This window comes from Solanum lycopersicum, chromosome 10, assembly GCF_036512215.1.
Source record: "Solanum lycopersicum chromosome 10, SLM_r2.1".
Classification (NCBI taxonomy): domain Eukaryota; kingdom Viridiplantae; phylum Streptophyta; class Magnoliopsida; order Solanales; family Solanaceae; genus Solanum; species Solanum lycopersicum.
The window spans coordinates 53,061,696-53,205,874 of NC_090809.1; the positions used below are offsets into that span (position 1 = coordinate 53,061,696).

Below are 144,179 nucleotides of genomic sequence, written 5' to 3' on the forward strand. Positions count from 1 at the left end.
GGTATGTGGCAACCCTACTACAAAGTCCATAGTAATGCGCTCCCACTTCCACTTAGGTATAGGCATCCTCTGAGTCACACCTCCAGGATTTTAGTGTTCATACTTCACTTGCTGGCAATTTAAACACTGAGATACAAAATCTACTAGGTCCCTCTTTATACGACACCACCAATAATGCTTCTTCAAGTCACGATACATCTTAGTAGCCCCTGGGTGAATAGAGTACCTCGAACTATGAGCCTCCTCCATGATCAATCTAGTCAAATCACCTATACGAGGAACACATATATGACCTTTGATCCTCAAAAATCCCTCACTATCAAGAATTGTAGCCTTGGCTTCTCCATTGAACACCTTGTCCCTAATCTTACATAAATCACCATCATTAAATTGTTTAGCCCGAATCTGCTCCAATAAGGATGACCTAGCCTCCATATAAGCCAACACCTTACCAGATTCTGAAATATCAAGTCTCACAAAGCTATTATCCAAGGATTGATCCCTTGCTAAAGGATGCTCGCCAACCTGTAACATGGCTAGACTACCCATACTTACCGCCTTCCGACTCAATGCATCTGCTACCACATTTGCCTTGCCTGGATGATAAAGAATAGTCATGTCATAGTCTTTAAGCAATTCCAACAATCTCCGTTGCCTTAGATTGAGATCTCTCTGATTGAAAAAATACTGGAGACTACGTTGATCCATGAACACCTCATAATGCATACCATAAAGATAATGCCTCCAAATCTTCAATGCAAACACAACAACCGCCAACTCTAAATCATGAATAGGGTAGTTCTTCTCATGAACCTTCAGCTGCCTCAAAGCATAAGCTATCACCCTTCCCTTCTGCATCAACACACAACCAAGACCAATCCGAGAAGCATCACAATATACAATAAAACCCTCTCCCTCCACGGGTAGGGTCAAAATCGGAGCAGTAGTCAATTAAGTCTTGGGATTTTGGAATCTAACCTCACACTCGTCAGACCACTAAAAAGTCATTATCTTCTGTGTCAATCTAGTTAATGGAGACGCAATGAATGAGAAACCCTCAACAAACCGTCTATAATAACCTGCAATGACTAACAAACTCCAAATCTCAGTAACTAAAACAGGTCTGACCCAATCTATAACCATCTCAATCTTCTTAGGATCCATCATGATACCCTTCTTGGACACTACATGTCCCAAGAATGCTACCGAACTAAGCCAAAACTCACACTTTGAAAACTTTGCATAAAACTTTTTCTCCTTTAGAATCACAAGTACAATCCTCAAATGATGATCATGTTCCTCCTTACTGCGTGAGTATATCAATATATCATCAATGAATACAATAACAAAGGAATCCAAATACGTCCTGAACACTCCATTCATCAAGTCCATTAAAGATGCAGGGGCATTAGTCAGTCCAAAAGACATCACCAGAAACTCGTAATGGCCATAACGTGTTTGAAAAGGTGTCTTAGGGGTATACTCTGCCCTAACCTTCAGCTGATGATAGCCAGATCTCAAGTCAATCTTGGAGAAAACTGAAGCACCCTGCAACTGATCAGATAAATTATCAATACGAGGTATCGGGTACTTAATTCTGACGGTTACCTTGTATAATTGTCGATAGTCAATACACATACGCATAGATCCATATTTCTTCTTCACAAATAACACTGGAGCACCCCAAGGAGATACACTTAGTCTAATAAAACTCTTGCTCAACAAATCCTGCAACTGCTCATTCAACTCATTTAATTCAGTCGGTGCCATACGATAAAGAGGATTAGAAATAGGCTGAGTGCCTGGATCCACATCAATACAAAAATCAATATCACGATCTGGTGGAAGAACTGGCAAATCGGTCAGGAATATCTCTGAAAATTCACTCACCACTAGAATAGACTCAAGCACAGGAGTCTCAATACTAGTATCTCAAATGTGTGCCAAGTAAGACAAACATCTTGTCTGTACCAACTGACGAGCCTTAAGAAATGATACCACACCCTTAGGAGGGTGACTAAGAGAACTTCTCTATTCTACTATAGGAATTCCAGACATAACTAAAGTGATTGTCTTGGCATCGCAATTTAAAATTGCATTGTAGGAAGATAATCAATCCATACCAAGAATCACATCAAAATCTGTCATATCTAACACCCTTAAATATGCATGAGTGTCATACCCCATCAAGGTAACAATACATAATCGATACACCCGATCTACAATTACAGAATCCCCGACAGGAGTAGAAACACGTATCGGTAAATCAAGAGACTCACACAATATATCCAGACTAGGAGCAAAATATGTGGACACAAAAGAATAATTAGAGCCTGATTAAATAATATGGTACATGGTCAATGACAAACCGGAATAATACTTGTGATAACAACATCTGAAGCCTCAGCCTCTGGCCTACCCGAAAAAGCATAACAGTGAGAACGACCTCCCTCAGATTGTTAATCTCCATGATCCCCGCCTCGACCAGAAGAAGAACCACTTCCATCTGAGTAAGAACCACCTCTACCACTCTGTGCACCACCCCTAGCTGGAGGTTCTGCAACCTTGAAACTCGAAGCCTGAGAACCCTCATGTAAGACACAACACCTGGTCCTAGGACAGTCTCTCACATAGTGTCCCATATAACCACACTCAAAACAACCCCTACAAGATGCAGGCTAATGAGAGGAACCTGAATGACCATAATGCCCTCCACGAACTACAGGTCTAGAAGATGAACCCTATGAAGTATGCACTGAGCTCGAAGAGATACCAACCTCAAACGCTGGTATAGCAGCATGAATGGGTCTGCTGGACTAAGGGTGATAACCTCTGCCCAAGTAACCTCGACTCCTAGGTGTAGTACCACCATAATCACCTAAATAACGAGTCCTGCTACCCTTACACTGCTCAAATCCCTCACGCCGAATCATCTCCAACTCATTACCAACATCTACCACTTTCTGAAATGGAACACCAGAAACAGAAACCTGAGAAACTTCTAAACGAATCGGAATAATCATCCCCTTAACAAACCTTCTCACTCTATCAACGTCTGTGGGAAGTACCATCGAAGCATTCCTAGCCAAGGCATGAAATATACCCTCATACTCTGTAACTGACATACCACCTTGCTGCAAACCCTCAAACTCGGCCCTCTTGCGCTCCCTATCACTGCGTGGAACAAATTTGGATAGAAATACCTGAGTAAACTGAGTCCAAAATAGTGGAGGGGATCCAGATGGCCTACTACTAATATAATCCCTCCACCACTGCTTGGCAAAGCCAGTTATCTGAAACGCTATGTAGTCAACTCCATGAGATTCCACTAATCCAAGATTATGCAACCTCTCATGACAACTAACTATAAATTCATATGCATCCTCAGTTAAAGCACCAGTATAAGTAGGAGAATTCATTAGTCTGAACCTCCCAAAAACTTTTGCTCATCAATGGTCATAGAAAGTCTGTTCGCCAGATGTGATGCAATATCTGAAAACTCCATACTGTCCAAACGAGGAGCTACAACAACGACTAGCTGAGTCTTGGGAGTCTGAGAAACTGGAGCAACTATTGGATCTGGAGTCTGACCTCCAACACGGGTTTGTGAGCCATCAGAAGTGACAGGCAAAGCTCCTGCCTGAGCCATCCCCTCGAGGATTCCTAACATACGAGCCAAGGTATCTTGAAGCACTGGGGTGGCAATAGTGCTTGGTGGAGCATGAGCTGGCCTATGCCCCTCAACATGATCATGCACATCCCCATGAATAACATCTACATCAGGAGGTACGGTCCTATCACAGCCCTGGGTAGCTATTGGTACTTGACCTTCCACAGGTGCTGCAATACGATCACTACCCCGACCTCGAACTCGTCTCTACCTCTAACTCAGATAGTGTTCCCAGAAACAAGCACATGAATAGGATTCAAACCACCACTTGCCGGTGTACGAGTCCTCGCCATCTGAGAGAATGAGATATCAAGATTAGAATCTCAACACGGTCAAGTGTGCACGATAGTGAATGAAAGAACAGAATATTTCCTAAATTTCCTATAGCCTTTCGAAGATAGGTATGGACGTCTTCATACCGATCTGCAAGAATCTTCTTGACATTGCTCTTGTACTCATGAGATCGATGAACCTAGGGCTCTATTACCAACTTTTCACGACTCAAAAATCACGAGTCGTGATGACACCTATGTTCCCAAACAATAAGTAAGCCAACCCAACATATTTAACCAAACATAACTAACTAATGAGTAAAAAAAATAAACACTTAGCAAAAATCTTCAACACTGAGTTCCTTATAAGTACGAATGCGGAAACTGAAAAAAAATACTACCCAAGAATTGGTGTCATCAGTACAAGAGCTTCTAAAATACGATGGAAGTCTGAAGCTAAAATGTCAAATCAAACATAAGGGATATCCTGTTTGAATACTAAAATAACAGAATAAGTAAAAGACAGAGGGAGGTGTGGGCCACGGAACAACCAAGCAACTCACCACAACTCCAAGACACTCCAAGCACTGACTCAAAATACTTCACAGATGTGCTCGTACTCAAAATTGAATCTGCACCACAAAGAGTGCAACAAGTGTAGTATGAGTACGAAATCATGTGTACTCAGTATATCTCATTGACCAACAATGAAAAAGTAGTGACGGGAGTTTATATAAAAATTAATTCTTTACTTATACAAGTCTATAATTCATACACCAGTCAAGTTTCATCAAATAGAGGTAATCAAACATAAGTAATTTCCAACCATAAATTAAAACACATAATCATCAAGAATGAGGATGTGATGAGATGTGATGCAATATGATGCCATGAGTGATATGTCTCAGAATGACCAGTACTTTATCAACCGTATATACATGATACTCTTTGGAAATACATTGAGAATTCATGACCCATGGGGGACTCGCGAGGTCCATATACCGACACAGACGATCTCCACGTGTCTGCGCGGACGATCTCAACTCACTATTATAATATCAAACAATTTCCACACGGACAGTCTCCACGTGCCCAAATTGTAATCTTAACATCTCACCATCTCCAGCACGGACGATCGCCACGTGCCCAACTTATACTCAATCTCATGTCAATGTACATAATATTATTTCAATATAAGGGGATGATGATGCATCACAATCAATCAATATCAATATAATACATAACCACCTCAATTATCACAACTAAACGGGTGAAATAAAGAAAACACCATCACACAACGATTCAAGTAAATAATATATCAGCTAATTCTAATATGCTTTGGCATTCTCACATTACAATCCAAATTCTATTGTAGTAACTTTCCCTTTTATAACACTGGTACTCGTACCAATGTCCGTCACACCATTGATACGAGACCCCCATCTTTCACCCTTACCCCTTGTCTATTCAATTTTTTTAAATATTTAATTAGGAAAAATATCCTTCAACAAGTCTATAAGTCTTAACATACCTTAAATGCCAAACCTCGTGCCAAAAATCTTCACGATTTTTTCTTTCCTTTTCGCAAAGTTTCGAAACGTTTCTAATCTAATAAATATGCAATATTTATAAGCAAATCATTCCGTAGACACCCATATGCTATATGTCTATCCTAACTCAAAACTCACCAAACTTAAAATTCTATATCCATATATTAAACTCCCACTATAAAGTAATAATTGTTAGAAATTTTCAATAATTACGCAAATCATTCACACCCAACCTTAACAATTGAAACTATCCGGAATTCAATTTATTTGTTTATTAATTTTTTTTCTGCAGTTATCTTTGTCTGCCGAAGATTAACTCTTTTATAATGACAAATTATCATGTTTACACTGCCTCTTTAAATTTTTCTACCTAACCCACAAATTTACAGAACCAAATTTTTCTATGCAACAATAATTAACTTTTCTTTTAATAAAGTGTGTGTGTATATATATATATATATATATATATATATATATATATATATATAAAGAAAATAAAATAAAAAAGTAACCCTTTTATTAATGTCCACCATCAGAATGATAGATCATTAATGGCTATTAATACACCTTAGGTTGATGCAATTAATAACAATAATATAAAATTTTCGTTCCTTAAAAATAATTTGAACAAACACCAATTGTTGTTCCCACTTCGATACTACCTATTCACATAATAATATAATAATAACATCAATCCCAACTACTCTGACAGCATACCTTATGTAGAATAGAAAAGGATGAAAATTTCTTTGCTTTTAAGAGCGGTAGTTATGGTTATTCCTCTAGCTCGTCACCTACGACAAATTTTCTGCCCCCACCTTTTTTCTTTTCTAAATCAGAGTTTTTTTTTAAACGTGACAACTCCACTAACATATTATCCTCTATGTGACTTAAGGGTATAAAATATCAGATAATAAAAGAGTTGACCCATTTACCCCCAAATCAGATAATAGTAATTAAATAAATAATTTAAAATTCCATTTAAAATTTTACGGAAGAGTCAAAATAGTTTTTATTCTCAAAACGACCAGCGGGTCGTTACACTTATAATCTTAGATATGTCAAATATTTATATGATTATAACAACTTCTTAATAAATTTGATAGTGTAAAGTTAATTAATTGTTTTTCAATTTAAATGTGTCATTTTTTTATTACGAATTAAATGAATAGGATATGTCATATAAATTAAAACAAAGGTAATATTATAATGGCTGCGAATTATCATGGGGTTTGAAAAAAAAGTGTCATTTTAAAAAATTTAAGTGAAAAACAAGTTATATATTCCTAAATCGAAACGAAGAGAATAATTTTAAACTTTTTAGATCCATATTTTTTTTCTAGAATCTGGTAAAGCAAAGGAAGACATTGATCTAAGAATTACAATATATTATGCTTCAAATAAATATATTATTATGTCAATAAAGACATGTCCCCTTTGAAAAATCACTAAGATTCAATTCAATCAAGTTTTTGGCCTTTTGTTTGGCTTGCAGCCTGGAGTCCCAAGATTCTTCTAAAGTGATAAGACAAATTAATTATATGGTGTTCATGACTCATACCTCGTTTAATATTTAAATTCTAGGCTAAGTTACTAGAAGGATAAATGTAAAATGGATAACTTACCTAAATGCCTAATATATTCTAATTTGCACTATTACAAATCTTACTAGATTTTGATGTGTTTATTTATATACACTCAAATACGTTCAGTGTATATATGAGATCAAAATTCAGTATTTGTTTTAGATACGTTGTATTCAAGTGAATTCACGTGTATTTAGGATAGATAACAAATTTTGCTCACCTTCCTTCCATCGCGCTTTCTCCTAAATACATGAAAATGACACCAAATATATACATATGCATGTATCTAGTATAATTCGCATGTATCTATAATGCATAACAAATCTCTTCCGCTTCCTTCCATATTTCACTTGTCTCTCTCTATTTTAGTGTATCTTGTAGCAAAAATACAAATATCTAGGAATATCTTTATCAATATATGATATAAAACTCTTAATTAATGACATACATTATATTTAAAAATATAATCACTAATAATATTTATGGCAATGAAATATGTCTAATTATGTAGTTTCTCCTTCAAAAGATCACATTAGAAAGAAGGAGAAGGAAGAAATAATATGCCGGTAACTCTTTATTCGCACATCTTAAAGAGGGGACCAAAAACTCTAGATAATGACTTCAAAATGAAATTTTCAACACATAGTTAATGAGTAAAATTTATCCACACCAGGTGTTTATATCAAATCAATACATGTGCTTAAATTTATAATTTATTTTATTTTATTAAATCACATAATAATAAAAATTGCATTTGCTTAATGTAAACACTCCGTGCAAATAAAAATTTTTTAATAGTGAATGAAAAACTAGTTGGTTTTTGGCTAAATTGGGCCTTGAACCGGGTCCATGAGTTTTAAATGGGCCAAAATTATGGACAAAACTTGAAGAATGCTAGATGTAGCCAATCTATTATCTAGCCTTATTTTTCTACTTGCCCTCCTTTGATTTTTTCTCCATTAATGTCTTCCTCCAACCATTTTATTTAGTAATAAAAAGAACAAGTCAAATGAAAGTCCTAATGTTGTGGTTGAAGAGTTTCGAAGCTCAAATTTTAAAAGATAATATGCCGTAAATATAAATTGTTTTAAATGAATAATATATTAAAAGAATTGAAATATTGGGAGTAGTACATATCTAAAATTCTAGATGTATAGAGGGAGATTTTAGCTGAAGTCCATTGAAATTTTCTAGTAAAAAACTTCAGAAGTCAAATTATAAAATTCGAGTGAAAAATATTTTTAAAGACTTGACATTTTATAGGGGTTCATATCTAAAATTTGAGAGTGTGTAGAGGAGATTTGAGCCGGTAAAGATTGAAAAATATACTCAACTCATTGAAGAAGATGAGTTGTTGAGATGTATAAATATTATTGTAATCATTTAAAATTTATTGAATGTAAATTTATAAAATGATTCGAATTATATTGAATTCATAAATATATTAATCCAAATATATATTGTGGGTTGATATAATTGAGTTAAATATTTAAATCCAATAAATATGGATTTAATTAAAGTCTAAATTAATTGATTTGGACTACATTGGATGAACCTAATTTGTTAAACCCAATCTCATCTCATTCTAGAGCCCATCTTGACGCCACGTGTGCAGATGATGTGGCATGCCAAGTCAAATAAGAAAACCAATAGAATCAATGACATGTGTCAAAGATGACAAGCCCGCTCCATAAAGCCCAAATGCCATGTCACTTCAATCTGATTGGCTGAACGGAATTATATTCCAATTGCAACTCCTCTATTCTAAAACTATAAATAGGGGTCCTCATAATTCAGAAAAGAGAGAAAATTCTAAACAAGAAGCTAGAGAAACTCTGTGGTACAAACGCCATTTAATTCTCTACAAAGCTACAAGTTTAAGAATTCAAACATTCAAGTTCAAGAACGATCAAGATCAAGACCACCGAATTTAAGAACAAGCTCGAAGCCCTTGAGTTCAAATAAAGTCAACATCAAGATAAAGTTCAAGTTCAAGTTAATCATAGATTCAAGAACAAGCTTTAAAGCCCTTGAATTTATATTTGAAAAGGCGAATTCAGAGGAATCATAGAGATTGTAATGCTCGCATTTGAAATAATAAAATTGATTGTTGCTATAATTTTCCGTTCTTGATTATTGTTTTCTCGACGCGAATTTTATTGTCTACAAATTCTGGCACGCCATGTGGGACAATCTCTACCTCTCATCTCAACTTTTCAAACGTCAAAGAATATCAAGATGACTTCCATGAACAACAACTCTCGATTAATCTCCTCTAAGGTCACTAGCTCCAAGTTCTCTACTAAAGTTGAAGACATCCTTGGAAGTTTTGGAGTTGTTACGAGAAGCAAGGCTGCTACACTAGGGCAACAAACGCTTCAAGTGTCGTCTGCATCAACCCCTGTTTTTGGGTCTTCGACTCCAAAAGGATCAAGTTCCTCCACAAATTCTCTAGAAGGAGGAAGTAGTGTTGCTGAAAAGATCAAGAAGACATTGGCTCTACTTGAGCAGTCTGGTTCCAAGAACTCTACCAAAAGGGAGAACTTTGATTCAACTTGTGAATCATCTCCACGAATTTCGCGTAATGTGAGTCCACTGAAAATTAACTTACGCGACAATCCATGTTACTCTCCTGCATCTCCAATGATCATGCAAACGATGGTGACTGTTGCTTCCTCTCCTGAGGAACAACTCGCAAATCTAACGAAGTTGGTTGAAGGATTGACGAATCATGTACAACACCAAGAATCTCAAATTGACGAGACATTTAATAATGCTGGAACATATGAAGACTATCTTGTCAAGCAGTTTGTCCGCTCTCTAAAAGAAAATGCCTTTGATTGGTACACGGATCTCGAACCTAACTCTATTGATAGTTGGGAGCAACTAGAACATGAGTTTCTTAATCACTTCTATAGCACAAGGCGCACACTGAGCATGGTAGAACTCACGAATACTCTCCAAAGAAAGGATGAACTGGTCATAGATTTCATAAATCGATGGAGGAACGCGAGCCTAAATTGCAAGGATAGGCTCAGTGAAACTTCTGCAATTGAAATGTGTATTCAAGGAATGCACTCGAAGCTTCTTTACATCTTGCAACGAATAAAACCAAAATCTTTCAAGGATTTAGCTACTCATGCTCATGATATGGAGTTGAGCATGTCATCTGCCGGAAAAGATATGACTATTGTCCATGATCCTCGCAAAGGAAGGGACAAGCAAGAACCCAAGAGATGGAGTAAGTTTCTGCCCAGAAATGACAACAAAGAATCCATGAGTGTAAATGTGTCACCTGCAAAGTTCACCATGAATGAGGGTGTAAAAAATGTGAGAACGACTTCCCAAGCACGTTTAAATCAAAAGTCGACGCTAAGGGAGATACAAGGAAAAAAGTATCCCTTCTTGGATTCTGACGTTTCTGAAATTTTTGATGAATTGCTTGAGTTAAAGCTCATTGACTTTCCAGAGATGAAGCGACCCGATGAAGCTGGAAAAACTGATGACCCAAATTATTGCAAGTATCACAGACTTGTGAGTCATCCTCTTGAAAAATGTTTTGTCTTTAAGGATAGAGTGATATGATTGGTTAACGAAAATAAAATTATCCTTGATGATTAGAAGGCTAGTTCTAACCAGATATCTATCACGTTTGGGTCATTGGATCGATCAAAACGTATATCTCTAAAAAGCATGAAGAAGAGCCAGTAGAACAGGCTGTTGACGTAGATGGTGATGAGGGTTGGATTCTTGTAACTAGGCGAAGACGCAACAATTCAAGCTTACAAAAAGAATTATCTGAGCAACCGGTTAGAGGAAAAATGGTGAAGAAATCAGAGAAGCAAAAATCAATCAAGCGCCCCAAAAGGGCAAAGCTTGAAGTGCATCACTACCAAAAACCCCGACGTCTTGTGACTCTAGAGGAATTCTTGCACAGCTCGTTCGACACAAAGCCTATTCAAGCCAATGTCGAGGCATCATGTTTCAATGTGAATAAAGAACAAATAATGAAGGTGCCTTCTACTGTAAAAGAAGGAACAACGAGTGAATCCTCATCAAAAGTGTCTCCTGGGAAAGAAGAAAAAGAAACAAGGGAAATCTCAGAAATGATATCTCTTTCATCTTCTGAAAAATCTATTGAAATTTCTTCCCAAGAAGTACATGTCTGTGATACTAAAATCACATTTACAGATAACGATCTTCTATTTTGGTGAAACACTACACAATCGTCCTTTGTATATGGTGGGTCATGTGCTAGAGAAGAAGATAAATAGAATCTTAATAGATGAAGGATCTGGAGTCAACATTTTGCCTATCCACACATTGAAGGAACTTGTCATCACGGCTGGGAAACTTAGTGAAAGTCGTCTGTTGATACAAGGATTTAATCAAGGCGAGCAGAGGTCCATAGGCTCTATTAAATTAGAGATCCACATGGCAGATTTGCGATCAAGCGCATGGATGCATGTGATTGACGCAAAGACATCATACAATATATTACTTGGCAGGCCTTGGGTACATGAGAATAGAATTGTCACATCTTCTTACTATCAATGTTTGAAATATCTTGAAGGTGGAATTGAAAGAAATATAGTTGCAGATGATAATCCTTTCACCGAAGTGGAGACACACTTTGCGGATGCGAAATTCTATATGAGAAGTTATGTTGTTAAAGGGGTCAAATCCGATGAAATCAAATCAATCAAGATTGATAATATCGTAAGTAAAAGAATTGAGGCAGCTATCGAAAAGGTGAAAATTGACACTAAAGACTCTTGTCCCATTCTTAATGAAGGAAAGATCCTGACTTTAAAGAAGAAGCAGACTTCTAGGATTTGCTATGTTCCAAAAGAGAAGAAAAAACAAGATCAACCATCTAACCTTGAAGAAAATGCATTAAGAGGGCTAACTCTTCCTATCAGACGGATTTTATGCAATAAACTTGTCTGTAAAGTTGCCAGAAAAGTCAGTCGCTCAAGATCAAGTGCTAGATATAACTCTCCCTACAAAGCGCACAAGATAAGGTTTTGATCCCAATGCCTACAAGTTATTTGTGAAGGCGGGAGACAACCCTAGCAAACCATCAGCGCTAGGGAAACTCCCATCAGAAGATCTAGTGAAGTGCATGAAGGCCTAGGTTATAGCCAACCGCCACCAATTCGCATTTCCATAAGAAGGGCCAATAATAATCATATAACTTTTAAAGATGACGGCACTACTCCCAATAAAAGGCCTTCTGTCTTTGATCGACTTGGTGAAGCGACAACAAGAATTTATGTGTTTAAGAGGTTAGGTCCTCTGAAGAAGAATAACAAGAACCTGAGAAGTTATTTGAAAGTTAAAAAGCCTACTTCCCATTTGATTCAAAAGGATTTCAGAAGTTTGATTACTTATAAGATAAGGCGACGAGTGGAACTTATGGTTTCCTGTAAAGAGGAACTCAAGGCAAAGGTTCACACTGTGGTTTACACCAAAGAGCACGAGGAAGATGAAGAAAGTGTAGGATCCTCAAATCATGTTACAATCCAAAATGAGTACGATTCTTTGCCTCAAAACAAGATTGTGGAAGAGGTAGAAGATATTATCTCGTGTTGTCATATATCAGTCAATGACAATGATCCTGTGGAAGAGGAACATGCTAAAGATGCTCCACCAAAACTTGAAAAAGGAGTAAAGATCACAATAGATCCTTTGAAAGAAGTTAACCTTGGCACTGATGAAGATCCGAAGCCAACTTACTTGAGTGCGTTTTTAGAAATTGATGAAGAAGTCGCTTACATGAATATACTCAAAGAATATAGAGATGTATTCGCTTGGAGTTACAAAGAAATACCTGGATTGAATCCTAGAGTAGCGGTCCATTAATTGGCAGTCAAAAATGGTTCTCGTCCAGTTAAACAAGCTCAAAGACGTTTTAGACCAGACTTGATTCCGTTGATAGAAAATGAAGTTAACAAACTCATTGAGGAGGATTTATTCGTGAGGTCAAATATCCTACATGGATTTCAAGTATTGTTCCTGTGAGGAAGAAGAACGGTCAAATTCGAGTTTGCGTTGACTTTAGAGATCTCAATAATGCATGCCCTATAGATGAGTTTCCTCTTCCCATTCCAGAATTGATGATTGATGCCACCACTGGTTATAAGGGCAATGTCGTTCATGGATGGTTCTTCTAGATATAATCAAATCCGCATGTCACCAAAAGATGAAGAACTCATCACATTTCGCACGCCAAAAGGTATTTATTGTTATAGAGTGATGCCATTTGGTTTAAAGAATGCTGACACCACATATCAAAGGGCTATGCAAAATATCTTTGACGACTTGCTCCATAAAAATGTTGAATGTTATGTTGATGATTTGGTAGTAAAGTTGAGGAAGAGGGGTGATCATTTGAAAGACTTAAGGATGGTGTTTGAGTTACTCCGAAGATATCAACTAAGGATGAATCCATTGAAATGTGCCTTCGGAGTTACTTTCGGTAAATTCCTTGGCTTTATTGTGAGACATCGAGGGATTGAAATTGATCAAGACAAAGTCGATGCAATATCAAATATGCCTGAACCTCGAGATATTTATGAGTTAAAAAGTCTCCAAGGAAAGTTAGCCTACTTGAGAAGGTTCATCTCAAATCTAGCGGGAAGATGTCAACCATTCAGTCATCTCATGAAGAAAGGTGCTCCTTTTAATTGGGACCAAACATGTAGCGAAGCCTTTAAAAGTATCAAATTGTATCTAGCGAAACCTCCGGTTTTGGCAGCCCCTATACCTGGAAAACCATTGATACTCTACATTGCAGCACAAGAAAGGTCTGTAGGAGCCCTGTTAGCTCAAGAGAATAGTGAAGGCAAAGAAAATGCTCTTTATTACTTAAGTAGAACGATGATGCCAAATGAGATAAATTATTCGCCAATTGAAAAGTTATGCTTGGCACTGGTCTTCTCAATTCAAAAGATGAAGCATTATTTTCAAGCTCATGTTGTCCGCCTTATTTCTAGAGAAAATTCCATCAAGTTTGTTATGTCAAAACATGTCCTTAGTGACTGACTAGACAGATGGTACCTCCAATTCCAACAATTTGAGATTGTGTACATCCCTTAAAAATCCGTGAAGGGATAAACACTAGCGGATTTCTTAGCAGACCATCCTATACCAAATGATTGGGAGTTAACTAATGAGTTTCCTGATGAAGATGCGATGTTAATGGAAGTTCAACCTCCTTGGAAAATGTACTTTGATGGGGCCGCACATCACGGCGGAGCTGGTGCTGGTGTGGTGTTCATCACTGCACAAGAAGAGATTCTACCATTCTCTTTTACTCTAAAACAATGTTGCTCCAATAATGTCACTGAATATCAAGCACCGATACTTGGACTTGAAATGGCCGTTGACATGAAACAATTACATTTACAGGTCTTTGGTGACTCTAAATTGGTGATTAATCAACTCTTAGGAATTTATTAGGTAAAAAAGCCTAAATTGCGACCTTATCATGATTATGCTCAAAAGTTGATAAGATGGCTTGGGGATGTAACCCTTCAATGCATGCGTCGAACAGAGAATAAGAAAGTTGATGCATTGGCTACTCTAGCTTCAACGCTAACCCTTCCTAATCAAACGCAAGTAACTGTCTGTCAAAAATGGATAGTACCACCATCAAATGAGGAAAAATATATTGAATATAAGCTTGATCATACCGTCACCATTGTTGAAGCTGCGAAGGAAGATTGGAGACAACCCATCATTGACTACCTATGTTATGGGATACTTCAAGAAAATTCAAGAAGAAGGACTAACGTACGTCGTCGTGCACCTCGTTTCCTTTACTACAATGATTCATTATATAGAAAATCATTTGAGGGTATGTTATTACGATGTTTGGGAGAGGAAGAAGCGATTAAAGCTCTGCAAGAAACACACTCATGAGTATGTGGATCACATCAATCTGGACCAAAACTTCATTTTCACATAAAAAGGATGGGTATTACTGGCCAACCATGGTGAAAGATTGATTATATTATGCCACGAAATGCAATGCTTGTCAATTTCATTTGAATTTCATTCATCAGCCACCCGAAGTATTGCACCCAACCATCGCATCTTGGCCATTTGACGCTTGGGGACTAGATATTGTAGGACCATTACCAAAGTCTTCTGGTGGACACTTATACATCTTGGCTGCAACTGATTACTTTTCAAAATGGGCTGAAGTTGTCGCTCTTAAAGAGGTGAAGAAAGAGAATGTTGTAAATTTTATCCGAGTAAATATTATCTATCGCTTTGGCATCCCTCACTATATAATAACAAACAATGGCAAACCATTTGATAATAAGTTAATAACAAGATTTGTGATCTTTTTTACTTTAAGCAGCGTAAATCTTCTATGTACCATGCTGCCGCTAATGGTCTTGTTGAAGCATTCAATAAGACTCGATGCAACCTGCTCAAGAAAGTTGTCTCCAAATCCAAACGGGATTGGCATGAAAGAATGGAAAAAGCTTTGTGCGCATATAGGACAACATATCGCACACCAACTCAAGCAACACCATATTCACTTGCTTTTGGAGTTGAAGAAGTCCTGCCACTCGAGCGTCAAATACCCTCCTTAAGACTTGCTATTCAAGAAGGGCTCACTGAGGAAGAAAATGTTCGATTGCGTCTTGATGAGTTAGAAGCACTTGATGAAAAGAGGTTAGAAGCCCAACAAAACCTTGAATGTTATCAAGCTCGTCTATCTCGTGCTTTTAATAAGAAGGTTCGCTTGAGGTGCTTTCAAGTTGGAGATCAAGTTCTCGCGGTAAGAAGACCAATCATTACTTCGCACAAGTCTGGGGGCAAATTTACCTCAAAGTGGGATGGACTATATGTCGTACAAGAAGCATATTCAAATGGTGCTTACAAGCTTGTTAATGTTGATGGCTTAAGGATCGGTCCTATTAATGCCAAATTTCTAAAGAGATACTATCCTTGAAGGAAGATGATGCTCCTTAAGGTACGAGCCTAAACTGCATGTCACTCTTAGCCCGCAAGAGAATAAACTGTGTACGGCACAACCAAAAAAAAGAATAATCACTCAAATCCCCAGAACTACGTTGTGACTTGATCCTCTTTATTGAGGTACGTAGGCGCTTAGAACCATATTCTAAGTTCAGTTGCATGAGTGTCAAAAAAAATATTCCCACTTGACCTATTGCATGAAAGTCAAAGCGATATATATTTTATTTTTATCTTTTGTCTCATCAAACTTAAGACTTGCACAAAGTATTGATGGGTCTATGGAAGGGGAAAACTCTTATAAAATATGAATATCTTATTAGTACGTTGGAAGTCTTTAAATTATATCAATTATGCAAATTGGAGTATTCTTCGAGTTTATTATTTGAAATATCCAAATTCTCTAAGTATACAGGTTGAATTATTCAAATACTCTAAGTTTGAAGATAAGACTTCAAGTATATAAGTAGAAGTCTCAAATGCGTATGTAATATAATTCCATGCCTAAAGGTGCGCAAGATTTGTCCCTTTGCACCTTAAGCTAGCTTTGTTGCGGATTATCCCTCAATAGATCTTTGAATTTCTATGTTTTAAGGTGGACAAACTTGTCCCTTTGCACCTTAAGCTAGGCCTTTTCACATATGTATACTTAAAAGAATCTTTTTAAATTTCATGTCTTAAGGTAGACAATATTTGTCCCTTTGCACCTTAAGTTGACCTTCTCACTGGTGTATATTTAAAAGGATCTTTAAATTTTTCATGTCTTGAGGTGGACAATATTTGTCCCTTTGCACCTTAATCTAGCTTTGTTGTGAATTTATCCTTCAACAAATCTTTAAATTTCTATTCCTTAAGGTGGACAAACTTGTCCCTTTGCACCTTAAGCTAGAGTTCCTACGGATTTATCTTTAAAGGAATCTTTAAATTTCCATGCCTTAAGGTGGACAATATTTGTCCCTTTTCACCTTAAGCTAGAGTTCCGACGGATTTATCTTTAAAAAGATCTTTAAATTTTCATGCCTTAAGGTCGATATTTGTCCCTTTGCACCTTAATCTAGCTTTGTTGCGAATTTATCCTTCAACGAATCTTTAAATTTCTATGCCTTAAGGTGGACAAACGTGTCCCTTTGCACCTTAAGCTAGAGTTCTGACGAATTTATTTTTAAAAAGATCTTTAAATTTCCATGCCTTAAGGTGGATAATATTTGTCCCTTTGCACCTTAAACTGGTCTTTTCACGAGTTTATCTTGTCTCAAGTTGGTTAAGCATTCAGAACCTTGTAACACCTTGAGTTTATTTTTAAGGCGGGAGCGTTACATGGTATTCTATTAAAGCTTCAAGATGGTTAAGCATTCAGGACCTTGTCTTCAAGTTGGTTAAGCATTCAGGACCTTGTCTTCAAGTTGGTTAAACATTCGGAACCTTGTAACACCTTGACATTATTTTCAAGGGGGGAGCGTTACACGGTATCCTATTAAAGCTTCAAGTTGGTCAAGCATTCGAGACCTTGTAAAACCTTGAGTTTATTTTCAACGCGGGAGTGTTTACACGGTATTCTAGTAAAGCTTCATGGTTAAACATTCGGAAACTTGTAACACCTTGAGTTTATTTTCAAGGGGGGAGCGTTACACGGTATTCTAGTAAAGCTTCAAGTTGGTTAAGCATTCGGGACCTTGTAACACCTTGAAGTTATCTTCAAGGCGGGAGCGTTACACAGTATTCTAGTAAAGCTTCAAGTTGGTTAAGCATTCGGGACCTTGTAAAACCTTGTGGTTATTTTCAAGGCGGGAGCATTACATGGTATTCTAATAAAGTTTCATAGTTAAACATTCAGAACCTTGTAACACCTTGAGTTTATTTTCAAGGGGGAAGCGTTACACAGTATTCTAGTAAAAGCTTCAAGTTGTTAAGCATTCGGGACCTTGTAAAACCTTGAGGTTATTTTCAAGGCGGGAGCATTACACGGTCTAGAGCTAACTTCAAAAATCATCTTGAAAGATTCTGAAGGTATTAAATTTTGAATTTTTGATATGTTAGAGATCAAAAAGTCTAATTTCTGAAAAAATCAAACGGTTCATGATTTTTATTTTTCTACAATGTGATATGAATTTTCTACGACGAACATGTCAGGCTGTAAAAAAGTGACGAATTTTTAGCATGACAGAATCTAGAGCTAACTTCAAAAAATCATCTAGAAAGATTCTGAAGGTATTAAATTTTGAATTTCGGGTATGTTAGAGATCGAAAAATCTAGTTTCTGAAAAATCAAACGGTTCATGATTTCGATTTTTCTATAATGAGATATGAATTTTTTACGACAGACATGTCAAGCTGTAAAAAAGTGACGAAAATAAATAAAAAAGAAGGAAAATTACCTTGAGTATGCCCTTTTCATCGTAGGCTCACAATCCGTAATTGAAGATATTTTAATTTTTGGAGACAATGTATCTATTTATAGATGTCATGTGGTGAGATAGAATTCTTCTCCAAGTTCAATTACAATTTCTTTTTGGCTTGGGCAATAAAACATAATATGAATATGAAATTGATTAGGATTACAATTCCTAGTTCAATTACAATTTCTTTTTGGCTTGGGCAATAAAACATATATATGAATATGAAATTGAGTAGGATTACAATTCCTAATTGAATTATGATTTCTTTTTGGTTTGGGCAGTAAACCATATATAGGAATATGAAATTGAGTAGGATTACAATTTTTAATTCAAATATAATTCATTTTTAACTAAGGTGAATTTAGTAATTGGTTAATGCTTCAAGCCTAGTATCTAAAAGATAAAATATCTCGACAAGACTTGAAGCAGGGGCATTTGTAATCATTTAAAATTTATTAAATATAAATTTATTAAATGATTCGGATTATATTGAATTCATGAATATATTAATCCAAATAAATATTGTGGATTGATATAATTAAGTTAAATATTTAAGTCCAATAAATATGGATTTAATTAAAGTCTAAATTAATTGATTTGGGCTGCATTGGATGAACCCAATTTGTTAAACTCAATCTCATCTCATTCTAGAGCCCATCTTGACGCCACGTGTGCAGATGATGTGCCATGCCAAGTCAAATAAAAAACCAATAGAATCATGACATGTGTCAAAGATGACAAGCCCGCTTCATAAAGTCCAAATGCCATAAAGCCCAAATGTCACTTCAATGTGATTGGCTGAACGGAATTCTATTCCAATTGCAACTCCTCTATTCTAAAACTATAAATAGGAGTCCTCATAATTCAGAAAAGAGACAGAAAATTCTAAATAAGAAGCTAGAGAAACTCTGTGGTACAAACGCCATTTAATTCTCTACAAAGCTACAAGTTTAAGAATTCAAGCATTCAAGTTTAAGAACGATCAAAATCAAGACCACCGAATTCAAGAACAAGCTCGAATCCCTTGAGTTCAAATAAAAGTCAAGATCAAGATAAAGTTTAAGTTCAAGTTAATCATAGATTCAAGAACAAGCTTTAAAGCCCTTAAATTTATATTTGAAAAGGCGAATTCAGAGGAATTATAGAGATTGTAACACTCGCATTTGAAATAATAAAATCGATTGTTGCTATAATTTTCTGTTTTTTATTATTGTTTTCTCGACGCAAATTTTATTGTCTACAATTATATACATATATAGATGTAATACATCTCTGATACATTAGTTATATATTATATATACACGATTATACATTATTTTTTACATAATATAAATACATAACATATGCATGTGGCTATTAGCTAGAAATTGTTTTTGGTTGATGATGAAAATTTTTATGGAAAATGACCTAAAATACCCTCAAAATATTGGAAATGGTACAAAATTACCCTTCATCCACCTATTGGCTCAAAAAATACCCTTTTCACCCACCTATTGGGTCCAAAATACCCTTGTCATCCACCTTTTGGTTCAAAATTGATCACTTATTTAACGGTTTTATATTTAAACTATTTAAATATATTTTTAAATATGTGACGCTCAACTATTTATTATAATTTAACTTATTAGTATAATTTATAAATCAATCCACTACCACCCTTACTAATTAAACCCCTCCAAATTAATAAACCCGTCAAATTATTAATGCAACAACAGAAAAACTACTGCCAATTGAGTGTTTCTAAAAATTTGAGGCGAAAATATCTATAGTAGTAATTATCATACATTCAAGTGTCTAAATAAAAATTACCAAAAAATTTAAAAGTCTGACTATGTTCATCTTAATTATTCTTACGTCTCAACTATGTGATGTACTTCATAGGTAACTTTTTTTTCAAAATAATGTATTAACAGTTTTAAAACAAATCATAAATATTTATAAAATTATATTTTTAAAAAGTGTATGAATTAATTCGGGATATATTACTTCTTTACCTTTAATCATAAATTTCTAATTTAATCTTGAAAGAGAATTCTGTTGAAAGTATCCTCCTAAATAAGCGACTCAACCTAAATTTAATTGGGGCTTCGATTCGGACTCAAATAATTTTGAATATCATTTTCAGGAATCTATAATTTCATCGTGTTTTAGTAGTGTTTATGGAGATTTCGATATTATAATTGGATTATTAATTGGGTGGGGTCTAGTTAGTAATGAGTGGGTAGTGAATTGATTTATAAATTATATTAATAAATTAAATTATAACAAATAGTTGAATGTCAAGTATTTTAAAATATATTTAAAGAGCTTAATTTTAAAACAATTAAATAAGCTGTCAATTTTGAACCCTAAAGTGGATGACAAGGGTATTTTGGAGCCAATAGTTGGATGAGAAGGGCATTTTGAAGCCAATAAGTGGATAAAAAATAATTTTATATCATTTTCAATACTTTAAAGATATTTTAGACTTTTTCCGAAAAAAATTTGTTTTGTGTTGAGGCATACCTATTGTCAGTTATGTGAGGCCTCTTTGGGTTACCTTTTGCAATATGTGGGACCCATACGGTACTGATTTCCTTCCCGAAAACTTTTTTCTCTCTGTCAATTCAAATCTTTTCTTTCTTTTTACTTGCTTGCTTTCATTTTTTCCTGTTTTTTTCCTTGTTAACTCTTATTGTGATTTTTTTTTAATTAATAAAGAAACTTTGAAATATATATATATATATATATATATATATATATATATATATTATTTTATTTTATTTTAGAAAAAATTAATGTAATATGTCAAGAAAATTAAATTTAATTTTTTTATGAAGTTGAAGAAATTGAACAGTGTAAAATAAAAAATAAAAAAAGTCTCACCAATAAAGTAAATATTCACGTAATTAACTAATGGTCAAACTCATCTTTAGCTTTAGCTTTCTAAATTTGACATAAAATTTCGCATAGATTCCTTAACTAGCTAATGTTCATCATCTTAGACACCTTAAATAAAATTTTACTGGGTAAGTGTAATGCACCTAAAATCAACATGAACAACCTTTTTCAGGCCAAAAAATAATATTTAAAAAGTCAAAACTATCCTTCATCCTCATTGTCTCCTCCACCACACACCATCCATTCACCACCGCTGTCTTTATCACTATTAATACATTCAAATTAAATTTTTAATTTTTTCAGTTTCAAAAATCACCACAACCATCCTCATCTTCTCATTTTTGTTCTTTAGATCCAACAATGACAATTTTTTTTGCAATCTTTCAAGTTCAGTGTCACACACCATTGTACATCTATCACACCCATCAAGTTCATTCTAAACGAGAGGAACTACAACGTACAAATAATACATAGCATTCGTATCTGTGCTCCTTTCATAGTTTTATTCTTTTTGGAGGCATTGTAATATTATATGCACAATTAAAAGCATGAAATTGTTATACAAATTGAATCTACAAGAAAAAAATATGAAAATCTGAATTTAATAAAAAAAACCCAAAACAAAAACAAAAGAAGAAGAAGGAGAAGAAGAAATTAGGGGGTAAAGAGGAGGCGCCAGAAATAAAATGGAAGAAGGGGTGGGATAGTTTGTTGGGGTTTTAGAAATTAAATGCTTTTATTTATTACTTTGGAATAAAATTTTTTTTTTTTTTTGTAATGTATTTTTAATGTATTATTTTGTACTTAAATATCACGTGTCTTTCTTTAATTAGTCATGAAATTACATTATTCGCGAGTGCGTTACACGCACAATGTAAGTTTAGGGGATTGTTAAAAAGTGTCAAAATGACACAACAGGATCATACATAAGGTGTCTAAAATGAACATCGTCCAGTTGAAGTGTCTAAGTGAAACTTCGTGTCAACTATAGGGGGTCACTGATGGATTTGGTCTTTACTAATTGAACTACTAAAATCTAATCGGTATTATTTATTACGAAATATGCAATTTATTTAAATTATTTAAATTTTAATCACTCAATTCTTAATTGTCAAATATATTTTTATTTTATTTATTGTATAACCACTTGTATTAAAATGCTTAATATTAATAATTATGTTTTAAAGATATCAAACACTCAATTATCTTTTCTATTTCATGATTATCAAATTCTCTACTTCTATGGCATGTATTGAATAATTATGAGAAAATGAATAAGTACCCCCTCAACCTATACCCAAAATTCTAGAGACACAATTATACTATACTAAGGTCCTATTATCTCCCCTGAACTTATTTTATAAGTAATTTTCTACCCCTTTTCGGCTTACGTGGCACTAGCTTGAAAGAAAAAAAAGTCAATCAGAGTTGGGCCTACAGGATAGTAGCAATAGGTCGGAAAAAAATAAAAAATTATTAATAAAATAAGTTAAGGGTGATAATAGGACCTTATGCATTATCCTAATAATTATTGTCAATATTAATTTTGGGTTTCTCATTCAAAGTTTTCTTTTTGATTTTTCTTTTTAATTTTTTTATGTTTAATGTCTTAAAATGTGAAACGAAACAAATATAAATTCAATTTTCGCGGGGTACAAAAATTAATAGAAAAAAAAGGTCCACCAAATAAATTTGTGAAAACACAAGATAATAATAGTATGAATATATATTTTTTGCACAAAGTGGTAAAACTATTAAAGAAAAGCTCTAGAAATTTTGGTAAAAAATGGGTGCGATGAAATAGAAAATGAATTTTTGAAAAAAAAAATGCAAATGAAGAAAGGACAAAAAAATTTCATGGAAGTAAATTTTATTTTGTTTGAGATATGCCAAGTCATACTTGTATGAGGCATTATTTAATGAGATAAGTGTCAAAAACACATCTAAATTTTATTTTTTTTTAGTTTCATACATAAACATTTGAAAGTTTGAGTTTAATAGCTAAACTATCACTTTTTAGTTTGAGAAAGACAACTCTCTCTTTTATACTACTCACATTATGGTATATGTAATACACCCTCTCTCTTTTATTTTAAAGAATTTCCACATCACACTCCACATGGACAAAATATTCAATCTTAACAAAAAATAAATAAATTATTTGTATTAGTTAAAATTAAAAATTAAAGAACTATTATAAAAAATAATATTTTCTCTATAAAATAAAACGTAACATATTTTTCTTATCCCACATCATTTTTTAAAGTTTTTTATTTTGTTTAAATTTTTTTTATAAAAGTATTTCATTTTTAATTCATTTCCTCCCTTAATTTAAATATTATTTTATTTTCTTTCTACCCATCCCACTTAACTCTCCGCTTTCAAATTCTTTTCTCCAGTTTTTATATATACATATCAAAATATTTTACTTGCCGCTACAAGACTTTTTATATTTTTCAGTTGTTTATGTTATATTCGGTACACTAGTAGAATATTTTTTTTCTAAAAATATATATACATGCATATCTAACATAAACTAAGAAAAACGTAAAAAAAATTAAAATTAGGAGCCAAAAATTAAATAGGATGGGATAGATTTATAAAAATAAAATAATATCAATTTCTATCGGGGGGTAGGAGGGGAAAGGGAAGGGGAAGGGGAAGGATGAAATATGAAAATTTTAAAAATATTTTATAAATGACTTTTTTTTTCAAAAAGGATGGAACTGTTGCGGACGAGGGGTACGTGGAGAAGGTGGTGGATGAACTAAGAAAAATAATTAAATTTTTTATATGGTTAAATCTTTAATTTTTAATTAATATTAATTTTTTATTATTCTATCTTATACTTCTTGTCTTTTTCTTCTTATATTCTGAGCTTTCTTTACAACACGTTATCAACACGAAATTGCTAATTCCAAAGGTATTATATAAATATTTTTATTTAATTCACATATTCTCTCATAATTTTCATTATGTCGAATTTATCCAAACTTGAGTTTGTGGCATTAGATATTTCTGGAAAGAATTATCTTTCATGGGTACTCGATGCTGAGATTCACTTGGCTGCTAAAGGTCTTGATGTCTCTATTACTCAGGGAAATGAAGCATCGAGTCAAGATAAGGCGAAGGCTATGATTTTCCTTCGTCATCATCTTGATGAGGGCCTGAATATTGAATATCTGACGGTGAAAGATCCACTTGAATTGTGGACTGATTTAAAGGGGAGATATGACCACCTAAAGGCAACAGTGTTGCCAAGAGCTCGTTATGAGTGGATGCACTTATGGTTTCAAGATTTTAAGACCGTAATTGAATACAACTCTGTTGTATTCAGGATAACCTCCCAGTTGAAATTATGTGGGGAGACTATAAAAGATGAGGACATGTTGGAAAAGACACTTACTACTTTACATGCCTCAAATGTGATATTGCAGCAACAATATCGTGAAAAGGGTTTTCAGAAATATTCTGAACTAATCTCATGTTTTTTGGTGGTTGAGCAACATAATGCTCTTTTAATGAAAAATCATGAAGCTCGTCCCACTGGAGTTGCTCCATTACCGAAGGCAAATGTGGTGGAAGCACGTGGTCAATCTGAAGTAAAAAGAGATGATCATCGGGGATATAATAATGCACGGAGACGTGGCAAAGATAAAGGACGATACACTAATCATCAAGGTGGTGGTCATAATAAAAGGGAGAACAACATGAGTTCTCAAAATAACCCCTCAAAAAGTAATTGTCGTCGTTGTGGCATGAAAGGCTATTGGAAGAATGAATGTCACACACATGAGCATTTTGTAAGACTCTATCAAAATTCCTTTAAAAGAAAGGAAAAAAAAGTGGTGCTTCCTCTTCCAATGCTCGAGCTGAGTCACATATGACTCTTAAAGAAGATGATAAGCCGGGAACATCTCAGAAATATGATAAGGATGTTGAAGCAAATTTGGCTTTGATGATGTTTTTGATGGCCTTGGTGACATTACTCATATGGAAGCTGATGACTTCTTTGGAGATCGAAACTGATGTTTGATTTTTTAGTTGGGGAATGAAGTCTGTTAATATTTTACATAATATATTACTTATGTATTTTTAATTATTATGCCATTCATGTTGAAGTTTAAATTTCCGTTGTTAATTTTGTTTCTTCCTTCTTTTAATGTATTTTATTTTAATGAAAATTAATAGAAATCCCCAGTTGTCAGTTGGATTCAAGATGAGTAATGGAGATGTATGCCTTCTTGATAGTGCTACAACGCATACAATATTAAAAGAAATACTTTTCTAATTTGGTTATGAAAATGGCATATGTCAACACAATATCAGGTAGTACAAAATTAATTGAGGGCTCTGGAAAAGAGACCTTATTACTACCTAGAGGGACAATATTAAGCATTGATAATGCATTATATTGTAGTAAGTCTCAAAGAAACTTATTAAGTTTCAAAGTTATTCGCCAAAATGGCTATCATGTTGAGACGGCTAATGAAGGAAAGGTTGAATACCTTTACATTACTACAATTAATGTAAAGAAGAAAATTGTGCATGAAAAATTACCTGCATTTTCTTCTGGGTTGTACTATACAAGTATAAGTACAGTTGAATCACATGCCGTACTAAACAAAAGGCTTACTAATTTTAATGATTTTATCATTTGGCATGACCGTTGGGCCATCCCGGATTTAATATGATACGCAAAATCATTGAGAATTCACATGGGCACGCCTTAAAGAGCCCAAATATCCTTCAATCAAAGGAATTCTGTTGTGCTGCTTGTTCTCAAGGAAAGTTGATCATTAAACCATCAACAATTAAGGTTGGAATTGAAAATCCTGCGTTTCTAGAACGTATACAGGGCGATATATGTGGATCAATTCAACCTGCATGTAGACCCTTTAAATATTATATGGTCTTGATAGAAGCTTCTACAAGATAGTCACATGTGTGTTTATTATCAACTCGCGACATGGCTTTTGCGAGATTGCTGGCTCAAATAATAAGATTGAAAGCACAATTTCCAGACTATAAAATAAAGACAATCCGTCTAGATAATGCTGGTGAGTTTACATCTCAGGCATTTAATGATTATTGTATGTCTACTGGTATAACAGTTGAACATCCAGTTGCGCATGTTCACACTCGAAACGGTCTAGCAGAATCATTGATTAAATGTCTGCAATTGATAGCTAGACCATTACTAATGAGAACAAAGTTATTTGTGTCTATGTGGGGGCATGCTATTTTGCATGCAACAACACTTGTGCGCATAAGGCCGACCAATTATCATGAATTCTCCCCATTACGATTAACTTTTAGTCAAGAGCCAAAAACTTCCCACCTTAGAGTTTTTGGATGTGACGTGTATGTCCCAATTGCTCCACCACAACGCACAAAGATGGGGCCCAAAGAAGGTTAGGGATATATGTTGGGTATGAATCTCCTTCAATCATAAAATATTTAGAGTCTATGACTGAAGATTTATTTAAGTCAAGATTTGTTGATTGTCATTTTGATGAATCAGTATACCCAACATTAGGGGGAGAACATAAGTTGTTGGGAAAAGAGATAGATTGAAATTCATCATCTCTATCTCATCTGGATCCTCGAACAAACCAATGTGAGAAAGAAGTTCAAAGAATAATTTATTTACAGAACATTGCAAATCAGCTACCAGTTGCATTTACTAATCTTCCAAGGATTACTAAATCGCATATTCCAGCTATTAATGTTCCCGTTCGAGTTGATATCCCGACGGGATAAATTGTTAAGGCAAATGAGTCTAGACCACATTTGAAGCGTGGTAGACCAATTGGTTCCAAGGATAAAAATCCTCAAAAAAGAAAAGGAATAAATTATCAAGATGACCATGGGTTGAAAGAAATTTCTCAAGATGAGACCCAAGTCATAACACATCATGATGAGGAGGTTCGAACTTCTGAAAACAATGAAATTTCAATGAATTATGTCTCGACGAGAAAGTTGTGGAACCGAAATAATGTTGTGATTGACAACATATTTGCCTATAATGTTGCTATTGAAATAATGCAACAAGATGAAGATTTTGAGCCAAAATCTGTTCACGAATGTTAGAGAAATGATTGGCCAAAATGGAAGGATGCAATTCAAGCTGAATTGGCTTCACTAGAAAAACGTGAAGTTTTTGGACCGATAATCCGAACACCTGAAGGTATCAAGCCAGTGGGGTACAAATGGGTTTTTGTACGAAAAAAGAAATGAGAAAGGTGAAGTTATGAGATATAAGGCCCGAATCGTTGCTCAAGGTTTTTATCAAAGACCTGGCATTGATTATATGGAGACATATTCTCCAGTGGTAGATGCAATCACCTTCAGATATCTCATAAATCTGGCAGTTCATGAAAAACTTGAAATGCGTCTCATGGACGTTGTCACATCCTATCTATATGGCTCATTGGACCACAACATTTTCATGAAAATTCCTGAAGCATTCAAAGTGCCTAAAACATACAAAGACTCAAGAGAAACTTGTTCAATAAAGCTTCAGAAATCTCTGTATGGATTGAAACAATTAAGACGGATGTGGTACAATCGTCTGAGTGAATATTTGTTAAAGAAAGGGTACAAAAATGACCCGATTTGTCCCTGCATTTTGATTAAAGGGTCGGGGTCTGAATTTGTAATAATAGCTGTGTATGTTGATGATTTGAACATCATTGACACTCGTAAAGAGCTTTTAGAAGCTGTTGAGTGTCTGAAAAAATAATTTGAAATAAAAGATCTCGGCAAGACAAAATTTTGTCTTGGCCTACAGATTGAGAATTTGTCAAATGGAATACTTGTTCATTAATCAACATACACAGAAAAGATACTAAAGCATTTTTACATGGATAACTCACATCAATTGAGTACTCCAATGGTGGTAAGATCGCTTGGCATCAATACAGATCCATTTCTATCTCAAGAGAATGATGAAGAGCTTCTTGGTGATGAAACTCCTTATCTTAGTGCGATCGGGGCACTAATGTACCTTGCTAACAATACTCGACCAGATATCTGTTTTGCAGTATGTCTACTGGCAAGATTCAGTTCCTCCCCAACAAAAAGACATTGGAATGATGTTAAACACATACTTCGATATCTTCGATGGACCATGGACATGTGTTTATTCTATTCCAATGAATCCAAATCAGAACTGATTGGCTACGCAGATTCAGGGTATTTATCAGATCCGCATAAAGCTCGATCACAAACAGGCTATTTGTTTACATGTGGAGACACAACAATATCTTGGCGATCAATAAAGCAAACGTTGGTAGCCACTTCTTCAAATCATGTAGAAATAATAGCCATCCATGTAGCAAGTCGAGAGTACATCTTGTTGAGATCAATGACCCATCATATTCAGGAAATGTGTGATTTTTCTTTGAAAAAGAATATACCAACCACAATGTACGAAGATAATGCTGCATGTATAGCTCAATTGAAAGGATGATACATCAAAGGAGACCGGACAAAGCATATCTCACCAAAGTTCTTTTTCACGCATGATCTTCAACAATATGGTGAGATAGAAGTTCAACAAATTCGTTCAAGTGATAATCTTGCTCAACGTTTGAGAAGTTGAGATATAAGATTGGAATGCGCCGTCTCCGAGATATCAAGTAAAGTTTTTATCAGGGGGAGCGAAATACGCGTTGTACTCTTTTCCTTACCTGTGGTTTTATCCCAAGTTGGATTTTCTTGGTAAGTTTTTTAAGAAGGCAACATTCAAAGCGTATTATGAGACATGTGTACTCTTTTTCCTTCACTAGGATTTTCCCACAGGGTTTTTCCTAGTAAGGTTTTAACGAGGCATATAATCTATGGATATTCAAGGGGGAGTGTTGTAAATCCATTGTATATGTGGATGATCCATTAGAGTTATCCAACAATTAATTGGATTCATGTATTAGTGTTTTCAATGTGATAATATTTTAAGGTGATATGAACCTTGATGATAACTATGTATAATTTCAAGGTGACCTTTGACTATGATATCTCAACACTATAAATAGAGATATCATTCACCATTGTATGACATACTTGAATAAGAAAATTATCTACTCTATCTTATACTTCTTGTCTTTTTCTTCTTATATTCTGAGCTTTCTTTACAACAAGATATAAATAATTTCTTTAATTATAACAATTATTTATTTATCAAAAGTATAAATAAAAAGAGGATAATGCACAAGTACCCTCTCAATCTATGTACGAAATTTCAAAGACACGCTTATAATATATTAAGGTCCTATTACCCCCTGAAGTTATTTTATTAATAATTTTCTACCTTTTCTCGGCCTACGTGGCACTAGCTTGAAAAAAATCAATCAGTATTTGGCCCACAAGAAAGTGTCACGTAGGCCGAAAAGGGGTAGAAAAATACTTATAAAATAAGTTCAGGGGGGTAATAAGATCTTAGTATTGTATAAGTGTATCTCTGGGATTTTGAGCATATATTGAGGGGATACTTATGCATTTTCCCAATAAAAAATTGTAAAGTCGAAAGAAGTATTTCAACGAAAAATTAATAAAATTATCATTTTATCTATAATTTCCTAAGAAACATGTAAGGAAAGTAGAAAAACAAAATATTTATTAAATTTTACCAAATTTGAATTTCAAGAATACAAAATATCGTATAAATTGAAGAAAAAAATTATGTATTTACATACAATTTATGGATATTTTTCGTACTTATCATGAATAAAATTATTAAAATATAGAAATGCAAATGTTGAAACAATGGTTGAAAAAGAATCAAATAAAAAAAACACTTAGAAAGTAAGGTGTAGTAAGAAAGGAGGGAGAAAAGTCACAAAAGGAAGAGAGAGAAAAAAGAGTTTGTATCATGTTTTTTCAAATGGAACCCAGTTATCCACTTGTCATAAAATAAATGGAGGGTCATACAAGTTTTGTCTACTACATCATATTTATGCCTCATTCATAATAATTTTTCGTGTGTAATAGCGAAAGTGTGATAATTAAAAAAGGGACCAGAAAACACTTGTCAAAGAAAATGGTGCCCTCATACAATTATTGTTGGTTGTACCTCAAATATCATAAAATTTTTCGATGATGATATTTTGGGAATCCAACAAATATATTGTTACAACTTTTTCTGAAACACTGGCCAACCCAAGATCTCTAGTTACAATAAATATCTACTTGCAATCTCAACTTCATCTCTAAGCTTTTCATCTCTGTTCTTATCTCTATCTTTTAGTTACTTGTAATATTAGTAATTTCTTCATAATTCATAGTTTTGAGCATTGCAATCACAATTATAAAGTAGTAATTTTGTTTCTCTTCTTATTAATATAGTGAGAATTTCGAATTTGTCACATTGGTTCTTTCATTGTTCGTAATCTAAATGATATTGGTGGTATTAGATTGATTTAGTGGTGGCAAGGACCCACACGATTGAATTCTCCGGACTGAGCAATATTTCACCTGCCCTGGTTTCTTTTCGAAGGATTGTCTACCTCTTCTTTACTTCTACCTTGATGGGGAAATTCTTACTTGATTTACTTTGTTGTGTCGAAACAAGTAATTCTTCGATTGAAAACATTTTACGGAAAATTTGCTTATGCAATTTCCATAACGCACCTATGCCTCTGCTATGTCACATGCTCATCCAACTTGGAAGATGACTTCACAAGTGGAAACACATATACATGTATTCAACGTGTATCTAGTGTAACTCGTATGTATTGGAAATATATACAAATCTTGCTTGTCTTTCTCTCTCTTTAATCACGTTCATCTCGCTTTCTTTTTGTGTGTACCTGATAGCAAGAATACATGTATCTAAGTGTAAAATGCATAGAAAATTCTTAATTAGTGGTAAGATACACAATATTTTGCAAGTGTAGGTAATAATAGTATATACGGAAAAGTGTCAAAATTGCCCCTGAACTATGCGAAATAGATCACTTATACCCTCAATTACATTTTGGGATAAAAAATACCCCCGTCGTTATCCTAGGAGACCACAAGTACCCTCAACAGTTAAAACCCCAATTTTTTAGTGACACAGAGAGCCACATGAGACGAATCCCTCCACTAAGCGTTGTCAACTAAGATTCACTACAAAAGAACTTGACCTTTAGTGGCGACAAAGTCGCAAAATCCAAAAATATTGCCACTAAAGGTTATGAGTGATTAGTGGCAACTAAGGCTCCAACAACCATTCGCTAGTAAAATTTATTTTTTCAACAAAAAATATGACAATTAATTTCGATTGCAACCTAATTTTTTAAAAATAAATAACTTGCAACATCAATATTAAAAACATCCAATATTATTACGAAAAATTATGAAAATTACTTCTCGATTCATATCCCAACTATATAATGCAGCATTGTACATTTTGTAAATTTACATATGACATAAAAATAAAACATACAGTGCCTTCAAACTCCTACTTAATTGATATCATTTTTTTTTAAAACAATGAAGAAAAAACACAAAAGTATGTTAAAACACTTTAGTGACGATTTTCTGGGCTTTGTCACGATTATTGTCGCCATTAAAGGTTTAGCTTTTTTGTAGTGAATCCTAGTTGACAATGCTTAGGTGAAAGGATTGGTTCCATGTGGCTTGTTAAGTCAATGAAAATGTGGGATGTTAACTCTTGAGGGTATATGTGGTCTATTAAGATAACAGTAGGAACATTTTTTATCCCAAAATGTAACTCTTGATAGTAAAGTATGTCTAACTATGTAATTTTTCTAAAAAATAATTATGTGTTATATTTTAATATTGCACGTCTATAATCTATTGAGCTAATAATGATTTATATGATTATTTTACTGCGCTACTTGTTAAGACGGAGAAAGATGGCTTGCATGCATAGTCACCACATATTCATAGAGTAAAAAAGATTAGGAAAAAGCAATATTTTCGTTTAAATTTATGTAATATTGTTATCTTAGGGACAAAACTTATACATTATTGAGCTAATTTGTTAAAAAAGTAATACGAAGTATAACACTAATTATTCAATATATCTTGCTAATAGTCATTAAAATATAATATATCTTGCTAATATTCATTAAAATCTATAACTGATTACATAATATAGCACAAATATTTTACATCGACTATATATTATGATACATTCAAAAAATTGAATATAATCAATTCAAACTCACCTCTAAACAGTGTCAAAATTTTACATATGAAATATTCTCCAATAGTTTAATATACCATTCGCTCGAAAGTTTCATATTTGTGTATATCAATTCTTATTTTTATTTTGAAAAAAAAAAGAGGAGAATTAAGTTTATCAAATGGTCTCTTCAGATGATTATCGCACAAAAATTTTTATTTTAATTTTTTGTATCTAATCAAATAATATTATATAAATTAAATAAGTAGAGAGTTAAAATTAAGCAACACCACATTTAATAAATTATTTTATTATATATACTAACGTCGTACTTGTGTGGCACTCACATTTGTTTTTTTCCAGCCAAGGGGCACTCCCTTTTTTATATTATTTGAATACGGAAATTTCAAAAGATATCGATTTATTTATATATTTGATAAATATTTTTAAAAATTATAAATTAAAATCAATTCAAAATCATAAATTGATCATTTCAACATATGTTCTTTTAGTTTATATTGTTTAATAGACATTTGATACTTTTCTAATAATTGTTCTATCAAAAGGAGTCGATTTTCAATCTCCCGATAAAAGGTGTACGTGATTCGGTTGGTTTGGATTTTTCAAATATCAAATTAAACTATTTGTGTAAATTTTTAAAATTTATAAATCAAATCAAACTAATAAAATTTGATTTTTTCGGGTTTCAACCTCGGATTAGTTCGGATTTTTCAAATACCAAACCAAATCATTGTGTCAAATTTTAAATTTATAATTAAAACCAAACTAATAAACTTTGAATTTTTGAATTTTTTCAATAAAGTTTGAATACAAATATATAATTAACTTGTGCTCCAAATATATCTTTAGTCTAACCAAAATATAATTATCTAAGGTGTTTCTTAAAGAAATAACACAAAATATGAGATGAGTATTGATGAAAAAAATATTCAATAGAACATAAAAATGAAATCAACATAGAAAATAAATATTGTACAGTCATAATGAAAATAATCGTAATTTAAAAGTACTAAGTCATGCTAAAATAAGTTTAATAAATATTAGTTACATTATTAAATATTTAAGGAAAATTAAAATTAGATTACGTATTTTAATTGTCTAAATCAATATAAAACTAAAGAACAAATATTCAATAATATTGTCATTCTTAGTGTTCAATTAATTTTCTTTTTGCATTAGTATTAATTTAATTTTGATTTAAGTTACCATTCCGAATTCTAAGTCTTAAACTTGAAATAATATATCAAAAGATAAAAACTATAAAATAATATAAGAAATATTTTAAAATGATATCAAAGTAAATATTTTTATGTATAAAATAATTTTTTTAAAAAAACTACATGCATAATATCGAGTTGTTTTGGTCTCGGATTGATTTTTTTTTAGTTAAAACCAAACCGACTCAAATATAATAGAATTTTTTTTCTAATACCAAATCAAGTCAAACCAAATCACTAATCGAATTTTTTTCCAATGTGACTCGATTTTCAATTTGATTTAACTTTTAATTTAATTTTGTACGCCCTTACTCTTTACATATATATAGTTCTTTTTTAAAAATAAATACTATGTGATAGAGAAATATATATATATATATATATATATATATATATATATATATATATATATATATATATATATATATATATATTGGGTGTTGAAAAATAAATATTGACATATGCCTAATTTTTCCAAATTTTCAACGTACTTTAAGTGGTATTGCTTTGACCAGTACCACTTTGGTTAATTCCATTTTTTTTCAATTTTATTAAATTTTGTGTTCCCATTTGGGCTTTTGACAAAATAAATGCCTACTGACTTCTCAAGCTAAACTATCAATCACCGCCCACCACATTCTTTTTTTTAAATTATTATTATTTTGTCTTCTTCACTTAAGGATATTGGACAATAACTTATAATGGAAAAAAGAACAACTAGACCATTACTTTATAAAGAAACTTTTAGTTGTTTCCAATAACATATTAAAAGATGTTTTCTAGTGGTGAAAAATGCAAGTACTAATTCACTTTTAAATAATTATATGATATTTTATTAATTAATAATTTTATATTAAATTTTAAGTCAGATATATTATTTTTTTGAATTTCAAGTTTATTATATGTATCAAAAATACTAGATATATGTATTATTAATATAAAATATACTTTGAAATATAAAATTATTAGGAGAGAAGCGAGCGAGAAGGGAGAGAGAGTCAAGTGAGAGAAACAATGTATTTCATGATATATGCAAATCACGCTTGAATATAGTGTATATAAAACAAATAACACCTAATTTAATCCGTATGTATCTGGAATATATGTATTTCATTGTGCCATATACATGCATATGAAAAAATAATCATAATACGAAAAGTTATTTCAACAACTAAAATAAAGGCACGTAATAATACCGTAAACTATATATTTATCTACTTGGTACGCAATTATAAATTTTCCCCTTTAAAAAATTCTGTTACAATAGTTAATCATAACGTAACAATATATTAAAATGCAAAGCGTGAGGCGAGATGTTTTAGGAATTGCTATACGAGAGGTGTAAGCCTTAAAACACAAGACACGAGTCTCATCAATCTGTTGAGCGTAAGTTTCAATCATAGTCACACAAATATATATAACTTATGTTAGATCAGAAGATTTTTAACAAAAACTTTCTTTCTTTCTTAAATTTCATATTCAGTTGAATTACATCATTTAAATCAAAATAAAGAAAATATAATTTATTTAAGTATTCATTCATCAAAAATAATAGGGAGAAGTATTGAAAATATCCCTATACTCGCTACGAGTTGTTAATTTCATCTCCAAACTGTTGACATTATTAAAAACATCTATTTACTTAGCCGATTGAAATTCATTATAAACCAAATTTGCAATGTGAGTAAAAAAAACACCCTAAATTCTTACTAAGTTTGTAAATATTTTTAACACTTTTCTCATTTTTTAAAAATTAAAAATCTCATGCACTTATAATGATTTGAGACCACTTGATATGTCATATAAGAGATAAAAAAATATTTAAACTTAAATTTTAATTTTTTAAATAAAATAATAATTTATATCAAATTTAAAAATATTTTCAATATTTTCTGAAAGATACTAGCGAAACGATAAGTAACGACCTTCCAAACAAAGTTGGATCCAAATATTTAACTCACTGGTTTTGCAAATTTAGTGACAAAAAAGGAGGCAATTTAACCAACAAAACAATTCCCTTACACGTGTCACCTAGCGCCGTTTAAATGAAACCATCCTTCCCGTGAAATTCTTAGGTTTATTTTGTAACCCCCAAACGGAAAACGCAATAAGCATTTGCATATCGCCGTCTAAAACGACCTGACTTCTCTCTCTCTCTCTATACATATATAGTCCCCCCATCCCCCTCTCTCTTCACTAATCGCTTGATTTCTCTGCTATACCGTCGCCGGCCGGCGAATTTCACGGTAAGGATTGATTGGTTTATTTTGTATTTTTAGAGATTTCATATGTTTATATGTTCTGGAATTTGTTGTATGTACGTACTTGTTTGAGCTGTAGAATTTGTTTCATGAATGGATATGTGTGATTAACTAGGTTTAGAGATAAGTAATGGAAATTCTGAGGTTTCTAGGGAGATGATTGGTGATTAATTTTTATTATATCATTTTTTTTGGGATCTCTATGATCTCCGTTGTGTTTGATACATTTTTTAGGTTTTTTTTTCTGCAACAGGGACTCACTCTGTAATAGTGTTCTCCTGCAAATTAGTTAGATGTGATTGAGTTTTTTATTTTGTATAATAGAATTGGTGAAATGAATCTTAGGTTTAGTTTGATCTCGGATCTGATAACATGGTTATAAAGATTTGTTGAATTTGGTTTTGCTGAACAGTAATGGTTGTGTGACTCTTCAGCACGTAGTTCTTTTGGTTTGTGCTTTTTTGTAGTTATTAACGTGGAGAATTACTGTTTTATCAGATGCAGTGAATAGGATTTCATTGACAATAGTGTTTGTGTTGACTGTAGTATGTAATTCTTCACTAGGAAGGTTTTTTCTTTTATGGGATTATTATCTTCTAATGCCTTGTTGTTGAAGTATGTTAGACCTATAGAATTTACAAAATTGGAAATCACTGTTCAGTTTTGAGCTGAAAGTGATCTTTTAAAAATGGGAAATTTATTTTCTAGTGGAATTTTATATTGTTATCTCCAATGAGTGCATTTTTTCTCTTCTAAGAGGCATCTCTTCCTAGATTCTCAGCATTAGCTGTTGCAACTTTTTGCATAAATCTTATTCTATTGGGTGAGAGAGTGATGTATTGGGTGACTTGGTGGCGCAAGCATGATGTATGGCATTCTCTGTACCAAACTTGAATGGGTTTAACAATGCAAGCAACCTGGAAAATATCCATGTTGAGTGTGGAGATTGGCTCTTCAATTGCCCTCAAAGTGTCCAGTAAATATGGCATGTATGAAAGCATTTATGACCCAAACCATTCACATGCTATATGTGTTCGATATGAAGGATAATTTCTGCTTTGTTTCTGTGTACCAAAAAGATTTAGCTGCCATATTAAAATGCATACGTGCTTTGCTTTCGATAATTTTGAGTTTTTGACTTCATTTTTTTTTTGTTGTTTCAGAGAATTTAACTCCCGTATTTGAAGATGATGTAGCATGCTGGCATTGTCATTGGTCTGACTGATAGCTGCCTAAGTATTGTATGCTTTGTGTGTAAGCAAGCATGGGTTCCGCTTGCTGTGTTGCTGCCAGAGATAGAGCTGTTCTAGATGGATCAAGCTGTGAAAATTTTCAGAGAAATGTCCGCCAGTCTCCTACGTGGAGCTTTCGGTGGGATAATCGGGGACGAGTGGCTGGGGAGGAGACGCCAGTAAATTGGTCTTCTGATGGAATTGGTGGCAATGATGGAATAGAATTTAAATCTGGAACTGTAGGAACAGTCTATGCATCTGAAGAGGGTAGTCCATTGGATAGTTTCAGATCACTTGCATGGCAGAAGTCACCAGTTTCTGAAAGAAATAATCGAAACTTTTCACTTCCTTTATTGGGTTAGTACTTGCACTGCTCTCCTTTTGCTTTTGTATGTAAAAAATGGATAGATACACAACAATTAGGTGATTATGCAAATTGAAGAGAAAAAAGATGTCAAGTTCTGATTGCACATGATGAGTTTGAACCTCTTTTTTCTTCTTCTCTTTTTGAACTTTGTGAAATATGAGAATACCTAATTGGATGACATAATGGTGGATGCTTTGTCATCCTGTTTGGGGAATGTGAAGGCAAAACTTTATCGAAGATCACCAGTCCTCTTCAGGAAGAACTAAGCAGCTAATGCTAGCAGACCAAATTCTCACACGAGAGATTTTTTTTAGGTTTAAATGTAGAGAAGGGTTATGTATAGAGTTGATTTTAGGCTAAAAATAGGAGTTAGAGAGCACCGAAATGAAATATGTTGCATGTGTGCGCTTCTCGGATGTAAAATTGTTTATCCATACAATGAGCTTCCTTTTTATTGTGAATTTTGTTTGGGTGTCTAGTACTCTACAAGTGAGCTTTCTTGCTTCTGAGATGTCTAGATTTGTCATAGAGAAGACTGAGCTGCTGGCAGTGGTGAATGATGGCTACTCTGTCTTGATAAGAGGATATTATCAAATGATGAAGATAAATAGTGGAGGGGGTTGAAGATGTAGACTATTTGTATGTTCTCCAATTGGGGAGGTGCTAGTAGCTTTAGCTGAAAATGTAGTTTCTTGTGCTTCTTGTGGTGATGCTATGATCAACTTTTTAAGATCATGGAGCATATGAACTATTTTGTTCGAAAGGTTGTTAAAATTAAAAGTTAGTTGTCACTTGCTTTATCAAAGGTTAAAGAATACTTTAAGTTGTCACTTGCCTAATTATAGGGTTGTTGGTTGTTACTGAGATCAAATATTTGTTCTCAAAGAAACTCGCAATCTCCAAGTTTTCTTGTATAACTCATATATATGCCTTGCATTTGTATTATTATTAGAGTGAAGTATAACATTAGTTAAATATGGTGAGTACTTTTCATTTTCTTGCTTATTTAGACTGCTATTTTCCTCAACCTTTAGGAAATGCCAATCCTACCTCTTTACTATGAGAAGATTGATTGCTAAAGTACACTTTTTCTCTTTTTTGGACCGTCATTTTTTAGTCAGAAATTTTTATGAACAAGGGTTGATCTTTGTTGATATCAAAGAAGCACTAAGTTAATGCTTAAAAACATAGTTGCGATTCATGTTAAGTAGTTGACTGTATCAATAATGCCATTTGCATTATCTTGCAAGGCTATGTATGCCTCCTTTTTTTGCCATAAAAGTTTCTCACTATCCAGTCTGTCCACCATACAACCTGAGGAATAGTGTTCCAACCGTAAATTGCATTTTTATTGAGATCTCTTTTACTCCCAAATTTTTAGAAACTCTATCATCGAGTTATGCATTGACAAGCTAATTCCCAGGATGTTTAGAAAAAGGACTCCAGATCTGAGAGGTAACTGTACAGTGTAAAAATAGATCATTCGAATCCTCTGATTGCTCCTCTCATAGCGAGCATTTACTGCATAGATGGAACCCCCCTCTCTGGAATTTGGGTGAGTGAGGCGCTAAGCATCATTGGCTGCCACTAAAGAATGTAATTCACCTTGGATGGCTACGAACTTGTGTCAGGAGGAGTTGACTACTTATAGCTAGATTGGCTGAGAACAAACCTATGGAATGTTTCATTTACTCTGGGGCACCAGACTTGTTTAGAGCTGTAAACATGCTGTTAGGTTCAAAAGTCACAACAAAAGACATGTATTTTCTATCTCTCAAACATAACAATGTCCTGTAAAGAATGAGGTTACAATTTAATGTCATCCAGCAGTAGCATTTTGCTGAGACGGATAGTGTACAGATCTGGAAATTGATCCTTGAGAGGAGAAGTCACCACCCAGTCTTCCCAAGGTTCATCTGTTCGTCATCCTCCAAATGTGATCTTGTGTTGGAAAAGAGTTCTCCCAGAATGATCTAATGAATTTCCATCAAACTGTGCCATGCAAAGTGTCCTTAGTTTTGTCATCTAGTGATCTAGTAAAGAATATTTTTCACAATTCTCCTCCATAGGGCATTGGTACCTTTATTAGATCGTCTCAACCATCATATAATAAGTCTTCTTTGTACGTCTTCAAGTCTTTTTACTCCTGGACCACTCTATCTCTTAACTGCAGCGACTCCATTTACCCGACTAACCTTCTTCTGGTTGTTACCTTGCCAAAGAATATTCTTTTTTCAGCTTGTTCAATCTGTCAATGACCAAACTGGGGTAGGGAAACAAGAGAATAGTGTTAGTAGGGTATTAAGTACACAATTGATGTCAATGAATCTACTGCCCTAGGAAAGATATTGACATTTCGGATTTGAAAGTCTTTTTTCCACCTTCTAGAATGCAGCCCCAAATAGAAATAGACCTGAATTTTGTCCCAAGGGTAATCCCAGATTCGCAATTAAGATGTAGAACAGTCATGGAATGTTGGGAACAGTGTCTACAGGAAACAGGAAGGTTTTTGAGAAATTAATATGACGACCAGTAATCATTCTGAAAAAAACAAACTTGTTGCTCTGCAGCTTCAAAAGAAATCAAAGTATCATATGAATATAAAATGTGAGAGACGTTCAGACCTCCTTCCTTTGTGGTCTGCTGCATAACCTTTCATCCAATTGAGATGAATAACTTTTGAGAACAATTTTATATATATATATATATATATATATTGTGTAAGGGGGAAGCTCCAAAGTACAAAGTTGAATTACCATTTACCCCTACACTAAATTATAATATATAAAAAAACTTATTGTCCCTTCGGGGTGGCCCAATGGTTTGAGCTTGGGACTTCCATGTTGGAGGTTTCAAGTTCGAAACCCCTTGCCAGCGAAAGCAAGGGGTTTGCCTTTTGGGTCGAGCTCGTCGCACCAGGCTTGCCTAGTGCGGGTTACCTCGCCTAAGTGGCCTGCGAGTTGTTGCATAGGAGCAGGGTTTTACCCCATGCGCACTCAAAAAGGGTAGTGACTGCAGGTTTCCCTTGTCGTAAAAAAAAATAAAATTAATTATATTAAGTAGAAAAATTTCTATGATATTTTTATTTTAAAAAAGTTAAAACATCTCATAATAAATTGGGTCTTTTCTACTAATAACATCTCATAAAAAATGGAGCATTTTCTACTCTCCAACATCTCATAATTAATTGAGTATTTTCTACTTTTCCTTACATCTAATCATTAATAAGTCTTCTATTATTTCATTTGGTTAAAATGTTCACACTTTATTGAGTTTTCTTCTCCATCAGGTACTTATCATCCCCCCTCCCTTTTTTTCTTTTGACTTTTTTAATACTTCCTTTGTCCCAATTTATGCAACACTTGTTCTTTTTCGAGAGTGAAACAGTTAAGTTGAATTACTACATATGTGACTAAAGTAACATCATATTTGCAATAGTTTCTAACCTCGTCTTATGAGTCGTTACCTTTTTTGTGTGTTCTGATTTTTATTTTATAGCATAGAGAAAGTCCAATAGTATATGTATCATTTAAAATTTATCATTTGCAATACAAAATCTGTATTAAATATTTTAAGATAAATGTTCAATGCATTTTCATTTAAAATTTATCATTTGCAATACAAAATTTGTATGAAATATTTTAAGATGAACGTTCAATGCGTGTTCCCAGAGACTAGTTCCTCTATAAGCTGGAAGGAGTCATGAGCAGCCACATTGATAAGAACAGAGGATCTTGTTGATCTCATCTCGTAGCATTCTCGAATGTTGCTTTATACAGATGGAAGTAGTCAGGATGGGACATGATAACTTCAACTGTAATTTTCTTTGTTGATTTGTCATGCCTTTAATTCTTCCAAAGGCATTGTTCTATGATTTTGTGATTGATGCTATATATTTTTGAGTCTTCTGGCCCTCTTAATGTGATGAAATTTTTACAGCATATCATACGGTAGAAATCTTCTACTGATTCATCGTATTTTTATTGGAGGCCATTTACCCCAAAGATAGATTGTGTTCTTTTATATACCCTATTATATGTTTTTGTTTTGCACCCTGATGGTACTGTTTGTTAAGAGATTTTTTTGGGTACGATGTTGATGTGTAAATTGCTATGGAAGCCATAACCATTATTCTCTTGTGACATATCTTTAAATGTCGAGTATAACAGAACATTTTATTTTCACTCTCCTCCTTAGATTCTATATACTATGAAACTATAATTGGCCCTTTATGGATGGAAATCATATGTTCGTTTGGAAAATGACTATTATCATTTGCCTTTGCAGATCCCTTGGCTGAGAGGAATTCGACCGAGGTAATAACAGCGCGTTTTTCTTATTTCTGAAGACAATTTCATGGCATATCTTTGAGTTTTTGACATTCCTGCTTCTTTTGTTTCTGATAATTAGGTTAAAGACTTCGCTGGTTCAACAGCACTTTCATTCCGCTCTCCTATAAAGCTATCTCCATCCGCTCCCTCAGTTTCATCTTTATCTGCATCTCCTTTATCATCACGTGGCCAGCTGCCTCCTGCTAGCTTTACTCCATGTTTGCCTCACCATTCTTCAGCGCACCAACTTGGACAGCAAGTTTCTGATGGCCGTGTACCAGGGCTGAAGTCACCTACATTTTCAATTTCCGAAGAATCATCTTCCTTTGTGCTCCTCCCTGGTTGGAGTAATGATTCAACTAGGGGCTCTCATGGTGGATCATCAGATGGTTGGTCAGCTCCTGGCTTTGCTGACCTGGCAAATCCTCGTCGAGATAGGTGGTCATTTGATAGTGAATCCTTTGGTTTCCATCGTGAAAGGGCCACTAGCCGAGGTTCTGGGTCATCTTCATTCGATCTCCAAACGTGTGGCATATGTGCAAAGCTATTGAATGAACTTGCTGTTGCTGTTCTAGTTTGCGGCCATGTTTTCCATGCTGAGTGCTTGGAGAATATGACATCTGAAATCAATAGGTATGACCCAGCTTGCCCTGTGTGTACTTTTGGGGAGAAGCAGGCCTTGAAGATATATGAAAAGGCAAAAGCTAAGATAGAATTGAAAGCTAGAAAGAGACTTCGAAACAGGATTGTTGACAGTGATATTAGTGGGAATGTTGATCTGTTAGAGCGTCAGAAAAGTAGTGCTCATGAAGGAGGGTGTCCCAGGATGAGCTCCAGTTCCAGTATGAAGAGCCCTTCAAAGAGGCCCTTCCTACGACATTATTTCTCCTTCGGTTCAAAGGGATCAAGATCCTACTCCGAGGGTCCTTCAACTCGGAGGAGAGGGTTCTCCTGGACAAGATCTAACAAGAAGTAGGTTTCTATATGGACATAAAAGGTAAGGAAATCCCTTTAGACATTTTAGCCAGTACTATTGTAAAGCTCCCTTCATGTTTACATCGTTGGTTTGCTATGGATTTCTGATAGATGTTAATCCAAATCCCATACTCTTGTCTGACAAATGGTTTACATTGCATTCACTTGTGCAGATAACCATGGGTATGCTCTCTGAGCTGCCTTATTGGGTTGTAGAGTGGTGAAAGCAGTCAATGATCTTGATGGTGAAAATGCAATGCATTTGCAGGCAAGTAATACATTGTAAAAAATGGGAAGAATACAAGGTGGATGATTAATTTGTTTAAATAGGAAAGAAGATGCAAATTGAATTGAAAATAGTTGTTGTTTCAGTGTATGTTCTATTGGGTTACATACATGTCAAGCCCATGAAAAAATTGTCCTGAAGATTTTATATATATGGTTAAAAGTGCTCATCTCTATTACCTACCTATATAGTAGCATATATTTGGTGTTCTACTCATGCTTAAGAGTAGCATCAGCCATTGTATGACTTTGTATTCTTTTTGTATTTATTTGAGTCAGTTAGAGCTCCGTACCAGCAACCGTGACCCCTTAATTATTGCTCTAACTTATATATACATGGTACTAATTTTATACATTTAACATCTTATTTGTTAACTAGCTATTACACTTGGTAGAATTTGTAAAAAATAAAATAAAATACATGAACAAGTTTGTTATTTTACTAGCTACCAAATGACCAAACTGTATCTAGCAGGTCAGAGAGATGAAAGCAAGCTCTGATATCACCGATTAAGGTCCTTTGATATCTGAGTTTAAATTTACAAAGGGAAACGAGTTTGCCTAAAGAACAAATGAAAGCACTGGTGTTGAAAAAAGAAAGTTTGTTGATGTTTTTAGAATCCAATTTTTTTTATTATTAGTATAAATGCAGAAATAACTAGTGAGAAAGTCCGCTAGTTTATAACAGATTTTTATTGTATCTTCTAATTAGGGGTGCACTATTTGGATTAAATTGAAAAATCAAATTAAATTTTAATTTGGATTAATTTTTTGGATTCTTGGTTTGATTTTAGATTTATAATTTACTTTGTTTGATTTTTTAGTTTGGTTTCGGATTTAGAAAAATAAAAATCAAAAACAACAAAAATCAAATATATATATATATATATATATATATATATATATATATATATATAGTTTATTTTCTTTCTTTTTGGACATCTATAATTGACATACTTTTACTTATTGTGTTTTACGTTTTATTTGTGATTTATATAAAAAAGTATATTAAGAAATTCAATTTATATATATTTTTTTAAATTTGCAAATGTAACTTTGTTATGTTTCTTATTATTGACATAACTGATTAAACAAATCGAAAAAACCCAAACTAAAAAGAGAAAAACCAACCAAATTAAATTTATTTTTGTTCGGATTGAGTTATACTTCTTCAAAATCAAAATCAAAAATTTATACCGAATAGTATAAAATCAAACAAAAAAATCGAATGTACACCTGTACTTGTAATATGTAAGTGGTCACTTCAATTTGAGCTAAAATGGAAATCACTCTAGTTAGAGTCGTAACAAATGATTTTATTTTTTTAATGTTAATACATGACTTCTTTGCTATTGAATTGATATGCTTTATTTAAATCAAAAGTTTCAAACTCAACTTATAAAATTACATGTAGTAAATTTTCTCCTCGCACATTTGCTATGTGAAAATGAAGCTGAACTATATCAAATATCTAACATGATTTCAGAATTCAATCGCACAAACTGCATCATATCATATATTCCGTCCAATACCATATCCATCGCAAACTATAAGTGGAAAACAAATGTGCCTAATGCTAATGCTTTTTACATAATTCCTGAATATGGGCAATACAAGTATATGTAACTACAATTGCAAAGACTAAGATATTGGAACACTCCAATAGTCCTATGGGGTTGGTCGTATCACACAAATGACAAAAATCCCTCACTCCTTGCCAATATCGGCAGCATAGTGCACACTTGATTCAAGTTTCTTCGCTTCATTCAGTTTCCTTACAGCCTGTAATTAACTTTGAATTACCCTCCAACTAGTCAACACAGCTTGTAAAAGAAGAACCAGACGTGCGTACCTTCATGAAATCCACATGGATGACATAATCACGCTCTGCACGTACTGCTGATATACCAGCTTCAGTGCACACATTTCGAAGATCAGCTCCATTAAAACCCTGAGGACAAACAGATTGTCAAAGCTCCCCCTTAGGCAAATTATTTTTCAATAGCATTGCTAGCACACCTCAGCAAGCTTAACAACAGCTTCATAATCAATGTCACCATGTTTGGCAATTCCAGCAGCATGAATCTTGAGGATCTCAATTCTTGATAGTTCATTAGGCAACGGTATTTCTATTTTTCTATCTAAACGACCAGGGCGAAGAAGAGCTGGGTCCAAAACATCTGGCCTGTTTGTTGCCATAATCACTTTTACCTGCAAGCAGAACAAAGATTAACTACTTAGCATCAACGTGTTTTTTACTATAAAAAATAAAAGCAGAAAGCCAGAAGACCACACTAATCAAAGCTAAACTCAAGCAAATAACCTATATTCTCTCCTGATTTAAGCAATCTTCTCTTTCTTTTTAGTATGTATCATCTTTATGATAGACAATCAAGTTTTGAGGAATTATCCTTCTTGTACAATCCAAGAAACAAGAACTGCAAGTAAGGGACGAGTGTGCACCACCATAGATCATAAATCTATAGAAATTCCCATTATATATATCATCTTCTTAGAGATATATAATTAAGATCAACTTAAGACCTTTCCAATATGGTCAAATCCATCCAACTGATTAAGCAACTCCATGAGCGTTCTCTGAATTTCACGATCTGCACTTGTTCCCTCGCTAAATCGACGTCCACCAATTGCATCAATCTCATCCATGAAAATGATGCAAGGCTTTACACAAAGACAAAAACTATCAGTACATTTTGAGGCAGTACCAGCAGTGGTTCACTGGATTTAGTATACCCAGGATGTTATTGAAGTCCTTACTTGGTGATCACGAGCATAGTTAAACATTTCCCGTATCAATCTCGCACTCTCACCTATGTATTTATCAATAATGGCACTTGATACTATCTGCATTTTTCACAAACTATAAATAAACACTGATATGATGAAATACTTCGAAAAGGGAGGAAATAACCAAAACCTCTACTATAATACCTTTAAGAAATTGGCATCAACGTTGCGGGCAATTGCCCTGGCTAACAAGGTCTTGCCAGTCCCAGGAGGCCCATAGAGAAGAACACCCTGAGACGAACAAACTTGGTAGCATCAGAAGAAACTTAAAGTATCAGCAACTTCAACTATGCAAGCACCATGAAAAATGCAGACACACAAGAATATGGTCAAATTATATTAAACAAGTCACCTTTGGAGGCTTAATTCCAACACGGAGGAAAAGTTCAGGGTTCATCAGAGGTAGTTCTATTGATTCTCTCAGCTCTCTGATCTGATCTGACAGTCCACCCACAGCAGAGTAGCTTATATTGCCAGGATCTTCATGAAGCATATTATGCACCATAGGATGAACCTGTCATAAGAAACTCAAGATAAGGAACTCAGGGTGGGATAAATATGATAATTATCTACAAGTTCCCAACACTAGCCCAGAAATAACAACTAACTTCATGTGGGAGAGCCCTCATGATTGTAAGAGTCGACATATCGAGAACCACTCTAGTGCCAGAAGTTAGATTTTCCTTATCCATTTTACTGCAACAGCCAACCACATACCTTGAACCGCAACCGACTTTAACTATCACTGAAAATAAATGTTTTAAATTAATCCAAAAAATTACTTCAACTTGTTAATAGCAACTTAAAACCGGATCAACAGAACAATCCTAATAGAACGCAATATGAAGATGAATAAGTAGTAAATATGGTAATGCATGGTTCATAGCTTAATGAAAAGAAAAGAATATGGATAAACAGTATGTACAGACAATGTACACATGATTAAAACCTATAAACAGCACCATTTGTCACTAGCTCACTTCCATCTTTGCAGCACAAAACCACAATGTTACTTCTAGAAGTAGACTTCTTCTCTAGGTAAAAGAATAAAGGTTCGTATTCAGGGTCTCACTTCATCATTATATATGTTTATAATTTTTTATTTTGGGAGGTGGGGAATTTTACTCCTTAAAATCCATAGATCTCAAAAAAATGACAACAAACAACGGAAATACTAGAAAAGAATGTATTACTGCGTTTGTCATCTAGAGGCCGGAGCACTTCGCCTATGATCTGCCCAACGCTCTGAAGCAACTTCAAATCATCTTCTGTTTTACCATATTCCTTTTTGGCTGCACGCAAATTTTCTTTCACTATGTACAATTTTACAACCAGCATCAGTTATACAACAATTTGAACACAGGAAGACAATAGATATACAGTGAAGGTTACTAGCACTTGGACAGAAAATTGTTTGGCATCCTATATAAAAAGAAACAAAATAAATAAATAAAATCAGTGACCATAAAGGAAATATTAACGGTGACAGCATAATTAGCTGTCTCAAAGCAGACTCATTCCTTTGAGTTTTCATTTCCCAATTCGTGAAGTAAGATGTGCACTGTTTGTCAATGCTAAACAGCTAAGGATTTAGATTATAGATGATATACCGATTGAAGCGCATACAATAACTCTCATTTTGACTGATATGGAAGTAGTACAAAATAGAGTTACAGACAAAACCATAATCACTGGCTTATCAGAAATTTACCGCAGAAAATTATAAAGAATACTTAATAGGTCAATCGAGAATCATTACAAAGAAAGCGAATTATTTGAATAAATAAATCTAAGCAAAGGTTATGATCCCCCTTAAAATCTTGAATAGATCTTTACACTAAAATGGTGATGTCTGATGACATCTTATGATGAAGTCATCACAACTCTACCTCAATAGTGCAGGACCCTTTGAGAATAAGGAGTAAAGAAAAGCGAAGATGAAAAGCCTAAACGAGATAAAAAAACTTAAGAAGAACCATAAAAAGTAACCCCAAACAGAGATATTGGAGTAAACTGCCCAAAAGCAATTTACTCGGAGGAACGTGTATACCCTGTATGTTTGAAATACTGATAACAATACTCCCAATACCGATGAATTCAATAATAATTAGAACACACATAATAAAGTTAAGGTTCTCTAATCACCTATGCCCATCCAAAATCCTTGTTCCAAAAGGCCTCCTAAGTCCTAAACAAAGTTAAAAACCTTATAGAATTTAGCCAAATTGTCATAGATATTTGGACAAGGCTTAAAGCTCACAGATACTTCAGGAAAAGAGTTTCTATTTTTTTCCCTTTTTTCAAGAAAAATTGTGACACAGTATAGCTTTCCAAGACTTAAAATCATTCATGTTTTTTTAATCAAGGACTTAATAATCAAACATATTTGATGTTCTAAAGTATTAATAATCAAATACATAATTAAAAACAGAAGAAAATACTCATAATTGATACAGCATTTTGTGTTTACTGTGTCTCTTGATCTTTCAATACTTCTCTATGTTTATAGTTGCTTTCGCAATTAAAACTAGTTCCTCAGGAAAATATTATCTCTTAACTTGCCATTTCCTAGTAGAAATACGGTGCCTCAAATTTTGTTACTAGTGAAACATCGGCTTTGATCTTTCTTGGCATGGTTACAAACGTACATGTTTCTCCTAAACCATAAAACTGATTTTCTCATTCAAACAAAACGCTTTTGATTCTTTGTTTAGTTTCTCCTTTCTTCAAATAGGTAAAGAAAGCAATGCTATTTCGATTTGCAAATCTTACTGCCTATGGGAGGCGTCATTTGCAGTAGCCCTTTCAAAATGATAGGTTTCAATTATGTTGTAGTATATCTAAATTAACTATGATTACCATTTGCAACCTGTACTCGAACTAGTTAAGAAGCACTAGCACTGATACCCTATGGTGTAGAGCTGCATTCCAAAAAATGAGCATAAATCAAACAACAGTGGAAAACCCAAAAAAAATACAGTGGATAACCTTGTCAACTCTTTCCACATGCAAAGGTTACATACACTTATGATGTTGCTTCATAGGTCTAGAGATAAATTTGAGGTCCAACTGTGAGAAGTTTTTGGTAAGGAAAACTGTGTAGCAATGTTTCTGATTTCTAAGATTCTTTCATAAAGATAAATACAGCTACGAATTACAGGAAGGAATAACTTAAGATCTGTAGTTTTGAGAAGTTGTGATGTCCTTTTATAGACCGAGTCATGAACTCGGTACAAAGCAAAATGTTTCTGATAAGGCAGGAAAACATGTAGTCGTTCTTCTTAATTATAAGATGCTTTAATAAACATAAAATACGCTACGTGTTGAATGTCATCGGTTAAAAATTAAACTTTAAATTGATTTGCAAGTTGTAGGACAAAGTTAAAGCTTTCCATCATTAGCTCAATATTACAACAGAAAGTTATAGAAATTGAAAATCCTTCTAATTGAACATGAATTCACTACTGAGCTCGGAAAGTTATTGTTATAAGCTAGTAGATGCTTGTTGACCAGACAACCACATAAATGACACTTCAATTTATTTTGTTTTGGTGACCGTGGGGTCCAGGCTAGCTTTCGCACACCTCGGCTGATTACACGGGATACCTTTCACCTCCTAACAGCAACACGTCTCAGAACAGATAGGAAGAAATCACCTAATGTTTTTGTCCCTGTTGGGAATTGAACCTTAGACCTCATGGTGCTCAATCCACATCATTGACCACTAGGCTACACCTTTGGGAGCATAAATGACACTTCAAATTGACTTGTCTATGAACAAGAACAGAGCTTAGTGCTCACAATCTTTAGTTCATTGTTCAGAAACTACAAAGTCAAGTGAATCAGTGATGTTAAATGTTAAAATATGTGAACATTCACGACATGTAGCACATTAATGGAAGAAAGTAACTTATCTTGTATGATATAGAAACTAATTACTTATGTTACTACAAGTCGTTGAGATTCCAATATAATGAATCTTTGTGATGTGTAGTCAACAACTAATCCAACAAGAATTATTCTTCTTTTCTCTTTTCACATGGTATCAAAGCCTCTAACATTTTGTTAAAACCTAAATAGAAAGAAGTTAGCCATTTGCTAATCAGAAGAAAGTGAAAGCACTTGTTGAATGACAAACATCCAACGAAAAGAACAACAAAGGACCCTAGAGATCTTCACACCATACAGTTGCTCACATTGTGCATTTCTCTAAACCAAATTATGATCTTTCATTTCTTTTTCTCTTACCTTAAAGGTGTGTTTGTTGGAAAATATTTTTCAATTTCTCCATGATTATAATAAAGTTTTGAAAACATATGCTTTAGGAAAACAGGTTCCTTAAAATTTATAATAAAGAAGACTTCCCCAGTAGAAGTAGAAAAACAAGTTCCATATAAAGCATTCTACAGTGATCGTCTCCTCCCCAACCTCCAACACATCCCACCCCTATTTCCAACCCACTTCTCCCATCCCACCCCCATAGCCCTCATCCCCATCCCCACCAACCCCACCCCATCTTTATAGTATTTATCTAGATTATATACACATGTTTTTGAGGATAACATTTTTGTTACACACCAAACACAAGAAAGTAAGTATTCTATTCCAAAACAAAATTCAGAACAAACCACAACAAGTTACAGATTCCTAATTACAATTGTGGAGAGTACTAGAAAGATCTTTAATCCTATAGAAAAATTTACAAGGAACCTAAAAGTAAGTAAGAAAATCACTTATTTCTTAGGAAAGCATTTCCCTTCATGCCAAACACACCATAATCATTGTTTTATCCCTACAAAAAGCAACCATAGCATAAGCACATGGACATATTCATACATTGCGAGAAACACCACAAAGAACCCACTAAAACAAACCTGAGGGTGGTTTCAATATAACTAAGCTCTGCAGGAATTAGTAATTTTTTACATTATGACTTAAGCAAACACATCATACTAAAAGATGGCTGCATGACATTCGTATAATCAGGGACTTTAGATTTGTCAATCAATCTTCAATACCAATCCCAAATTAGTTACAGTCATTATGAATCCCCTATTCATTCAGAAACTTTGGATTCTTGAACTTTACACCAACTCTCTCGCCAGAAGACATACTTTTCTCTTCTTTTTGGGAAGTTGTCTCTCACCGGAAGACATACCATCTATCCTTCCCTGCTTACCCTCAAGAAACCAAAAATTAGTAAGGCCTAAAAATCGCTGTATCTAAGCAAGGGATTATCAACTCAAACGCCTCTTAGGTTTTTTATGAGTTGGCAAATAACTTAATTTCCTCTCTATCTCTTTCTTCTTCATTTCTCTTCCACATTTCTGGTATCAGGAGCTTCTCTTGTTACAATTATCAACTAAAAACGCCTCTTTATGCGTACATAGAGATGATACTAGAACTCCTTTTTTATCCTGTTATTTTAGAGGATCGATCCAATATTTCAGTAGCTAGCAAGCTAAAAGATAAGTTATGCACACCACAGTTCAGCACAAGCTAAACGTACATATGTGTAGTATACAGATACACGTATAAACACACACACACACACGCACACACATTCACTGTCTTATAATCCTCGATTAGCTTCTGTTGTTACAATCATCAACTAAAAACGTCTCTCATGTGTAGAACTCCTTTTATCCTGTTATGGTTTAGATGATCAATCCAATATTCCAGTAGCTGGCAAGCTAAAAGATAAGTTATGATCACCAAAGTTAGAGAGGCAAGCTAAACATACACATATGTAGTATATAGATACATGTACAAACACATTTATACATAATGTGTACACGCATTCACTGCCTATAAATCCTCGATTAGCTTCTGTTGTTACAATCATCAACTAAAAACGTCTCTTATGTGTAGAACTCCTTTTATCCTGTTCTAGTTTAGATGATCAATCCAATATTTCAGTAGCTGGCAAGCTAAAAGATAAGTTTTGATCACCACAGTTTCAGAGGCAAGCTAAACGTACACATATGTAGTATGTAGATACATGTATAAACACATTTATACATAATGTGCGCACGCATTCACTGCCTATTAATCCTCGGTTAGCTTGTGTTCATCAGGTAACCAAAATGAAGTTCAGAATTCAGGAAGAGTAGGGTTTTGAGATTTTTAGAGAATTTTACCTGCCCATAGCTGAGCATCTAGCTCCTTCTGCTCGAGTTGCTTTTTCCGGAATTCATCATATGCAGTACGGCGGCGGAGGACATTTTCCGACTCGCTCGTCATCGGAATATTCTCAATCACCTATCTAAATTCAAATGACTTGCAGAAAACGAAACAGAAATAGTGTGATCTTCTACTCTTTTCTTTCTACAAAATGAAAAAAGTGGAGGTAGCAATTGAGTGGGCTTAAGCTAAATTGTGACTTTGCTCAAAGCCCAAGGATATCAATAAGACTTTGAAACATGAAGAACATATCATATCCAAATTTTGAGATTCTTTAAAGGAATTTTGAGTTGATTGAGAGGAAAAAAAGTTGTATATTTTATTGTATCAACAATGTATAAAAATGTAGTATATCATTTATATACGATTATACATTATCTATATAACGGAATAGGATCAAAACTACTCTTAAACTATCCGAAATAACTTATATGTATCCTTAAACTATATTTTGGCTAAAAAAACCATTTCCATCAAACTATTGGGACACATCTACCCTTTTAGTTAACGAAAGTATCCATGTGTGCGTTAAATGTCACATGAACGCCACATGTGCACGCCAAACAGACCCCACCTCCACGTGTATAGACGACTTAAATCTCTAATTTCACTCTTTTTCCCTCATTTCAATTATTCGGTTTTGATTTTTTTAAATAATGCTCACCGAATACCATACTAAACAACTTTTGTTTGGTTCATACACCATGACACCGAATATATCACGTAAGTTTATCCATGACCAGTAAAAAATGAAATCATCTAAAACCCGGTCCCTAATGCAACCCAATTATGGCCAAACAAAAATCTATAGATAAATATTCTATAACTACTCCCATAATCTATGATTGAACGTTAGCTAAACGTTTGAACTTTCCCCAATTTTGAATGAAAACCCTAACCTTCAATTTCATTTTTTTTTCTATTAGATCTTCTGTTGTGGGCTTCTTCAATTCCATTTGTATCTCTTTTTTTCGGTGGGTGAGTTTTGTTGATTTGAAGACGGATAAGTGAGTTGGTGGCCCTCACTATTTATGGAATTGCATGAATTTGAAATGTATTGATATTTTAGTGATTTAGAATTGTAGTACAAAATTGGATTCAGCAAGAAAAAATATGAAAGAAGGAACCAATAATCTTTTTAGCAGTTATAGATTATATAGATAATTGTTTGAGGAATGGGGAGCTCAGAATCAGAAGGGGGAATATTGAAATGCGATAACAGAAGTATTGTCTCTAAAGGAAAAGTGAAATGAGGGGGAAAAGAGTGAAATTATGGATTTAATTTGTCGATGTGGTAGTGGAGTGTGTTTGGCGTGCACATGTGGCCTCCATGTGATATTTAACACACACATGAAGAGAGATGAGCGAAATAGGAGAGAGGGAAGCGAAAGAGTCAAATAATGCATTTAGAATAAATTAGATTATATATATTCGAACTACATGTATATAGATATATTTGGACGCACCAAATACATATATGTGAAGTCCAAAATCTGGTAAATTTGTAATATTGCAAACTAAATATTAGGGTAATAATTAAATAAACTATTGTTGAGGAAAATAATAAATATAATATAAAATCTTTTAATGATCGATAAAAAATTCGATCAACATATTTAAGAACCTTCATGTTTTTTGATCAAAACAATGTCTAAAAATAGGTTATAACTTCTAAACAAAATTTGATCAAAACAATGTCTAAAAATAGGTTATAACTTCTAAAAAAGGTAAGTAAAAAAACGAAGAGTAGAGAGAAAACAACGCTAGATAACCATGTTAACCACTAAAACATGTAACAAAATAAGGCAACTAACATTAACAGAAATTCAAAAAAAATAAACTTGGCATATTTTTTTCACCCCAAAAACATGGCCAAAACTACACACAATTGAAATCTCTCACATTCATTTTTTTTTTCTCTTCTTCTTTCTTTTTATCTTTTAAGGTTTGGGGAAAAATTATCAAAGGGTCTAAAAATGAAAACAAAACATAAATTAACACCCCGACCCTTTACCCCTACCCCTAGCCCTACCCATATTATGGGTATTTTATTGATATGTTTCATTTTTTCTATCACAAATTCATTTGTCATTGCTCAAGATGATGCTGTACCTGCAAAATCTTTTCCTGTATTCACTCCAGAAGATAATTTCCTCATCGATTGTGGTGCTACTTCATCGATCACACTTCCCGGGAATAAGGCTTTTCAACCTGATCAAAATACCGCGAAATATCTTTCTTATACTGGTAAAGATATACAAGCATGTGCATCAGACAAAATCAACGTTCCTTCAACGTTATATGTTAACGCGAAAATCTTCACAACTGAAGCTATTTACACGTTTCATGCTAGTACTTCAGGGTTGCATTGGATCAGACTACATTTCTTTCCATTTAAATACGAAGAATATGATCTTAAAACAGCTAAATTTTCTGTTAAAACAGATAATTTGGTACTTTTACGTGATTTTCAAATTGGTAAAGACGAGGCTACTGTCAAGGAGTTTGTTGTTAACGTTACCTCAGAGCGTTTTGCTATTAAATTTGAGCCAGCTCAAGGATCTGTAGCGTTTGTTAATGCTATTGAGTTTGTTACTGTGCCTGCTAAAATGCTTGATTATTCTGTTCCAGTTCTATTCCCCGTTTCACAGAGATTTGATCTTTCTAAAACTAATTTCCAGACGATGTATAGGCTTAATGTCGGCGGTCCTGCTTTGGATTCAACGAACGATACTCTTGGAAGAAATTGGATGTCTGATAATCCATTTCGAAACAATGCTACTGGTGCAGAGGTATCAACACAAGCCTCTGCTATTAATTATTTGAAATCATCAGGAGGTTCTCCGTTGATTGCGCCACCAACAGTTTATAGTTCTGCTGTAAAAATGGCGGATTCAGAAACTACGATTGCTAATTTTAACATATCATGGAGTATGGATATCGACACTGTCTATCCTCACTTGATTCGTTTACATTTCTGTGATATTATTAGCAAAGCTCTTAATGAGCTCTATTTCAATGTGTATATCAATGACAAGATGGCTATTTCTGGGCTAGATTTGTCATCATTGACAAATCATTTGTCTACAGCTTTTTACAAGGATTTTGTTGTGGATTCTTCCATGGTGTCCAACCCACTCGTTGTACGTGTTTCTCCTGTGAATGATGTTCAAGGTTTTAGAAATGCGATTCTAAATGGCCTTGAGGTTTTTCGGATGAATAACTCTGTTGGTAGCTTGGATGGGGAATATGGCGTTGATGGACAAAAACAAAGTGGTCCAAGTAAAACAGTGGCTTATGTTGGATTCGCGATGATGTTTGGAGCGTTTGTGGGGTTGGGTGCAATGGCGGTTAAATGGCAGAAGAGACCACAAGATTGGCAAAAGAGGAATAGTTTTTCGTCTTGGTTACTTCCTGTTCATGCTGGTGATTCAACATTCATGTCATCATCTTCGCGAAGCAAGAGCCAATTCTTCTCATCAAAGAACATGGGATTAGGTCAGTACTTTAGTTTTGCTGAATTGTCAGACGCCACGAGGAACTGGGAACCTAGTGAAATAATCGGTGTTGGTGGCTTTGGAAATGTATACTATGGAGAACTTGATGATGGTACAAAAGTTGCTGTCAAGAGAGGAAATCCACAATCAGAGCAAGGTATAAATGAATTCCAGACAGAAATACAGATGCTATCTAAGTTGAGGCATCGACATTTAGTGTCGTTGATTGGGTATTGTGATGAAAGTGCTGAGATGATATTGGTTTATGAATTTATGCAAAATGGTCCATTGAGAGATCATCTCTATGGAAAGAACATGCCGCCTTTATCATGGAAGCAACGATTAGATATCTGTATTGGTGCTGCTCGCGGACTTCATTACCTCCACACGGGTGCATCTACTGGGATCATACATAGAGATGTCAAAACCACCAACATTTTGCTTGATGAGAACTTTGTCGCAAAGATGGCTGATTTTGGTCTATCTAAAGATGGACCGACAACAGAACAGACTCATGTGAGCACTGCTGTGAAGGGAAGTTTTGGCTACTTAGATCCTGAATACTTTAGGAAGCAACAGTTGACAGACAAATCTGATGTCTACTCATTTGGGGTTGTGCTTCTTGAAGCCTTATGTGCTCGTCCTGCTATTAATCCATCATTACCAAGAGAGCAAGTGAATTTGGCAGAATGGGCAATGCAGTGGAAAAGAAAAGGGTTATTGGACAAGATAATTGATCCAACACTTGTAGGACATATAGATCCAGAATCAATGAAGAAATTCGCCGAAGCAACAGAGAAATGTTTGGCTGAATATGGTGTTGACAGACCTACAATGGGTGACGTTTTATGGAATTTGGAGTACGCGTTGCAGATGCAAGAAGCCTCGTTACAAGGAAAGACGGAATACATCGATAACAAAGCAATTGTTGCACCAATTTCTCCTTCTACAGTTGCCCATGCTAATGTTTCAAATGAGAACAAACATATTTCTTCACCACAACAACATACAAATCCTACTGAAGTTCAACCCATCGATGACAAGTCAGGGACTTTTGCTCAATTTGAGCCTATCAATGGACGATAAAACAAACACTCAGCTTGTTTGATAGACAAATCAACAATCTACAATTGAAGGTTATGAAATACATAGGTATGTAGTAAAATTCAGCTTTATATGGATGCCATTTTGCTGAAAATTGTAATTGAGAACAATGTAATGTTTCACATAATATACTACTTTACAACATTATTTTTCTTCTCTTAAATTTATTGGCATCTCTTTGTATCCTTTAATTTCTCTCTTTGTTGATGGATAAAATAACTCAATAGGATGATCTATCAAGTAGTACTTCTTAAGTTTTTGTATCATATTTTTATAGCAATTTGCCACAAAAACTCTTTGCGAAGTAATTTATCAAACTAACCATTAGTCTGAAGAACCAGAAAAAAAAATAGTGCAGCAACTAGCAACGATCTTATCCACCAACACCTGCCGTATTTCTACATCAAGTATATGAGAAATCTAATAGAAAAACAAAAGCAAAACATTAGTCTTAAAGGTGTAGCCCACATAGGGAGGTGCAAGAGAATGATGTTTGTGGCAACCATCCTGCCGTTGTCGGGATAGTTAGTAAAGGAAGCTGTGCTGGAATCCTCCTTTATAAACCCCTGCAAGATAGTAATTAGGGAAGTCAATATTACAACAAAAGCAAATTTGAATAAGCAGGAAATTGACAATAAAAGAAGAGCGACGAAAGGTTGTTCAAAAGAAAAGAAGAGGTGTGAAGAAAGCTTACAAAATGAAAATACAATTAATCCCACAGAACTACAACAGGTTCCAGTCCCAAAAAAAAGTGCTTCAATAACGAAGATAAAATAGCAGGAAACAAAATTTCGAGCAATTATCCTGCTATACAGGCTTTCCATTTGGAAGAAAAATTCAGACCTCAAAAAATGATTTTTCGTGATGTTTGTTTGTTTGATGATTGATCATGTAATTGTCAGATTTTCATTCAACATTCATCATAAGCATCTGGAGGATGCAGCTGAGTTGAAAAAGAGAAGTAAGCTCCTGTAAATGACTTGGCCTCCTAATCCCAAAATCAAGGGAGTTGACAAAATCTAAAAATATAAGGGAATTATTGACATCACTAAGATTACACCAAGCATAAAGGTTTTACTAAGCATCTCTATGTTAAATCATAAAGTGGAGTTGTGTTTCCATCAGAACACCTCAGATTCTTCTCCTTCGAAATACTCCATATTACGCACTATGAAATCACCCTCCATAAAATATTTTTGATGGTTTTCTCAACTCACTAGCTACCCCATGACCAAGCAAATGACTTTCCATGGCTCGAAATAAAATTTTGCAATTCAATGTGTAAATTTCATCTGCAAATGGTAATCATCTTGAATGCAGTCACTTGGGCAAGTGCGAAAGGTGGATGGAGTAGGCAACAGATACAAAGCTCCATACGCAGTTACGCGCACATCACAAAACTTGAGAGAAGGGAAAGCAAGCAACACCAAAGGGATTGCAATGGATACAAGATCCTATTTTCAAGTGGAGACTAAGAACACCTACCCTCCTTGTGAATGGGAACTTGGGAAGTGAAAAGCCTTCACCCGTTGAAAGCTTCACAATATTCCCTCTAAATCCTTGCTATAAATTGCTACTCCCTCCCCGTCACATTTTATGTGGCAACATTTGACAAGGCACGGAGTTTAAGAAATAATGAAGACTTTGAAATGTTTACTAAATTGCGCTTTAAAAAGTAAACTCACTTTTCTCTCTCATTATAAATGTATTAGAGTACTATTTTTAGAATCAAGTGGGACCAACAAGGGTAAAAATGAATTGTCATTTAAATACTTACCATATAAAGAAATGTAACATTCTTTTTGGGACTGAGCGAAAAGGAAATGGTGCCACATAAAATGGGACGGAGGGAGTATCAATTTTCCCAATACGTCCATTCTCTACTATCAATTTTCCCAATACGTCCACTCTAATTGATCATTACTCAGCTCTTTTCCACATAACAAGGGATCCAGACTCGATGTCTCTCAAATAAAGATGGGTGATGGCACAACCTGGAGTATTATGCTCTGAAGAAATTTACAGGATTGGAATTTGTGACATGGTCAAAGTACAGTTGAAGTATTTTTGTGGAAAGCGACACAAAGTCATTTAACTTCCATGCAAATTCACTGAATTTCTAATAATAATGACATAACAACTTATGTTATGTTTGTCGTATTTGAAAAAAACCGATTTCCCTTGATGAAATAGAGAAACAGTTGATCCATTTGCTGGATTAAGGAGATAAGCATGTGAAGATGACATAAGATAGTTAGTAGTACAGGGGAGATCAAAATCTTCCTGTCATGATACAAATGGTAGAAATGATCCTGAGCATTGCTGAAGGAAATTCATTTGTGGTTGACCAAATTCTACGATGCAAATTCCACATGTATCATCTTCCAGTTATGTGGCATAACTAGCTAATCAATTCATGCAGAACTTCTCAAAAATCTTCTTGTTTCAGTAACCAAACAAATGATAACAATTTTAAAATTGCCTTTCAGCTTATAAAGTACAATATCAAACAGAAAGTGAACTACCAAGAATATCTCCCCATATTAAAGCAAACAGTCATTATATCTTTCTAGGCCTATGGGCTAAAGATCTCAAGTGTAGCTCCTATTATCATCTATATAGGAGAACTGCTGTTACCGAGCATATCAATCAGACTACTCACTTTATGGCCTACCTCAGTCCCGAGAGCTAGAAATGGCTAACGTGCATCGGAATCAGTTTAGTCATCTAGTGGAAGAATATTGCTCTAAGTTAGAAAGACTAAGCAATAGACCAAACTGCTTGCATTTCACCACGTGCCCAATCCCTTTATTTACGTGAAATGCTCGCAAAATCCTGAACTTTGAAGCTTGCATATTCAAATGTGGAATAAAAACACGGAAAAGACAATGGATTTTTCACATTACTCTAAGCACTTGCATAGAAATCACTAAATCTCAACCCAAGGAACTTATCTAAAATTCAACACTCATACACGAGCACTACACACTTTATAATCAGCATGTTGTAATGAAATGTGGATACTTGAGTTCATCCCTTTGTTGCATAGGTTAAAGTGCAATGGATATTAACTACTTAAATCTGTCTTGTGAGTTATGAACCAAACAGGAAACAGTAAAATTCAGTCGATTTCTAAAATGAATCCCCCCTTCAGTCATTACTGAGGTAAAATGCACCTGATCTCAAGGCACTAAGAACAGTTTAATGATTAAAAACCTACAATTTCCAACATTTAGATATTACTGTGCATTAAAGCTTTAGTGGTTGACACCTTTTATCCACACCTTGTGTTACATTAGATATGCACCTGCCTGTTTAAGTAGTGAAATAAATTGGAGATTGGTCGCTAATGAGTCATCAACTTCTTTAGCACTAAGCATCAGTTATAACTTTCATCCATCCATCTTAAATAAGCAAAACTGAAGCTTGCGGACAGAAGGTAGAGCAACCTACATCCTCACACTAAGACACCCATATGCAACCAACCACCCAAAGTAATTGACGCTTATTGCCAAGCCAACTACTTCTTTACAGTGAGATAAAGGTAAATTTTCTACACATCATAGCAGAAGTAGTCCTTGGTTCTCAATTTTCTATTTTTTTTCCTTTATGTTGCCGTGTTGAGGGAAGTGACTAAATCTGCTAATTCTAGTCATTATCAACAATTAGTTCATGCCATTTAACATATGATTAATATATATTTGTTTTTTAAAAAAATAAGTTTGCTATGATCCCCACACCATCCATTGAGAGCAGTAGAAATCTCCCCTACACTACCATCCAATCTCCTTGAGGGATAGAACTTCTTTGTGACTTCTAGCCAAAATTACCAATCCATTCATATCATCTAGCTTGTGTTTATAATAAATGTAACATGTATAAAATCCACTACATTGCTAGTTTTCCCATTACCATTTGCTAACTTTAGCAACAACATAAACAACACCTACACCTCAATGACAAATTAGTTGGGTTCGGCTATATCCTATATGAACCCTCTATATCCATCTTTCATTCCACCTCTGCTACTTTTAGATTGTAACTCATCCTACAACAATCACTCATTCAATAGGATATGAATCACACATAAATCGAATAATCAACAAGTTACTCTTTAGTTTGTTTACCTGACTTTTTTGATAAGGATGGATTTGAGCTTCCGAGCGAGTTCTTGAGAACGGATTTTCCGTTCAAGGATCTTACGAGCCAATACACGCTTCTCCGAGTTCTTGATGTGATGCAGCTGTTCGCGCTTAATCAGCCGTTCTATTCCGCTAGACTGCATTTTCCTCTGCATCAAAAACAAAGCTTGGTCTAGGTTATTGTTCCTCACCTTCACTCTTATGCCTCGCCATTGTTGCAGCCCCCAATTTAGTGGATTTAGGGCTACGTTCGGTCGATTGAAGATGTTCATCACTGACCTAATCATTTCTAGGGTTTCTCGATTTTGCTCTGAAATTGGGGCTTTTTCAATTTTTTGTGGAAGTATGCAGTTTGTATCAGTTTATCTATCTTAGGTCGATTTAACTTTTATAATTCTATTTAAATCATTCTTTTTAAAAAAAGTAAATGTAAATAGGATTTTCTCTTCTTCTCTTAACGTTCTCTTTTCTCTTTTTCTTTTTCCGTAGAAAATTTGAAAGTTCAACTATCAAAACAAAAATTATTATTCTCCATTGTCTTATCTTACTTCTCATCTTCGATCGTGAGTCTCTCTTCTTTCTGAACTAAAAAATGTGTTTGACTTAAAATGTTGTAAGTCATTCTTTTTTAGAGATTTTACAATTTTGGAACAATAGTAAGCTTTTTTTTTAGGTTAATGAAGAATAAATCGTTCTATAGATGTGAAAAATATATAATAGTATAATTGTACCTATTATTTATTGTTTTAGAAAGAAAATTAACAAACCCAAAAAATCATAATTTTGAGAAAATGTATAAATAATGTTAACATTAAGTGAAAATTCATTTTTTGTTGTTTTTGTTGTTCTTTTTGTGACCATTTTGTTCATATGACTTAAGAAATATAGTTTTGTTTAGTTGTCCGATAAATATTTGAAGTGTAGGAGATTGAAAAAATATACGGAAAAGGGCCTAAAATATCCTTAAAGTATTGAAAATGGTACAAAATTACCCTCCATCCACCTATTGGCTTCAAAATACCCTTCTCACCCACCTATTAGGTCCAAAATACCCTTGTCATCCACATTTTGGTTCAAAATTGACCGCTTATTTAACGGTTTTATATTTAAACTATTAATATATTTTTTAAAATACGTGACGCTCAACTATTTGTTATAATTTAACTTATTAGTATAATTTATAAATCAATCCACTACTCACCCATTACTAATTAAATTCCTCTAAATTAATAAACATGTCATATTATTAATGCAAGCTACTGTCAATTGAGTGTTTAAAAATTATAGAAGTAAATTATCATACATTCAACTGGCTAAATAAAAATCACCGATAAACTTAAAAGTCTAACTATGTTCATCTTAATTATTCTTACGTCTCAATTATGTGATGTTACGACATAGGTAACTTTTTTTCAAAATAATATATTAAAGGTTTTAAAACAAATCATAAATATTTATAAAATTATATTTTAAAAAAGTGCATGAATTAATTCGGGATTTATATACTTCCTTACCTTTAATCATAAATTTCTAATTCAATTTTGAAAGAAAGTGTCCTCCTAAATAAGTGGCTCAACCTAAATTCAATAGGAGCTTAGATTCGGAATCGAATAATTTTGGATGTCATTTTCAGGAATCTATAATTTAATTGTGTTTTAGTAGTGTTTATGACAATTATGATATCATAATTAGATTATTAATTGAGTGAGGTTTAGTTAGTAATGAGTGGATAGTGGGTTGATTTATAAATTATATTAATAAATTAAAATTATAATCAATAGTTGAACGCCAAGTATTTAAAAAAATATTTAAAGAGTTTAATTTTAAAACAATTAAAAAAGTGATCAATTTTGAACCCAAAGGTGGATGACAAGGGTATTTTGGAGCTAATACGTGGATGAAAAAGGGCATTTTGGAGCCAATAGGTGGATGAAGGGTAATTTTGTATCATTTTCAATACTTCAAGGGTATTTTAGGCCCTTTTCCGAAAAATATATTTCTTAAGCACTATGTATAATTAGTGAAAGAAAAAGACAATGATTAATGCTTTGTATCACACTCAAATCCAAAAGGCAAGGAGAACAAGAAGAAGGAGAAGGACCTAGAGATGAAGAAGGAGAGATTGAAAAAGAAAGCGAAGAAGAAAAAGAAAAAAAAGTCAAAGTTATCAATTGTAATGTGAAGCAACAATATTCACCATTGATTAGATTGATGATTATGTATACCATTGTGAATTACCATTTTTGTTGATACGTTGTATAAAACAAATGGTGAAGTGTTTATTTTTGCTGATAATCTTAATATTTTCTTTTTATTGAAACATATGTTAATTATGATGAAAAAGAAGAAATGTGGTGTATGTGATAACATATATAACCTATGTTCTAAAAAGCACCACAGAATTATCTACATGTGCCTCAACAGAAAGGATATATGTGGCAATATATATAACCTATGTTGTAAAACAACAGCACAGAATTATCTACATGTGTCCCAACAGAAAGGATATATGTGGCAACATATGTCACAACAAGAAGATATATGTCAACATATGCCACGGTCAAGAAGATATATGATAACATATGTCACGTAAAGAAGATATGTCACAGAATGAAGATATGTGACAACATATATATCTCACATAAAGAAGCTATGTGGCAACATATGTCACAAAAAGGAGATACGTGGTAACATATGTCACAGAAAGAAGATATTTGGCAACATTTCATTGTTACCAATGTGGTGTCTGTGGCAACATATATAACCTTTGTTGTAAAAAAAAACTATAGAATTATCTGCATGTACCCCAACAGAAAGGATATATATGACAATAGATGTCAACACTATGAATTGTCGAAAAAAATTAAAAAGTAAAATAAAAATGTCTAAAATAATCGTTCCTTCATTTTCCACTCTCCTGTCCTTTATAAAAGGTCGTCTCATTTCATATTTCAAATTTAATTTATTTGATACTAATTTTCGTTATCTTTTTTCTCTTTTCTTTCTCTCATTCCATTATTTCTTTGCAATTCAAATTGTTGCTATGTTTTCTACAACTTCAGTGGTAATATGTTGCGATTTTCTTCTACAACAAAGCGTTGTTGCCCTCATTATTTCTAGTTTATCGTTGATATCTTTTACGATAAAATTTAATAGTTATTGGTATTAAATCAGGACTTTTTAATTATTTTTTATCACTTATTTCTTTGTATGATGGTTGAGTTATTATTCCTTTTGAAATATTATTTGATTAAAAAAATATATTTTAAGATGTACATCTTGCCTCATATGACATGTCTGTTACAATTTTTCCAACAGAACGTGCATATGTTGTCACATATATCACTTCAAGGTTGACTTAATAGATAAATTGAGCGATTTAGAAATGAAAAAAATATCAAATTGGATTAAATTTTAGTACTTTGGCAATAATTAAACAACAAAAATATGTTTGATCACTTGGAACAACAATTAGATTGGTGTTATATAACCATCATATGAAGTTACTTGGTCATTGTATGATGGACTAGTGATATGATAGTCTTTGTAAAAATAATTTGATAAAATTGATAAAAGTTGTTGTATTAGAACTTTTTTTTTTTGCTTAGACATGTTGTATGACTATATGTTAGTGTTACATGTTGAATTAGGTGACAATTTAATTGAATTAATCCCAAAAAAATCATTATATGATATACGTATGTTGCCACATATGTAATGTCTGTTGCAATTTTCCAATAGGACGTGTATATGTTGCCCCATATGTCACTTCAAGAATGGGTTAATCAATAAATTGAATGATTTAGCAATGAAAAAATGTCAAATTGGACCAAATTTTAGTACTTTGGACCATAATTAAGCAATAAAAATATGCTACAACACTTGGAACAACGATTTACAAGGGTGTGATAACTATCATATAAAGTTACTTGCTCATTGTATGATAAACTAGTGATATGATAATCTTTGTAAAAATAATTGACAGAATTGAGGAAGGTTGTTATATTAGACTATAATTATGTACTTAGACATGTTGTAAGACAATATATTAGTGTTACATGTTGAATTAAGTGACAATTTAATTGTATTAACCCTCAAAAACCATTTTATGATATACATATGTTGTCACATATGATATGTCTATTGCAATTTTCTCAACAGAATATGCATATGTTATTACATGTGTCATTTCAATGATGTCTTAATCAATAAATTGAGCAATTTAGAATGAAAAAATGTCAAATTTGGCCAAATTTTAGTACTTTGAACCAAAATTATGCAATAAAAATATGTTATAGCACTTGAAACAACGATTTATAAGGGTGTTATGTAACTATCATATTATAGTTACTTGGTCATCGTACGATGAATTAGTGGTATGATAGTCTTTGTAAAAATAATTGATAGAATTGATGAAGGTTGTTGTATTAGACCATAATTTTGTACTTAGACATATTGTAAGATTATATGTTAGTGTTACATGTTGCAATTTAATTGAATTAGCCCCCAAAAGATCATTTTATGATATACATATGTTGTCACATATGACATTTCTATTGCAATTTTTCTAACAGAACGTGCATATGTTGCAACATATAGCAATATAGTGGAAACGTGAATGCAAACTATTGAAAAAATTACAGGTGCCCAGATGATGATGAATGATTTCATTAATTTTACATATCAAAACAATGTGTGTGACCCTAATCATTTATGAAGTAATTGAAATTAATAGCAAACGAAATTTGGTCCACTGATTAAATTAGTTAAATTTGATTCAAGAAAAAGAAAAGAAGAAAGTTCAAGGACTAGCAGGCAACACCAATAATGTACAAAAAGAAGAATAAAAAGATAAAGAGAACGGAAAGAAAGACAAGCAAGCAAGCAAGAACGAAAAAGAAGAAGAATACGACGAGAGGTGGGGAAAAAATATTTTATTTCCTCTTTTCGTACAGTTTGCTAGTGGCTTCCCCCAATTTTAATTACCATCAAAATTGGTTAAATTAGGTTTTAGTCAATTTACCCTTTTACCCTTCATTTAATTCAATGGACCAAACTGCCACCTTATAAACTTGAGGGCAACTCCACAATCCTTAATCATTAATCACATAATTGTCACCTATACCCAATAATTAAAACTTATGTCACTGCCTATTTATTTTGAAACCTTACTGTTACTTTTTTTTTAAAAGTTCCATTGGTTAATTTCTAGAATTTGAAAATAAATCTTTTCAAAGATAAATAATAGTTTTAAAATAATTTTGGCGTTATTTTGCTATTTTATTTGAAGAATATTTTAAAACACTTTCTTACATATTGTTCTATCTTTCAAGTATAGTACATTCGTATAAATCAATCATATATTATCTATTTGAAAATTAATTGAGCACATATTTTGAATTACCAATTTAAGGTCATTTAATTTTTAATTATTATAATTAGTCTATTTTTGCAAATAAATATTCTATTTTGTTGAAATAAAAAGGCTTAGTTAATTAATTGATGAAGCAATTTATTTTTTTAAAGATGATTTAGAAATGCTCTCTATAATAAATCTATAGGAATTTTACGAACAATAGCACTTAACCATGTCAACGACCGGCCATCACCAAAAAACGGCTAATTATGTAACAATCATCGACACATTCACTAACTTACAAACACATAATTTAATAAATATCAAATCTACGACGCTTAGTACTGTTGACTCCAGAAATTTGTAATACATTCTCATTTGGTTTTTCTTATAATTCTTTTAGCAATAATCTTAGAAGGTTCTCTATCTTCTACAAATTTCATATTAACGTGTGAAGTCATTGTATCACCATCGAAAGAGGAATTCCTTATCTATAAAAGAATAATGTTAGTTTCATTTATGAGCATGTTTTCTATCCATCGAAAATAATTATTGTAGACGATAAAATTTGAGTTGAGAAAATAATAGTCAGGAACGAAAAAATATCGCAACAATCATATTTATTGATTTCAAAATGCGGGTGTCACAATCTCTATGATTTCTCTGAATTTGTATTTTCAAATATAGATTCAAGGTACTTGAGTTTAATCTTGAATTTGTCTTTGAACTTGATCTTGGGTTCAAGGGCTTTAGAGCTTGTTTATCAATCTTCATTGGACTTGAACTTTATCTTGACTTTTATTTAAATTCAAGGGCTTCTTGAATTCGGTGGTCTCTTGATCTTGATCATTCTTGAACTTGAATGCTTAAATTTGTAGTTTATTGAGAAATCTATGATGTTTGATCCACGAGCTTTCTCTAACTTCTTGTATAGAATTTATGGTCCTTTATCTAAATTATGAAGACCTATATCTATAGTTTTGGAAAAGAGGAGTTAAGATAGGAACAAGTTTTCTTCTTGTCCATCAGATTTAAGTGATATGTGCTTTGTGGAGCGGGTTTGTCATTTTGACACGTGTCATGATCCTATTGGCTTCTTTATTTGACTTGGCATGACACATCATTTACCACGTGACACCAAAATGACCTTTTAGATGAGATTACATTGGGCTTAGCAAACTGGGCTCATCTATTATAGCTCAAATCAATTAATTTGGACTTTAATTAAATTCATATTTATTGGACTTAAATAATTATTCCAATTATATTAATCCATAATGTATTCTACCTTTTTATGACGTCTAGCTAAAACCTCAATTCTTAAGATAGACTTATATATTAATATTTTATATAATCCTAATTATTTTATGATTTATATTTAATAAATTTTAAATAATTACAATCGTATTTATCATTTTTATTGAAATAATAAAACAAAATTCAGCTAAATATCCAAACATTTTGAAGTGGTCAACTTAATTTTCTTACCTTCGAATGGGCACAACTCCAAAATTTACAATCAAAATTTCTTGGAGTCCTCGATGTTTTTATTTTATACTCTTTACATTTACAAACATCTGATTCAATCAAGTATACAAACATCAAAAATTAAAATATAAAGTACGAAAAAATAGAAGATGAATGAGAAAATATGGAATGAATAACTCATATTTATTGTTGAAGAAAGAGACATATATTCATGTGAGTGGGCTTAACGAAAAGAATTATAGTTCGGCCTTTTATGGGCGAACTACCTTTAAGATTTGTATAATATTGGTTTGGATGAATTTGGAGATAATAGAGACTATGACGTTAAAATTAAAGATGATAGTTGTAATTTGACCATAAATGAGCAAACTGTTCGTTTTGATGTGTGTTTTTAGAGAGGGTCTCTTTAATGTTTAAGATTCAAAAAGTATTCGTTTAAATGTCGGACTCTCAAACCACTCATTGACGATATTTCATATTATTGAAATCTTTTTAAATTCATCCACAATGCACATAAATAAATATGTAGTGTAATTATTTTTCAGGCGCAATAATTATAATTTATATGATGTTTTACATTTTAAGTAGTACGTAGTCCTGTTTGCAAATAATAAGCTTTTGTCCCTTGTCTTTGTCTTCTCATTATTTTCTTTTTACTGCTACCAACAGTCGAAGTAATTATAGCTTGAACAAAAAATAATATCCTTTCTTTTGCCTTCTTGTTACGATAAAATGTAACATTATTATAGTCAGAGTTAGTAGGTTTCCTCTTCTCATTGATGGAGACAGGAATTTAAAGAATGTTATAAAAAATTAAATATCATACACTCATAATAGTTAATATTTAATTCTTTTACATCACATAATTTTTCGATAAAGAATATGCATCGGACCAGGACCACTGGGCGCGTATACAAGAGGAGGTTACAACGCTACCCTTATGAAATCATATATAGTAGTGTTGTATTTTAAATAAATCTTTAAATATAAATGTATTAACCATACTCAAAATATCATATAATTATACGATGGTGATTGAGTGCTTAAGTGAGATTAGAAATTTGAATCTCATGCCTATCTTATTTTATTTTTCTTTCTAAAATTGGGTAATCATCTCTAAGTGATTATTTGTAGCCTTTATATAGATGGCTTTAATCTTCAAAGTTTTCCAAGTTTGTCACATTACAAATTCCTATATTTTTTTTAGCATTGTAATTCTTTTTATATAATTAAACTAAATGTATATACTAAAACTAGTAGTAATAAATATGACATATAATGAATTGATTCAGATCTCAATACCTTTAATACGTAATATATATTATACCATTTGAATAGATATAAGAATTAATTTTGAACCTATAATTTTCCGATTTTAGTGATAAAAACTTAAATTTCAAATCAATCAATTTTATATCTTACATCCACATATTCATAATAATACGCTCATCGTCTCAAAATTTTGAATAAATCAAAACCATCCTTGAGCTATGATATGTCCAATTATGTATATGGCTTAATGATGAATACCAAAGACAAGTTTGACTGGATCCAATAACATTTACTTAATTTAACTTTATTTTTATATTAAAAAAATCATTAAAAAATCTAATAAGTAAAAAGGAGTAATAAGTTTGATAATAAACTTAAAATTCATCAATTTTAAATTTTGATTCTATCATCTAATAAGTAAAAGGAGCTATAAGTTTGATAATAAATTTAAAATTTATAAACTTGAAATTCTGATTAGATAGAGGATTATAAAAGAACATCCACATGATGCTATGTAGTATGTGTCCTTTCCAAAAAAAAAAAAATCCTTTTTCTTTTTGGTGGCAAGAAAATTAAAATTGGGAGTAGATGAAAAGGTACATTTCTAACTGATAAAGGAGAAAAGACTCATCCAAACATATAGTACTATTATCTTGAGCCATGAAAAAACCCTCTCTTGAAATAGAAGAAAGTCATTAAAGTTAGGTATCTCCCAATAGTATTAGTGAAAATATGAAAGTTATAACAATAATAATAATATGTGAAAGAAAATGATGATGAGAGAAGATGAAGGAATTGTTATATCATCATCAAATAACAAAAGATGTGAAGACTGTGGAAACCAAGCTAAAAAAGATTGTTTGTATTTTAGATGCAGAACTTGTTGTAAAACTAGAGGGTATCAATGTCAAACTCATGTTAAAAGCACTTGGATACCCATCTCTACCAGGCGTTCAAGACATCATCATCCCAGCTCAACTGTTCAACAACCAAACCCTAAAAGACACAGACCAAATCACGCGCTATTACAAACAGGTACTTGTAATTGTAATTGAATACAATCATATATATATATATATATATATATATATGTCTTCGTGAATATTACTACCTTCAAACCCTAGCTAGATAGTACAATTTGTTGATATACCAGGAAATTCAAATTATGTTATTTATATATGATTAAAATTATTTTTAAGCGTGTTTACTTCTTCATATATTTTAAACCATTTAATAAAAAATCTTGGATTTGTCATTTTAGTCTAGACATATATACTAATCTTAATTATCTTTTGACTCATCTTATATGATCAACATTAGATCGATGGAGGAGGAGTCACACTACTTGCACCCTCATCATAGCAAAAAGACCAAAAAGAAGTGCTACATTAATTTTACTAGCTATATAATTAACTTCTATATACACATTTGGGGAGTTCAAGAATTTTGTGCACTGTTAAAATTATTTTAAAAATATTAACATGTAATTGTTTATAGAAAATGAGATTAGTAACTTCACATGATAATTAGTTCACTAAAAAGTGTGTCCTTCTTGATCCTCCTTTTTAATGAAGAAATGGAAAATATATGTTATAGTAAATATAAAGTGGAATTAGAACCCAATTTTCAAATGATCAAATTCAAACTTGAAAAGATCTTGAAGAAAGAGGGACAAAGGGTTGATGAAAAACTAAGATACACTATGTGCTAAGATAAAGTTGAAAATTTGAGTTTTTGAAGTTTGAACATGCATTTTGTGGGGGAAAAAAATTAGGCTTTATGATTGGAAGTGAAATGAGCTAGTTTTTGGAATTTTTAAAAGTATATCAAATTTCATGATTAAACAGATATTTAAAGATAAAATTTCAAAATCTGATTCAAAAGGTCACATAGTAGTTTAATAGTGTAGAAATTGATCATTACTCTATTTTTTTTCATCAATTTTCAATGTATATTTACTTTTGAAACACTACTTACAAGCTTTAGGTGGTGAAGAGGAAAAAGAAGAACTTCCATCAGAAGTGAGTTTACCGGCAATTTTTCGTTGTGTTAGAGTGAGTTCAGTAGACAATATGGTCGATCAATATGCCTATCAGACATCAGTAAACATAGCAGGACATGTTTTTAAAGGGATATTATATGATCAAGGCAACAATATGCCTAACCAAACTTCCTCAAGAGGCTTTCACCAACAACAACTTACAAATTTCACACCACCAATATCTACTACTTACCCTACTTTCATGCCTGGTATGCAATTATTCCAATACCCAAAATCATCCTAAAACAAAGGATATTTGCTTGTCTCTGTTGTTCGGATTCTTCAAAAATGTTGTCTGATATGTTGGGCTTTATAAAAGTAGTTTCATTTTGAAGGATTGAGCAACATGTATATTGCTAGCTAGATCTTATATCTCTCTAGCTATATATTTTTATGTGCATTCCAAGTGTATAGAATAAAGTGTTCATATTAAAGACGTTTACTGTCTATTTTTGATTTAACACACTTTTTATTGTAGTGTTCCAATAGATATTGGAACTTTCTCTTAACCATAGTGCTACTATTCGATTACATTTGTGTTTAATGTGTTTTTTCGTGTAGAATATATAGAGATTCTCTAAGTTTGATATAGAATATAATTTTCTTTCTCTGATTAAAGGTTGTCCAGAGAAGACTAAGATACAAATATGGTAGTAATTAAGCTTCAATCCAGCATCAGTTAAAGTTAAACCAATTTTGAGCTGAGAAAAGGGCTATTTTCCCCAAAGTAAAAAATACACATTGGGAAAAATAAACATAATGAGATACACTAGTGTGTATATGTATATATATTGAGAAGAGAAAGGGGAATAGTTGTATTTTTTTGGAATTCCAATGAAGAAGTATTTGTCTTTGGTATGAAATTTTAATTACTATGATATGCTTCTACAAGTTTGTCTTTTTCATGAATTTCTTTCTTGTGACCACATTGTGTTTATAGGGAATTAATTAGTTATGTCTAATTTATTGGTTGTTTATCAACTCCATAGTCACTTTTCTCCTCATTATCCGTTTCTTTGCCGGCTAATTGATGTCAAAATATAAATTATATATAATGAAGTTTTTCTTTAAACACCACCAATGATATTATATCCAAAGTTAGCTAGAATCTTCATTTTTAATGTCGTATTCGTAGCAATACAGTAGGATATATGATTGTAAACTTGTAGTTGTGAATGTGAGTTTCAGATTTATATCAAATTTAATTGATTAATATTGAATACTTTGATCAAAACAGACAGAGAAATTCGAAGCAAATATCTAAAACAAAAGGTTAATGAAGAAAATGAAATAGCTTGTATATAGAATTACTATATATGTCCGTTCTTTTTTTTTTTTATCTTCTTTTCGTACTCTCCTCGAAATTAAATATCTTATAAGTTTTTAACATAATATCTCATAATTTAGCGTGTAGCTCTATTTTTTAATTTGTACATTTGAATCATTTTTTTAGTGATTTTTGCAGGCATATTTTAAAATTCATATTATGAAAGATTCAACTTTTAGATCCACACTCATACATCTAAGTCTAAACAACTTAGATTTTACCTTCTATAATAGATCAATTATTTTGTTGTAGATAATTACTAATGCGTAATATTCAATGTAAAAATTCAAAAGTTTTTGAGTGATTTAATGATATAAAATCTTTTTTTGATAGTTGTTTATTACGTTAAACCCTATGCTATGTTGCATTTGAAATATTACACTATGATTTAGTAACAATAGATATACTGTTCTAGCGATAATACTAAACAATTTAGATTTTACCTGCTATAATAGATCAATTATTTTGTATAAGTAATTACTAATGTATAATATTCGACATAAAAAGTCAAAAAGTTTTTGAGTGACTTGATGATATAAAATATTTTTATATAGTTGTTTATTATGTTAAACTCAATGCTATGTGTCCTTTAAAATATTACACTAAGATTTAGGAACAATAGATATACTCTTCTAGCGATAATATTCATTGTCATAACAATAGTTAATGATAATAAAGTTAATATTGTTATTGTATTTAGTCACTAAAAATTTTAACGATATTTGTATAAGGTGCTTGTTATAAATATTCATATTTATAATTATCGCTAAATATAGTATACTAATAACAATATTACTGTCACTAATTTTATTATTTATTTTTTTTGTTAGAGGATAACTCTTGGACAATATTTTAATTGTATTAGTTTGTGCTACTGAAAAAGTTAACGTGTTACATTGAGTTTTATTAAATTGGGAATTCATAGACAAACAAAGAAATTATGCAATAAAATGTAGGCAGTACCCATGAGTACTTATCACTATACTTGTCCCCTTCTTGTATGTATAAAGTTCAACATAATTCTGATCAATTTCTTCAAATTTACACTCTTTTATATTTAAAAAAATGTGTAGAGAGTTTACAGAAGAAAAAGGATTAAAGAAGATGGTTATTTTGTACATGTGTTAAAAAGTATTTTTATTTTCTCATTGTTAAATAATTGAGTAGGTATAGTAGCATTGTCCTTTTTCAACTTTTAATGCATGTGACTATCTTATAAGTTAGGGTTCATCAAGTTGTTACTTTCTTAAGCACATCCATGATGTAGGTCCTTTTATCTTGCATGTCATGAAATCTATTAGATCATTTTGTTTACCCTATGCATATTGAGTATGAATTTCCCTATTTTAAGTGGTTATAATGAGTTAAATCCAAACATAACAACTCCTAATTCGTAAAATTGCAAATTTTTTAATAATTATGGTGTATGAATCAGTATTTGTGCATCTCAACTAATTCCAACTTTCACCAATAACAATCTACAGCTGGTATGAAATAACTCCATTCGCCTCAACTAATTTCAACTCTCACCAGTAACAGACAACTGGTGTCAAATAACTCTATCCACCAAGGGTGAGACAAATGAAAATTAAGAATCTCCAAGTATTTTTTGTCTCCATGAAATTTTGAACCAGAAACCTCATTGTTTGCAATCTTCTTTAGCAACTGAAATTATACTGAAATATAACTTATGAGATATTATTATAAAAAAAAAATTATGTTACATTAAAACTTACTAATATTATGAATAACTCTTTATAATAATATAAATTTAAACCTTAGCTTATAAGCAATTGACTAGTGGGTATTGATGGATATACATGTAAAAGGAATAATCTATGATTACTATAATGATGAATATAGAAAATAATTGTTCCTCAAATGAATAGTAATTAAATGAAAAAGATTATTGTGTGGGCATCTATTGATTTTGTAGATGATATAATAACATTGCACTACTAGAAGCCGAAAAGCAAATAGGATTGCACATGTGACATGTTCATAATAACCTTTTATGCTAAAGACACATTCACACTAACCAAATCAAAAAAGATACATACCCCCAATCAATTGGAATATATCCTTACCTTACTACTCCTAGACAAGGCAAAGAATCTTTTAATAGCACGATTTGTTCTTTAAAAAGATTGATCTTTAATTTTATTTTTAAAAATTGAACGTATAGTTTATATGAAATAAATATTTTAAAATCGTAGAATATACTTGTAAAATATTATAATATAAAGAGATAAGCTTATACTTTTTTTAAAAAAAACTATTTTCCTTATCTTGAATTATAAATGACCCAGCAAAATAAGATAACTTTATATTATATTTTTATATATAAAGAAACGAATTTAGACCAAACTCAATCCAAAAAGCTAGCTCATAAAATTGATGTTACTCAACTCTATATAAGGAGTTGAGTCCATCATTTTCTCATCTCACCAATATGGGATAATTTAACTCTTAGTCTTACGCCTCAGACATTTCATTCGTGAATAATTAAATATGGGGGTCAACATCAATAAATCATAAATTGGGATGGGTTTAACTTGGATTAGCTTTTAGGACTGGACACAATGACCACTTATTTAATTACATGGTATTAAAGTACGATCCATCTCACCAAATATTGAATAGCCAAATTAAATTGTTCACGCTTGAGTGTCCAATCCTAGACGTGAGAAGAGATGTTGAAGAATAAAAATAACTCACATTAGACCCAAAATTCATTTCTTTGCACTATACAATAAACCCAACATTATTTGTATTTAATTTATAATTATATATATTGATATTGTAAACAAAAAAATTACCCTAGCGATCAATAAATTTTAACTTTTTTTAGTTTCTCACCTGAGTTCGATACCCTGACTAAATATGGATTCGCATTAGAAAGTCCAACAGTGAGACGAAGGTAAAATACTTCCTAACAGAGACGACTTCGTACCTAAAGAGATTCAAAGAAAAAAAAACTCTGACTATATTAGTGGATCGATTTAATTTTAACTTTAAAAAACCAACTCAATATCATAGCTATTTGTCATGAACGATGGGTTACTAATTCTACTTATTGTGGACGATGGCTTTTAAATGACTTTCCTATTTAGTTCTTTTTTTTATAAAATAAAAAAAAAAAAGATTTTTAAGTATTGAGCCGCAAACTTTTTAAGAAGGGGAACCAATCTGGCTTTATGCCTAACATATAAAGATGTTTCTTTGAATTTATTAATTTTCTATGGACATTAGAACTTCAATAAATTTGTATTAAGAACTCTTTTTTTAAAAAAGAATGGTATAAGTATCTGGAGATGATTGATAAGTGATCTTTGGACTTGTTGAGGAGACATTGCATTTGAGGCTACCAACAAAGAGAGCTTTTAGACTTTGCACTCTAACTTTAGCCATAAAAATGATAATTTAGGCTAATGTTGCTCTAAAATTGAATAACGGTTAAAGTCATTAATATTTATTTTGTAGTAATAATAGAATTGTTTATTCTTAAATTGGTAGGATTTTTTAAAATTAGATTAGTTGAATTTGTTAATGTAGCTCAAAGATATTGTAAAATTAGATCTAATGCTTAGCATCTGATGCGAAGGATTGTTCAAGTCTTATAAGGAGTTCACTCATCTCATTAACCACCAATGTGAACCTTTTTTCACTCGAAATGAACAAAATAAAAATCAATACGTATTGCAGCATTCGTCATGAGATGACAAAATGGTCAACATCTTTTAAGATATGCTAGCTTTCTTGCAACTTTTTAACTCGTAAATATTTCAAGGCTCAAGCATCTTCAAAATTGCATTAGCTTTACCTTAATGGATCTCTCCACACAACTTCCTTGATGCTATGATAACCAAGAAAATAAAATAAAATAATTTATATCCAGTAAAGTTGCAAAATGTAAATTAAAAAGAGAGCCAAAAAGTGTTGTCCATGAATATACAGACAAAACACTATATGGTAGTTTGTATTGTTCTATACATCGCAGCTGAAGGTCAAGAGATCAAAATAAATATGCCACAGCAACTCCATGAAACCTTCAGATTTTACTCATTTACATCCTTTTCTGCAGTTCTTTTGGGGTGTCTTATTTTACAGTTTGTCATGTAACAAGGGAAAATGATTTATATCATTATAAGGTTACAAAGTGAACTAATTAAAGAATGACACTGAAATGGTGAGTTGACAATGAAATCCTGCAGTAAAGGAAAGACGGAGGGAAGTAAGAAATTTCATTTTGTTTAAGCAAACTGTAGATGGAAGGAAGTAGAGGATGAGCAATTACCTTTCTCTTCACCATACTCGTGGCTTGAAAAACAATGTTTAAGTAAACGCAAAAATCCTATCCACAATTTTTGTCCGGCATATGGGACACTCGAAGCAGGCTAGGGAACATGACTTGCACACTGCAAAATTCATGCCATTAAAACAGCTTATACAGTGAGAGATAAGAGATTACGAGCCTTGGATGAAAAAGGAGTCTTACAGCAAAAATGGCGGCATGGTAGAAGCATTGCAGTAGTGGGTGATTCAAAACACACTTTACACACATGTGAATTCGCATCACCATTCCCCAAGTGCCTATGTTCCTTTTCCTTCATCTCTTGCATTCGAGCCTGCAGGAATAGGAAGTAGATCATAGAACTTTTGAATTTTTGAAGTAACCAAGAGACATAAAGAAACATTCAAGAAGTCAGTCATTTGACTAATTAAAATTTGTGTTTTTCCTGATCAAACTAACTTCCAAGTGCTAATTTCTATTTTCTCCAACGCTACAAATAAAAATCTACAACTCAATGAAACATCAAGAGGGATGGAGTAGCATAAAAAGTCAGAGAGATAGTCATACAGGACAGTAAAAATAAGTTAATGTTGCTGCTCCTACTTGTGATTCTATGAAAAATTTCAGAATTAGTACCCTGTGATGCCAGGATATCGGTAACTAAACAAATAAAAGGAGAAAATTTAGTTATAAAATGAACAAACTGATACGTTTGAACACAAACAAGTGAGGAAGTATCTGTGCAGACAAGTGAAAAGAAATTGATATTAAAATTACCTTCAAGCGAGCAACAAGTGGTTCTTCCTTGGGACCCTCAGCAATGTCAGTTGTATGATTCACGGATAGGCTATCAGCGAGGTTTGGCTCCTTTTGGTTGATATCATTGATTTTTACATCGTTCAGCCTGTCTTCTACATTCTGCCTTTCAGCTGCCAGCTTTGAATCTTGCCTAGAACCAGCCTCTTTCTTCAGCTGAGCAACAAGCACCCACATATTTGCTAAATCGTTTTCCAAGGCTGCCTCCCTTTTCTTTCCTTCTTCAACCTTTTTCCTGTACTCATCTTCCACAACTTCCTTCTCAGACAAGACAGCCTCCAGAGCTGCCTCCCGCTGCTTTCTGGCCTGCAACTCCATCTTTAAATCTTCAGGATCAAGGTCCCAAGTGTTGAAGTCATCATGAATCGCTCCAGGAATTTCACTTCCTCTGCCAGTGATCCGACCTCTACGCCCTGTTCGTAGGTTTTCACCATGCTTTCGGTTTCCAACATTACCTGTTAGTGCAATGGAACTTCGAGAGTTCAACATGTCTCGAGCAGCCAACAACTCTTTCTCTAGTTTTCCATTTTGTAAAGAGAGCTTTGTGACTTCACCAGCTAAGTTTTTAAGCTCAACAGCAGCAGCAGATGCTAATTCTTTAGCATACAAAGCTTCCTCAGACAATTTTTGGTTCTGTACATGTAACCCACTATTTTCCTCTACGATCTGGACATGTTCTAGCCTTAGTTTACCATTCTCAATATCCTGCACAAATTGTAAAACAATATATAAGATCTGTGATACAAACTCATACAGAGAAAATGCAATGTTAATAATGTGACTGTGAGGTGAAGACAGAAAAAATATGCATAACATCATATGAAGAAGTTAGTAAGATTCAATCTGATAATTGGGATGGATCCAACTAACAGAATCAAAGAATTCTAACTAGAAGTACACGGAACAGAAAAATTGCAGATAGTTAATCACAACAAAGATTTGAAACAAACTTTGCACCAGAAAAGCATAAAGCATTTGATGAGGAAAGAAAGAAGAGAACAGGTACACCTGATAGATGGACTTATCAGATCATTCAAATTCCTCTGACGGACATATCTTAAAATATCTTTTGTCTTGACGTATCATCATGTATTATATTCTAATCTTAAGGACCTCCAAAGCATGAATAAACAAGGTCTCCACTAGTTACATTGGTGGATTTACATAAAGTGAGTTTGAATAAGATTCTTATGACCTTTAGGGGCTGTTTACTTTTATACGGGTATTATATGTAGGATTTGTTTCTGAAGTGAATAATGATAAAGGGATTGTTATATAATGCATAATAATGTTACACCAGAGAACAATAATACAAGGAATATTGTTAGTGTTCACTAATACAAGGAATATTGTTAGTGTTCACTTGAATTCATTTAGGTGCAAGGAGGTTTGTACATGTGACATATCTAGACTCTGGAGGAATCACAGGTTCACATGATCCCTCCTCTTGTGTAACTTATCTTTAATTAAAATATTGATATGACTCCGAAAAGAGACCATCTATAGAGAAATTATATTAAGAAAAGAAAAGAAGTATGTTCATCACATCGAAGACCCATGCAACATAGACTGTCAGGAGTTTGGTTTAAGGCCTTGGAATAGACACTATCTGTATCAAAAGTTTGTTCCAAGGGCACCAGTCCACTCAAGTCCATAGGTAAAGATGAGGCCCAAGTCTATAGCTAGAAAAATGATATAAAAATCACCTGGGACTGAATTTTCTTTCTAAGTTCATCAACATATTCAGCAGATACACGTTGTTCCACTGATGGGAATGACTTCTCAGCCTTGACTGAAAGCAGCTGCTGCTCAAGATGATATATCTTTTCCTGCAGTTCCTTGTTCTCTGAACACTGCAAACAATGAAAAGATAACAGCCACATTATTCTTGGGAAAAAGTAACTACTAGCTTGAAATTCAATATAAGATGAACAAAATAGCAGTGACAAATATTTGATTTGCAGTGAAGATAAATAACACTGCTATCTGACCTTGTTTTGCAGCTCCTCCTGAAGAATCCTATTGTCTGCTGATTTTATCTGCATCAGAGGATCAACTTGTTAACAGCTCGGATAGAGATAGCTACTCAGATTGTGACAACAATGAAAAATTTCTTAGATTTGTCTTCTTTGTGTTTTCTTAAAAGGAAAAAGGCGTCAATAAACTCTTATCTGCTACTAACCTCAAGCTCAAAGCCCGTTTGACTATACTGTGTCATCAATTTCATCAGAGTCTGCTAAAAGACAGAAATATGAGACACACAAATTTGAAAGAAAAAAGAAAAACAATGAGGCCGAAAAGGATAACACGAGGTCACCTGCTGCATTTCTACTAACGATGCTTTTGAAACTGACGCTTCACCGTTTTCAACAATGCGCTGTTCCAGCATCCTCATTTGATTTCTCTTTTCTTGGATTTCACGCTCTAAATTTTCAATCTGTCATAGGGGTTAGTATAAGAGTCTTGATCCCAAGCACAAATACACAATTACATAAACAATATAAACAAATTAGTAACTTCATTATACTGCTGCATACATAAGGAATAACAGAACATTAATAAAAAAAACATCTCTACTCTTCCTGTGATTATGGCGTGAAAAGCCTGGGAACTTCAAATATTGGAGATGCTTTATGATTTTGGTAATGACACTAGAAGAGAATAAGTTTGAAACTTAACAGAAACACAGAACCTAGAATTTTGTGATATGAATCAAATGATAAATTTATATCCAACAGTAGAATAGTAGAAAGACTGCCTTTTGGAAGAAAATCTAAAAGAGACCCTAATTAGCTGCAGAAGGTTATAGCAGTCAAACAAATCATTGTCCCATTCAACTTGACCATCAAATTGTGTTGAGGATTGAAAAGAATAACAGCAGATATATACTTGGTTTCTTGAACTCTCAGGATCATTTACAGATTGCTCCATCAACCGCTTCAATGTACTGCTGCTGAATGCAATCTCTCCGCTAAGCATCTTAACTTGCTCAGCCAGGAGGTCCATTTCATCTGACATTGAGATACCTTCCTGTATTCAAACAAACAGGCAAAATAATCATGCTGCCCCACATACAATTTGCTCAACGCATCAGACGAAGGACTAGAAAGATGTTCCAGCTATACTAACTTTAGATATAAGCAAATAAGCATTTCCCCAAACCCAAAGAATCATTTAGTCAATTGAAAGTTAAAAGTGGATTATAACACTATTAGATCATATTGAAGGAATCAGTAGAAAAGGAGATCGTGAACGAATTGGGAGAGATGGGATCGGGGAATATCAACCAATAAATCAAAGCTAGTTGAGGTGAGCTATATAACTCGTTTAATAAATTCTCATTTATAGGGGCCTAGGGGATTGTCAATTTGATTGGGTAAATTGTCTAGTTGGTTTGGTATGTACTATGTAGATGATATGTGTTTGTAAATTTCTTTCAAAAATATGTCTTATTATGTATACAATTATTATTATTAAAGTAAAAGAAATAACAAACAAATTTAGGTAAGAAAAAGAGTGACAGCTGATAATCAATCATGCTTAAGGTGGTGAGTGAGATGGCATAAGCTGTGGTGAATGCTAAGTCCGAGATAAAAAGGATAAAATAGTATTTTCATGTCGCATCCATGAGATTGTGATCCAAGAAGTCGAACGCCTAACATGTGTAAGGAGCTGTATCCCCGCGCAAAGCTAAACCAAATTCCTGATAAGGGAGGCATGGTTTATTTACCGTCCTTATCCCATTCTTTATCCAAAAACCAATTTCCATTAGTCAAACATGATTGGCACATAAGAAACTATCATATAGTTACAGAACCACACAACTTCTCAATCCTGATACAAAATTGTTGAGTAATCAAATTTCATATCTGGATCGATGTTTGTCTAATTTGAAACTTATGTAAGATATGTAAATAGCTAATGCAAATTCTGGACAATGAAAATGACCTTGGCTGGCATTTATTGGGGAAATACATGATTGAGGCACATATAAGCCCTGAAGCTAGGTGCATCAAAGGTTAAGCATTTCACCTTGCTTAGGCGGTGCTTCAGTACATGCACCAATATGCTAAGGCGTGCTCCTCAGAGCCAAAGCTATGCTTTCAGAAGTGGCGGCACTAAAGGCAAGTATAAATGGTAACTAAACATTTTAATTATAACGCAAACTAAATGGATGTTTATAGAAATGATTATGAAAATTATTTAAGAAATTTGGTGATAGAAAGTAAGAAAAAAGTTGAAAAAAACTTAATTTTGCATCATGCTTAATCTAACCAAATTTGAAAATGAGTTCTGAACTTGATTGACGTAGTTTTGCTCATACATTTCTATTCATTTGACCTTACAATGCTATTTGATAATAGAGTTGCTTTCCAAATACTCTTTTGATTTTTTTTTTCATTTACACCGCAGAAATGTGTGCATTATTTTGTGCTTAATGCTTCAGTAGACCTCAGCACTGTCTTAGAAGTTGCAAATTTTCAGTAGAATAAATTCACCTTAATGAATAAGATCAACTGCAGTGTTGACTTGCAAATATTTCGAGTCCATGAAAAGGATTAAGATTCACATGCACCCAGTTGGCATATTGAATTATGAACAACTAAATAAGCAGCTTCCACTTAAAAGTGAATAAATTGTGAAACAAAGAGAAAGCAGAGACAACATACTATGGTACTTCCAGCCTGTGATATATCATCATTCCACTTGCTAGAGGATCTTTGGTGTTTCAAATCAGAACTATCTGGCGAAGGGTCTTTCTGATTCTCGCTATCTGCGAGCACAGAACTGTCCATTTTCTGAAGAGATGGTCAAAAATAGAAGATTTCAATACACAAGAGTTCTATCCTAGATCAAATAAAGGCAAAGAATGTCTGTCCAAATAATAACTGGAAGGAAAAGAAACAATGAGAGGAATAGTTTATATTCCATTTCAATAATAATGAGTATAGCCAGTTGAATGGAGGATACAGCAATGATTAGATAAACCATCTTTGACAGTGCATAACTAATTGCAGAATCTTAAAGCAATCATCTAGGTTAAAATCTAGAAACTATGCACAGAGACTCAGCAAAGAAAGATTGGAATTGAAAAAAACAACACATGATAATATGACAAAGAGAAGCATACATCATCTTCAGAAGCGGACAGACTCCTTTGTTGAGAAGCAACATCACCCAAATAACCAGGAGTTGAATTCTTTGAAGAAACAAGGATCAGTTTAGTTAGCCTCTGTATCCGACTAAGTAGAGCTGCCTTCTCTTCCTCTTCCTCTTCCAATCTTGATTGCATTTTCACTTGTCCCTCTTCCAACTGTAAAATGAACAAGAATAAGTAATTCAGTACAGAATCCATTCAGGTTAAAAGAAGAACACTCCAAAGAAGCTAATAGGGTACATATTAGACATGCAATTAATTTGACGCGATCTCATCTACCTTTAGTTTAACACATCATTTAACTTTAAATCATACCTGCTGTCTCAAGTTCAAAACTTCTTCATGATTGACACCCACAAGCATCCCCCTTCTTAGCTGATCAAGTTCTTGTTTCAGACATGATATTTCCCTCTGATATTTCTTAATCAGAGACTTTTCATCAATTATCTGAAACAATTATATATAGAACTATCAGCATTCTCTATAGCAATTCTACAGAAAAGAAATGATGCTAAAAGGGCAAACCTGGTTGCGTGATGCATAAATTTCAACACGTTTAGCCCTACTTGCAAACTTTAACGTATTATGTGTTTCCTCCATATTGCTTGAAGCAGGAGTAACAGTACATATGAGCTGCAGATGACAAAAAAAAAGGGACAAATTAGCCATCATAGCTATGAAACATTTAATGTCACAGCAAGCACCGTTAATATCAGATGGAAAAAGTGTGCCTCATTTTTTATTTAAGAGAAAAAGAATGTGGAGCTAAGAGGCTAAAGATGCACAATTCCATATCATTAAGGCTGAAAAAATAAGAGATACGCAGAATAGATAGAACTCCTTGTATGCACTCATCATACTTACAGAAACATGTCCATGTCCACTGAGGGATGATTGGAGTAAGCGAGTAAGTTTAGAATCTCGATAAGGAACATGGCATGCCTTCCCCTCACTCAGTTTTCCAATGACCTAATACATGAGAGCACAATCAATGCATCAGCTTTACAATCAGATTATTATAATCTTAAGCACAGCCTGTAAAGTAGAATGTCGATCATTACACCAAGCAAGGATGAGAAACTGAATTATGACAACAATTCCATGATACAATTATAGTAGGGAACCATGACAGAAATGCTCAATGAGGGATGCTTAGAGTACATACAGTTCCTAGAGTCAGCAGACTTTTGTTAATGTATGATCCTTCCTTTCTCCGTAATCCCGTTGTTTCAGTTTTAGAGCTCTCAGACCCTGCTAAATCAATCAGGTTCTAAGGGGCAAAAAGAGAAAAAGAGTGAGATGCTAATGTAAGCGTTGACATTTGAATACTGAACAAACAGTGCAAGTAGTCATACGAGCTGTGAGAAGATCACTCCATCATACTCATCACCATGGGCACTACTTTCAATCATCTGCAAAATGTGCAAGGAAGTGGACATAATAAGATAGGACTACAAAAACCAAGCACAATGTAAAAGTTGAAAATTTTAAGCAGGGAGGAAGAACTATAACGTAACCAAACTCAAGATTACGACCACAGACTCTGATATAATTAGAGAAATAGATAGTATACGATATATTAATAACCAGGATAGATATTCCAGAGAAATGGACTGTCCATAACAAACCAAAAGATCGGTAATTCAATCCCCTTATGTACTTTAGAACTTGCTTCCATAGACTTCTGATGAAATATATCCAATCACCAATCAGAGTTCCCAAGGATGATTATCAAGTTAGCACCCCATTAAATTAACAGCCACTTAATAATCAGATTCACATATTTCTCAACAGTAACTTAGCAGTATTTCAGGTTGAACAAAGCATTTGTATAACAACGAACCATCTTGTGCTACTTACCAAAGAAAATATCGTGTGACTACGGCTACTGAACAAATTGAAATTATTTGAACCAACATGACGGTGCTCTGCAATACAAAAGATAAAAATCAATATAAATTGTCTTTAACATGCCTTTGGCCGTCACCAATGGGTTTGGAGAGAAAGAATTGGAACATATAGAATAATTACCTTCCCCGGCAGCAATGAATGAAAGAGCATGGCCGGGTGACAAAACAACTTCCTCCTTTATACCCTCAACATAAGTACCCTGAATATTAAAGTCATGTATGAAATATCAAGGACTATACTAATACTAGAATCAACTATTAACAGCAGCATAAACATCAGTAACAAGGAAAAAATAGAGAAGAAAAATCAGGATCTGTAGCTTAGGTGGTGAAAAAACCAATATGCACAAACACCTAAACCTAATATCTAGGTAGAAACCTTAGGAACTATAGCATAGGTGATGAAAAGAACAATATGGAGGCAACATATGTTAGCTTCAGTTTGTTTCTTGATTCACTTTCAGGGTTACTAGAGACTCAAGATACTTATGAGGTTTACAACAGTACAAGTTAAATTAATTCACAAGCTAGAGACGACCAGTTCAGAGATATCATTATTTTTGTGCAAGTGTTTTTTATTTTCTTAAATGATTATCTACAGGTACAGCGATACATCCAGATCCCTCATATGAAAAAATATTCTCATCTTCTGATAAAATATATAGAAAGAAACATCAAGATGACCAGAATCACAACTTCAAGAAAAACTGGCTTTTTAGAAACAAATAGAAAAAGCATTGTCAAGTGCCCCTAAAAAGCAAATCTTATTAGCACAAAAACCTGTGCATCTTCCCTGACACGCAAATTCTGGCCAGTAGGATCCAGCAAGTCATTGATAACCTGACATCATAAATACGGAGAGTACAAAATTAAATTGTGGTAAAAATTGGTATGGAGAAGTTAGAAATGTCTAGAGGTGGCAAGTTCATAAAGACAGATGCTAAATATACACTAAGCACTATTTCACTTTATAACGGAGAAGTTTATGATGCAGCTATGAAGCATATGAGCTCAAAATCTAAACGCATGTAGCATCGCAAGAAACTTATCTATGCAGGAATAACCATGCAAAGCATGATGGTTATTACTCTTTCTAATTAATCTCACTACATTGTATGTGAAAATATTTGTTGATGTGCACCATACTAACCTCGTTGTAGATTTCAATATACGACACTCGAAGTAAGAATTCGCGTCCAGGAGTCTGAAAATTGTGAGAGTAGATTATACTTTCCGTGGAATAATCAATTAGTACTTGAAAAAAGCATGGTTCCTCCATCCTCCATGGAAGGGTATTGAGGAAATTGAATAATGCCATATTGCTCTAAGGTGTCATGCTAGACCAAAAAAAAAAAGGAGCAGCACCGAATTTTCAGAATGAGGTAAACTTTCCGAGCTAACTTACATCTTGAATGATGCTAAAAACATCTTTTATCGCCAAAGGAATTATGCCCGGAGTATTGTGATCTCCCTGTTGAAAGCAAGATTCCAAAAATTAACATTCAGCTAACAATAACTTGTGCACTTGGGCGGAGTGGGACGGGGAGGAGAAAAGCTTCAACTAGAAAAGAGGAAAATGAAGCAAGAAATAATAATTCAACCATCGTGATTCAACAAAACATGCAACAAATATAAAGATTATGCAGTAATACAGGGCAGCAGCTTTGTCAATAGTTAACAACCAAAAGTTCCAAGACAGTTCATTGCACTGTAACTGAGTCGGAGAACTTTCTTTCAATTCAAGGAAAAAAAGATATAACACAAAAGGAAATTAACTTACATGCATAGTGTGTGTCTTTCCACTACTTGTAACTCCATATGCAAATACTGTGCCTGCATAATCAGTAGGTTTCATGTCAAATACAAAAAAAAAAAAAACTAACAGATTAATGCAATTAAATCAGACAGCACAGTGTGTCACACATAAATAATAACAGTTCAGTCCCAAGAAAATATACCATGTATTCCTTCCATTGCAGCCTTAACCACAGGTTGAGCAGCTACTTCATAAACATCCTGAGTATTTGTTTGAGGTCCAAACACTCTATCTACCCAGCATCAAAGCAAAAATTACCAAAATAACTATATGAACTTCAAAGAAAATCTAATTCCAAATCAATTACTTTCCAACCCATCTATAAATTAAACATTATTCCCAAAATCTAGGAGAATTTCCACAGCTAGTAGAATCAGAATTAAGATAAACCCAAATGAGCCTAGAATTGTACCAAAGGCATAAGCTGTAGCTGGATTATACTCGTTCCGCACAGTTTTACCACCATCTGCATACCACGCAATTTCATCGCCCTTATGATATTCTCGTTCACTGTCACCATAATCAGACCAATTCAAATACTAACTACATTGTCCCCTAAACTTCAGCTGTACATACATCTAAAATTAGTTAAACCAGATCCAAAACTCACCTCATTGGCCGAAACCTAACCGTCACAGAAATACTATCTCCGGATCTAGACTCATCAGCTGGCTCATCAATCAACTCCTCTTCGGATGGATAACTCACCGGCGTACGATTTTCATAACCTTGTGAGTACACCGAATCGGAACGACTATGACTCGGAGTCATGGATCTGGAATTGTAGCTATTCCCAGAGCCATAAAAAGACGTCGTTGATGAAGAATATGATCGTGGCAACATCCGACCGTTCATGATTGAAGATGAAGATGAAGAAGATGAAGAGTAAGGAGTTGAAGGTTTACGGTAATGAGATGGTGAACTGCTTCTCCCTTTCGATGATGATGATGATGCCATTAACAATCCAGCTCAAGCTGAAGTTCAAGCTGAAGCAAATGCACATTTTGCAGTAAACATCAATATGGATGAAGAATTCAAAAAAAAAAATGGTAGTGAGAGAGAGAAGCTTCAATGGTTTAGTTGACTCAACTTCACTGTGTGTCTGTGTGTAAATAGTGAAACTTCATTACTTCTTCTTTAAGAGAAAGAAGAAGAAGTAGAGAGAAGGTGGAGGAGTGAGAAATGAGGAACAAACAATGGTGAAGGTGAGGTGAGTTTGAATTATTTTTGATGATGATACAGTCGAATTTCAAATTTAAAATAATGGAAGGGTAAGTTTGTCTATTTACTCTAAGGGTTTGGGGATTTAATTTTTTTTTAAGGTGCTTAATTTTTATAATTATATTTTATCTGTTTAAATTTATGTGATACTTTTTATTTTTTGAAAGTCAAATAATTTAAGTTTGATAAGAAAATTTGATAATCGAAATCTTTAATTTTTATGACATGACATTTGTATATTTATAAACTACGTAAAAAATATTATAGTCATAATAATTAATAATTCAAAATGTGTAAAAGATCTATAAAAAAATTATGTCAAAAGAAAGACTTATTTGAATTTCGAAATCTAAAAAGTGTCACATAAATTAGATGGGATATGGGAGTATTTGTTCAGTTTATCTAGGTTTTTTTCTTTCATATTTAGTGAAATTTTTGAATTTTTTATTGTTTACGGTTTAAGATTAGATATTTGAATTTCTCTTCATATTTTCCTTTTTGTTTAACGAAGTTTGATATTCTTTATGAGATAAATTACACTTTCACAAAGACAATAGTAGAAAGTATGATTTAAATTATATACTATAAATTTTTTACTTAATAAGTGTTTATTTGCCTCATAAATTCAGTTAATATGAATTAACAAAAGAATCATTTAAAAGAAAAATGTCACATATCTTTATTTGACAATTATTTAATAGCATTATTTCAACTGTATCTCTAAAATATTTTATTGTAAAAAAACGTCAATTTAAAATAAATATTAAAATAGCTTTAAGGCATGTTATATAAATATGTTGTAATTTGACTTTATTTATATTTATATCTTTAATTTGTGTGTGTATAAATAGAAACTTAAACTTGTATTAAATTGAACAAATAAACATAAACGTGCATCCTCTTGACACACTTATGTTGAAAGACGTAAAATGAGATCAAATTAAACGACATATTTATATATTATATCTGATTTTAAATAAGGATAATTCGATAAATATAATTTTTTTAAAAAATATTATCTTAAAATAGGGAAAAGGGTCAAATATACCCCTGTACTTTTCGAAAAGGTTTAAATATGTCCCCCGTTAAAAGTTTGGTCCATTTATACCCTCGCCGTCCAATTATTAGTACAAATAAGCCCTTATGGGCGTTAGTTGGTCACCTCAAAATATCCAACGCATTTTACTTTTTTTTAATTACCCAAATGGATTTTCCACGTAATTTTAATATTACAGCGTGGCATTTATATTACAAAAGAGAAAGGGTCAAATATGCCCCTAAAAATTCGGCCCATTAAACCCTTTTATTACCCATATTTTATGGTTCAATTATACCCCTTTTATTACCCGTATCAGACCCAAAACCCATATGCCTTTTCCCCCAATTTTGAACTATCAAAGTTATGAAGATTGCATAGTTTTGTAATTGCTGTTGAAGCTTGAAGAGAACTGTAGGGAAACTATGAAAAACCAAAAACATGTTGCTTTTGGTACCATCTTATTATTATTTTCATGCTCGTCCTCCTTCAACTGGTCCCTCTGCCTAGTGGTTTATAAGGAGTGCTTTGACGCTTAGACTTCTCTGGAAAGGGGATTTAGTCCTAAGCTTGTTCATAGCAGGGTGCTGATCTACAGTTTGCCTGTCATGAAAAGAAATTCGTGATTCTGTTCTGCTCTCTCTCTTCTTGCTGGTAATATCCCCCGGGCTGACAGTGTTTTACCTTTTCTTGATCAGGGCATTACATTCCACAGTTAGTTGGTGCTCTTTTAGACCACAATGAGCACTCAAAGGAATACAAGTTCAACAATAAAGGAGTTGCAGTAAGCGGACGTTTAACCCCCCTTATGCATACCTTAATAAATTTCTTTATCTTCATTCTTATCTGAAGCAATTTTTCTATGTATGTTCGTTAAACATTTTCATTTTCTTTGTCAGATTGGGAATCCACTTCTGAGACTTGATCGTGATGTTCCCGCAAACTATGAATACTTTTGGTCTCATGGAATGATTTCTGATGAATCAGTGCGACTTTGACGATTATACCTTTGGCAGTCCACACAATGTTTCACAAGCATGCAATAATGCCACATCTGAAGCAAATACCATTGTTGGTCGGATACGGGTAATAAAAGGGTAATAAAATTGGGGGAAAAGTGATATGGGTTTTGGTTCGGATACGGGTAATAAAAGGGTAATAAAAGGAGTATAATTGCACCATAAAATATGGGTAATAAAAGGATTTAATGGGTCGAATTTTTAGGGGCATATTTGACCTTTTCTCTTTTGTAATATAAATGCCACGCTGTAATATTAAAATTACGTGGAAAATCCATTTGGATAATTAAAGAAAATTAAAATGCATTGGATATTTTGAGGTGGCCAACTAACGCCCATAAGGGCATATTTGTACCAATAATTGGACGGCGAGGGTATAAATGGACCAAACTTTAAACGGGGGCATATTTAAACCTTTTCGAAAAGTACAGGGGCATATTTGACCCTTTTCCCTTTAAAGTATAATATCTCATCATATTATGTCACATAAACTAAGATCTTAAAGAAAGTATCGTCTTATTGTGAATATTGAATAAGGATAAATATAATTTGATCAATTTCAACCGACAAAATATGAAAATGATCATTAAAATTAACGAAAATATCAAAATTTTCACGTCTTTTGACTAGTAGAGAGTAAGAAATGACTTCAACTGAGATTTTCTTTTCCGATTTAATCTTGTGCCTCCAATTAAAGCACTAACTATGTAAAAATATAAAAATTTTGTAAAAGAGAATGACTACAAATTAAAAAGGAAAAAAGTCCATTATTAAAGAAATAAATCCATTAAAGAAAAATGTAAATTGGATAAGAAGGTTGCAATCGCCTTCGTCGTTGAGTTTGAAAACTTCAAAAATTATCATGCTCAGGCCTCAAAACTCAATTAGTTTCATAATAATAATATTAAATTATAATTCTAAGGTTATAATCTCATCTTTTATACAACCATAATCCCAAAATGTTGTAACAAATTTATTTTGATTTTAGCTAAAACCTACAACAAATTTAATTCTAATTTTTATGCTATAATAGCTTGTTCTACGTGAAATTTTTCTTTTATATGAAATCAAATTTAATAAGATTTCAGTGCAGATATCAAACATCGTATGGAGGAATTGAAAAAATAAAAAATAACTTGTCCTAAAGCCAAATAGCCTTACAACATCATTGAATAAGATAATAATTAGAGCTCGGTCAAATTGACTTACAAAAATTAATTTTTAAATTTAAAATAAAAAATCAAACCTAAATTACTTTTGACTCAAAAATATAAAAAACAAAAGAGACCTATTTTTAATTTTAAATTTATTTTGAATTATTTCACAACTTGTCAAATATTTTCTAATTTATTTTAAATTATTTTTATATTTATCAATCACTTTACTTAACCTTAAAGTATTAAGCCAAACAATTTAATTTGCTCTAATCTTAAAAAGACCATTGAGCTAAAATTCTAATTCGGGTTGGATGCGAGAAAATATTTTCTTATACATCTACCTAATATAATATTAATTTAGGCATAATGATTAATATATGTTTTTCAACTTATAAATATAAGAATTTATTTATATGTTTATTTATTGGTCATTATTAATATTTATGTTTTAAAGCTTTAGACATATATTTAAATTATCATAATATAAAATTAATGAATAGACGCATTTTACCTAGCAAATCATGTTTACAAATTCATATTATTAATTTTAAAATTTTCCACACAATGAGCTCATTTGAAATCTCTACTAAATTTGAATCATACACAAATTTGAAGATCACGCTCCCAGTAAAATTTTATTCATACCTAAGAGTCAAATTCAAGACTTTTTATCAACGATTTATTCAAGGAACGTAATTTCCACTAAAAAAAATTCATACTCAAAATTTAAATTCGAGATCTATAATGAAGGATATACACTAATTAATATGGTTTCATATATGTGCCAAATGTGTTTTTTTTTTTAATTTTTTCATCTGATATTTAAAACTCAAATTATAATTTTAACTTAATTTAAATTATATTTTATATAATTCATTCGAGAGTGACCCTCCCAATAAAAATCGGTGCCTAAGCGGTGTGTAATTGGGGCCTAACTTGTTACGGTAACGTAAAGAGAAGTGGATTTGGCCGCGCTCTGCTTTTATTTGAAAACTCAAAATTCATCAAATCAATGTAAAAGTGACCAAACAAGGTAGGGACTTCCACTGTTATTTCAATTTGGTTAACTTGTAAAAATTTCATTTTTAGTAATATAGCTACCTCCATTTTATTTTAATTAATTTTTATATTCAAAAATAAATTTTCATTTTATTAATCTTTATTATTTTTTCAATTTCTTTTTATACGTTTAGATTATACTTGCATTATATGTCACATTTTAATTCATTATGCTTCTTTAATATTTTCTTAAGTCAACTTTTTAATAAATGATAAATATGTTAGACTTTAAAAATTAAAATCCATTTGAATGACTATTTAAATTTTTAAATTTATTTTAATAATAAGATTTTATAGAATACTGAACGGAGAGAGTAATTAATCAATGTATAAAGTAATTCATTGAATATTAATTACTTATTAGTTTTCCTAGGTTGGTCAAAGTATATATTTTTAAGACTAATTAATTACTTTGTCAAAAATATAATAGGAAGTATATAATAATTTAAGCATTAATTTTTATGAAATGATGAATATTACAATCCAACTATTTATAAAAAGTGATGTATAAAAAGACACGGAGTATTATTTACTTCCTCTATTTCTATTATATGTTACTTCTTAAATTTCACTTCTTTTTAGAAATTAGGGAAATTAATTATTGTACACTTATTTAATGTTTTCTTGAAATTATTTAATCAAATAGAATTAATTTATTTTCATTAATTAAATTGATCTGAATTAATCATTTAATTTTTTTATATTTGGTCAAATTCATACTTTTTAAAGCTAAAACTTATAACTTGTAAGGATAAAATCTGAAAAAATAATATTATCTATGTATTGATTTTTTGAAATAACTAATATTATAAACCACTTATTATTAGTAATAAAACGACATATAAACGGAAATAATTGAGCATAATTTATTTGTCTCGTTAATTTTAGCCTGTTGGAAAAAAAGTCTCTTTTCACATGGCATTTAAAACCATAAAATGTAACGTTATTTTTAAAAAATTATAAAGTTTTTAAAATTATAGAAGCAACTTAAATAGAAGAATTATTATTTCTTTAACAAATAAAAATATCCTCATCATTAAGTAACAAAATAAAATAATAATAATTAAATTTAAATTTTTCTAAAAATATAAATCTCTAACAAATAATTTCTTTTATAAAACAAATTGTCAAATTAACTTGAGGCAAAAAGGGATGAATATAAAGAAAAAATAATAAAACTTGTATTAATTGAATGTGTGTAGTGTGTGAAGTGAACATGGAAAATCACACTCCGCGCAACACCCGACAACATTTATTAAATTAATTAAATAGTAGTGCCTTTTTTTTTTTTTGAATTTGGCCTTGGAGTTGGGAGAATGTGCTCTTCATCTTTTGTTTTTTATTCAAAAGTTTTCCCAACTATTCATCTATAGCAATGATAATAATATATTTATTATAATTTTACTAAATAAAAAAATGAGATGTTATTTTTGATAATTAATTTTTTTTAATTTTTTACTTTGTATCATTTCTCTTGATATTTTTAACTCGAAAAATAAGCTTAACACTATGTTTAAATAAGGGGGAAAATTATGAAGTATATTTGAACTTTAATCGAAATTCTTGTAATAATATCAAATTTTGGAAATGATCTTTTATCCTCTGCACTATTTAGTAATGTATTTTAAAGGTACATATGTGTTCACGTGAATATTATAAATATTGTATTATAAAAATAATAATGTATCTATATAAATATATATATACTTTTAAAATACACTACTAAATATACAGTACCTATAACATTTAGTACTATAACAATAATTTCAATCCATATTGATTACTAAGTAACCAAAAAAAAAAAAGAACATTAGAAATGAAGAGAAAGATACTACCGTTCATGTGATTGAGGGTGTGACGGTGTGTCTTTATATGTACTATGGATAATGACCTAGTAGACAAAGACAAATACCAACACATGACCCCCATAACAAGTATTTTTTGCTTTAGTCATAAGGAGGCCTTTCTTCATTCAAATTTTGTTTGTTTTTCAGAAATTCAATTGTAAAATAATTATTGATAAAATTGATTCTTAAGTATACAATTATAATATGATCGAATTATTTTTCATCTATATATATTTTGTTTGTTTTTTTCATCCTTGAAAATTAATTTTCATCTATATATTTTTATAACTCAAAAGCTAAGAGTCACCATAAATAAGTCAATTTAAACATTCAGTATGAGAAGTGGAGGTATTGGAAACATGCTATTTGAGTCATGTAGTTTATTTAGAGCAATAAGAAATTTATTCTAACAAATAGCATCTATTGAGTGAGGGAAATAGAAGCTGAGCAAGCGATTAGTACACAAATTTCTTCCTCTAGAAAGAGTGATCTCAATCACTTCACGATGAAGTTCATACTTATATCGATTTATGAACCAACTTTCTTTGACTTGTTCTTTCCGATTTCTGTTACGCCTTTCAAAAATCATTTAAATATTGTTCTTAAAACTCTTACAAAAGTAACATGTCTTAATATTCATTCACCTAGCCCTCTCTATCTGTCATATATAATATGTTTGACCATCGAAGAAAAATTCACCTAATAGAAAAAGTCTTCGATCACTTGAAAATGACATAAAAAAAATTGATTTATATAAAATAGGTTTAAGTCATATGCGGCCCCTTAAAGTTATTCGCATAATTCACTTAGACACTTCAACTAGGACTATTACCTATTAGACACTTTAATATTAAAGAATATGTATCTATTGAACATAAAACGAAAACTTTTTTAAAAAAATATTTTGCGTGTAATTCACGCGCATTGACTTAAAAAAATAACAAATAAAATTATGACACTTGGCACATGGACCCAATCTAGCAATAAAATATAATTTTTTAATTTAAAAAAACGAAAAATAGTTTCCCTTTATTTATTAATCACAAAATATTTAAAAAGAAAATATCCCCCACTCCCGCCTAACCCTTTGACCTTTCTTCTTCCTCTACCTAGTAACCGCGGCAGCCACCATTGATAACAGAGATAACAAAAATAAAAATCTCCCGTTCAAATTTATTCTCCTATCATCTGTTATTCTCCATTTGTTTTGAGATTTTTGTGAAAATAAATAAACGTCAATAAATTATTTTTAAGATTCATGATCAAGAAAAATTGAAAGTATGTTGAGTTTTTTTATATCATCTTTAATAAATTAATGAGTGGCGATGTTTGCTCAATCGGAGTGATCGAAATAGAGATAGACGAATATCGATCGATTTTAACTCCAATGTTCGAATTTTTCTTCTTCTCACATATTAAATTAGCAGATTTTTTTTACAAAAAATGAAAAAAAAATGAAACAAAATGCTAAGAATTTTGAAACCATTAGAATGGTTGGGGAAAAAGATAACCACTGATGCTAAGAATTTTGAAATCATTAGAATGGTGGAGGAAGAAGATAACCACTGGTGCATGGGCATGGGGGTTGGGTTGGGTTGGGGTTGATAGAAATAGGGAAGAAGAATACAACTGTTCTTCTTCTTTTTTGTTAATTATTTTTTTAAAAATAACTTAGGGGTATAAATTAAGAAAAAAAATGAAAAATATTATTTTTAATAAATTAACGCGCTCAAGGAAAGTGAATTACACGTTTTTTGTCATGTCGGCATTTTGTGTCTAATAGGAATGACTTTTGAACAAATAAAATGTTCAATTGGCACAAGGATTGGTTGAAATGTCTAAATGAATTATGCGGACAACTTTGAGTGGCTAGAGATGACTTAGGCTTATAAAATATGAAGTAAAGGAATCATATCATTTGGACTTTGAATAGTATTTCAAGCAATAAAAATTGATTGAATAATCATATTAGGACAATGGATTGTAATTCATTCTTATAATTAAATTTAAATGTATGTTTCGATGAAATACTCAAAAGCCTCAACGAACGAAGTGTAAAAACATGTTACGCAAGAAAATAAAAAGACTAGAATTAGTATCAATCCTAACTTCTATTATTTTTATGATTAATAAATTTGATCACGTGATAATTTTTAAAACCGTTACAAAACTTCATCTATACATTGCAAAATAAATGAGTTTGCTTACCACAAAGCTAATTTTCACAAATAACGTTAGTGATTTATGAAGCAATAATACATAAATATCGTGGAACATTGACAAAAATTTTAAAAAATACATTGAACTAGTATAATCGTTATCTAACTAATATAATAACATAGATTTTCTAAGCAATCACAATAATCAAATTCATTATTATTTTTAATACAATAAATATTATATATCACACATACCATCATACTCAACGAACTAATTTAATTTCAAAAGGCGTTTTCTACGCTTTCATTAATTTAAAATACAAACTAGGTTTGTATGTCCATTTAAAGGCTCTGTTCAAGTGTTTGCCAGTATTAACTACTCATTAACAATATGTAATCATCACTACTTTTGTAAATACTTTGCATTAATAATCATTTAGTGATGATTTCTGCGCTGATTTAATCATAATTATAAAGTGAAACTCAAAATTATTAAGAAATCATGATGAAACAATTATTTATCATATAATTCTTTTGTGGGCACTACAAAAAGGAAGAAGTTGAACTTGTATGCCTAGTTCACCGTCAACTTATTCATAGATAGTAATTTGTTTTTAAATAATCAATCAATTTTATTATTTAGCTACACAATTTATCAATATTTATCTTTCAATAAAAAGGAAGTTATCACTCTTTTAGTTTATTTTTACTTATTTACAATACTATTTTAAATTATTCAATAATATATGTCCAGTTTATAAAATCAATAAATAATTTATTGTGTTATGTATATTTTATCCTTGTTATTAAATATTATTCAGTTTTGAATATTTAGATGACCCATATTTAATGAGGATGGTTTGATAAAGTTACTCCTATCACTTTTCTTAAATTTGTATGTCAAGTCATGTGACCATTGGGATATTCACCGTTTGGATAAAAACAATTCAGTCCGAAAAATTGAATCAAACTGATTAAATAAATCGATTTTATTTGGGTTGGTTTGATTTTTTTTAAAAAAAAATCAATAATATTTGATTTGATTATGATTTTGTTCGAAAAAAATTAAGAAATAACCTAATCAAACCACCAAATTATAACGGTATATTGTTTTTGTAAATAATTTTAAAGATCTTGTATTTTTTTTTTCATCAAAAAAATTAATTATAAGTTGTAGAAATCTCACATCTAGCATTAGAGAGACCAAAGATCCAGATTGTACTGATGTATTGATAAAAATAATGTTGACTTACAAGCTTATATAGGAGAGGAGTCTAAGTTAACTATACTTAGAGTTCTATTACAATATCTACTACTACTACTATATTAATAATAATGAAATTATAAATAATCTAATCCTAGTTATTCTATAATCCTAATAATAATATAATTCTAGACGAAATATAATCCTAAAACATAGGTAATCTAATTGTAGTGTGACTCTAATTCTTTAGTAGTGTTGTAAACTCATCAGTCAATTTCATTAGACCTGTCGACTTCCTTCTTCATCAACAGTTGTTGTAGAAATGTCAGTTAACTGCATTGGACCTATTCTTTTGACATGTTCCAATCGTCAGCTTCCTATTTCTTCAACATAAGTTACTTACGAAAGCGAAAATGTACAAGGTGAGAACATTTATCTTATTGGTTTCGACTTTCATGTATATAGTGTTTATGACATTTTTTGTGGGATTGAAAATGTCATAGTCTCTTCCTTTTAGGTTAAAAATAGTGAATCTTGAAACTTTACTCAAAGTAGATTCAGTGATAAAAATTTTTGTTACGTCAGTCATTCTAACTTTTTTTTTTATTTTTAGTGAATTATTGTCACTTTTTTCACTTTTTGAATGAATTATTTCTTAATCGAACCAAACTGAATCGATAACAACCAAATCGATAAATATATGCTATATTTGATTTGATTTGATTTTAATAATTTTAAAATCAAGTAAATTGATTTGATTTTTATTTGAGCAATAACCAATTCAAATCTACTCGTTCACATCTCTATAACCAATTATTATTAGACAAATGCATATTTATATGACGGGACTAATGACAAAATCATACTAGCCAAGTTTTATGGGTAGTGTTGGGATTAATTAATTTCACATTTTTAGTGTGGGAGATAAATTAATTCATGTATGTGGAAAAGTTATAGAAATGTCAAATCAAGAGTTCGAAAAATTACAAAATAGGCCAAATAATGCCTATAAAAAAGTGACTCATAGGACAAAATAATGAAAAGTGAGGTTACCGTATAATTTTAAATAAGTCAAAAATTAAAGGTAGATTTTTTTAAAAAAAATTTAATTAAAAGTTATTTTAACTTAATTTTTTTATTTTCAACTAAATTCTTTTTTTTAAAAAAGTTTATCCAAACACTGTTTTAGTGATTTCCTAATTGGACTTTGCTTTTCCTCATGGAAATTACACCAAAATAAAAATAAAAAATTTAATAATAATTAATTAATAATAATAATTTAGTTATTGTTCATTATATATATTTTGAAATAATTAATATTTTTTAAATATTTTTAAAATTTATAATAAAATTAAGTTCAATAATAATAAACTAATACCGATAAAAATTTCTCTACTACTAAAAGTTATGTTTATTGTAGAGTTATCCTATAAGATCGAACTTTCGCCTATAATTGAACATTGAATGTTGTGAAAGGAAAAAAGTAGGATGAAAGAATTGTTTTCTACTATATTTATGTGAAAGATAAATTCCTCTATAGGATATTAGATGAATACTTTTTATTTACATGAGCATTAAAAAATTATCAATAAATTGACTAATCATCTTCTAATTTTTTTTTTTGTGAATATATAATTGTGGATTGCTCACATATAAAAGCCATACAAATTATAAGGGAAATCATGTTTTTTTTAATTAATTTTTTTCTGATTTGATAAGTGATCAAATATATAATAACTATATTTAATAAGATGTTCATCTATAAGACATAGAAAATATGTTACTAATATGACGGGATTACAATAAATTTTGCAACAAAATATATTGTATTTATTAAATAAATCATTATTAGGGACTTTCTTTGATTAATTAAGTCTTGCCTGTGTCATGTATTCTCAAATCCAAACAAGAATTTAAAGAAAATTTAGAAAAGAGAAATAAAGAGGAATTGGATCCTAAATGTTGTATCTACACTTATAATACCCAAACTTCTAAACATCATTTGATCATCTAAAAAAAGAAAAAAAATGATGAACCTAATTTATAGATTTTGAGATATAGAATTAATATATCTCTTAATTTTATAATCTAGAGATGATATCTTTATTATTGGTGTAACAATAAAAATATATATAAGTCACTTTTGTTATAAGATATATTCTCTATGTCATAGAAATAAAAAATACATAATATCCTTTTCTAGTAAATTATAATTATATTCAATTAGAATATTAAATTTTATCATTGACATAAGTAGATGAATAGTAGAATAGTTAATACTTTGAGTCTCCTAAATAAGAAATCAACTTTATAATTTGTGAGGAGGCGTTTTATCTAAATATGAAATTTTTGCGAATCTAAATGGATAACCAAGAAAAAAGCAAAGCATGTGGTGAAGTTTCAACAATTATTTAAGGTACCGGTGACATAATCATCATGTGGTGACCAAGAATCAAGATGATGTACCTTGATTCCAAGCATGTGTTTTTGTAGTTGGCAGAATATTTTCTTCAAAGACTTTGGTAGTGATAAAGACTACTTAATATATATATATATATATATATATATATATATATCCAAAAAATAACACAAGAAAATAAAATAAATGATTTATCCTAATTAAATAATTATTGTAGTACTAATGAATGCTACTATACTCTTTACTTAATTGATTAGCCAAATACTTATACAACTTTTTAAATTTGGCTTCAATCGTCATTTTAATATTTCAATTCAATTTATATGAACTTTTAAATTTGGCTTCAAACGTATTCAAACATTTCAATTAAGTTTATATCTATTGAATACTTCAATTTTGTACATTTCATATGTCCTTATTGAACATAAGTATCTATGACCCAATAAATGAGTAGATTTTCTGATTTGATAAATACGTAAGGATGTTAAAATAGGAATAATTGTAGTCAATTTCCTAAATAGTCACCCAAGTTAAGGGAATTGTCTTCAAATATCATTTATGTTTCATTTAGAACCAAAATATCATCCGACTATCACTATTTTCTTCCAAATATACTTGATGAATTAACACAGACACACAATTATTATATATAATTGGCAATATATAGCCCAATATTAATTAGCAATTAATAGCCTAAAATAAAATTAGCACTATTAGCCTAAAAAAAAGCAAAACTGTTATAAACAATTTGTATTATAGTGAATGTCTAATTATGTGGAGTCCTAGCATGATATGGTTAGGAATACTACTTGGGGACCAAGTAAGGTTTTTTCCTAAAATAAAAGGTTTTTCTTCATTGTAAATAAGATTGGTGAAAGATCTATGAATCCTAAATATACTTCAACAAAAATAAGAAGTCTTTTCTCTTCTTCCTACTTTCTTCTTCGTCTAATTTCATATAGTTTCATAACACGTTATCAACACGATTGTTCTATTCTTAAAGAACTATGAAGAAGACGGAAAATATGCAAAAGAGATCTTGCATAAGTAATGCAATACGATTCTTAAATCTTCAAGGTATGATTTATCTTTATGTTATAATTATTTATGTGACAGATCTGGAGGTACCATCTAAAGTAAGTATTTAAAGAGATTTGTTGACTTTTTATATATTTAATTTTAATCAATTGGGAAGAGAATTTCTTAATTTATTTTAATAATTGAATAAGCACAATTTAGTGAAATGTATGTTTTCAACCTTTATATGAGATATGTGATCTATTAAGCTATATTTATTAACTACCAATGTTGATTATAAGAATTCAATAATATCAATTCTGTGTATAATTATAATGTACGATCATATTAATGGTCATCAAAAGTGGTAAAATTACAATTATTTTTGAAGGCTTGAGGTTGAGCCTCATTGTGGGTAAGACGATAGATTTAAGTTTTATCGCACCAAAAGAATAAGACGATGGATTTATGTCTAATCGCACAAAGAGGGTAAGACATTGGGTTAAAGTCCTGATGCACCATGATGATAAAATATTGGGTTCAAGACCCATCGATTTATGACCTAAGACACTTTTATATGGATAAGACGTTAAATTTGTGTCTTAATGCACCATATTGACGATGTAATAATGACTAAAGAAAAACTAATGTGTTTTAGATGAAGAGTCATGAAATTTATTGAATTTACTCCATTACAAAAGTGAATGTGGTATTAGTGCATAATATGTCTGAAAGAAGACAAGTGATTGAATAATGCACATAAATATGGAATGAGGTACTAAAGCTATCATAATTTGATAAGCTCACATGTTTGTGTTCTATTCATAAAGAATGAGAACTTCTGATTAATGCTAAATATTGATCTATTCTCTAAAGGGAATGAGGTGTAAGCCACCATGCTAGGCATGAGAAAGATTTCGACCTTGGTCAATGATGTGGTATCACCAAGAATGTCTCTAAGAAGACATGTTTTATAGAAAAGTTTCATGTTTTATCTTCGGGCTTGTATTGGACAAGAATTAATGTAATTGAGGCACATTCTATGGTAAATAAGAAGTTTTACTAATTTCAGTACTTTCTTAGTTTGACACGATTGTCTGGACATCGTTAGTCTATAATGTTTAGACGAATTATGAAAAATTAAAATGGACTTTCATGGAAGAAACTAAAAATTCTTTTAAATGGTGAATTTTGTTATACTACTTGTTAGCAAGGCAAGCTAATTATGGGACCACCATAAACGAAAATTGCGATTGAATTTTCTGCGTAATAGGAACGTATACAGATATTTGTGGACCTAGTCACCCACTAATTGGATTGTTTAGATATTTAATGGTCCTAACAAATGTTTCTTCTATATGGTCTCATGTGTGTCTATTATTATCTCTCAACTTGATGTTTGCAAAAATGTTGGCACAAATAATATGTGTAATCACAATTTTCTTCACATTAGTTCATTCAATGATGGGATCACGACTCACCTAAAGGGTAAAGTAATTGAGAAGAAATAAATCTGAAAATTACTCTTGGAGTAATAAAATTGAAATTTAGTCATATAATAGTAAATCAAAAATTTACTAAAGGAAAAGGCACATGACGTAGTAAACTTGGAGTTTACGAGTACTAATAATTTTATTAGTTGACATGAATAATTTGGTCATCCCAAAGATATGAATACTGAGTAATGGACATACATTGAAAAACTAGAAGATTCCTCAAGAAATCTTTTGTTGTTTGTTCTCATGACAAGTTGATTGGATCAACTAATGTTGAGATTAAATCTCTAAATTCTGAAAAGTATAAAAGGTGAATATGAGTCCGTTCACCTATCATGTGAAATCATTGCTTGTGAAAGTAAAGCTCCATGTGTTGATCTGAAATATGATACCGCATACAAAGGTAATTGTACGCATCAAACCAACAAATTATGATCATATTTTCTTTCTGTTGATTTATGGTCAGGGACCTAATATTTTTCATCTGATTATTTTGGTATGTAGTATATAATCAACGAATATATAATGATGCACAAAGATAGATTCTCCAAAAGATTGAGATATATGTTAGTTTGTCTAACATAAGGGGGAGACTAGAAGCAACACAAGAGTTGTAAATATATCTATTGAATGTCTCTTAAGGATAAAATCTATGACATGCATGAAGCGTGATAGACTAATCAATTCTAAATAAAATAATCCTTGAAAAAGGGGGAGGATCAAAGAATCAAAATGATCATAATAAGGAGACAATGTGCTCTTGGAGAGCCTACGACATAACACTTTATGAAACCTCATGAGAGGGGTAACTACCTAAAATAATGAAGTAATGAGATCTCAATAAGTTTTGTCGTATTGTGAATCGATACAAAGTGATATATCGTTGACGATATCTTTGATACAATAGCGCGCAATATTGTAAAAGATTATGAGGATATGAATTCTACATCTTTTAAAGCATGCTTATGTAGAAATAATAATCAAGTGAAAAGTGGAATGATGCATCTTGGTAAGCGTAAAGCTTATTTGACTTGCAATCTAGGCACTAGAAGATGTCATACATCTAATATTAAATGTTGTTACTTGACGAAATTGATATGAAAATTTTCAATGGGTTCAAAATCTAAAGCATATACAAGTTCTTGGAAAACTGGTTTATCATCCTCATAAGGATTAAATAGATTCAAAATGCATAGAGAATATGCAATTATTATTATGCAAGTTGATGACTAGAATTGAAACTCTTGGCGATATATTATTTGCTTAAAGAAGTTGAAGTAAGGAACTTGCAGAAATCTTTGACCCTGAAGGGAAGATTTATAAAAGCAGATAGAAGAAAGCATACTTCGTCAAGGTTTTTCTATACTCACAAGCTCCCAAGAATGGTGATATTAACATGTAAGAGGTCTGTTCAAGTAATATTATTGTTGATTTATTCACCAAGTTTGTACCAATTACAACTTTCAAGAAGATAGTGCACAAGCTTGGAAAATGAAGATTCTAGTCTTTGAATTGATGTTTTCATGAGGGGGAGTTAATACGCGATGTACTCTTTTTTCCTCACAAGGTTTTGTCCCATTGGGTTTTCCTTGTAAGGTTTTTAATGAGGCATCCATAATGCGTATTATTAGATATGTGTACTCTTTTTCCTTCACTAGATTTTTTCCTAATGGATTTTATCTAGTAAGGTTTTAACGAGGCACATAATCTACCGACATTTAAGGGGGAGTGTTATAAACAATTTGTATTATAGTGAATGTCTAATTATGTGGAGTCCTAGTAGAATATGGTTAGGAATCCTACTTGGGGACCAAGTAAGGTTTTTCCCTATAAATAAATGGTTTTCCTTCATTGTAAATAAGATTGGTGAAAGATCTATGAATCCTAAATATACTTCAACACAAATAAGAAGTCTTTTCTTTTCTTCCTACTTTCTTCTTCTTCTTCTTCTAATTTCATAACAAAAACCAACTTTTTGTAGTTTTTTTCTTTTAATCATGTGCAACCAACTCACATTAATTAAGGAGATGTGAGATTATTTTATTTTCCTTGTTTTTAACTCCTATAATAAAGGATGTTAGTTTTTCTATTTCTTTAACTTCTCAAATTCAACTTTATTTAACCGTCTATTTTAAAAAAATAGTAACTCAATTTACAAAAACATAAAGATATATTTGATTGTAATTTTAATTATTACTTTTTAGCAATCAACAAATAATTTAGTTTTTTAGAAACCGATTCACTTTTAAGAAGTGAAATATTGTAACGACCTGTTTAGTCGTTTTGAGCAGCAGACTTCAATTTTGGAGAAACTGACAGAAACGACGGACCCCACGACGGACCGTCATGGGCACGACGGACCGTCGCAGGGTCTCGTTTCAAAACACTTAGAAAATCTGAAATTGGGTACTGAAAATCGACTCTCTGAACTTCATGACGGAATGGCAGGACGGACCGTCACAGGTGTAACGGACCGTCACAGACCCTTCAGAGAAATTGAGTCTCTGAACTCTGTGACGGGCAGCAGGACGGACCGTCGCAGGCGCGACGGGCCATCACAGACTGCACAATCCCAGTCTGGGTCGGATTTCTTGATACGTTTTAAGGGATGTTTTTGACTATTCTTGCCTTAATTATAAAGTTAGTGAGTTAATGTTAATAAGTCTAATTACTTGGGGGTTAAAAGAGGTAACCTTAAGTTAATTAGTGGGGCATTATTGCCATCTTTTACTCTTAATTATATACTAATTAGGGTAAAAGAAAGAGGGTTGGAATAAGAAAAAGAAAAGAACAGAAAGAGAGAGAAGGGAATCGATAGAGAGAGAGAGACGATCGAGAAGGGGAAACACAAAGCTTTGGAGAAAATTTGCTTGCTTGATCACTAAACTTCGGTGGAGGTAGGTTATGGTTTTCATGCTATTCGTAGTAAACTCTTAATAGCGAATGATATGTGTTAGTAGTATTGTGAACCTTCTATATGCTTAATTGTATGCTTGCATAAATGATGTGATTATGTAATTATGTATAAATAAGCATGATGAAGCTATTAAATCCCAAATCTTGAAAAGAAACCCTAATCTACTTTGCTAATGATGATGCCTTGGTATAAAAGAAGGCTTGATGAATGAAAGTAGTGAGATTAGGGGAACGGGTGCCACGTTCCGGTACCAGGATAGTATATGAGGATCGGAGTGTCACGTTCCGACACCAGGATAGAATATGGATCGGGTGCCACGTTTCGGTACCAGGATTAAATATGGATCGGGTGTCACGTTCCGACACCAGGATAGAATATGGATTGGGTGCCACGTTCCGGTACCAGGATAGTATATGAGGATCGGAGTGTCACGTTCCGACACCAGGATAGTATATTGAGGAGCGGAGTGTCACGTACCGACACGAGGGGAGTAAAGATAATGAATCTTGAAAGATGTTAATATATTCAATCTAATAAACCGAATTCCCAAATGAGTATGGTATTGAGGCTTGAGTCCTCATGTGTGAACTTGACGGTAATTGTTAATGATATAGTACTTGCTGTTGCAACATGTTGAGTATCATAGTTGATTTTATGATATTACTTGATATATATTGTTTCTATTTTGAGTTGGCCGATGATATCTACTCAGTACCCGTGTTTTGTACTGACCCCTACTTTTATGTTTTTCTTCTTGTTATTTGTGAAGTGCAGCAAACGTGCCATCGTCTTCAACTCAACAGTAATTCTAGCTAGTCTTCGTCACACCGGATCTTCAGGGTGAGCTAACGCTTCTAGCTTGGACTGGATCTTCTCCTTCCTGTCTTGATGCCTTGAACTTCCGGCATGGACTAGCTTTTATTTGTTTTAGCTTTTTAGAATACTCTTAGTTTAGTACTTGATCATAGATGTTCTTGTGGTGATGACTTCCAGATTTTGGGAATGATAATAGTTATTGATTTTATTTATGAGTTTAAGTCTTCCGCATTACTTTCTGTTAATATTATACTGAAATGTTAGAGTTTAGATTGGTTGGTTCGCTCACATAGGAGGGTAAGTGTGGGTGCCAGTCGCAGCCCGGATTTGAGTCGTGACAAATATATATACTTATTAATTAACCCATTAAAAAAAGGTTACAACAAGTTTTAAGGAATGAATTTGTTAAAAAAGATTTAGTAACTTATTAAAAGATTGTGACTGCATTTAAGGTAAAAAAATATATTATTAATGCTACAACGTATATTAATTATCACATAATCGACAATAATTAATCAAATAATATTAAATAATTTTTTATTAGAAATTGTAATAATACATATGTAAAAATACAATAATTAAAGTTGTGATTACATAATGTATACATAAAAAATATGTGTACACAAAAAAAAATTCATAAAAATAGGCGTGTAAATTTTATTGATGTACACATTAATCGTAGCATGCATACATAAACTTTATACTATATACATAAGAATATTACCATCAATTATAAATACTACTATAATGAATACAAGAATGAGATTAGTATAATACATATATAAATTTGATTCATTAATTGTACATGGATTTTGTTTATGTTACAGTAACTACACTATGTATACATTAGTTCGTATTCATTGTGATTCAGTGAATTGTATTCACGTAATAAACTTGTATACCTTAATTTAAATTGAGATTGGAATTCATTGGTATACGTTGGATTGTGTTCAACAAAATCAATATTCTGATTTTTTACGAAGATCTTACGAGAATCTTTCATACCCATGAAATTGAGAACAAAATTTTCAAAAAACTATTACCTAAATTTCACCAAAATTTTTTTTAAAAACTTTAGTTCCACAAATCACCAAATTTCAAAATTAATGGTGCAAGAAATGCTACATAATTATATATTAAAAGAAATTACTGGAAGGATCAATCGATAAACATACAATTATATCTTATTTGCATAGACAGAGTAAATTAAGGAGAGTAAAAGAAAATTTAGAAGAGAAGCAAATATACATATGAAAATGATTTTAGAAAGAAAAAAAAACAAAACTGTGGTTTAATAACCTAAATTTCCGCAAAACAAAATTGAAGAAACTTCAATTCTACAAAGCATGAAATTCAACAATTAATTTGACAAGAACGAGATTATATATAAAGATGATTTTTAGAAGTATCCATGAAAAAACATATTGTTATATCTGATTTTCATAAAAAAATTAAATTAAAAAGATTGAAAATTAGGGAGAGAATTACTTATGAAAAGAATTCTGGGAAGAAAAAAAGGAGTCAAAAAATAGATAGAACTCTATTTTTAAAATGTTGACAAAATAAAAAAAGAGATAAAATAGGGATAATAGAACAATAATTATTGAGAACGTGTGTTTGAGAAAAATTAGGAGTACAAAAATACATTTTAAAAGAAAAGAAAAATAATTATCCAATGCCAAATAAATAAAACAAAGTCTTTTTTTTACTAAAAAATTAAAAGTGGGTTATTTATTGCTAATTTAATATATAGGGTGTCATGCTGTGCCATTTTATCAATATATTTGACACTTCAAAATCATCACTCTCTCCAAGTTGGCATGACATGCCATCAATTTTTTTAATAATAGACTAATTTATTTAATTGAACCCATTTAACTAAAATAATGATCATATAATTTTATAATTTTTTTATTAGTTTAGTAAGAATAAATTTTCATAAAATCTTTTATAGTAATTAAACTTTTTATTTTATTATGTTACGAAGAATACATTTTAAAAATGTACTATAATTTTTACAATTTTGAATACTTGTGAACATTTACATTCAAAAAAATATTGATATAAAAATCACTCATGAACACTAATTTACATCAATTAATCATAAGTTGTATAATAAATCAATCATATAAAGGTCGATTAATTATTAAAATAATAATTATTTGGGTGTTTTGAAATTCATATATACTTACAATATCGTTTTTAAAAAGAAAATAGTAAGTGAATAATATTATATTTTTTATCCATTAGAAATACTAAACACCTCAAAAGTCTCCTTAAATTTTAGTTGATATGTCAAATCATTAAATCATCGTTTTGAAAAATAATGGACCTATTCAATTCATAAATTTATGTCTCTACAAAATAAATATATAAATTACAAGAGAATTTATAAAGATTATAAGAAAAAAATTTAAAAGTCTAGTAACTTTATATATTGCCACCAACAAAATTCAATGAAAAATCTGTGTGTGCAATTATTACCTGATAATTTAAAATTTCTAACCAAAATATTTGAAAATTTAAGCAATTTATTTTATAAAAGTATTTAGATAAATTTGTAAGGTTGACAAAAAAATTGGTAGAAAGAGAAAATTATTATTTATCTTTTTTTAATTTTATCTTTTATTTTTATTCTTTTATATTTTATATTATAATATATTATAACTTTTCATACAATTAAACATCAATAAATAAACTAATAATTAATTGAATTTCCTGATATAATTCAATAATATAATATTATGTGAGATTTATATATTGATAAATAAAGATTAAAGTTTTATTTTCTATAATATTATTCACCTACTATTTCTTTTTAAAAACGATATTATAAGTATATATGAATTTCGAAGCAGCTAAATAATTATTTTTTTTAATAATTAATCGATCTTTAATATTATTGATTCATTATACAATTTATGATTACTTAAAGTAAATTATCGTTCATGAATTATTTGTAAATCAATATTCTTTTGAATGTATGTGTTTATAAGTATTCAAAATTAATGAGATTATAGTATGTTCTAAAAACGTATTGTGCATAACATAAAAAATAAAAAGTTTTATTATGATAAAAGATTTTAAATATGAAAATTTATCCTTAATAAATTAATTTAAAAAATAAAAAATGATATGATCATTATTTTAGTTAAATGAGTTTAATGAATTAAATTAGTCTATTATTAAAAAAAAGTTTTTAATGACATTTCATGCCAACTAGGAGAGAATGATGTTTTTGAAGTGTCAAGTATATTTGAAGGAAAATAATGATAGTTCGGTGATATTTTGGTCCTAAATGAAACATAAATTATATTTCAAGACAATTCCACAATTTGGGTGACCATTTAAGAAATTGACTCGAAAAATTGGGATGTAATTAGAGTGTTCAATTGAAAAAGACTTAGGGCCCGTTTGCCATAGATTTCCCAAATAATATTTGGGGAATTTGACAAATAATGTTTGTCCATGCAATTTGTCATTATTTGGAAAATAGCCCAAATTTTCAAATATTAGTTTGAATCAAATCTCATTATTTAGGATCCTTTGAAATTTGAAATTTTACGCCAAACTTTTATCTTTAACAATAACACCCTCTATAGTAGTTATTTGCATTGTAGTACATAATTTTATACGTGAACACCAAAGTTGTGATGAAATATTAAATGACGATATGGTTGTTGATGAAAATAATGAAAAAATAGCTCAAGGTAATAAAGTCACGTGCTTTGTCTACTTCACGATGTATGAAATGATGATTGTTGCACTCACTCTAAACTACCACATTGGTCTAGTGTCGTGGACACTATTTGTTATTGTTGCAACGAATATTCAATTGACTTGTAATACAAACTTATAATTAGTTTTGATAGTTCTTAAAACTTAATGGGTATAAATCATATTTTTCTAAAAAAGTGAAATATATTTCGCAAACACATAGTAAAATTTCACCTCAATTTTCACTCAAATCATATTTATCAAGAATATTTAGAAATCTATGGCCAAACACTAGCTTAAATTGATGTTTCAAAATGATGTTTGAAGTCAAGTTTAAGAAAGACGTGTAGATATTTAATTTAATTCATTTAAAATCATGAATTCTCTTATTTCATTGTACTAGAGCGAAAATCAAGCCAAGTACGAGCTTAAACACCCTTTAATTAGACAAATATATTATCAAAAATGCTTCATAAAATTTTATCCTACACTCATATATATCTTATAGGTAACATTTTTTCTAGAGAACAACATATACATGTATTAGACTCTTGAGTTCTATACTATTTTGTTTTGAAATAATCATATTATATTATAAGTGGGAAGCTCCAAGATGTAAAGTTGGATTACTATTTTATCTCTATACTAAATAAAAGTATTATATTCATATTTAATTATTTTATTTTTGAAAAATATTGAGCAGTAAACATTTTTTTTACTATTAATGAATTGAGAACATTTGAAAAGTTATGAAAATTAAATAATCTAAATGTTAAAGAAAATGAGGAGACAAATTTTAGTTGATGAGAGCAAATATGTAGAGATTTAAGTTGCACATTAACTAAAATATAGAAGCAGTTACCTTTACATTACTAGAATCTTAAAAGTTGTAGATTTCAATACAATGAATCTCATAATTAATATATTAATACATGTTATTTTCAAAGAATACATGAAAAGAAGCTAAAGGGACTAATTAATCATTTAAAGTGAAAGTATTATATAAAGCCAAGAATAATCTTCATTTTCCTCAAGTCCCCTCTCCATTTATATGGGCTGTAAAGAACAGTATATCATTTTTCTGAGCAGATTTTTCTCAATTAATGTCAAAGTTAAAGGTTATTAAAATACGCTACGAACGTTGTTGGATTTGTGCAAGAATTTCAGCTATCGATGTTATTGGATTCGTCAAAAAAATTTTTTAGTGAAGAATACATGTAATTTGTATTTTCTATTTTATAACACATAATATAACTTAAAAATATTGCTAATATACAATCTTCACAAAAATATTTTTATTTATATGGCCACACGCGCGTGGCGCGTATCCAGAATCTAGTATAAAATAGATACCAATTTAAAACATGAAGTAAAACAAACTGAATATAAATCTATTCACAAGTCTGAATTGTGACAAAACAAAAACGCAAGAAGGAAAAATGGATGAAAAGTCCTTGTCTTGCTAACCTATCTTTGCACCTAATTCCAACTGGATCATTAAACAAAAATATAAAAATAAAGAAGAGGTGAAATATAATATAAAATTAATAAGGAGGAGTAAGTTTTAGTTAAACACTTGACAAGGCAATCAAGAAGGGAAAGTCTCAACTAAATCTAGACTCTAAAAAAGGATATGGATTAAAATATTATTTATCAAGAGATGTCCATAGATTAATGATAAAATAAAAAAAGAGAACGGATATATATATATATATATATATATATATAACATAAAGTTTATCTTCTTTGATTAAATCAAACCCACACCACACCCAATAAAGTTGAGTGGTTTTAACAAATAAGGGAATGATACATCAATTTGATTTTGACCATAAGTTCATTTTTCAATCAATATGCAATTTTAATCAACTTTAAAATCCATTTACACTATTTTATGTACAAAAATTATATTTAAAATTAACTCAGCCTAAAAAATTAGCTTATAAAGAGAAAATCGCATAAATCCGTATACGAAAACTACAATTCATCCCCAAAGGCCCCAACTAATATAGGACTCCAACCTATGCTTTTAACACTTCCCAAAAACTTGTGTGTTATGTGATGGAGTAGAAACCAAGAATTGATATGCCAAGCTTCTCTCTTTTACCCTAAATATGAATAGATTCCTATTCTTCTAGATAAATAACTTAATATTTAATTAAATGCACTTTTTAGTCTTTTTAAAGTATGAAAGCCAATAGATGCTATGCTAAATCAACTCTAAGAAATATACACATAAAATACATAATTTGAAGAAGTGACCATGGTTTATGTGTACCATAAATTGGCCATAAATCCTCTCCAAAGGATTTTGTTAACATGAGTTTGCATGTACCTCAAATGCTACCTTAGAACTTCTTGTCAATATAAATAACAAATAACTCCACTTACCAATTAAAACTTAGACAAATAAAGAAGAACAAAGATAAAACTCTAAATATTTTTGCTTTTATTTATGTTACAAAATTCATTAAATATATACGATTCAATAACTATGAATTCAATAATACCTTTCAAATTCATAACTTAAATGCTGATTTTGCCTTAACCAATAGAAATATCGATTTTTAATTTATATGGCCAGCTTCTATCATTTTGACCCTGTTTCCAAGTTTGAAGTGCACATGGTTCACCCCCCTCCCCCCCACCCCACCATAACATGTGGTCCTTCAAAGCAATATTGATGATTGCCAAGGTTATAATTTTAAGTCATGAGCTGTGGGTTCACATGCAACCTTCAATGCTCATATCCCTTGTACTTTGCCAATTCCCATATTTTTTTCATATGATTCTTGTTAAAGCCATCATTGCAGTAGTTATGTGTCAGTTGTTTCGTACTGTTCACTTTTCATCTCACGTGACTTGCCAAATTATTGGGTCCAGATTTAGAAACTAGTTATGAATTTAATTATTTTACTTCAAATATTATATCAATTCTTAAAATTCTATTATCTAAATAATATTAGTTAATCATTGCAACTTCCCATAATATCTGACTGACCTCTAGCTTAGGAGGAGGCAAGTGTGACAGAAACACGCAAACAAGACTACTCCTACATTTCATATTAGCATTTTTAAAGAGCATTATTAGTAAAAAAAGATCATTGGGAAAAATGATAAAATACTAATTTTACAAGGCACCTGCTATCTATATTTCTATACCAATTCTCATAGTTTAAGGGCATTTTAGACCCTAAAAAAAAAGTATGCTAATATTACCACTTAATGGATATCAAATTTGTGGTATACAATATACATTATACCCATGGGAAGACTTGGATCCCATCTGATCTCCATTTCTTTCTGTTGTAATATAACATTTTGTTGTAAGAAAATGAGAAACCTATACAGCTTTCAACTTCTGCAACTCATTCTGTGTTGCCTCTTCTGAATAGAGTATGCCATTCGACAAGGTGAGCCTTCGTAGAGCCATGAAAAATCGAGACTGGGAAACAACAAGGGCATCGATCAGTCGATTTTACAATGAAAAAGAATGCATAAAAGTTTGTTGAGTGTCATAAAATTTTACCCATTGGAAAATAACAAGGGCAAACCAGCATCCAGACAAACCAAGTCCTTTACTGCTTAGTAGCTGGTTCAAACAAACAATTAAGGGGTAATGTTAAAACGATGAAATGGTTTAAGTTCATATGAACTTAGGAGTCGTTTCGTTCAAACCAAATCAGGATAACCCACACACGAGCAGATGCAATATAGTGGTACTCGATTTATTTGAACCTTGTACTTTTGAGGCAGGGTAGAGATTTATGCATAAGCATTTGTTAAAATTACAACAAATAGTATTCATGAATGAACACTTCATCTAGGACTATGACCTTGAAAGTTGAACTCGTAGAGTTTAAATCTTGAATTTAAAACTAGGACTATGACCTTAATAATTTATCCACCTTCTATATGCAAAAAGTGATATCAATAAGATATTCATATAAAAATATAACAATTTTAGCAAATATCTCTAACCAAACATAGGATAAATTTAGTCTCATAATCCTTCCTGTGTAAAGATCTTTACACTATCCATGAATTGTAGCCTATTTTAACAGGCCAGTAAATCGTTTTTATCATATTAGTAATTAGTATTACTAATTAATGCTTAGTTATCATGATGATTTAACGGTAATTGCCTTATAAGTGATGTGATAATGTAAATATATGTTTCAACTTCAGTGCATATGTTTGCTTAGATAGTTTTACTTCACTATTGGATTGTATAAAAGGAAAGGGGTAAAAATAAAACAGATTGAATTCGAGATACGAAGGTCTAGTACAGGAAAATGGCAGTCTAAGGCTTAAAGAACTTGACTTGCCAATACACCATGAAGTTCGAAATGAAACTGAACGTACCATGAGGAGAACAGAAGACAACACAAATATCGAGCTCATTGATAGGCTTATGAATTTCAACTCTCGTCCAGCCTGAATTAATAGATTTCGAAAATCATGATGTTGAAGATAAAAGGCTTCTCAAAACATAATAATAATAACAAAAGGAAAAAATTGATGCATGTGCTATAATTGCAACAGAAAAACTAAAAACAGAAGATAATATGATCTCAAAAGAACAAATAACATAGAGAAAACTGTTACCCTTTTTACAGGTAAAGAAACATAAATTACTACATATACAAAAGAAACTTCAAGAAAAGGATTTCTATAGAGCATTATAGTTATTACTTTATATGTTTCTTATTTTTTTCCGTTGTTTGATGAAAGGAATAAAATGTTTGTAAATAGGGAAAATGCACAAGTGCCCCCTCAATCTATGCCCGAAATCCCAGAGACACACTTATACTATACTAAGGTCCTATTACCCCTGAACTTATTTTATAAGTAATTTTCTACCCCTTTTCGGCTTACGTGGCACTAACTTGAAAAAAAAGTCAACCAGCATTGGACCCACAAAATAGTGCCACGTAGGCCGAAAAGGGATGGAAAATTATTAATAAAATAAATTCATGGGGTAATAGGACCTTAGTATAGTATAAGTGTGTCTCTGAGATTTTGGGCATAAGTTGAAGGGGTACTTGTGCATTATCCCTTGTAAATATGTCCACAATCAAATTGAAGATTAAATAATGCTTAAATGTTATTGACATTTTGGATAAGGTATGACAGCCGATACAGAAACCTAGAACTTTAAAATCAAATCTTATTAGAATAAGCTTTGGTTAAATGCAAACAAATACTCCCTCCGTCCATGTTTGAATTGGCACATTCCTTTAAAAAATCATAATTTTCTATAGCACCGCTAATTATTACAAGCCATCTAGTATATATCCAAAAATGTTGGGGAAATGAATATAGAAAATAATTAGTATTTAATAATAAGAGCACAATAGGTATAAAAATGGTAATTAAATCTTAGTTTTTCAAACTGGACAAGTTAAAGTGGTCATCTACTTTTAATATGGTGAACAAGTAATTGTGGATGGAAGAATTAACAAGCAGCACATCATCTCCCTCCCCTTCTCCTCTCTCACTTTCACTCACTCACTCACTCACTCTCTCACAATTTCTACGTATTACCTACTCAACCGAGCTTATCACTTTAACTTTATACTAGAGCTTCTCTTTAGCTTGTTGGATCAGTGTTCACATAGTTACATTTTTGCCGAAGTTGCCTAATAGTCTGCTCATTATATAGTTTTCTCGCGAAAAAATGTGTTAAGTATTCATTATGATTTCGTAAAAGATAAATAAATGAAACCTGCTGGGGAATGAGAGAACATGATGTTTGTAGTTTTGATGATAGAAACAAAGTCTTGATGATTTGTAGTTCTAGACGTGTGATAAAACATTGTTTATCATCATCAAAAAGGGGGAAAATGTTGGGAAGTAGGAGAACATATAAAGTGATTTTGATGATTGATATAGTAAAGGCATGGTTCACTACTTGTTGTCGTATGTGTACTCTATCTGCAGATGACATGTACAATTATGAGAGATTGCGGCAAAGAAGAAAACGTATTGCGGCAATGTAGAAAAAGTGCAGAAATAAAGAACACAAAGAAGGAAACAAATATGGAAAGAAATAAAGAAGCTAAGAAATAAAAAAGTAGCAATTCAAGTCAAAAAAGGAAAGAAATAAAGAAGTTACAATTCAAGTCAAATAAGGAAAGAAGTAAATATAGACAAATTCAAGAAGGAAAAAGGATTTGTAATTCCTTTCCTTGTACAAGTTGAAGGCAAACTCTATAAAAGGATCAAGAAGTTGAAGGAAAAAAGTGTCCTTGCAATAACAAAAATCAAGAGAACTTTTTCAGCAAAGTCAGATCGATAGCTATTGCATATTCACGAAATATATCATCTTGAGAGCAGTAGTTATTGGAGAAAAAACGTAGAGCTTCGTCACAGCAACGCAAGGACCCAGGTTCACGAGTTTTGTTCCACTCACAATATTATTACTTGCGCATTATTTTCTCACAAATTAAGAAGTAGTTTGTGGATTAGTCTCTCTACTCTCTATTGCTTCTCTATTTTTGGTGTGTCCTTACAAGTGAGCATAAGTGCTCTATTTATAAGACAAATTCTGCTCATTTGATGTCACTAATGACATCAATGAAAACTAACAATTCAAATTATAGGTAAACACCTTTGACATAAATGTGGTAGTCAATTTCCAAAAAATTTGACTACCAAATTTACCTAAATTCTACCAAACTTTGACTAACTACTTCCACAAATATGGCTACCAACTTTCACATTGGTGGCTACTAATTTTCACATATGTGGCTTGTGGAAATAAAATATTGGCAGCCATACTTGTTGAAATTACTAGCCAATTAGTAGCCACCAATGTGAAAGTTGGTAGGCACATTTGTGGAAGTAGGTAGTCAAAGTTTGGTAGAATTTAGATAAAGTTTGACAGCCAAATTTTGTGAAAATTGGCTACCACATTTATGTCAAAGTTGTTTAACTACAAGTTTGAATAGTTAGTTTTCATTGATGTCATCAGTGACATCAAATGGGCAGAATTTTTCTTATAAATAGAGCACTTACGCTCACTTGTAAGGACATACCAAAATAGAAAAGCAACAGTGGGTAGAGCCATGGCAAATAATAGTCCGTTATCCTTTCAGTACCTCCGTCTCACAAGAAAAAATTATGAAAAATGGTGTCTACGAACGAAAGTCATTGTTCGCTCTCAAGATGTTTGGGACATTGTAGAAAAAGGGTATACAAAACCCGCTAATGAGGAAGTTTTGTCCTCAAATGAAAAGAAGTCTTGTTAAAAACAAGAAAGAAAGATCAACAGGCCCTCACTCTCATCCATCAATGTTTGGACAATGACATGTTTGAGAAGGTGGCTGATGCAACCACCTTAAAAAAAGCTTGGGAGATTTTACAAAATTCTCTTTAAGGAGTTGATAAAGTAAAAAAGATAAAACTTCAAACTTTAAGGGATGACTTTAAAGTTTTAAAAATGAAAGAATCCGAATCCATTTCAGATTTCTATTCAAGATTGATGGTTGTCGTAAATCAACTAAGAAGATACGGGGAGGAAGTAGATGATGTGCGTGCGATAGAAAAGATCCTTTGTTCTTTAACACCTAAATTTGATTATGTGATGTGTGTTATTGAGGAGTCTAACAATTGGAAGGTTCTTTACTAGCCCACGAAGAGAAAATGAAAAGGAGAAAAGAAGAGCCAGTAGAACAACTTTTTAAAACCCATGCATCCTTCAAAGGATTTGAAGGTGAGAAAAGTTACAAAGGAAATGGACAATGGCGAGCCCGTGGATGCCGAGGAAGATGAAGAAGTTATACCAATCATATTAACAATGAAGATAAGAGTTACCAATCATTCAGAGGTTGTGGTCAACTTTGTGAAAAACGATATGATATTAATATGAAAAATATGAATCTTTGGCTTAGAGATTCAAGCAACAAATTAATTGCTAAGGTTCATATGACAAAGAATAGGTTGTTCACTTTGAATCTTAAAACCATCGATGCGAAGTGTTTGATGGCTAATGTGTTGATGACTCATGGTGTTGGCACATGCAATTTGGACACTTGAACTTTGAAGCGCTCAAATCAATGAGAGACAAGAACATGGTTGACGGGATACCATAAATCAACCATCCAAATCAATTGTGTGAAGCTTGTCTTCTTGAAAAACATGCAATGAGGAGTTTTCCAAAGGAGACTATATCAAAAACAAGTAAGCCACTTCAACTTGTACACACTGAAGTGTGTATTTCGATCAATCCACCTTCTTTTGGTAAAAGAAAATACTTTTTGCTCTTTATTGATGATTTCAGTAGAAAGACTTGGGTATACTTCTTGAAGCAAAAAAATTGAAGTTTTTGTTGCCTTTAAAAATTTCAAAGCACTTGTAGAAAAAAAAAGTGGCTACGAAATAAAAGCATTAAGGTCCGATAGAGGAGGCGAATTCACATCAAAAGAATTTTATGACTTTTGTCAATCTCATGAAATTCATCACCCTCTAATGGTACCTTACTCACCCCAATAAAATGGAGTTGCAGAAAGAAAGAATAGAACAATTCTTAATATGGCTAGATGTATGTTGAAAGTTAAACATCTACCAAAAGAATTTTGGGCCGAGGCTGTTTCTTGTGTAGTTTATTTGAGCAACAGGTCTCCAATGAAAATATACGAGATCAAACGCCTCAATAAGGATGGAGCGGAAGAAAGCCAAGTGTTAAGCACTTGAGAATCTTAGGGAGCATAGCATATGTTCATGTTCCATATCAAAGGAGAGCTAAACTTGACGACGATCGAAGTGTCAAGTATGTGTTTGTTGGATATGACACGAGCTCAAAAGGCTACAAATTGTACAATCCAAGCAATAACAAGGTGGTGGTGAGTCGTGATATTGAATTCAATGAAGAAGCACCACAGAATTGGGAGACTCCGAAAGAAAAGAACATATGATTTTCTTCCATACTTCGGAGATGAAGAAGAACATGAAACCATTGCACCTGCACAAGATGCAACCCTGGCCTCCTTCACCGGCAAATGTTGTATCTCCGTTTTCTGAAGAGAGTTCAAATGAAAGACCACATAGGATGAGGAGCATCCTAGAACTTTATGATGATATAGAAGAAATTACTAATTTGGATTTTTGTGTAATTTCTTTGCTGACAATGAACTAATGAATTTTGATGAAGCTGTTACTGACAAAAGGTGGAGACAAGCCATGGAGGAGGAGATCCAGTCAATAGAGAAGAACAACACTTGGGAGTTAACAACCCTTCCCAAAGATCATAAAGCAATTGGAGTAAAATGGGTATATAAGGTGAAGAAAAATGCCTATGGAGAAGTACAAAGATACAAGACAAAACTTGTGGCTAAAGGCTACAAACAAAGGCATGGCATCAACTACGAGGAAGTTTATGTACCTGTTGCCCACATGGAGATGATCCGTCTATTGATCTCTTTAGCGGCGGAAACGAAGTGGAAGATCCATCAACTAGATGTCAAATCGACATTCTTGAATGGATATCTTGAAGAAGAAGTTTATGTTGAGCAACCATTGGGTTTTGTGGTTAGAAATCATGAAGATAAGGTGTTGAGGGAAGAAGTTGCACGTCCCCTTTTCCGTTTACTGCAATTCTTGATCCATTAGCAAAAGGGTAGCTACAGACAGGGTTGTGGAGTAAATGATATTTGAAAAAAGATTTTGATTACCAGAGATATGGTCAAATGCACCAGAATCTAATATCCATGGGCAAGTAGGTGAAGACCTAGTTAGACAAGCAAAGGAATTACCATTTTGTGAGGTTCCAGATAAAGGTGATTGTCGTGTAGCTGCTTGATACTGCAAGTAGTCACTGTAATCTGCTCCAAACAAAGTAATGGAATTGGCCAGTTGACCATCTGTGTCTTTATGGGTTTTAACCATGTGAGCTGTACTCCGATTGTTAGTACGTGGTGGTTGACCATGCAATTTCAAACAAGATTGTCGAGTATGGCTGGCTTGTTGCAATAGGGTCTAGAGTTCCTACTGTTCCCCCTTTGATGAACATTTAGTTCCTGTGGAATTGTCAGTTTTCACAGCTACTACAGATGTCTCAACGTTATTGGTTTCAATTGTTTCTGAACCAATACGCAATAATCGAGCTGAAACATCGATTAAGGAAGGAACTAAGGAACTTGCCAAGATTTGATCTTTTACCAGAGTCAGATCAGATCTAAGTCCATTTAGTGCTAAAACCATAAAGAACTTATCTCTTTGTTGCTCCTGTGTGGTGACAGTTTCAGAGAGTGGCATGAGAGAACCAAATTGATCTTTCAAGGTATCTATCTGTCCTAAATAACTTGCCATATCTTGATTATTCTGCTGCAGTTGGACTAAGTCTGAGACAACCTTGTAAATACGTTGTATTTCATATCGTATACAAAGTCTTACTTTAGTCCAAACTTTATAGCAAGTTTTACAAGATCGAAATAGTTTGAGTAATTTAGGATCCAAAGAGTTCCATAAAAGATTGCATAATTGAGCATTGATTCGAGTCCACTAAGTCCTTTCACAAACAACAATATCACTAGTATTTTTAACTAAATGATCCTCATATCCTTGTCCATAAACCACATCTCAACAGATGAAGACCATGGTGTGTAATTATTACTACCTTCCAACTTCACAGTAGTAATAACATGAGAACTTGAAATGGAGGAAAACATTGATCTGAAATCACCTGAAGATTCAATTTTTTCGGACACTTCAATTAGAGACTCACCTTTCTCTGACATTATGGCTTCAACAACTAGATGAAATACAAAAAAAGGTGATTGGTCAAAAGAATGCGAAACAGAAAAAGAGAAGAACTCACTTCCTCTTTATGACTGAGATATGGTTGAGATCGGAACTGAACCAGAAGTTTACTGGAAAAAGAAGGATGAAACAGAAGAATGACTGGAGATCTGGTTGAGACCTTTTTCAGATTGGAACTGAACCAGCAATTTGCCGAAAAAAGAAGAGACAGGAACAGCCTATGAAGTGACTGTTTTTGCTGGAAAAGTATTACGATTGCCGAAGATTATAGGAGACGTGATGGGTAAGACTAGAATTAATGATTGACCCTCACAATTTGGAATGAAAGTTTTAGATGGCAGAAAAAATCTGCCGAAGTGGCTCCTAGTAAAAGAAGATGCCGGAATAGTTACAGGAAGATCTATCGGGATAGTTACCGGAAAGGCAACTTGAGACTCTACAAAAACAGCAGAGGCTCTGATACCATGATAAATGATGCAAGTGTATTTCGCTTCATACTCAAAATGATAGATTACACCTAGAATATATATACAAAGCTAGACACAAAAGGTCAAGAGCATATCCTTGATAATGTTAGGTTGTGGAGCCCGATTAATATTTGATGTACTGTCATATATTAATGTTCATGCGGTTCAACCTCCGCGGTGAGGTTGCCGGGGGGTTATTGGGGGCGGGAGCCCCCAATCCGAAGGGGGGGTTCGGGTCAGCGCCCCGACCTAAATGTTAGGCTGTACTATTTATTCTCTGTAACAAAAAATACTCTGATTTATAAATATATATACCCCACCGCCGTGGAAGTTTACTCACGGGGTGTTAGCACGAAATATTGGTTTCTCTCTTTCTCTCTCTAGATCTCTCATCTCTCTCTCAAGAAAGTTCTTGTGTTCTTCATTCATCAAGTGTGTGTGTGTGGATTTGATCCTAACAGATAGGTTACCTACCATACCTACAATATTTGACTATTACACATTACCTACAATACTTGACTATTATCTTACACACAATCTAATAGTTGAAATACTCTTGGACAATATCTTAACACCCTCGATAAACTTGAAATATAGCATCTTCTTACAAGCACAAAATAGGTATGATCGTATGAACAGGAAAAAACTATCTGTTGTTTAATTAACATGCTTAAGACATCGAAATAACGAGTAAAGAAAGTCTTGACAGAAAGTATGAAAGCATACCAACAGAGTTCCCTCAAGACTAAGAATGCTGGGTGTCACAAATAGGGCTATAAAGTATGGCAGCAATATTTTTTGCATCTGCATCCATAGAAAAGAGATAAATTCTCATGAGAATCAGACAATCATATTTTTGAATCATGTGAAGAGCACAAGAGCTCAATACCCTTCCATCACCTTCTGATTGTATCAATTAGGCTTCAGACTAATAAGTTTAATGTCTCCTAATTTTGAGCATATGAGTTTATCCTAATCATTATTAAACCTAACAAGGATGAAAGATGAAGGTGTAACTAAAGGGTGCAGCATTACACGGTAGACATAAATAATCATCCATTAATGATCAGGCATCACAATAACTAGCAAGTATAACAAAGAAATTAAATAACTCATTTCCTTTCGCCTTTTTTCTTTTGTTCAATCATTGTTTGTGAACATGTTTGTTAATCATTTCTCTCTTTGCTTCAGTGTTATTCTGGTAAATATGTGGAAGAGGATGAACATCCTTACAAATGCAAAATGTGTCAACAATCATCTATTTCATGTCTAGAATGCTATGTCATAAACTGAAAAGAAATGTGAGGATATTATAGAACTAATTACCTCACGTATAACCTGAGGATCAGATGAAAAGACTTTGGGGAATAACCATGGAATCGATGCTGCAACAGATGCTAATACCGTTCCGGATGATGCTCCAACAATTACTAGGGACTTCAGCAGCACTCGGGCCTGATTCAAAATATTCATCTTATCGAGCACTGTAATAAGGAATAATGACAGAACTCTGTACTAAAAGCATTTGATTCTCCAGTGAGTCATGATGGATGTGGGTACCATATTCAAAATTTAAGGAGATGGATGCCAAAACCTATTACCATGCAGGATATTGTGATTTTTACCAAAATAAGATTATAACCTTTGACAAATTTCGGTTGACTCCATATAACAATTCGGGCATAAATGATTGTGCTGTTTGCGAGAGAGGCTCACCCCATACTGCACAGATCATGAATAGTTGTACCATGACCTAGATAAAAAGGCAATATGTTAGTGGTCATATATATGCACTGTTAATGGGAATATGAAGAAATAAAGTACATTTGAGAATAATACTTCAAAAGAACATTATGTGTTAATTATCTATCATACCTGATGAGCAGCAATCGTCTGTGTGCCCATGGAGGTAGCAAAATAGACCAGTAGAGAGTAGAATGCGACCTGTAGTTCAGCATAATATCAGATGTTCTCATAAAATATGATTTCGGCACCAAATGAGAATGCGGTCAATTCACACAAACCTTTGACATCATTGTAAGAAACACGGGGCCGGCAATCATGAATATCTGCAGAAGTTCATCTTTTGAGGGAACAGATATAGCAAAACCCTTATAGCCTTTATTGTTCAGTGCTTCGATCATCATATACGCTGCAACAACCTAAAACGATGTTACCAATCTAGGAAGGTTGTTCTAAGATGTGTGAAAATGGAGATAGAAGAGATAGAGTGATGAAGAGCACATCAAATATATTAGGGATAAAATAAGGGGCTCGGTAGGAATGAGTGGTTTACTTGGGACACCATTGTTGCCCATGCGGCTCCAGCAATACCATAACTGAAGACTCTGCACAAGACTATGTCGCCAACACCATTAATAACAGTAGCAACTGCCAAAGCCTTTAAAGGTCCCCATGAATCTTTCATGCCTAGACTGCACATTAATGAGCAATAAATATATATCACAAAGTGGCTAAACTGATCAAATAATGTAAGTATCTGAACAAAGTAATACATAATGTCAGAACAACAGAAACCATTCTCACCTCAAAAGTGATCTAAAGACAAACTTAACATCACTTTTTCCAGACAAACAGTTTACATATCATATTACTGTGAAAAGAAAGATCTCTCTTCTAGCTGGGAACAGAATATGGTAAGATTTCTCAGACCCTACAACGACCTTTACTTTGTTATGTGTATGTGAAATCAGGAATATTAATTCACCTAGAAATGATAAATATAAGTCTTCTAGAGCAACTCATCCCTAATATATACAACTCAATAAAAATATGAAATTTGGCGAGAAGAAAGAGAAGAGGAGTGCTTAACATATGCAACAAATGATCTCCTACATCGTCAAGATGCACATGCAGCAAAACACGAAGTAGAAAACAGTGAACCTTGATAAATGATGTATGTCGGAATTAGCTTACAGAAAAACATAGAAAGTGATAAAGAATCAAACCTGAGACATATGCTAGTGTTTTAATCTAAACAAAGCTTCTAATACGGAAGAACGAGATGTAGTAGAATAACAAAGACCTCCAATCAGTAAGAGGCCAATAGATTCTACTCAACAACCTCTAAAGGAAAATATCAATATGTAACAAGATATTTGAGAAAAGGTAAATTGTACCTTGCACTTTGGGCAACCCAACCAACCAGCAGTGCTGGCCATGCCAAGCCTCGAATCTATCACCATAATATCGACCATTTAGTTTACATGAAGCTTAAAGACACCAAGCATCACAATAACATAACTTGATTATACTAGAAAATTGTTACTTCGTTTTCGGTACACAAGTTAAATACCTTCTACATCAAGATAAATTGACAATGTTTATCAAATGACTATGTATCTATCTGCATGACTGCAAGTGTCCACTAGGACAGACAAAACCCCAAAGCTTAACAACTTAAAAGAAGAACATTCAGAAACGATTTTTAATCAATCATTCAATTGACTCTCAACTTTTCTACCTCCACCAAGTTATTCTTCTCTTTGGAGCAAAAAAGTTCACATTTTTCAGGGGTAAATTCTCCATCTAAGACTCCAAATCTGTGTCATTTGATGGTTTACAGAACTGAACACTGTTCGAATATTAGATATAGTTTGGCCTCTATAGATATATCGAATTGACCACCAAGCAAGTCCTTCGCTCTGAAAAATAGATCTAATATATCACCAACCAAAACACAGGAAAAGCATCGGTGTTCCTCAATTAACACGTTGATGACAAAAGGGATAAAGAAAGATTAAAAGATTTTCAGAACAAGCAAACTATGATAGAGCTCAAACTGGTGCTACTTATGTGGTGCAAATAAGAGAACTTGGACAGTCTAATATAGTTGATAAAGCAGGGGTAACGGTTGATGATAGAGCTCAAATTGGTTCTCCAGGAGCCTCTCTAGTTAAGTCTCGTGTTGATCCTAAGTTGAATATGATTTCTACCAGTTTTTTCAATATCTCAAGTTCGACAAATTATTTGATCACTTCTAGTGGGATAAAACGTGTTACAAGTTAGAGTCAATGGGTCGACTGGGTGGAAGGAGAGGATGAACATGTCACAACTCATAGAAAATTGATCCCCGAAGCACCAATTTTTGTGCCAAAGGGTAGTGGCATTACCAGTGATTCATCTCCATTACATAAAGGGTGACAATTGGTTTAACAGGTACTAATGTTCAAAAAAATTTTGTTGGTGATGAAAAGCTTCTTTATGCTTTGGTGAGTTCTAGTGTTAAAAGTTGACTTCTCTTGTGCCTATTAACACAAATAAGCAACTACTAGATGTTGGTTGTAGTTCTTTCTCCACAAATAGATTTGCTAACCTACAAGATGAGGACACCTTTGAGGAAAGTGAAGAAGAGAATATGTTGAATTATTGTTTTGTAAATGCAGCTATGGATGCAAATACTTATCCTAGTTAACAACGCAATAACAAAAAGAAGCATGGAAGAAAAATAGTTGGGATGGTAAGATGACTGAGGAGTTGTTCCGAGGCACCTACTGATATGAAGAGGAAGACATGAGGAAAATACTCCAAGTTACTTTAGAATGGCAATCTATTTTTTTCAGTTCATATTTTTGTAAAACGAAGTTGAGTTTAATTACTCAAATTTCATCTTGGATTTTATTCTTTTCCACTACTTAAGCATCCCCATTTGCAATATCATCATAGAGTGTATTATAAGCTCTGTGATGATCATAGATTACTTAGTTTTCTCTAGCTCTTATTTTTTTCATGCGGGTTAATTAGTAGAGGTTTCTTACCTCATTATAATTGGTAAGGTAAGGTCTAGCCCCCTTACTTTGTACTTATCTCTGTGAGGTTTTCTTTTAATTATATTATAATAAAGTTCCTCAATATAAAAAAATAAATAAAATGTACAGAAGTATAACCTGGATATAAGTGTTTGCTGATTTTATAATTTCTATATTCTTGCCTCCAGTAAAAGCTGAAAGTCATGTAAATAAATCCATTAGCTGTTACGTGAAATATGCCACATTTGAGAGAAAAAGAGGAGATTGAAGATATCAATCTCGCACTTGATACATCCACCAGTCAAAAGAAGTATGAGAATTGCTTACAAGTTAGTGCACGAACACCAAATAATCTCGTACAGAAAAACATAAGAACACCGAAGACCAACCCAAGGAAAATCAAGATAGATATCTGATGCTGCACTTGAGCTTTGTCCTGCACCAGAAACAAGATGATGCTCATAAAAATAAGGTAAAAATATCAGCCATTAAGAAGTAGTACAACAGCAATTCCCAAAAAAATTACCTGCCGTGCAAGTGAAGTAGCAACTAAGTTAGAAGTGGCTATTGAGAGGAACATAAAAATATAGCTTGTGTTATCACAAAAGACGGTTCCGGGACCTGCCAATGAAAAAGTTTTTAGCTGAACCATTAGCAGAAATGAGTATATAACATTAACAACTTTGCTTATGTGAGCTTAAAGAAGAAAGAAATAGTCCTTTTGAAAAAAGAAAATTGGGAAAGAAGAAGGGGAAATGGGATAGGCGATTATAAAGTGGGAACCGAACCCTCACTAATAAGCTGAAAGTTCAGGTAGTCAACTAACTAAGCTACAAAAATTCCCAAGAAAGAAATAGTCCTAAAGTTAGCTTCATCACTTAAAAGTACTTTTCATGCTTATCAAATACTTTCAATTAGGTAAATACTTTAAGTTAGAGTTTGGCCATAGAGTTACAGAGTAGTTTATCTTCAAATTTTTGTTTCCTCATGAAATTTGAATCAAAATCTGATTTCAATTGGGGGTTTCCGCTCCCAAAACTTCAATTCTTTTTCAAGTAAAACGCATATTCAAACATAACTTAAAATCCAAAAATCACAAGTTTAAAAGGGCTTTTTACCTAACTCTCCTGGCAACAAAATGGCAATATGTATATGTAATGTATAAATATTGTATAACCATGTATTTATGATGTATAACTTTGTATCAGATACTTTGTTAATATAATATTTATTCTAGAGCCAAAATCAGCAATAGATAAATAGAAAATAAGAGAAGTGCACTTCCCTTGAAATCAAGCTTAGCCGAATGGCTGTTTTAGGTAACAACTAACAAATAGGTTATTTTGGGTAAGAAAATTTGATTCAATGGATATTTTGTCTAATTTTCCCAATATAAAATTCTTATATAACTGATAAACTACAACGAGTTAAGGATTTAAGATGTGGTCAGGTGACCTAATTTGATTTATCATAAAAGAGTAGTAGTTTTTTAATTTCTAAATTACCTAGAGCAGCAAGTTCAATGGAACTTCCTTGACCAACAACAGCTGTATCAATAAGACTCATCAAAGGTCCACATAACCAAAGCCCAACTGCTGGCCCTGAAAACTTGATAATTTCTACCGTTTGATTCCAAATGCTTTCATTCGCAGAAAATTCGACCACCACTTTTTGTTCATTTTCCACTGAATCTGAGCTTTCTGCATTAGTCTCATCTTCATCAGACAGTTTTTGCTGCAAAATTTCCTGGCTGGGAGCTGAGCAAGCAGTGATTATTCCCTTGCGAATATTGCAGATTGGATAAATTCGCAAGTGAGAATTGACATTGACAAGAGTTCGATTCCGTATTGGGATTCGAGTTCGAGATTGATAAGTGAAAGTATTGAGATTGATGGCTTGTAAACACATTGACATTTAGGAATTTTTTTTTTTTTGGAAGGAAGATGAAGATAAAATGGGATTTGGAGATATTGGCAGTTGCTTTGATGGAAGAGAAAAAGCAGCAGCTTCAATATGCTTGTTAGCAACTGTATGGGGGCAACTGTTCTGACAATGGACCCAAAGAGTTCGACATCACTGTCACGACTTCAATTTACGTAGACCAAAATGAGTACAATAAGGGCCGTTTAAGGCATGTCATTTGAAACGAGAGATTTGAAATATAAACGCATAAGTTCAAACTTTTATAACGAACGAACAAGCACTTTAATTATTTAATTTTTAAATAAATAAATATATGAGTCCTACATGATACAATACACGTAGGACAAAAAATGACAGGTAGGATATATGTGTCTATTTATTCAACTTTATATAAGTTTAAGTGTCTACTTGTCCACACCTAAAGTTGAAGGGCATAAATGTAATTCGAAACCAAGTTAAAGGGTACATTTATGTATTATGCCATAAATAAATGTGTGTTCATTCAACTTTAACTTCCATAGATAATTATGACCTCCAACTTTGAGGGTATACAAATAGATTAAATTGATACAAAATTGAATGAATAGATGTATTCATCTAACATAATGTCATATATGATAATTTTGTATCATACGTGCATAATGTCATCTACGATATATGTGTCTGCTTATTCAATTTTAGAAAGACATAATACATATATTAGACCCTAAACTTGGCTTCAAATTTTAATTTTGATCTTCAACTTTCATAGTGCACAAATAGACACTTTATCTATCCTACCTTTCAATAAATAAACATGTGATTTTTACAGTTAAAGAGCGTGAAAGGCAATCGCTCCAACGTGTATTAATGAGCCACTCAAGACTGCCAACTAGTTAATTACTTTACACGTCGCTTTTGGAACTAAAGAAAATCAAAATTAATTTTAGTTTATATACAAGAATCAAAATTAATTCCTCTTAATGGGTTTTAGAGCTTGGAGCTCATTGTTTGACGAAGCTTAGAGGTTTGTTGATGGCAGACTTCTTGATTTAAGTTTTTTGTGGTTGTTGGGTGTGTTTTCATAGTGTTTTGGGGTCATTTGGTTGCTGTTTTTGTGTTTGGTTTGAGATGGGTTTGGGGTCGGGTATTTGGTGGATTTTGCGAGCTCGAAGCTTGTTCGCTTCATGGGTTGTTCTCCGGTGTGGAGAAAGAAATAGAACGGATGGTAAAATGAATGGGGATTTTGGGTTGCCGGAGATTGACCGAAATTCGAGGAGGGGTAGAATTGTTATTTCAGTATTTTTTATCGTTGTGGGCTATAAAAATTTACTCCTCACGCGCGCTTAATACGTGCATTTCACACGTTTTGTCAGGTTGGACTCGCATGTTTATTTATTGAAAGGTAAAATAGTTAAAGTGTCTATTTGTGCACTATGAAATTTGGACGTCAAAGTTAAAATTTAAAACCAATTTAGGGTCCAATATATGTATTATGTCTTTTAGAAAAGTTAATATATAAACATAATCCTTAACTTAACGTCAACAGACTACTATGACTCTTAACTTTGGTTGTGCACAAGTAGACAATTAAACTTATATAAAATTGGAAAAATAGACACATTTGTCCTACATGACACCTTACATGCCAATTTTGTATCCTACGTGGCATCCTACATGTATTGTGTCATTCAATATTATACAAATTTAAGTGCCTACTTGTGCACAGTCAAAGTTAAAGGATATGATTGTTTGTTGAAACTAAGTTATAGTCATGTTTATGTATTGTGACTTTAACTATCTACTATACACTCAAAGTTGGATGACATAGATGCTAGTTGAAACTAAGTCAAATAACATATTTATGTATTTTACCAAATATATAATCAAATTGATATTGTAGTTAAAGTTTTATTAGAATTTGCCATTTGATTTTTTAAGTTATATTTGATTTTCATAATTACATAAGACATAATAAATAAATATGTTTTTTTAGCTTGATAGTTGACATTTATATCTTCTAACTTTGAGTGTGCGCAAGTAGATACTTAAACTTGTATATAATTGAACAAATAAACATATTAGTCTTACCTGATGTCTTACATGACAATTTTGCGTTCTACATGTATTATGTCATGTAGGACATGTGTGTTTACTTGTTCAATTATGTACAACTTTAAGTGTCTACTTATGCATACTAAAGTTGGAGGGTATAGATGTCAATTGAAGCTAAGTTAGATGACTAATTTATGTATTATGCCTTATATAAAAGCCTTACATTGTGTGAAACTATAAAATTCTTCTTAATACATGTACAATTTTATCGGATGATCAAACCACCGTTCAAAATAAGGTATTGAAATAACCTAAATTTTGATCTTCGTGTTTCTATTTTAAATAAATATTTATGACTACAAATTTTTAAGTACATATAATTTTATAAGAAATTACGCGGTTAAGCAAACTTATACTTCTTAATTATTCATCATAGCTTAGTTTGCTATAATTACCACTGCGACTAACATTATATATTGATCACGTGGGCTGACTTCGAGTTTGTATAATTAGCCACATTTGTATATGTTTAATTCACTAGAATATACAAATACAAATGTATAATATACAATTATCTAACCGATACACATATATAATTCACCTCTCTCTCTCACTCGCCTCTCTCTTCCTTCTCCCAATCTCGCTCGCATCTCTCCTCCCTCTCCTAATCAGCTTGCTATATATACAAATGCATATATAATATACAATTATCTAACTGATATACATATACAATTCATCTCTCTCCCACTCTCTGCTCTCTCTCGCTCACCTCTCTCCTTCTTGTCCCAATCTCACTTGCCTCTCTCCTCCCTTTCCCATTCTCGCTCGCCTCACTCCTATCTCTCCCAATCTCATTTGCGATATATACAAATATACAATTCACCTTCTCCCACTCTTTGCCCTCTCTCACCTCTCTCCTCTCTCTCCTAGTCTCGCTCGCCTTTCTCCTCCTTATAACATGTAACTACAAATTATAATTATTAAACTATAGTTATGGAGAATAATTAAGCTATTTTTGAGTAATTATATGTGAAAATTTTTCTAATTTTATAAACAATTCACCAATCAATTCCAGATAAAATCTGTGGTAATAAGTTCAATCAAACCTAATAGCTTTAATTAAAACCTTATATATATTATAATAAATTTATGAAGAAATATATACAAGATTTTGAATAATAAATAAGTACTAATAAATAAGGGAAAATTGTATATAATAGCATACTATTAATTCAAATTAAATATTATAGATATACTTTGATTGAATTGTACTCTATAGCAAAATATAGCTATTTTTGCCACTTTTCTTGGTGGAATCTCGCTCGCCACTCTCGTTTGGTGGCAGTCTCACTCGCCCCTCTCGCTTTTTATACAAACACAAATGTATAAATTGCGTTTGTGTTTGTATAAAGCGAGAGGAAATTGTACAAATACATATATATTCGTTCCCCTTTTCCCTTCTTCCAGATCTCGCTCGCCACTCTCCTTAATCTCGTTCGCCACCCCCACCTCTCTCGCTTATACAAACAGAAACGAAATGTATAAATTATGTTTCTGTTTGTATAAAGCGAGAGAAAATTGTATATACACATGTAAATACATATATTTTCGTCGTATACACTTATAATTATACAATAAAAGTACTCCCATGCCAGTTTCTTTTGTCTTTCTCTCTTTCTCGTTTTATACAAATTCAAATTGTATATAATTTCTCTCTTTCTTGTTTTATACAATTCGATTCAATTGTATATTCTCTGTCCAAGTCTCTTTTGCCTTTCTCTCTTTTTCATTTTATACAAATTCAAATTGTACATAAATCGGCCTGTACACTTGTAATTATACAATAAAAATATTTTCCTGCCCAAGTCTCTTTTGCCTTTCTCTCTTTCTTGTTTTATACAAATTCAAATTATATAAAATTTCTCTCTTTCTCGTTACATACTATTCGCTTCAATTTTATATATATATATATATATATATATATATATATAATGAATTATGCATATATATGTTTGCTATGGAGTGCAATTATGCAAACTTTGTTATATCATACAAATATGAATTTTATGTTTGCTATATGTGAAAGTTGTTCATAAATAATATAACAATTTTCTTATCTCACATTTTCAATATAATAAATTCAATGTTTTAAAAAATAAATTCTAAGAAATAACTATAATTAATAATAAAAATAAATTACTTTTTTTTATAAAAAAAAACTAAACAACTAAAAATGAACATTCATTTAAACAAACAAAAATAGATAGAAAAAGAGCAATAATATAACTTTCTGAAACTCATAATCCAAAAATGTTACTTTCCCAAGTTGGACTACTCCAATAATACTTAATATTGGTATCGAAAGGGAATAGTTGGAAAAAGAAATGTGGAAATAGGACAACAAAAAGCAGCACCCGAAAAAGATAGTCCAAAGCGTGAACGGCAAATCTAAGATCCACATACACAAATATTTAAGTGTGACCTTGTCGAGTGCATTGAATAATTGCATCAAATAATAACTTCCTCTCGTGACAAACAATACATCAATAATTAAACAAAAAGAGTTCAAATATGCTTTCCCTCGTTTATGTTTTCTATTTCAAAATAAATAAATTGTTAAATAATTTTTTTATAATTTAAAATAAGTAAATTCTTTAAAATTTATAAAGAATTGTTGAATCTTCTTTTTTTTTTCGCGTTTATATTTTTAGATGATAATTCCAAAAGAGTTAATTACTCCTATATTTTGATTGTGATTACACTCGTGGGTATGATTTTGTAATCCATGGTTCCACTTGGGTTGTATTAAACTTCATTTATTTTTATTTTTTGCTTCTTATTTCTATCATTTCTTGCACAAGTCAATGTCAATTTCTTGGTTGCTTAATATTTTGTAATTAATATTTAGCCGAATGACCTGAAAAACTTTTATATTTGAATTTGTTTATCCGTTAATTAATCCTTCTATTCTTTCCTTTGTCGATTAGACCCTTAAATTCATCTGAACATAATATTTTAAGCCTTTAATATTTTGACTCCACCTTTTTCTTATACCATGTATAGTGATTAATTCATCTATTATTTGATCAATCGAAGAGTTTGAAGAAGAAATAAATGAGTTAGGGTAGGTTGGGTATGGTGTTAATGAGTCTGATTTTAATTTTAAATTTAATTGAATTAGGTCTATTTAGTTTTGGCACGTGAACCTCTAATAAGAGGCCACACAATTTAATATAGTTTTATTTTTGTAAAATCATCAAATTTGACCGTTAAAAAGTAGCACCAATGGGTCCATCTGTTGACATTTGACAAGAGGTCACGTCAACCAAAATTACACTGATAAAATTTTTTTAAAATTATGTTATCAAATTTTTAAGAAAAGATGGTTGAACCTTTTCTTAAAAATTTGATAACATATTTAAATTTTTTTGATCAGTTTAATTTTGATTGACGTGACCTCTTGACAAGAGATCATGTGAAAAAATAATTTTGTAAAATCATGAAATTTGGTCATTAAAAAAAATAATGATATGAATAGACCTTTTATTTAACAACAGTAACATGATTGAGCTCAATCATTAATAGATGATACAAATAAGTCTTTTGAAAATTTTGATGACATATTTAAATTCATTTTCATATTCATAATTCTAAATATGAAAATATATGAGTATACGGTCGTGTTTGGTATGAAAGAAAACATTTTTTAGAATATATTTCTAGTTTTCTCATATTTGGTTGGATTAAATGCTTTGAATTTTTTTTTTCAAATCAACTCATTTTTCTTAAATTTAAATACCTATTGATCAACCAATATAAAACTGAGAGTTGGAGGACCAAACAACCACCTAGGTGTAGTTGAAAGGTTCTTAAATTTAAGGAAAATGATTTCCTTTGAAAACTTAGAAAAATATTTTTCAAAACTCTCTTCCAACCACCCCACCCCCTCCCTAGCAGCCCCCAACCCACTCCCCTACCAGCCCGTCACCCACCTTACCAGCCTCGCTACTAGCTCCCAACTCACCCCCTATCAGCCTCCCCCCCCCAAAAAAATAATTAAAAAAATAATTTAAATTTATTTTTAAAAAATATTTTAAACTTACAAAATTTATTTTTTACCTCCTATCCTCGACTCCCCTCCCCCACTATTACCCCCCTCCCAGTCGATTTTTTTTTTTAAAGTTTTTGTTTTCTAAAGGAAAAATGCACAAGTACCCTCCAAATCTATGCCTAAAATCTCAAAGACACACTTATATTATACTAAGGTCATATTACCTTCCCCCGAACTTAATTTATAAATATTTTTTTTACCCTTTTTGGGTCTATGTGACACTATCGTGTGGGCATAGCGCGTGTTGACATTTTTTTTCAAGCTAGTGCCACGTAGGTCGAAAAGGGGTAGAAAATTATTTATAAAATAAGTTTAAGGGGATAATAGGACCTTAGTATAGTCCAAGTGTAGTTATGCATTTTCCTTTTCTAAAAAATACTTTCAGTTTCAAAAATTATTTTCTATTCTAGTAAAAAATAAAAGATATTTCTCAAAAATTTCATTCAAGAAACCAAATACTAATTTTTTTTTCCGGAAAATATTTTCTACTTACCAACCAAATATAAGAAAATAAGTCAAACATCTACTTGTTTTCAGGAAAACATTTTCGTTCATACCAAACACACCCTATATGTTCTTTCTTGCGGAAAACATTCTACTAGGAACTTGGCTTAGTTATTTCTTGTTTCCATGAATTTGGATAATTTGGAAGCAAGCCAAAGTTGTGTAGTTAAGATATCAAAGTATATCTTGTCCTTCTTATTTTAACCTTATTCTATGAGATGAAGAGATGACTTCTAACATTATGTCTGATGTTCTTTATAGCTTAGTGGTAGAGGTCGATTGTTAACTGATTAAATATAGCTGTGAATCGTACATGAAGATATTTCTTTAAATATATTTTTAACGTTTTTACAACTCATACTATCTTTCTTTAAAAGTAAAATTATTTCTTACTATCACAAGTATTTTGCTCTAGTTTTTTAACTTTATTAGCTATCGTCACCCAAATATGAAATAATTTTTGTCCATTTTCTTTTCTGGAAAATTGATACTATTTTATGTCATTAACGGAGAAAGTAAAATGAACAAAAAAACGAATACTAATTGTACAATTTATACAACTATAGAAAAATTGGAGGGAAGACACGGAACCAAAATAGGTGCGTGTTGCGGGGAGGGGGGAAGGGTTAAAGGTGACTAAATTTCTAATGATAATACAAAACCTCTTTCTTTAAATAATTAAAATATATATATATATATATATATATACCAAAAAGAAAATACTTTTTAAATAATTATATATATATATACCAAAAAGAAAATACTCTTTAAATAATTAAAATATAAAATTACTACTAAATGTTTAGATTATTTAAGCATTTTTTTACAATAATAAATAATTTAAAAATAATTTTATAAAATAGAATGATACAACGTGGGTTGTTCTTATTCTCCCACAACCTCCTTATTTATAGCAAAATAATAGTAACATCATCATCATGATCATCATCATCATAATAATAATAATACATCTATCAATATATAAAACGAGAAGAAAAAATATCATGTGTCAGCACCAAAAAATTTATTTATTATTTAGTTTGTAAAAATTAAATCTTAAAATAAATTAGAATTAAAAACGGGGTTTTGAAAACTAAAACTACGTTTTTAAAAAAAATACTTACCACAGTTTTACATTTGAAAAAGTCAAAGATAAAATAGATAAAAGATTAAAAAAAAGTTAGAACAATATTTTAAAAAAAAGGGATAATGTACAAGTACCCTCAACCTATGTCCGAAATTTTAGAGACACACTTATACAATACTAAGGTCCTATTACCCACTAGACTTATTTTATTAATAATTTTCTACCCTTTTCGACCTACGTGGCACTATCTTGTGGGCCCAACAATAATTGACTTTTTTTAAAGCTAGTGCCACGTAGGCCGAAAAGGGGTAGAAAATTACTTATAAAATAAGTTCAGGGGTAATAGTACCTTAGTATAGTATAAGTATGTCTCTGAGATTTCGGGCATAGGTTGAGGGGTACTTGTGCATTATCCCTTTAAAAAAACTACAACTACTTTTTTTTAAAAATAGTTACCACAATATTTTACATTTTAAAAAGTCAAAGATAAAAGAAAAAAAGATAATATTTTTTTTTATGAAACTATATAAATTTAGAAGAAGAATAAAGTAAGGAGAAGAGAAAAGACTTTTTATTCATCTTGAAGTATATTCAACATTCATAAATCTTTTATGAATCTTATTTATATGAAGGAAAACCCTTTATTTATAGGGGAAACCTAACTTGGTCCCCAAGTAGGAATCCTAACCATATCCTAAAAGGACGCCACATAATTATACATTTACTATAATACAAGTTGTTTATAACACTTCTCCTTGAATATCAGTAGATTATGTGACTCATTAAAATCTTACTAGATAAAATCAGTTGAAAAAAAATCTAGTGAAGGAAAAAGAGTACACATATCTAATAATATGAATTATAGAGGTCTCATTAAAAACCTTACAAGGAAAACCTAATGGGACAAAACCTCGTGAGAGAAAAAGAGTACATCGCGTATTAACTCCCCCTAATGACAACATCAATTCAGAGACTAAAATCTTTGTTTTCCAAGCTTGTGCATCATCTTTTTGAAAGATGTAGTTGGTAAAGACATGATTACTTGAACAAACCTGTTGCATGTTGATTCACCATTCTTAGGAGCTTATGAGTGTAGAAAAACCTTGACGAAATATACTTTCTTCTATCTGCTTTTATGAATCTTCCCTTCAGGATCAAAGATTTCTGTAAGTTCCTTACTTTAACTTCTTTACACAAATAATCTATTGAACTCTTCAAGAGTTTTAATTTTAATTATTAACTTGCATAACAATACTTGTATATACTCTATGCATTTTGAATCTATTTAATCCTTGTGAGGATGATAAACAAGTTTTTCAAAAACTTGTATATGCTTTAGATTTTGAACCCAATGGACATTTTCATATCAATTTTGTCAAGTGACAACATTCAATATTAGATGTATGACATCTTCTAGTGCCTAGGTTGCAAGTCAAATAAGCTCTACGCTTACCAAGATGCATTATTTCACTTTTCACTTGATAATTATTTCTCAAACATGTTTTAATAAATGTAGAATTCATATCCTCTAATCTTTCACGATATTGCGCGCTATTGTATCAAAGATCAACGATATTTCATTTTGCATCGATTCACAATACGACAAAACTTATTGAGATCTCATCACTTCATTATTTTTAGGTAGCTACCCTTCTCATAAGGTTTCATAAAGTATTATGTCGTAGGCTCTCCAAAAGCACATTGTCTCCTTATTATGATCATATTGATTTTTTGATTCTCCCCCTTTTTCAAGGATTATTTTACTCAGATTCGATTAATCTATCATACTTCATGCATATTTACAACTTTTTGTGTTGCTTCCAACCTCCACCTTATGTTAGACAAACTAACATATATCTCAATCTTTTGGAGAATCTATGTTTGTGCATCATGATATATTCATTGATTATAAACTACACACCAAAATAATCAGATGAAAACTATTTGGTTCTTGACCAAAAATCAATTAATAGAAAAATTGATCATAACTTATTGGTTTGATTCATACAATTACGTTTGTATGTAATATCATATTTCAGATCAACACATGAAACTTTATTTTCATAAGCAATGATTCACTATGTGAGATATTTAATGTCACATCATATTATATATTTGTCAATATTATCAAGATAAATTATCTTCATTTCATATTCTGAAAGTTGTGTTTTTAACTCAATTAATTTGCACAAATAATTTTGTAAATGTCAAACTGCAAGTTGACGACAAATGCACATGTGATTATATTATAGATGCATCTCTTTATCATACCACATGATAGGTGAACGAACTCATATTCACCTTTTATACTTTTCAGGATTTAGAAATTTAGTCTCAACTTTCGTTTATGATGGTCTCACAATTAACTTGTCTTTCTAACATGCAGTACAAGAAAATTCACCATTTGAAAGAATTTTTAGAGATGTCCATTTTAATTTTTCATAATTCGTCTAAACATTATAGACTAATGATGTCCTAGAAAATCATGCAAAATTAAAAAGAAGTATTGAAATTAGTAAACTTCTTATTTATCATAGAATGTGCCTCAATAGCACTAATTCTTATTCAATACAAGCCCGAAGATAAAGTATGAAACTTTTCTATAATACATGTCTTCTTAGAGACATTCTTGGTGATACCACACCATTGACCAAAGGTCACAATCTTTCTCATACCTAGCATGGTGGCTTACACCTCATTCCCTTTAGAGAATGGATTCATATTTTTAGCATTTATCAAAAGTTCTCATTCTTTATGAATGGAACACGTAACATGTAATCTTATCAAATTATGATAGCTTTAGTACCTCATTCCATATTTATGTGCATTATTCAATCACTTGTCTTCTTTCAGACATATTATGCACTATTACTACATTCACTTTTGTAATGGTGTAAATTCAGTAAATTTCATGACTCCTCATCTAAAACACATTAATTTTTCTTTAGTCATTATTATATCATCAATATGGTGCATTAAGACTCAAATTCAATGTCTTATCCATATAAAAGTGTCTTAAATCATAAATCGATGAGTCTTGAACCCAAAATCTTATCATCATGGTGCACCAGGACTTAAACCAAATGTCTTACCCTTTTGGTGCGATTGAATGTAAACCTATCGTCTTATTCTTTTGGTGCGATAAAACTTAAATTTATTGTCTTATCCACAATGAGGCTCAACCTCAGACCTTCAAAATAATTGCAATTTTGTCACTTTTGATGATCTTTAATATGATCATATATTATAATTACACTCAAATTGAGATTATTGATTTATTATTATCAACATTAGTAGTTAACAGATATAGCTTAATAGATCACATACCTCATATAAAGGTTGAGAACATAACTTTCACTAAATTGTGCTTATTTAATTATTAAAATAAATTAAGGAATTCTCTTCCCAATCGGTTAAAATTAAACGTATAAAAAGCCGACAAATCTCTTTAAATACTTACTCCAGATGGTACACTCCAGATCTGTCACATAAATAATTATAACGTAAAGATAAATCATACCTTGAAGATATAAGAACCTTATCGTAACCTTATTTCATAACTTATGCAAGATCTCTTTTGCACTTTTCCCGTCTTCTATAATTCTTTAAGAATAGAATAATCGTGCTGATAGCGTGTTATGAAACTATATATATTTTGAAGAAGAATAAAGTAGGAACAAGAGAAAAGACTTCTTATTAATCTTGAAGTATATTCAACATTCATAGATCTTTTACAAATCTTATTTACAATGAAGGAAAACCCTTTGGGGAAACCTAACCTGATCCCCAAGTAGGATTTCTAACCATATCCTAAAATGACGCCACATAATTAGACATTCACTATAATACAAATTATTTATAACAAAAAAAATATTTTAAAAAAGAAAAGGGCAAACTACATAAATCTCATTAGTATAGTAACTAATTACTTAAATTATCAATAATATTAAATATTACTTCCTCTACCATATTTTATACTTAGCATACATGAGTTTAGATTCCCAATAAATTTAAATATTACTTCCTCTATCATAGCTTATCTTAGCATACATGAGTTTGAATCCGTGAGATGTATCTATCGAATTTTAAAACTGAGATACATATTTTATTTCTTTAAATTAATTGGTTATAACTAATTTCCTTAAGGCGGAAATCAAGGAATGTTATTTTTAATTAATTTCATTTTATTATTATTTTAAATAATAAATTCGTTAATATATATTTATAAAAGACAAACATGTATATCTTGGTCATGCAATTTGATTAATTTTATTTTATTACTCTTAAAATAATAAAATTCATTAATTTGGTGTATCTATTATCAATATGTGATGTATCCAACAAACAAAACACTTAGATACATGAGTATCATACGAGTAGATTCATATGTACCATAGAAGTATATAATATTAATTTTCTGTATTTAATTTGTTATATGTGTTTAGTATTAATTTCATGTATCTATTTATATCATATAATGTTGATTTCATGTACCTATTTATATGATATAATATTAATTTCATGTATTTATTATATAATCTAATTTTAATTTCATATATAAATTATTAATTGGATGTATCAAGTATCAATTTCATACATTATATTCAAAAATATGTATTTCGGATGCATAACAATATTCATACTATTTTCTGAATTATGAGCCATTGAAATAGAGCAAACAATATAAAAACCCTATAATAAATAGGCTAGAAAAAAAGTCTAACCATTAAATCAAATACATGATACGATTGAAAACAAATATACAATAGGAAAAATTAAAGAAAATCTTACTTTGCCACTTTAACTAATGCTGATTATCTAGAGTTTGATATGAATTTAGCACATGCAAAAGAAAATAAAAAATGATTAAGGAAGAAGGAATACGTGTGAGAATGAGAATGAGATACAAACTTTTTTTGTGACAGGGGAAGGAAACGTTTAATGAAGAAGAAGGAATAATGGTGGGATACATGAGATATCTGTTTTGGGAATGGGGGAGGGAATAACTGAAAATAATAAAGAGAAATTAATTTGAATTATTAGTCTCCTACTAATTGAGGAGATGTAATTTTAAGATAATTATTCATTTAATTATCATATTTAAAATGGATTGTGTATGTAATTTAATTTTCTTTAAAATATGGTATATTTTTTAAAAAGTGATATTCTATGTAATATTTTTAAAGTAGAGATAAAATATGAATATGTGGTAGTTAAGTATGAGTAGATAAATAGTTTTTCCTTTTTGTCAAAGAATTTTTTTTTCTGTTTTAAGAAAGTTACTGTTTTAAAAAAACAAGTTAAAGTTTTTTTTATCTTATTTAAATCGTAAAACTGTGTTTGCTTACGTTATTGAATTGAGACTCCTTTTTAATAGGGAACTTTCACAATTTTTGAATTGCAAATATGAAATAACTATCCAAAAACTGCTTTTTATTTTTATTTATTTACTTTATTATTTTTGAAATGCCTCCTTTTGAAGAGAGTGGATATAAAGGAAAAAATAATTAATCTTTTCTATTATGTTCCTCACAAATTTGGAGAGAAGATACATGGAGTGCACATCACTTTGGGATGATGAATTTTCTTATTCTTTTTTTTTTGATGTATTATTTTTCTTTATGTCATATATATACATAGATGCTAATCTCATGTCTATTTTTTTGTAATTTTCTCGCAGGCTTTAAGAGGAGGCATATTAAAAATTTATTTGTTTAGTATGATGTTTTTTTGGAGGACAAAAATGGTAAGTATTATTTTTTAATATCACTTTAGATTTTGTAATATCTTAATCATATTTTTTGTTTAATCTTATTGTCTCCGTTTGACAAATTAAAACGATAGTTGATAAATTTTTTTAAAAAATTATGCAACACTAAGAGCAATAAGTGTTTTGGCATAAAGTTTACAAAATGACTAATGATTTTTTTTCTTCAAAATTCATGCAGATAATACTAAATTTGGATATAAAAAATTAGACTAAGAATTTATGTCATATATCTTGGTAGAAGTTAAAAGATAAACTGATAGGTGTAACATAATTAGTGTATGTGTTTAGGTAGATATAGAATATATAGATGTAAACTCTACTTTTATGAAACTAAGAAATAATTTTTGTATACACATTATAAAATCATGAAATGTTTGAATTTCTTTAATTTAAAATTCGTTTAGTTTTGATATTATCCACACCATAGTGACGTTCCTTAGTTGCTTTTTTTTATAGCAAAAATATATATATGCATTAACTTTGTATCAGATGATTGCTGATTGTAATTGGTATAAAAGTTCGCAGATTGTAATTGGTGGTAAAGTTGGTAAAGATTAGACTTCTTTCCATTATATTTAAGAAATACCTTCACTCCCCCCACCCCCCCCACCCCGCCCTATATTTTTGAGGAGATAAATGTTATCACTAATTTAAAATGGTTCTTCACTAGAAGAAGAAACTTATGAGAAGTTTGAAAGTATTGTATCCAAATATGTTTGAATAGAGTAAGAGAAGTTTGAAAATAATTTTAGTTATTCGGAGCCTAAATGGTATAAAATATTAATAAAAATTTTAAAATGGCATATAAAATTTTATATTAACCAAAACGGTGAAATCGCTGGAACTGCAGCGATTTTGCAAAATGTGATTTTTTTTTAAAAAAAATTCAAATCGCTACCTAGGCAGCCGATTTCCATTTAATTTTTTTTTGAAAAAATGAAAATCGCTGCTTTTTTTTAAAAAAAAAAGAAGATTGCTTCCTAGGCAGTGATTTTAATTTTTTTTTTAAATTTTAATTTAAAAAATGAAATCGCTGCACATGCAGCGATTTTCCAAACTTTTTTAATAAAATTGTTGCGCTAGCAGCGTTTTCCAATTTTTTTTAAAGTTAATTAAATGGCTGCACTGACAGTGATTTTATTTAAATTATTATTATTTTTAAATATTAAATCGCTGTTAGTGTAGCGATTTTAGTTTTTTTTAAAAAAATATTGTTAAATATCGCTTTTCACATAGCTATTTCATAAGCAACAATATATATATATATATATATATATAGAGAGAGAGAGAGAGAGATCATTACTTCAAATTGACGATCATTATTTCGAACTGAAGTGTGCCATTATGGGAGAGTCTAGCCAAAATTTCAAACATTTGAATTTTTTCTTATCGGATTCAACTGATAGGTAAATAAAGTAATGTTTTCTTATTTCTGAAAATTATTTTTCTTATATGTAATATAATTATATTATTATTTTTATAGGTATGATCAAATTCAAAATGCAGTGAATTATTGTACACAAATTGTAAATAATAATGTTATGGATGATGAACGAGTTAGTGAGTTGCACAATAATGAACCTTCCGAGCATGAATTAACAGACAGTGATGATATGTATGACGATGATGATGATAATGTGGATAATGCACCTAATGCACCTAATGCATCTGTTGAAGATCAAAGTATTAATTATCATTCTACAGTGATTCCATATTGGATCACACTGAAGAAAATGTAGAAGATTTTATCTACACGAGAGATGACGGTTCCATTCGAACGACACTTTGGAATTCAAACAATCCTAAACATATCCAGTCAGGTTCGATTGTTGAAAACTAAATAATTTATAGTTGTTTATTTATTTATTTATTTATTTCATGTTGATTAATTTAATTTGTATATGCAACTAGATATGTTATTTATGAATAAGATGCAAATGAAATCTGCAGTAAGAGCATATAGTCTTGCTATTAAAAAAGAATTTCTTTGTGATCAATCCAAGAATAAAATTTGGAAAGTTATTTGCAAGCATCATGAGTTTGGGTGTGATTGGATGATTCGGCTTAGAGAGATTTCAAGCGGTATGTGGAAGACAGGAAAATGGTTGAACTGAATACTTGTCTTACAGATAACTATAAGGAGGATCATTTCAATTTGAATGATAACATGATTGCTACTTCATTAATACCATAAGTTATGGAAAATCCAAACATAAATATTAAGATGATCCGTGAAATTATCAAACGAAAACATCACTATACTCCTAGTTATAGAAAAACACAAAAAGGTCGAAGAAAAGCATTTCGAATGGTTTGTGGTGATTTTGAAAGTTCATTTAAGGCATTATCTTGATACATGGCTGCACTATAATTATTCAATCCAGGCACTATTATTGAGTGGGAGTATCATTCTACAACAATGCAAGGTGAGCAAATTTTTCAGTTTCTTTTTTGGGCTTTTAAACAGAGCATTGATGGTTTCAAAAGTTGTAGGCCGTTCATTTCTATCAACGGCACACATCTTTATGATTTGTATGATATCAAACTGTTAATTGCGGTTGGAATTGATGCGAATGAAAATATTTTTTCACTTGCATATGCTTTGGTTGCACGTGAGAGTTTTGACTCTTGTTCATGGTTTCTCAAGTTATTATGGACACATGTAGTTTGTGAACGACAAGGGACTGATTTTATTTCTGACCGTCATCAAGGAATCTTGCAGTGCGTTCAGTCTTATGATTGGTTGAGTCCACCCAACACATATAATAGATTTTGTGTTCAACACTTACAATCAATTTTTTTAAAAAAATTGTAAATAGTGAACTCGAAAAATTAATGTGGTTGGCTGCTACTGAGCATCAGGAGAAATAGTTTGTGCAACGGATGCAACAAATCAAAACATTGTCTCCTGCAGCATATGAATGGTTAAATGAGTTTCCTTTGGAAAAATGGCCAATGTATAAGGATGGTGGTTGTAGATGGGATGCCATGACGACAAATGTGTTTGAGTCATATAATGATTTATTAAAAAAAGCTCGGGGGCAACCTGTGACTGCCATGGTTCGAATGACGTTCAAAGCTCTCGTTTATCGTTTTGTCGAAAGAAACAATCTTGCAATTGCATTACTTCAAAGCAATATGTCATGGCCTTTTGCGATAGATAAAAAAATTAATGATTATTATCAAAGAACTCAAGGGCACACAGATATGATGACTTACAACACAGGTGATTGAATTTTTGAAATTCTTACTTTTTCTCATGATGGTAAAGGTGAAAATGTCTACA

At 31.8% G+C, this 144,179-nt stretch overlaps 10 protein-coding genes across 16 annotated transcripts; 6 read left to right on the forward strand and 4 right to left on the reverse strand.

Annotated features, from left to right (window-relative positions):
- The first annotated feature begins 11,317 nt into the window (after window positions 1–11,317).
- LOC138338915 (uncharacterized) lies at window positions 11,318–12,943 on the forward strand. The gene is made up of 2 exons (XM_069290000.1): window positions 11,318–12,043; window positions 12,155–12,943. Exons 1-2 carry the CDS (start codon window positions 11,318–11,320, stop codon window positions 12,941–12,943), a joined length of 1,515 nt encoding a protein of 504 aa, XP_069146101.1.
- Window positions 12,944–24,323: 11,380 nt separating this feature from the next.
- Window positions 24,324–25,384, forward strand: LOC112940080 (uncharacterized). The gene is made up of 2 exons (XM_069290001.1): window positions 24,324–25,086; window positions 25,185–25,384. The coding sequence occupies exons 1-2, from the start codon at window positions 24,324–24,326 to the stop codon at window positions 25,382–25,384; spliced, it is 963 nt and encodes a 320-aa protein (XP_069146102.1).
- A 2,859-nt stretch (window positions 25,385–28,243) lies between these two features.
- Window positions 28,244–28,822, forward strand: LOC138338916 (secreted RxLR effector protein 161-like). Its single transcript, XM_069290002.1, has one exon. It carries the CDS (start codon window positions 28,244–28,246, stop codon window positions 28,820–28,822), a length of 579 nt encoding a protein of 192 aa, XP_069146103.1.
- A 6,931-nt stretch (window positions 28,823–35,753) lies between these two features.
- LOC101260184 (uncharacterized) lies at window positions 35,754–43,358 on the forward strand. Its single transcript, XM_004248649.5, has 5 exons — window positions 35,754–35,966; window positions 37,145–37,570; window positions 41,868–41,896; window positions 41,991–42,908; window positions 43,060–43,358. The coding sequence occupies exons 2-4, from the start codon at window positions 37,246–37,248 to the stop codon at window positions 42,885–42,887; spliced, it is 1,251 nt and encodes a 416-aa protein (XP_004248697.1). The 5' UTR covers window positions 35,754–35,966; window positions 37,145–37,245; the 3' UTR covers window positions 42,888–42,908; window positions 43,060–43,358.
- Window positions 43,359–44,659: 1,301 nt separating this feature from the next.
- Window positions 44,660–52,412, reverse strand: LOC101259892 (26S proteasome regulatory subunit 10B homolog A-like). 4 transcript variants are annotated; one of them, XM_004248648.5, is made up of 10 exons: window positions 52,120–52,412; window positions 47,173–47,292; window positions 46,588–46,724; window positions 46,332–46,493; window positions 46,124–46,210; window positions 45,950–46,036; window positions 45,716–45,853; window positions 45,191–45,382; window positions 45,024–45,122; window positions 44,660–44,953 (listed from the first exon to the last, which is right to left on the reverse strand). In XM_004248648.5, exons 1-10 carry the CDS (start codon window positions 52,220–52,222, stop codon window positions 44,879–44,881), a joined length of 1,200 nt encoding a protein of 399 aa, XP_004248696.1. In that variant the 5' UTR covers window positions 52,223–52,412; the 3' UTR covers window positions 44,660–44,878. The 4 variants fall into 4 exon arrangements, with proteins under 4 accessions (XP_004248696.1, XP_025883664.1, XP_025883665.1 ...); XM_026027879.2 differs by having other exon boundaries at window positions 47,173–47,271; window positions 52,120–52,403; XM_026027880.2 differs by lacking the exon at window positions 47,173–47,292 and having other exon boundaries at window positions 52,120–52,370.
- Window positions 52,413–53,133: 721 nt separating this feature from the next.
- On the forward strand, window positions 53,134–56,910 carry LOC101259591 (probable receptor-like protein kinase At4g39110). Its single transcript, XM_004248647.5, has one exon. It carries the CDS (start codon window positions 54,139–54,141, stop codon window positions 56,743–56,745), a length of 2,607 nt encoding a protein of 868 aa, XP_004248695.3. The 5' UTR covers window positions 53,134–54,138; the 3' UTR covers window positions 56,746–56,910.
- Window positions 56,911–60,886: 3,976 nt separating this feature from the next.
- On the reverse strand, window positions 60,887–61,286 carry LOC101259299 (uncharacterized). The gene has a single exon (XM_004248646.5). It carries the CDS (start codon window positions 61,190–61,192, stop codon window positions 60,887–60,889), a length of 306 nt encoding a protein of 101 aa, XP_004248694.2. The 5' UTR covers window positions 61,193–61,286.
- An 8,107-nt stretch (window positions 61,287–69,393) lies between these two features.
- On the forward strand, window positions 69,394–71,457 carry LOC101255342 (protein SHI RELATED SEQUENCE 3-like). Its single transcript, XM_010329129.4, has 2 exons — window positions 69,394–70,056; window positions 71,002–71,457. The coding sequence occupies exons 1-2, from the start codon at window positions 69,792–69,794 to the stop codon at window positions 71,304–71,306; spliced, it is 570 nt and encodes a 189-aa protein (XP_010327431.1). The 5' UTR covers window positions 69,394–69,791; the 3' UTR covers window positions 71,307–71,457.
- Window positions 71,458–76,263: 4,806 nt separating this feature from the next.
- Window positions 76,264–87,615, reverse strand: LOC101259004 (kinesin-like protein KIN-7D, mitochondrial). 4 transcript variants are annotated; one of them, XM_004248645.5, is made up of 25 exons: window positions 86,994–87,615; window positions 86,796–86,893; window positions 86,526–86,615; window positions 86,348–86,400; window positions 85,973–86,038; window positions 85,718–85,771; window positions 85,348–85,407; window positions 84,689–84,767; window positions 84,518–84,585; window positions 84,013–84,069; window positions 83,823–83,927; window positions 83,522–83,626; window positions 83,183–83,290; window positions 82,973–83,104; window positions 82,631–82,813; window positions 82,170–82,298; window positions 80,389–80,529; window positions 79,817–79,936; window positions 79,682–79,732; window positions 79,491–79,538; window positions 79,206–79,352; window positions 77,461–78,204; window positions 76,888–77,017; window positions 76,687–76,807; window positions 76,264–76,597 (listed from the first exon to the last, which is right to left on the reverse strand). In XM_004248645.5, the coding sequence occupies exons 1-24, from the start codon at window positions 87,338–87,340 to the stop codon at window positions 76,725–76,727; spliced, it is 3,198 nt and encodes a 1,065-aa protein (XP_004248693.1). In that variant the 5' UTR covers window positions 87,341–87,615; the 3' UTR covers window positions 76,264–76,597; window positions 76,687–76,724. The 4 variants fall into 4 exon arrangements, with proteins under 4 accessions (XP_004248693.1, XP_010327429.1, XP_069145805.1 ...); XM_010329127.4 differs by having other exon boundaries at window positions 79,682–79,735; XM_069289704.1 differs by having other exon boundaries at window positions 86,526–86,611; window positions 86,994–87,584.
- A 24,936-nt stretch (window positions 87,616–112,551) lies between these two features.
- On the reverse strand, window positions 112,552–127,735 carry LOC101258706 (protein DETOXIFICATION 46, chloroplastic-like). Its single transcript, XM_004248644.5, has 14 exons — window positions 126,970–127,735; window positions 125,991–126,085; window positions 125,792–125,900; window positions 125,603–125,658; window positions 123,836–123,891; window positions 122,992–123,130; window positions 122,720–122,857; window positions 122,571–122,639; window positions 122,338–122,448; window positions 122,022–122,150; window positions 121,422–121,499; window positions 113,833–113,904; window positions 112,997–113,059; window positions 112,552–112,912 (listed from the first exon to the last, which is right to left on the reverse strand). Exons 1-14 carry the CDS (start codon window positions 127,376–127,378, stop codon window positions 112,811–112,813), a joined length of 1,626 nt encoding a protein of 541 aa, XP_004248692.1. The 5' UTR covers window positions 127,379–127,735; the 3' UTR covers window positions 112,552–112,810.
- Between the last annotated feature and the right edge of the window lie 16,444 nt (window positions 127,736–144,179).

Coding starts and splice junctions, on each gene's coding strand:
- LOC101259299 (XM_004248646.5), bottom strand. CDS start 61,192: ATGATTAGGTCAGTGATGAACATCTTCAATCGACCGAACGTAGCCCTA.
- LOC138338916 (XM_069290002.1), top strand. CDS start 28,244: ATGGTGGTAAGATCGCTTGGCATCAATACAGATCCATTTCTATCTCAA.
- LOC112940080 (XM_069290001.1), top strand. CDS start 24,324: ATGTCGAATTTATCCAAACTTGAGTTTGTGGCATTAGATATTTCTGGA. Junction 25,087..25,184: donor TCAAAATAACCCCTCAAAAA/GTAATTGTCGTC, acceptor TTTAAAAGAAAG/GAAAAAAAAGTGGTGCTTCC.
- LOC101260184 (XM_004248649.5), top strand. CDS start 37,246: ATGGGTTCCGCTTGCTGTGTTGCTGCCAGAGATAGAGCTGTTCTAGAT. Junction 37,571..41,867: donor CTTTTCACTTCCTTTATTGG/GTTAGTACTTGC, acceptor TTGCCTTTGCAG/ATCCCTTGGCTGAGAGGAAT. Junction 41,897..41,990: donor CTGAGAGGAATTCGACCGAG/GTAATAACAGCG, acceptor TCTGATAATTAG/GTTAAAGACTTCGCTGGTTC.
- LOC101259591 (XM_004248647.5), top strand. CDS start 54,139: ATGAAAACAAAACATAAATTAACACCCCGACCCTTTACCCCTACCCCT.
- LOC101255342 (XM_010329129.4), top strand. CDS start 69,792: ATGATGATGAGAGAAGATGAAGGAATTGTTATATCATCATCAAATAAC. Junction 70,057..71,001: donor TCACGCGCTATTACAAACAG/GTACTTGTAATT, acceptor ACTACTTACAAG/CTTTAGGTGGTGAAGAGGAA.
- LOC101259892 (XM_004248648.5), bottom strand. CDS start 52,222: ATGACGAGCGAGTCGGAAAATGTCCTCCGCCGCCGTACTGCATATGAT. Junction 46,037..46,123: donor TTGATGCCAATTTCTTAAAG/GTATTATAGTAG, acceptor TGAAAAATGCAG/ATAGTATCAAGTGCCATTAT. Junction 45,854..45,949: donor ACTATGCTCGTGATCACCAA/GTAAGGACTTCA, acceptor CTTTGTGTAAAG/CCTTGCATCATTTTCATGGA.
- LOC101258706 (XM_004248644.5), bottom strand. CDS start 127,378: ATGTCAATGTGTTTACAAGCCATCAATCTCAATACTTTCACTTATCAA. Junction 121,500..122,021: donor ATCCTCAGGTTATACGTGAG/GTAATTAGTTCT, acceptor CTATGGATGCAG/ATGCAAAAAATATTGCTGCC. Junction 113,060..113,832: donor TGTCTTCTGTTCTCCTCATG/GTACGTTCAGTT, acceptor TGTTTGAACCAG/CTACTAAGCAGTAAAGGACT.
- LOC101259004 (XM_010329127.4), bottom strand. CDS start 87,340: ATGGCATCATCATCATCATCGAAAGGGAGAAGCAGTTCACCATCTCAT. Junction 83,627..83,822: donor GTCTGCTGACTCTAGGAACT/GTATGTACTCTA, acceptor CTCATGTATTAG/GTCATTGGAAAACTGAGTGA. Junction 80,530..82,169: donor CACAGGCTGGAAGTACCATA/GTATGTTGTCTC, acceptor GTTTGAATACAG/GAAGGTATCTCAATGTCAGA.
- LOC138338915 (XM_069290000.1), top strand. CDS start 11,318: ATGGTGGGTCATGTGCTAGAGAAGAAGATAAATAGAATCTTAATAGAT. Junction 12,044..12,154: donor TCTGTAAAGTTGCCAGAAAA/GTCAGTCGCTCA, acceptor AGACAACCCTAG/CAAACCATCAGCGCTAGGGA.